General features: G+C 41.3%; 1 protein-coding gene and 1 pseudogene across 3 annotated transcripts; one reads left to right on the top strand and one right to left on the bottom strand.

The window, feature by feature from the left end:
- Positions 1-10,121: 10,121 nt before the first annotated feature.
- Positions 10,122-113,198, bottom strand: LOC122497522 (ubiquinol-cytochrome-c reductase complex assembly factor 1). Of its 3 annotated transcripts, XM_043604669.1 has the most exons (10): positions 113,069-113,198; positions 98,140-98,238; positions 88,354-88,449; positions 86,739-86,846; positions 78,659-78,731; positions 70,771-70,828; positions 55,388-55,496; positions 21,409-21,486; positions 14,591-14,704; positions 10,122-11,632 (listed from the first exon to the last, which is right to left on the bottom strand). In XM_043604669.1, exons 1-10 carry the CDS (start codon positions 113,090-113,092, stop codon positions 11,498-11,500), a joined length of 894 nt encoding a protein of 297 aa, XP_043460604.1. In that variant the 5' UTR covers positions 113,093-113,198; the 3' UTR covers positions 10,122-11,497. The 3 variants fall into 3 exon arrangements, with proteins under 3 accessions (XP_043460604.1, XP_043460605.1, XP_043460606.1); XM_043604670.1 differs by lacking the exon at positions 86,739-86,846; XM_043604671.1 differs by lacking the exons at positions 86,739-86,846; positions 88,354-88,449.
- LOC122467466 lies at positions 49,127-49,419 on the top strand (annotated as a pseudogene).
- Positions 113,199-117,363: the final 4,165 nt, after the last annotated feature.

Here is a 117,363-nt window from a genome sequence, read left to right as displayed (position 1 = left end):
TGTCCATGAGGCTTCACACAGGGCCTAACACATTCATGGCAAGGAGCAGAGGGATCTAGGGGTTCCCATGTCGAGCTGGGCCCTGGGACCCAAGATGAATGGGACTGGGGCTTGGTCTTTGAGGATCCTAGAAGTGAGGGGCCCAGGGGTCAGGGTAAGGCCAAGAGGTGAGATGCTGGGCCATTCCATCCCATTCCAGAGGCAGGGGCAGACACTGGAACACCAGATGCTCTAAGGAGGTCCTTCACCAGGGGTGGGGGTGGGGGATTACATGAACGGTAAGAGATTGGGTAAACAGAGCCAGACCGTGGGAGGGTAATGAGCTGTAGGGGTATCCGGGAGGCAGGGCCCTCATTAGGGCCTTATCTCCAGATTTGTTTGCGGGTAGAAGTGGGCCCTTATCTGGGCTGGAGAACTGTTCCTGAGAGGGGAGACAGGGTGTTTCTGTGTTGCTGGGTTCCTGTGTTTATCCCTCAATGTTTACACATCTATCTGATGATACATATTGTTGGCTATTTTTATAAAAACTATTTTTCATTGTGGAAAAAGACTTATAAAGTTTACCATCTTAACCATTTTTAAGTATACAGTTCAGTGGCATTAAGTACATTCATGCTGTTGTGCAACAATCACCACCATCCATCTCCAGAACTTTTTCATCTTCCCCAGTTGAAACTCTGTACCCTTAATTAAACACCAACTCCCCATTCCCTCCTCTCCTCCAGCCTCTGGTAACCACCACTATTTCTTTTCTTTTCCTTTTTTTAATGTTATTTTTGAGAGAGAAAGAGAGAGAGTGAGAAGGGGAGGAGCAGAGAGAGGGGAACTAGAGGATCCCAAGCAGACTCTGTGCTGACAGCAGAGAGCCCAATGTGGGATTCAAACCCACGAACTGTGAGATCATGACCTGAGCCGAAGTTGGACACTTAACTGAGTCACCCAGTTGCCCCACCACCACCCTACTTTCTGACTCAATGAATATGACTACTCTAAGCATCTCATCTCGGTGGAATCAAACAGTATTTGTCCTTTTGTGACTGGCATAGTTCACTTAGCATAAAGTCCTCAAGGTTCATCCATGTTGTAGCACATGTCAGAATTTCCTTCCTTTTTAAGGCTAAATAATAGTCCACTGTGTGTATTTACCACGTTGTTTATCCATTCAACCACTGATGGATACTTGGGTTGTTTCCACCTTTTGGCTATTGTGAATAATGCTCTTTAAACACGGGTGTACAAATTTGGCTCTAGAGTTTTGTGTATTTCCCTCCGTGCTGATGTTTGTGTTAGATTCTTTTTTAAACCCAGCCCCATTCATCTTGGGTCCCAGGGCCCAGCTCGACATGGGAACCCCTAAATCCCTCTGCCCCCTGCCACGAATGTGTTAGGCCCTGTGTGAAGCTTTGTGGACATAGAAGGACCTGTGTCTGGCCTGAACATGATCACAGACCAGATAAAATGAGTGAAATCAGTTTGCTCAACATGGGGCTTGATCTTGCAACCCTGAGTTCAGGAGTAATGTGCTTTATAGACTGAACCAACAAGGCACGATTCTATTTCTGTAATTAAAAAACAAAACAACAACAAAAAAACCCCAACACTGAATATCAGTAATTTCATATGGTTCAACTCAATATATATACACATGCCCATGCATAGCTGTACCTGTGCATGTAATGTACATGTACATGCTATCTGTTATGTTTGTATGTCTGCTTGGCTGTCTTTAAATATCTAGCCATATGTCAGTGTGCATTTACCTGTGTCTGCATGTGTGTATGTATATATTTGTGTGATGTTTGGGTGAAGATCTGTTTGTGTGCATGAGTGACTGTGCAGCGGGGGAGGTCTTTGACCCTAACTCTGCAGTGTGGTACTGGGTGCGTGCACAGGGAGGTCAAGTGAGCAGGGCAGAGATAGGAAGACAATGAATTGAAGTGAAAAGGGCTCCAAGGTATCACTGACACGCTGATAATGAAAGCGTGTAAGTCAAATCAAATCCCCTAGGTGGCAAGACTAGCCCCTCCCATTGGATTGAATGGGTAGAGGGCAACCAGAGGGTAGACAGGTATATCCTGGCCTCAGGGCTGGGCCTGGGCTGGGGACCCAGAGTGGTAGGAGCCGTACGGATAGCAAAGCCTGGACCCTGGCGGCAGTGTGTTGGCACAGGCCCCTTAATAACCGTTATTAAAGGGAAGAAAAATATTTTCCTGTCCTGGGGATGTGTCAGGCGCCTGCCTGGCATCATTCTGCCATCCTGGGGGCCACTTCACCTTGTCTGTGGTCTTTTATAAGCCAGGTGGCGCCTGGGCAGATGACTGTCGTGTGGGGATGGTTGGAGCCCATCAGATGCAGGCTGCTCTGATGCCAGCACTGCCGCGTACATTTTATGTGGCACTTCTGGGTGGGGGGTGACAGTATTCCTGGGAGGAGCAGAAAGTAGGAGAGCCAGGGTGTGCCCAAATCCCTTGCATCAAGGCAAAGTGACCTAAGAGCTAGAGACACAGGAACAAGCGGTGAAGATATAAAAGGGTGAGAAAGACTCCAAGATGTGCAGAATGACATTGCGGGCTGGAGGGCTAGAGGGGCGCAGGCACGGCTACTGAAGGAAGATGGGGGGGGCTGTGGTGCAGGGAAAGGGCTGCTAGAAAGGCCTCTGGAGCCACACTCTGAAGAGGGCCTTGCTGAATTGCTGGCTCTCATTGTCCAGAAGATGGCAAAAGGTTGGCAAGATTTCTAGAGTGGTATTTTAGGATGACTTACGAAACAGCCCCCCAGGGGGAGAGTGGCCCAAAGCACCAGACTCGCAGGAACAACCCACATGGGTGTGGTTCACTGTTCTTGAGCACCACACGGGCCTTCAGGAGGTCCCACTCGCTCTGGCACTTAATGAGCAAATGGAACAATCACAACTCTGAGCTACAGTGGTTTAATCTGTAAAATGGGACCAACATCACCTCCTTCACCAGGTTTTTGTGAGGAATAAGTGGGCTATTCTTTTATTCTTTTTTTAAGTTTATTTATTTCTTTTAAGAAAGAGACAGTGCAAGTGGGGGAGGGGCAGAGAGAGAGGGAGAGAGAGAATTCCAAGCAGGTTCCGCACTGCCAGCACAGAGCCAGCCCAATGTGGGGCTCAAACCCATGAAGCTGTGAGATCATGACCTGAGCAAAAACCAAGAGTCAGACGCTTAACCAACTGAGCTACCCAGGCCCCCCATAAATGGGCTATTTTATGGCAAGTGCCTGACCAAGAGGAGGAGTAGTAGTTTAGTACATGCTGGATTCTAGAGCTTTCTCAGGCCATGAAAGGGCAGGGGCTCAAGTAGAGGCCTGAAGACAAAAGAGGCCTGAAGCAGCCACTGGGGAGCTACTTTGGTCCGTCTCAGACCCCTTCTAGACCAAAGGCTGGCTCTGAATGTGAACATGGCCCTCTGGCCACGTCAGTGGAGTGTGGCTCTAAGATTTGGCCTCTTATTCCAGCTCACAGGAGACAAGGTCCTCTCTTCACCCTCCATACACAGATAAGCATTCTGGCAGGCAGATCACAAGAACGAGAATTTGGGCATTCTATTTTGTAAAGGTGGCCGAGTCTGGGGTCTAGACTACAGACACTGTGATGATGGTGTCTCCCTTCCCTCAACTTCCCACAACCCACTCATCCACCTTATCCCATCCAGTTGTAGACTTGTTCTCACTGTTTCTGTAAGGGGAGGGAATTCCTACTCTACTTTCCAGGAGGAGAAGTAGGAGAGGACTGCCCCCTCTTTTCTCTTCACTCACTCTTCCTCTCCAAGGAAGGAATGGCTAGTCTGATTGGTGGCTTAGAAGGAGCTGGACTCCAATCTTTTGCCCTGCTCCCTCCCTTCCTCCCTCCCTCTCTTTTTCTTTGGTTCTGCTGTAGGCAAAGGTAGCATATTCTTCATTCACCTGCATGGCAAACTTCCAGAGGAGGTTCTGCCCTTGTAATGGGGAGGAAGAGGTCTGCTCTTTCTGGGGGTAGAGGTGAGTAAGTTTAGTTTTAGGATATTAACAAGCCCATTTGGCCAGAGAGTGAAAGCTACATTCTCCAATCAGCTTTGTCAGAAATACTGGTATAACCACTGTTTTCATATCTCTTAGGTCTTTTTTTTTTTAATTTTTAAATGTTTATTTATTTCTGAGAGAGAGAGATAAGGAGCATGAGCAGGTGAGGGGACAGAGGATCTGATGCGGGCTCTGATTGACAACACCGAGTTCGATATGGGGACTGAATTCACAAACCATGAGATCATGACCTGAGCCAAAGTCAGACATTTAACCGACTGAGCCACCCAGGTGCCCCTGTCTCTTAGGTCTTATTTCTCAATTCGTTTTGAACTTGGAGAGGAAGAAAGAGATATTATCTAATGACCTCTTAAGCCCCCAGCATTGTTGGTCTCGCCACCTCACCCTCCCTGTCATATCCCATCACCTCCTCTCCTCTGTCCATCCAGTTCACCCAACATGTATTTAATGCATCCTTTAAGCCAGCACTGTGGGCTCAAAGATGAGTAAGACTTGGTCTCTGCCTTGGAGGAATTCATAGTTTAGTGGGGAAGGCAGACTCATAAATAATTATAAGCCACAGGTTAAACCAAGATATAAATGAAATGCTTTGAGGGTTTACAGCTCATGACCCATTCTGGAACCTTAGAGGAACCATGTCTCCACCCCCCATCCCCAACTAGGGTACAGCCCTGTGGCAGGCTTTTTCTCACATGGTGACTGGGAGGTTAAGGAGCCATTTCTGGACAGGGGGAGATAAAATTAGGGAAGAAACAAGCCAGCAGAGGCCTATGGTTCTGGTTCCCAATGGCAAAAACTTGAGTTTCTCGGGACCTCAGCCTCCCATGTGTGAAGTAAGAAGGTGGGGTTGGAAGTCTCCAACTCTCTTCTAGCACTTACATATTCCATCACTCCCCCCGCCCCCCAACACTGTTTGACATTACAGGTCAGTACTTGAAGACTCCCTTTCTAGGAATTCTCCATTCAGGATCTCTAGGACCTTTTCTCCCCTCAATAGATGGATGGTAGATTTGTGTGTGTGTGTGTGTGTGTGTGTGTGTGTGTGTGTGTTTGTGTGTGTCTGTGTGTGTGTGTGTGAGAGGCCCTTGACCTGGGAAAGGTGTAGGTCCTAGGCTCACCAGCATAGCTCAAGGGAGGTCTCCTGGAAGCCACAGATGATTTGTGATGGCTGGTTAACACTGGGACAGGAGTGCGTGGGTAGACGATCATGGTCAGGGCCCCAGGGTCTGGCTTACCCCTGCCTAAGGCCAAACCAGTGGTGCGGTGGACAAGCCATAGTGGGATTCTGTGGGAAGGCTAGAAATAGGCAGAACCAGGGCAACAACTACAGGAGGGCTGCTCCCAAAGGAAGAGTTCAAACACTTCGGACTCTCCAAAAACCCACTAGCTCCCTTTCCTTTCCCCTTCACCCCAATGACCGGTAAACTCCAGGTTCCCTGGATACCAGCATGAGCTTGCCCTTTCCCTCTCAGCCTCCTCACCTCAGAAATCCCTTGTGCCCCATTTGTACTCCAATCTCTGGTCACAGGAAAAGTTCCCTCCTCCCCTCCAAAGCCAGGCCCTTGTTCTCAAGACCAGGCTTCCACTTTCAGAAGGATCTCATAATTCCTAACACTTATGGGAAGTTTCCTACTCCATCGGGTGCTTTACATTTACTCAGGCTCCTCCTCACCCGCCCATGCACATCTTCATTTTTCTGTGCTTTAAATACCTTAGTTCTTACCGTGCTCTCCTAACTCCTGCCCAATTTTCCTCCATTTCTTTTCAGCTAGGCACTTATCAAGATACCCTGCCTTCTTAATCCTTTACAATGTCTGTATTCTCTCAAAAATCTTGTTCCTGGAATAGTCTAAAACCCTTAAGCCTCATTCACTTACTCCCTGGCCCCTACTCTGCAGCACGCATCATTAAAAACCTCCTCCTTCTGGAAGTTCTCTCCCCTGGCTTCTACCCCAGCCTCTACTTCCTATGCTGGTTCTTGCTCTTCCTACCCAACCCCCGCCTTCCCCCCGATGCTTTCTCCCACACTGACCCCACTTTCTGGTCAACCCTCTACATTTTACCTCTGGGAGCTCATCTATTTTCATGATTTCAAGTGTCCTTCTATACCCAAGACAAGTCCAAAGTCCTTAGTCCCTCTATCCTAATCATCTCCCAAGGTTCAGCCCCTCTCTATGCCCTTGCTCTCCCTGGGGCACCTTCCACCAGACCTGCCCCCATACAGACATAACCAACACACACCAAAAGCAATGGGGTAGGGCTCAAAAGACAGGAGACTGTTCAGCTTTGCTACAGAGTCACTTTGCACCAATTAGTGGCTTCTTCTCAGTGAACCTGTTCCCCTACTATACGATGTGGGCAATAATCCCTGCTCTATCCCATAGGATAATGTAATTAGCACTTGGAAAAAACACAATACAGAAGATTCTTCTTTTTGAGTTTCCCTCTTCTGCCCAACATGGCCATCTCTTGGCTCCCAGGAGAGCTCCAGGCTGCTTTCTTCAGGCTCCAAGAGCAGGGAGGCATCAAGTCCCGATGATTTCTTCAAAAATGTTTCTGGAGTTTGAATTTCCCTTTAACTTTCCAAGTTTATTAATTTATTTTGAGAGAGAATGAGTGTGAGCAGGTGAGGGCAGAGAGAGAATCCCAAGCAGGCTCTATGCTGTCAGCATGGAGCCGGATATGGGGCTCGATGCCATGAACCGTGAGATCACGACCTGAGCCGAAACCAGGAGTCGGACACTCAACCAACTGAACCACCCAGGAGCCCCTGAACTTCCCTTTGAATTCCTACAATCACCCTCCAGGCCCTCAAACCTAGTTGGCTAGTTCCTGACTGAGCCAATCCACCTTGCACACCACCGAACATCTCTACTCCAATCAGGTCACAGTCCTTACTGAGAATGCCTGCCAGATGCTGTATTACCCAGGCTACCCCCATTTGTGGCCCCACCTGGCTCTCTGCAACCTTTTATTCCCTTAGCAAACCACTCGGCTGGACCACGTGAGTCTGAAGGGCTTCCTATTCTGGGCCTTCTCCTGGGCAGCTCATTTCCTGTTTCACTTTCCACCTACCTAAACTTTGCCCATCCTTATGTCCCAACTCCCTTCAAGGCTTTTCTGATGTCTAACCCCCTTGTTCTGACATTTCCTGTTAGTGTGTGTATGTGTCTACATAAACCCACATGGCTGGAATATCGCATGTTTCTTTTTACTTTTTTAAGTTGTAGCAATAACTGCTCCTTTCCCCATCTGGTATTCCTTTTCTAAAACCAAATGCATTGGACTCGGGTCACAGAACCACCTGAGTCTGCATGCAGAGTAAATCTGGGTCCCCCTGAGCTTCATGCAGTTTCCCTCAATGGTAACAGGAGTTTAGCAACACTTACCTCACAGATTTGTCACTGAGGATTAAAAGTGGTAACAAGTGAAAATACTAAGCAGTGTCTGAGACAAAAACAGAAATGGAAAAGATACTGGCTGAATTGTGGCCTTGGCTTTAATCTCAGCTTGTTGTAAGAAACAGCAATTATTTATGGTTCTCAAACTTTTAGGCAAAACTGAAATCTTAAGAGGTACTATTCACAACGTTGTTCAGTGTTTCTCATTTATAACCCATACAGTATGTATGTTCTTCTCTGAAAAGAAACAATTTATTTCTTCTGATGAAGAAGTGTACTTCCTTTTATGTGACAATGGGACCTATATAACCTTGACTCCCATTTCTGCTTTTGGCTGCCAGGAATCTCAGAGCACGGTTTTATATTGTTGCAGATTTCTTTGCTAACCTGTGGGAGGCAGTGTGGGATGGAGAAAGAACAAGGACCCGGGGGTTGGAAGATGTGGACCAGGGCATCCTGGGTCCCTTCTTCCTCTGTCTGGATGAGCCTCCAGGTCTCTGTGACCCTTGGTCCCTTCACCTGTGCAAAGGGGATAAGAACGATGAGGATACCTATTTTATAGGACTGCTGTGAGAAAATGCATTAAAACCACTTCATAAATTACCCCCAAAATCCTATGAAAGTTGGTTATTAGCAGCACAGGTTCTTTCTTTTTTTTTTATTCGATATTTTTGAGGGGGACAGGCAGAGACAGGGAGACACAGAATCTGAAGCAGGTTCCAGGCTCTGCGCTGTCAGCACAGTGCGCCTGACATGGGGCTCAAACTCACAGACCACCAGATCATGACCTGAGCCGAAGTTGAATGTCTAACTGAGTAAGCCACCCAGCCACCCCATTCTTTTTCTTTTTTTTTTTTACTTTTAAAATTTGTTTCTTATTATTTTTATTTTTTAAATGTTTCTTTTGGAGACAGAGCATGAGCGAGGGAGAGGCAGAGAGGGTGACACAGAATCTGAAGCAGGCGCCAGGCCCCAAGCTGTCAGCACAGAGCCCGATGCAGGGCTCGAACTCATGAACCACAAGATCATGACCTAAGTCAAAGTTGAACACTTAACCAACTGAGCCTCCCAGGCGCCCCATTAATTTTTATTTTAGAGAGACAGCCAGCGTTGAGTGAGGGGAGAGAGGCAGAGAGGGAGAGAGAATCTTAAACTGGCTCCACATTCAGGGTGGAGCCGGACTCAGGGGTCAATCCCCAGCCCCAGGATCAAGGCCTGAGCCAAAATCAAGAGACTGATGCTCAACCAACTGAGCCACCCAGGTGCCCTTAGCAGCACAGGTTTTCTAACATGATTATTTCCCTTCCCTGCCTCCCAATATTTGCACCTTATCTTTTAAACTTTGTTCTAATCATTTTGCAGTTTTATTGTAACTGTGTCTCTTAATTTGCTATGATCCTTTCAGGAAGTATACAGAGTACAAATAAATGACAAAATTATTTCTAGAGAGTATTCTCCCTGAGGGCAAGAAACATCCTTCATTTGTTTTGTATAATAACAATTTACAGTAGAAAAACATGTAGCTAGGGGTGCCTGGCTGGCCCAGTCCGTAGAGTGTTGACTCTTGGTCTTGGGGGTCATGAACTCGAGCCCCACATTGTAGAGATTACTTAAAAAAGAAAGAAAGAAAGAAAAACATGTAGCTACAGAAAGAACATTTAGCTCTCATTCCTATGCAAAAGCCAACGGAGGTACTTTGTACTGAATTGTTAAAATAAGCTGAACTGTGGGTCAGAGAATGATCCAGAAAGGGACTTTTTTTTGTTGGGCTTGTACTAATAATGACTGATGATCTAGTCATTCATTCCTTCTGTCATTTAGCAAAGCTTATTCTGATGCCTACCGTGAGTCAGGCACTCCTGGGACACTAGAAAAACAAAGGTGACTGACTTCACAGTGCCCACTCTGAGGGAGCTAATGGTGCAGGATGATGGGTGTGTATGTAAAAACTAGTTTCCACCTGGGACAGACAAGGTAGGATGGGGGGGTGGGTATTTGAGGATACACAGGATTTCTCTAGTCTGAAGAGGAAACAAGGATTCCAGGTAGAGGAAACATACAGGGTGGTCTCTTCAGGTAACCCCAAATGGTTCAGTTTCCTCGGAGAAGAAATGAGTTAGAGACTCAGAAACAAGCACAGGTCAAATTAAGAAGAGCCTTGCAGCCTCGAGGAGCCTCGATTTTATCTTGAAGGGGAGGGGGTCGTGTACTCGGTGAAAGATGCCGGCAGGCAGGAAGTGAGGGCTTTGGGACATCCCCAACATGACAGATCCAATTTGGCTCTTTAAAACGCAGCTCTGTATTACAAGTTGCAGTGTTTGATGATTACTCATCTTATGGAGACAGGACTTGGCTCTGCAGGCAGGACCATCTGCTGCTGGAGACATTCATAAACGGCCTGTATGAACATAGGCCAACTGGGATGCTGAGAAAGGGAATCAAGTTCTGGACCAGGGTTGAACTAAGAGACCTCTAAAGTTTCTTCTAAATCTGCAATTCCGTGATTCCCATGCAAGCCCAGTAGCTGAACTGGTGCTGTGGGCTGGGATCTGCGGCTGGGGAGCTGCCCTGGGCAGCAAATGGGTTAAGGCTCAAGTAACTTTTATATATGAATTAATGTGTGGAGTTGGGAGCCAAAATCTGTTCCATTAATTTTTCCATCCATTCCAGGAGCAGTTAGGTACACACAGTAAAGTTTATTTTGGTGCATGGTATACTTCACTCCATTAAAAATAAATTAATCAGCAAATTCCTGCCTGGCTCAGCTCTGGTTTATGTAAATAGTGCCCAGCTGTAATGAGTTACAAGGTGTTATTATCTCACACACACAGAGGAGGCTTCACTCTAGAACTCCGCTTGCAACAAAAGCATCTTAAATAAACTCAGAGAAGGCGGTCTGATTTGTAATGTTTTCACAGAAGTGGGATATACCTCACCCATATAGAATTTCTTTATATGACTCATTTTATAGCAAGTTAAATGAAGGAAGTTTGATGGGGGAAGGAGGGGCAATATGGTTCCCCGCCCCCTTCCTTCAATGCAAAGAAAATCTCCCAAGAGATGACCCATACTCAGGGAGGAGGCAACTGACCCTCAAGAGCACAGACCAAGGTGGCTCTGTAGCACACGCTCTAGAAGTTAGGAAGGAGCTAGAAAGCTGGGCATGGGGGTGGGCCCTGGGATGGTACAACTAAGCCAGAAAAAAATATTCTCTTTGCCCCAGTATCTCACATAAAGGAGTCAAGAGAGGAAAAGACAGCATGTCCCTCACCCCATTCAATAGGGAAGTGACAAAGAGGCCTATGTTCTTGGGTCTTCTTTCCAAACAACTCAGGATGTGACAAGCCCCTTGGCCATCAGAAGCCTCCTGGATCCCAGAGGATGGAGCCTGGCAGGCTATGCCTTGGGCACAACAGTGACATCTCCATGAACTGGAGGCAAGAACAGCAGCAGAGATCCTCTTGACCCTCTCCCCATCCTGTCTCTGAGGTGGGTGATGCTCCTCAGCTTATGGCAAATGCCATCTCAGATAAGTTTCTAAAAAACCCTAGAATAAAGAGTCATTGCAGAGATATGTCTCTGTGTCTTTTAATGGCCAACTCAACCCCATGGCTCAAAACCAGAGGACAGAGTGTGGTTACCCGTCTTGACTCAGCAGCATTCCAAACTGCTCCTTTGCCATGGTGGGCCCTTGGTGGAAGTGTACCGTTTCTAACTTACCACCATCCCTCTGCAGCCTTTGGGAAAAGCTGTCAATCACATAGTTACTGGAGGGGATTAGGGGAGTGTGTGCTGGGGAGCTCTTGCTCAGGGCTTCTCTTGAGGGAGAGGATATCTCAGAAGAACTAAGGGTTCTCCCAGCACTGTACCCCACCAGATCAGGCTCCTGGGCATATTAAAAGGAAAATCAACACAAATGGGGCCAGGTATTTGACAGATGCTGTTCAAAGGTCAGTTCAGGCCACTTTCTGCAGGGTTCTGGGCCAAACAAGCACCTCTCTCCTGGCAGTTCTTCAAAGCCAGCTGGCCAGCTGTTCAGAGGGACCAGTCCATCAAAGACCCTCGTCGTTATAAGTTGGGGAATGGGGCTTCAGGACACTCTGAGGATTCTTCTCCACTAGAGGGCGCCAGCTCACCTCCCCTGTCAGAAGCAGATCCTCCCCATTCATGGAGTCCAGGTACTGCATCTGCAACAGGGACAGCAAGAAACAGAGGGCAGGGACAAGGGCAGGACAGACATGAGACGGCAGAAGGAATCAGTCTTCCAATGGAGAGGATGGGGAGGGAGTTTGTGGGGGGTTCTGACAATACCAGCTCCCAGTCAGCAGGTCTCTGGTCTTCCAGATTATTTCCTTAGAGAGGGTTGGGAGAAACTAATCACTGGGGAAGCTCACTGGGAAGGCTTTAGAGAATTCCCCATCATACCTCTAATAACCAAAACAGACACACAAGCCCTGACTTTCTGGACTGCAAGAACTTTTCAGGGAGGATGTATTGGGAGAGACATGTCCTTGGGATGTGTGCATGTGTGTGTAAGTTTATCTGTCCATTCAGGGTAGTGATGTTACTAAAGTGAGCCAATTCCCTTCTCTGAGGTTTAAGTCTCCTTGTGTGAAAACAGGGAATAGTAACGTGTACCCCCACAGGACTCAGGAAAAGATTAAATGCTTGTAACTGCTAGTCGCTGGAACTTTTTCTGGGGCCTTGACCACACGATTAGTGGGCCGCCATGCTTGCCAGTGGGCCCAGCTTCACCCACCATGACGACTGGCAGTTTCTCTGAGAGAAATGTGGAGAAGGGACAACTGTGATGGACAATGGGCGCAGCTTCAGGGAAGGTGAGGTTGGGCAGTTCCACAAGAAGCAGGTGATCTAATGAGAGGCCAAGTCTCAGGAGGTAAAAGTGGTCTCTGGGAGAATTACCTTCGCTGCTGCTAGTAAGGAGAACAGAGGAATGAGAAATGCTTTCAAGGGGACAGGCAAAATTTACAGTGGGAGCTGGGTCACATCAGGAGTGAGCATTGTATTCAGAAAGCTGAGGCTCCACTGTGGGGTGAGAAGGCATTTGGGAGAAAAGGAGAAGGGATGGAAGTCCAGAGGCCTCATCTTAGGCTTTGGATCATCCTCCTCTTCCCAGAATTCCTCCATTCCTGTTGTTTCACCTTCAGGCTGCTGACCCTGAAACCTAACCCCAGTCTCTCACATATACCTCAGGTCTAGATTTCTATACATCATGCTGTCTTCCAGTGCCAAGGAGAGCAACTGACCCATTATCTCCCCTAAAATACACTCCTCTTTCCAACAACTCCATTTCTATGCCTAATGCAGCCACTCTGCCCATCCATCTTCAGCATGGAAAATCTCAACATAACCTCTGGGTCTTGGGCTACCCACCAGACCAACCAGGATCATGGCACAGGACTAATCTGTTCAGGGCCCCTCCTGGTCTTTCCCGAGCTGCTAAATTATACTGAGTCTTGCCTGTCTTTGGCCGTTCACAGCCTTTGTTTCTACCCTGTATCACATCACAGACTGATTTATTCCAGGATTAGCTTGTGCCTGACTGGCTTCCTCACCAAACCATAAGTTGGCTCACAGGTAGGTCTGGGTCCTGTGAATCTCTGCTTTCTCAGGAGAGTGCCTGGCACAGCAGGTACTCAGAAATTTTGCTGATACCACCGGGTCCCATGAAAGCTCCCTGCTTCCCTAAGTGCCCTATCACTGTTTTTCTATTGCCTGCCTCTCACTAGACAATACAGGATTTTTTCTAGAGGCACTGGTGTTGTAACTCCTTCTTTTGGGGCCCTCAGAGAGGTCCCAGCTGTGCCCTTGTTGTGGCCTCTGCCACAAGCCCACCATGGCAGATGGAAAAGCTGGGCTGGTCTCTCAAAAAAACACAGCATTTGCTTTGCCAGTTGCTACTTCTGTCTGACAGTGAGTCCAGTCAACAGTGAGTCTCAAGAGTTTTGTGTGGGTGGAGCCCTCTGGCCACAGTGCCTTCTTCCAGCTCTAGCAGATTTGAAGAATGGTCAAACAGAAGTCCTGGCTTCTGGGGTTCTCTACCCTCTGGGTCTGAAAAGCCCCACTGTGTGGTTTTTCCAGCCATCAACAAGCTGTTCCTGCTGGCTTCTACCCAAGAGCCAGGGCCTGGCCTTCCCATCCCTGGCTGTTGAAGGCTTAAAGGTTATGGACACAGGTGAATAAGAGAATAACTGTGGGGTGAGGCCCCTTCAGCTCCAGAGGCCAAGCCCATGAAGCAGAGATGTGACTCATGGGACAGCCTGAGCTGATGAGCTGTCTGGAGCAGCTAAGGCTTCTAGTGGCTACATGAATCACCAGCTTGGGGTTCTAGGCCAGCTGTGCAGGCTGACTCACTGGGAGACCCTGGAAAAGCCTCTATGTTCCTCTTCCTTGCCATTCAGCTCACTCGTCTATAAAGTATGGATTTCCCATCAATACAGGATCAAGGAGCAGAGAGATCAAGAGGTGAAGTAGCCATGGTTTCAAGAAAAACTATGTAGTGAAGCAGTCCTCACTCTGGAGTTTTCTCTTAGAAGCTCTGGTGTTAGGGAGCCCTGGGGGACCAGGGGGATGGGGAATGAAGTAGGAGGACGCTGTTTGATTGTGGATAGCATTCAGTGGGCAGAGGCTTGAGGGTTTTTTGTGGAATTCTGCCTGGAGCCCAGTCCTGCTAGAAATCAGGAACAGGAAACATGAACCTTGAAGCTTCAATGTGAGCACAGAGAGGGCTACAGTGGGCGACTGCACTGTACCCCATTCCCATATCCTACAGGACTATGCACACCCAGGGTCTCCCACTGCACTGGGCACACAACAGACAATCAAATGTGTAGTGAATGAACGCCTAAAAGTGTTTGAAAGCAGGAGATTACTCAGCACCTCTTCTTCTTCTATCCCATTCCCCACCCCCTGCCTAGCTCATGGCTGGATACAGAGAAGCTGTTCTCTATCAGTGCCTGGTGTGGACACGATGTGGTCAGAATTCCCTCAGACTGGCCTCTGGGAACTCAACCTCTCATGTCTGGGAACTTAACCTCTCATGATCCTCTGAAAGTCCAGCATCTACAGACCTCAGGAAGGACCTGCTTTCCATGAGCCTCTGGAAGAGGTGTAGGGCTGCTCACCTGTTTCCTCACATACTCCACCAATAATTCAAGCTGTCGAGGATCTTCACATTTCTGGTTGAAGAAGGTTCTCCAGAGCGCAGCAGCTAGCCCATGGTCATCTGAAAGGATTCCCTGGAACACAGAAGACAACTGGTCTCCTGGGGACCATGGCAGAGCCACAATACAAAAGCTGGGACTATTGTAAACATAATGGCAAGCACCGCATTGGCTTGGAAGGACCTTACAGATACCACAAAAAGGCCTTGTGGACCTTATATACACCACAAGAAGGAACGGGGCAGCTACACAATAGAACTGGAAGAGGTCTTCAGAGAGCATCTGATCCAACCCTTTCATTTCATACAAAGGAAGGACACGGAATCCAGAGGGGCCAAGTGCCTGGCTAAGATTGATGCAGAGATGGGGTTTATGTCTGGTTGCCTTCCCAGGCTACAGTTCCCTCTACTCTCCTGCACCGTACTCGACCCAGCGATACCTGTAAAGCTAAGAAGAGAAACAGTGGCACATTGCTCCCACCACCGTCCACAAGGAACAGGCACAGAGTATTCTGAGGGGGTATTTCCCCCCAGAAACAGAGGTGGGAATACACTGCACCTTCTCTCCTAGTGCATGGATACATATGCAAGGCAGCCGGCTCTCCGGGGAAGGAAACCAGGCACCATGACCTCACTGTCACCCATCTCTGGGTTGGCCATGGCTTGTCCTGCCTCTCCTCAAGTAGAGGAACAGGCTCACTGTCATGGGCCACAGAGGGCATGCTCAGACACTGTGTGCATGTGTGCCTAACATTGTCCTTCCCAGCAGAGACAGGGGCTCTGTTGAGAAGTCCAAATATCAGAGACTAATCGGCACTTGGGCCATGGACTAGGGCCATTTACTAGTTTGGATCTCTAAGGGAAGGAGAGGGGAGGTTCCTGCTTCCTGGGGTGAGGGTGACTGAAGGGAAAGGCCCCAAGAAGTTGCTCTGTCCAGGTGCCAAGGTAATGTGGAACCAGACAAAGCACTGGCTGGGATTTACAAGTCATAAGGTTGGATCAAGTCCTGGCTCTGCTACTACGAAGCTCAGAGATGGTGGGCAATTCAATACACCTGAGTCTCAACTTGCTCCTCTATTAAACGGAGATGAAAATGCTTTCCCTACATACGGCATCTTTGCATTATGAAAGTGAGATCATGTAAAGGTACTCTTTTAAGTGTAGTACAGTCAGATACAGAGACCAGGAGCTTGCTTTGGCAGGCAGCTGTGGATATGGTTGAAACAACAGTGAGATCTAGGGATCAGACCACCTAGGTTCAAACAGCAGCTCTGTCACTTGATAGTTGTGTGGCCCTTCGAAAGCCAGCCCTTCCTGAGTCTCAGCTTCTCATAGCTGAACAAACACAGTAAGACCAAGCCCACAGCATTGTTGTGAGAATTTGGAGATAATGGCCATGAAAGGCTCTGTAAATGGCAAATCACTGCACAAAGACCCCAGATCGTGTATTCAATGTGATGCTGTGGACTGGTCTCTGGGACAGGGCAGCATATGAGGTCTGACTTCAGGCCTGCTGCCAGGAAGGGCCAAGTCTAGGATGGGGTGCTGACAGTTTGGTGGAAAAACATTCTACCTGTTCCAAATGCTCCCTGCTAAACACCCCTACAATTCCACAGCTTAAGAGACTGTGCTGGCACAATGGCTGAGTCAGGAGAACCAGCTTCTTCTGGCAGATGGGGACAGGGCCCAAGGACAAGCTCAGGCACATCACCATTCTCCAAGTTATTTGCTAACCCAACAGCCTGCCTGTGTCCACAGTGCCCTGGGCACATGCCAGAGTGCTGCTGGAAGCGACCTACATGTGCTACATGGGAAGGAACAGGCGTGAGAACAGGTGTCGTGAGGACTTAAGAGTATGAGCACAGAGCACAGGACAGTGAAAGCAGGATGGCCTGCTGCAAACAGGCACCCTTGGCAGTGGGTGAGATGGTTGGGAAGGGGCAAGTCCATAATCAGTCAGAAAGAAAAGGATGACTCAGGACTCAGATTAACAGTGATAACAACCTGACTATTCCACGCTGTCAGAGTACCTTCACATACCTGGCTCCTAATGCCTATGTATATTGAGAAGAACAGATACTATTATCCCCATTTGAAAGATAAGTACACAGAGGCTTAGAGGTTATCTAGCTAAATGGTGGTAGACTTAGGACCAGAACACACTTGTGAAGTCAAGGGATGGTGCCTGACTAACTCTGGTTAGGACGCAGTACCTGCACAGAGTGGGAGTGCAATGAAATTGGCTGAATAAATCAATAAACCCAACTTTAGCTTTCTTTCCACCAAACCAGCAGTAAGTCAGAGAGAAAGCAGGAAAGGAAAAAGGGTACTTGGCAGCCAAATATTAGTTTGCAGAGTAATCTTCCCACAATCTACTAGGGGCCTACTTATTTTGCCTCGCAACACAAAAAAGCAGGATCCTTCAGAGATTAAGAAACCTAGGCCTAGAGTAATTGAGAGGAAGCCTGTGGCTCGAAGGCCCTGGTTATGATTAAGGGTTTGGAATGGCAGTCTCACTCAGAGAAGACTGACTTGTGACACCACTATGTGCTTAGCATGATGCTGAGAACACAGTATCACAGCAAAATGGCCTCAGCCCACAGGCAGCTTGCAATCTAGTTGAAGGGACAAAGCTAGTGCACATTAAACAGAAGCACAGGATCAAATCCTGGAGAATGAACAATTGCCAATCTGTATAGGGTGACTCCAATGTATACTCTGTACATGGTTGGCTCCTCATTATTCAGTCTTAGCTTCTAGGACACTCTATTTGAAATTAGATATTTATTTGCTTGTTTACTTGTTTACTACCTGCCTCCCCATTAGAAGGTAAGCTCCAGTAGTAAAGAACCAGACCATGTTTGTTTTATTCACCAATACATTCCCAGTGCATCCCACATGGTAGGCATTTAATATATACTGTTAATGGATGGATGGATAGATGATATTGAAATTCAGAGTAAACAAATACAGATCTAGAGAGGTCAGGGAAAGCTTTGTGGAGAAGGAGGCCTTAGAGAATAGAGAATATTTGGAGAGCTATAGGATATTCTAAGCAAGAGAGAATATATTAATTCACTGAACATTTACAGAAAGAGTATCTACAAGGCCTGATTCAGGCCTTGAATCAGGTCCTCGGGCCCAAAGCTGACAGACTTGGCTACTGCCCTCCATACCTAGTTGTCCAGGAGAGTCTCAGTCAGGCACAGTCACAGCATGTCTGTGGACAGTGGGGCAAATGGCCTCACTTTGGAAAGGTTACACACTAGGAAACAATGGGAGATATCAGTGGATAGGTCACACTGGGGACCACTGACAGAAGGCTTGGAAATTCCATAGAGGAATTTGAACCTAACGGAGTAACAAACAGGAAAGTTCCAAAAGTGGCCATTGTCAGGGCACAACCCAAGCAACATTCTAGGAAAAGGGTGCTGTGAAACAGCACCGTCCAATGGAACTTTCTGTAACGATGGAAATGTTCTGTCCAGTAGAGCAGCCACCAGCCACATAAAGTTATTGAGCACCTGAAATGTAGCCAGTGGGACTGAATTTTCAATTTTATTTAAGGAATTTAAATCAAAATAGCTGCATGTGACTAGTCTTAGGACAGCTCTCGAACCCATGACTCGCAGTGTGGTCTGCAGATGGCTGCACCATGTCACCTGCGGCTCGTCTGCCACGCAGAATCTCAGGCCTCACTCCAGACTTGCTGAGTCAGAATCTGTGTTTTACCTAGGTGATTTGTATGCACATTAAAATTACCTGGGCAACTTTCACAACAGATGCCCACCTAGAGCAGTTAAATTAGAACTTTTGGGAGATAGGGCCCAAACAATGGTATTTCTAAAAAGTGCCCTAGGTAATTAGTATATTTCCCAAACTTTCCCACTCTAAACAGTCACCTGGGGTGCTTGCTAAAATACCAGGCCTCACTCCTATTGAACCAGAACCTTCAGGGAGGTGCTCAAGAATTTGATTTGAAGAGCTCCCCAGGAGACTCTTGTGATCAGGCATGTCTATAAGATGGCTCTGCCAGGATGGACTGGGATAGGAGGGACAGAAAAGAGACACAATTCAGAACACCTTTATTAATATTGGTGAAAGGAATCAACTGAGCCATATGCAATAAAGAACTCAAAAAAATGCTAACTAACAGTTATATTTCTTCAATTCTAAGTCTCATTCTTCTATACACTGTAAGCTTTCTGAAGTCAGAATGCAACTAATTTAACAATTAACGTGTAGGGGTGCCTGGATGGCTCAGTCACTTAAGCGTCTTACTTTAGCTCAGGTCACGATCTCATAGTTTGTGGGTTTGAGCCCTGTGTTGGGCTCTGTGCTGACAGCTCGGAGCCTGGAACTTGCTTCAGATTCTGTGTCTCCCTCTCTTTCTCCACCTCTCCCACTCACACGCTTTCTCTCTCAAAAAAGAAATTAACATTAAAAAACAAAACAAAACAATGTGTAGATCTAAGCAGTTTTTCTCAACTCCCATCCCACTCCTGCAAGGCTCATGTTCAATCAGTGTTATGTGTGGTAGGCTATGGTTCAATGTGTGGTATGCAATCTAAATTGCTCTCCAATAACTGAAGATATCTGGCAGACTGAGAATCAAGATCCTAACCAAATCCCTTAATTTTTTTGTAAGCTTATTTCCTGGCTTTAATTGTTATCTTCAGGCTGATGACACTTCCCCCAGCCTGAACTCCAGTTTCCTATTTTCATCCTTTATGCATTTTCTCCCTTCCTCATTCTTCCCCTACCACACGCCAAGTATCATGCTACTAGGCAGTAGAAATGCAAACACAGTAGAGACTGCCACTACCCAGAAGGAGTCCCCACCCAGCCAGGATGACAGTTAACACTAATGTAGCAAGTGGAGTCCAGGGAAGGTGGAAGGAACTGAGCCTTAGGGCGGTTCCAGGCCTGTTTCCCAGAAGGGGTGATGCTTGCATTCAATCTGGAGGTCACCACAAAATGAGCATAAAAGCACATGTTTTGTTAAATAGATGAGGTATGATGAATACTGGCAGTGCACATATAGGTGTTCATTACACCATTCTTTCATCTTTTCGATGTGTTTGAAATTTCTGTAGTAACAGCTAGGGGGAAAAGATGAGACACATGCTCTAACATGGATGAAGCTTGAGGACATTACACTAAGTGAAGTAAGCCAGGAGCAAAAGAATAAAACCTGTATGATTCCACTAACATGAGGTACTCAAGAGTATTCAAATTCATGGAGACAGAAAGTAGGTGGTGGTGGTTCCTAGGGCCTGGGAGGAGGCTGAGGGAAGAGTAAGGGTTTTAAGGGGGACAGAGCTTCAGTTTGGGAAGATGGAAAAGTTCTGGAAACACATGGTGGTGACTGTTGCTCAACAATGTGAATGTACTTAAGGCCACTGACATGTGCACTTAAAAATGGTAAATTTGAAGGGCATCTGGGTGGCTCAGTCAGTTAAGCATCCGACTTCGGCTCAGGCCATGATCTCATAGGTTGTGGGTTCAAGTGCCACATCAGGCTCTGTGCTGACAGTTCAGAGCCTAGAGCCTGCTTCGGATTCTGTGTCTCCTTCTCCCTCTCTCTCAAAAATAAACATTAAAAATTTTTTTAAACGGGGGGCGCCTGGGTGGCGCAGTCGGTTAAGCGTCCGACTTCAGCCAGGTCACGATCTCGCGGTCCGTGAGTTCGAGCCCCGCGTCAGGCTCTGGGCTGATGGCTCGGAGCCTGGAGCCTGTTTCCGATTCTGTGTCTCCCTCTCTCTCTGCCCCTCCCCCGTTCATGCTCTGTCTCTCTCTGTCCCAAAAATAAATAAACGTTGAAAAAAAAAAAATTAAAAAAAAAAAATTTTTTTTAAACGGTAAATTGGATGAGACAGATCTAAATGTTCTGACATGGATGGATGTCAAAGATACATTGTTCACTGAAAAAGGCAAGGTACAGGATAGTGTATGTAGTGTAACTTCCATTTGTGTAAAGAAAATAAATATATAAGTGCTTGTGCATGCAAAGGTAACGTCTGGCAGGACACCCAGTAAACTATTAACAAAGTTTTCCTCTGGGGCAGGGAATTGGGCAGGAGAGAAAGGGGCCTTCTATTTTCTACTTCAACCACTTATGTACAGTTTTATGAGTTTCTGATGAGTATATATTGCTTTTATTTCATTTTTAAAATTATTTAAATGTATTATTTACTTTTGAGAGAGAGAAAGAACGTGAGCGGGAGTGAAAGAGAGGTAGACATAGAATCCAAAGCAGGTTCCAGGCTCTAAGCTGTCAGCACAGAGCCCGATGCAGGGCTCGAACTCATTAGCTGTGAGATCATGGCCCGAGCCAAAGTCGGTCGCTTTACCGACTGAGCCACCCAGGCACCCCTACAGATTGCTTTTATAATTAAAGTTAAAAGACTGTGTGATTTGTCTGGCAGACCATGCTGTTTACACGTGTATGTCTTCCTGTCTCTGGTGGCACCTAGGGCCAAGAGAATGACTGATTTGCCTTTGTCGCTACATCCAGCACCTGACAAGGACTCAAGAAATGCTTCTAGTTGAATGATTTGACCATATTCTATAGTGCTTTCTTTCCCAAGCACTAGGCAAACTTCTGGGCAGAGTCATTCCTGTTGCCAAGTCAATGAAGATGAGGAAATAAATACCAAGCCATAATAGTGGGTAGTGAGTGATGATGTCCCCTTGAAGGTTTCCTCAGAGTTTCTCATCAAAAAAGTCTTTTGGTGGGGGAAACCCATGTTCTGCTTAAGGCTTGGCAAATGACCTTACCTCATCATATCCCAAGATGGCTGCATAGAAATTGTTTGTCATAAGGATCATATTCTTCTTCAGGATATAAGAATTAACCTACAGAAACAAAATGACAAAAACAAAAGTATGAAAAAAGGGGAAAGAAACAAAAAATATGATTTTTGCCTCTTAACTATCATAGACTCTTAGCAGAACAAAGAGAGAAGGCCCCTAACAGAGCGAACTGCTAGTCCACCCTCATTTCCCTGATCTGTCTGGATTCTCCCCCTCCCCCATTTGACAGTTTCTTTTAGATTTTGATCCTAAATTACACAAATCAGTAAGTCACTTTAGTGAACTGAGCCACAGGTATGTGTCAGGCTTTTTGCTAGACCCTATGAACACAAAGTGTAAGAAATGTTTCTCAGCTGAAAGAGCAAACCGTCTAGTATGGGAAAACAGGTATGTAAAAAACAATTAAACTGCAGTATGTTCCCTCAAATTCTATTCCAGAAGTGGTGAGCAATAGAGGAATTTTAGTACAAATGATCTCTGCTCTGGGAGCAGGGAAAGAGTTCTCCTGGAGGTAAGACTTACGTGGACCATGAAGGAGAGAGGATATTCTAGACAGAGGGAACATGGTGTGCCAAGGTGCAGAGGCAGGGAAGAAAATATTTGGGAAGTGCCAGGGAAGGCAAATGGGAAGAAACTGGAAAGGTATGGTGGAACCAGGTTAGGAAATGTCGAAGGGCTACTGAAAGGAGCCTGTGGTGGTGAAAGACAGAAGGAAGTTGTCAGAGGTGCAAAGAGGAGGGAGAGAGGCAGGACCAGGAGACAGGAGGAGAAAGGAGAACCCCTGAGGCTATGCAGAGAAGAGAACAAGTTGGGCTGAAGCAGTAAGGCTGTTAATCTTGAGAGACTGCTTTCAAATACAACTGCAGTGAGACCATTGACACCATGGAGGAACTCCTCTCAGAGAACGGCCAGGTGGGCCCTCACCAAATGTCTTCAGTAGGGTCAAAACTCTGACCTCCAGACCTCTAGGAATATGCTTGAGCAGGGTCTCTGTGTCATTCCTCGCTGGGGCAGAGCAGAAAGCCTGGTGTAATGTGCAATAAGCACTGAGTATTTAAACTGACAGGTTTTAGAAAGAGCCAAAAGTTATATGGAACTTTACATGGAGAGTAAGATTTGTGGTTAACAATCCTGACCATTTACTGAGCAGCTGGTATGCGCCACGTGCTTTATGGACATCATCGCCTCTAACTGACACTGGAACTCAGGTGGTAGATGGGCTATAGTCACATTTTTATGGACAAAGAAAACTGGGCCTAAAGCAGGTAAAGTGACTGGCCCAAGGTGCCACAGCAAATTAATGATAAAGCTGAGATGAGTATCCAGTCAGTTTGAATCCAAGTCCATGTGCTTATATTTCATCAGGTTTCTGCCTTCAGGAAGATGATCTTATTTTGGATCAAAAACCAAAGACTGATTGATTTAATCCTGTGGTTCATAACTGGTCTCCGAAGAAGAGCAGAAAGAAGTAGTGAAAGGACCTGGATTTAGTCAGAAAACCTGGGTTGAAGTTCTAATTCCGCTATATTCACAGGATGTGATGATCTTGGGCAAATCCAATAACCTTTCTGAGTCTATTTCCTTGCCTTTCCAACGCCCTGCACACATCGCTGGTTTAAATAGCAAGTGAATTAGCACGTATTCATTCATTAATTCAACAATGTATGCCGAAAGCCTCAGTGAGCTGTAAAGTGCTCTGCCAATGCAATGAATTATGAGTAATACCTTCTGGTTTGTTTACAAAAACTAAAACCAGTTCCAATAGTCAGGGATAATTTTCAAAAGGAAGAGAGAATGGTGACACCCAAGACTGGAAACTGCGAGACTGGATGCAGCTGGTAGTACAATCCATGGCCTTTCCCTCCTACATTCAACCCAAGCCAAATCAGACCTCCAGCCTTCATGTTCCCAGAGCTCTGTCCACACTCTTCCTCTGGATGCACAATATGGTTTAGAGTTGCTTATGTACCTGTTTCTCCCACTAGTCTGTGAGCTACTCAAGGGTCATAACAAACTCTGTCTGATTAACCTTGGCACCCTTGACACCTAGTCCAGGGCCTGGCCCAGAGCAGGGTTTAAGACTGGCAGATGGATGACTGCATCCTTACAAGGGTCTGAGCGCCAAGCATAGCATGTTTTGTCCAATGACACCCTTTTGTTTCCCCTTTTTTGCTGCTTGAGTACCCTGCATGTTTCTGAAATGTCAAAAATATATACTGCCTAACTTCTTACACCATCTTCCAGAATGGGCTGAGGCGAAAGGAAGAGTCCAGAAACAAGCCAGAGCTAGAGTTCATTCCTTCTGAAATATGAGGATGGGACTACAACCCACACCTGCTGATACCCATTTTGGAGCTCTCCCTACTCCCATACAAGTTATTCTCCTAATCGTGCAAGAAAAATCAGAGCCACCGACAGACGTCAGAGATGTCAAACACAAAGGCAAATCTCTCTGAGGCAAACATTCAATGAACCTGCTCAGCAGAACTGGTTTATGTGTTGCATCTAACTAGTGAGCTGTAGAGCTGGAAGGCCCTTCAGAGATCACCTAGCTCGATTCCTCTGAGGAAATAGTGAACTGGCACCCAAAAAGGGGTAGGCACTTGTCTGAGGTCACACATAAAGTTAATGTCAGAGCCAGGATTAGAACCTGATTTCTAGATGAATGCTTTACCTATTTCACCATCTGTAGGGCATTTCCAGAGATCACCAACACATTAATCTGCAAACCTCAGTTTTCAGCAAGGTCCAGTTACATACATACATACACACTTTCTCCTCTTGGGATGCACCTGCATTCTGGCTGGCTATGACCCAGGAAGAATGGACAGCGGGACAAGAATTCCCTATTAGCAAGGCTCCAGCTACCTCCAGTCCCATATTCTAACTCCAGTGACCTGTATGTATGGGACCTCCAGTCCCATATTCTAACTCCAGTTGCCTCTCCCTCTCCCCTTTAACTGAGATGGCAAGCAGCCACAGCTAGGAATGGCTTTCAGATATCATCACCCAGGCTGGATTAGATCATGAAAAGGGCCCTTCCTGGAAGAGGGTGGAAGCTCGATCAGTGCAGACACATGATCTGCAGGCAACAGGTGAGGGTGAGTGAGAACAGCTTCCTGAACTACTGGACTCATCCCAAAGGGGCCTTTCTAGCCAGTCCAGCAGCTACAGGCAGGGAGCTGGATATTCCCTCCAGTGAACCTCTGTTGGGATTTTATTTCCTCACTGAAGCTTTTGTTTGTTGGTGTGCAGGTTCTGTGTCCCCACTGCCAGATGATTCTGTAGGGAGCGCCCTGCCCATGAATACACAGATGGGACAAACCAAATGAGAAACTCCTCCCAGATAGCATTGGGCTGTTCTCCTAGTAAACTCTTATCCTTTTCATAATGCTTTGCTTTTCATAAAAAACCCATACATACAGTACCACCACAAGGAAAAGGTTCCTTTTATATCAGTTACTCATATTTTCCCATTTATTTAAGCTATTAAAATTCATGCAGATATTTTATAAGCCATCAGGATTTGGTGACTGGTATTACTGAATGTTTAATAATAAACTAAACAGAAGAAATCAGAGGGTTAAATGATGACTGCAATTCCTGTAATGACTTAATTAAATTTTTATTGAGTACATAAACTATGATGTCATTTCTAGCCAACCATGGGTCTGCTTTCCCAGCATGTCACAGGGTGGGAGCACTCAATAGGAGGCGAGGCTAAATGAGCAGCAAGTCTCAGCTGAAATGGGGAGGGGAGCAAGGCTCATGTAACACACTCAATAAATTATCCGTTCATTTTTAAACAAAGTCCATGAGTTATAATATATTTGCCATGCACTTTTTATGACATAATAAAAATGTTACCTTAAGGATTACTTAACACATACTACAAATGTTATAGCAGAGGCAGGCACAAGGGGCAAAGAAAACAAACACGAGCAGGCCAGGGACGGGTCCTGGAGTTTACGTCCCAGGGGGAACAGCATAGTATATTAAAAAGGGAATGCCAAAAAGGGGGTGGGGAGATGCAAGAGTTCAGGGTTACTAATCAGCAGATTAATGAATGAGACAACCAACAGGGAACACAAGCAAAACAATAATGAATCTTGCAAGGCACATGTTTAATTAATATCGTATTCGCAAGGAGGAATATTAGCTTTAAAGACACACCAGTTCATTTGAGGCCAATTCGCTGCCCTCTTTCCCCTTTTTGCTGTTGCTGCTCTTAAAGACGTTTATGTGACTGCTTAACAGAGGAACCAGATTATGTGGATGGAGGGAATGACGGAGGATCAGGTTTAAACTCCTCCATGAGCTCTACAAGGTTCTTTGTGATCTGGTTCTTGGTCATCTTTCCTGCCTCACCTCCTCCCACCTCCCCACTTTCGGCTGACTCTTCAGTCAGAGCAAACTATGTGCTACTTCCATAAATACGCCTTGCTCTCTTAAGCATATTGTTGCTGGCAATCTTTCTGCCTTTGTTATCTACTGGGATGCTAACTCCTTCTTATCCTCTAAGACATAGTTTATAAATTATACCTTCTGCAAAGCCTCCTCTCTCCTCAGTCTATGGTGCCACAGAAATTCCAGAAACAGGTCCCATTGCTCACTGTTTACCATGTGCCAAGAACCATGCAAAAAGCTCCAAGCATGCGAGCTCACTTAATCCTTCCCAATGACTAACTCTGTGAGACAGGTATTGTTACTATCCCCACTTTAGAGAAGAGGAAACTGACATTTGAGAAGCTAGGAAATAGTGGGTCAAAATCAGAACACAGAGCAGTCTGACTCCAATGCTATCTATGGTGAAACAAACACAAAAAATAATGTGGCCACCCTTTATGTACCTACAACTTAGGTGATCTGTAGAGGCAGGACTAAGAACAGCTAATAGAGTCTTGGGTAAACACAACTCAGAGATTCCCAATTCCAATGGTGGCTAGAGATGGGTCACCCGATGGGTCATCAGTGGCCGATTACTGATATCCATCAGACATCGCTAGTAAGCTAAGCCTCACTTCTGGGAAAACTGGGCCGGGGGTGGAGGTGTAGAGGAGGGAGCAAAGGTGTGACTGTGATGTGAGAGGACAGAATGGAAGAAGGCTGGTATGGACAACACAACTGATGCACATGAAAGGTAAGAAGAAGCTTTGCAGCCACTGGCTTGAGGCAAAGTTGCTAACAGTAACAAGTTAATAAGAATTGGTTGGAATCCGGGCACCTGGCTGGTGGAGCATGGCGGAGCATGTGACTCCTGATCTTGGGGGTTGTGAGTTCGAGATCCACACTGGGCATAGAGGTTACTTAAAAAACAAAATCTTTGGGGCGCCTGGGTGGCGCAGTCGGTTAAGCGTCCGACTTCAGCCAGGTCACGATCTCGCAGTCCGTGAGTTCTAGCCCCGCGTCGGGCTCTGGGCTGATGGCTCAGAGCCTGGAGCCTGTTTCCGATTCTGTGTCTCCCTCTCTCTCTGCCCCTCCCCTGTTCATGCTCTGTCTCTCTCTGTCCCAAAAATAAATAAACATTGAAAAAAAAATTAAAAAAAAAAATTAAAAACAAAACAAAACAAAACAAAATCTTTAAACAACAAAAAAAACAGAATTTGTTGAAATGAACGAATGATAAAATGGGGCTAGAGTTGCTGACTAAAGCATAAGGAATATACCAAATTCATCATAAAGCTACAACACAGTACAAAAGATTGCAGGTCAGGTCTTTCTAGCAGTCAGAAATGGCATCAGCAATGCTTTCCAGCGTCAACACCATGGGCCACACTGATTGCATGGCAATAGGCTAATGTGCATTGATCATCAACCAGTCTATTAAATTTAATTTTAGAAATGAGCTCACTGTAGAATATTATGTGAAACACACAGAAATGGGTGAGAGGAGAAAGAGAGAAAGGGTATATGGAGAGACCAAACACATGGGTGCAGATAACTCACTTACTTGCATTATGACTAAATGATTTACTGAGGCTCTTTTAGCAATGACCGCAAAATACAACGAATAAAATTCTGTGTGTCTGCTGTGTATATGTGTGTGTTAGGCAGATCCAGAGGAAACTGTATTAATACCAAGAAGAAAAGGAAAAATAATAAAACATGAAAAGATGGACAGTTTCAATGTCTTCCTCCCTCTTTAGAAAATGATGTGAACATCTGAGTAAAGCATATTTCAGCTGTGATGAAAAGCCAACCTAAAACAGGAGATAATCCTTACATCTCATTTTAATAAATGATTTCCAACTTTCAATGGCACAGAGAAGCTTACTACACTGAAATGCCTTTTTTCAATTATTTATTTATTGGGACACCTGGGTGGCTCAGTTGGCTGAGCAGTCGACTATTGATTTCAGCTCAGGTCATGATCCCAAAGTCATGGGATCAAGCCCCTTATTAGGACCAAGCCCCGCGTTGGGCTCCGTGCTGAGTGTGGAGTCTGCTTAAGATTCTCTCTCCCTCTCTGCCCCTTCCCCGTTCTCGCACGCTCTGTCTCCAAATACATATATACATCCATACATTATTTATTTACTTACTTATTTAAAAAATCCCAGCCTAGGGGCGCCTGGGTGGCGCAGTCGGTTAAGCGTCCGACTTCAGCCAGGTCACGATCTCGCGGTCCGTGAGTTCGAGCCCCGCGTCAGGCTCTGGGCTGATGGCTCAGAGCCTGGAGCCTGTTTCCGATTCTGTGTCTCCCTCTCTCTGCCCCTCCCCCATTCATGCTCTGTCTCTCTCTGTCCCAAAAATAAATAAACGTTGAAAAAAAAAATTTTTTTAAATCCCAGCCTAGCAGCTTGGAATCTGCATATTCAAAATTTGTATAGCCTGATCATGTCATAAAAAATGAGGTACGTGGTTTGGCAGGCATACCTGCTGAACCACTGGCTTTAATTTCTGATGGTTATAAAGTACAGGAGCCTTTTCCTCAGGCTTGGAAAACAGCAAAGCAAGAGCCAGCCATCCTTGAAAATTACAGTCATTTACCCACTTGACAAGGCATTCAAACACCTCAGTAAGTCTGTAACTATGTTGAAAAGAGCTGATGAGGGACCTTATGGTCCTGGGAAGATCAAACTACCCACACCAATTGAATTTGCTTCTATGTCAGAACATACAGATAAGAGGAGGGTAACAGCTATAATCTACTCTGATTTCTGAAATTTTTGATTGCATCCCACATGACAAGTCTCATGCATACTCCAGTTATAGGGGTTATATTAACATAGACTTCAAAGAGTCACTTTTAACAATAGCACTGACAGCACAGCACCAAATTCTAAAGGAAATAATTCTGGGGTCTCCACTGAAAATGTGTGCTGATAATAATTACGATAGTGGTAGTGGTAACATGAACACATATCACATATCACATTTGATTTGATAATGAGTTCATATATACAATCTTATTTGTGCCTCACAATCATAACCTTGCCCTTCTAGGAGTTCACAGCCTAACTGCTACTGTTGTTCTGATTCTATAAACAAGAAAACAAAAGTTCAAAAATGTTAAATGACTTTCCCCAAAGTCACACCCTGCTTTTGACAGTGCTAGGACTTTTATCTCAGACAGCTGGACCCTAAATCTAGTGTCTTCCCTAAAATGCCATACATTTCTGCTTCTGATGAATCATATCAGAAATGGAGAAATCACACAAGCAAAAAAGTTAAAACTGCTAATTTTGGTACTTTGAAAAACAAGAGTAAAATGCAAAGAACTATGAATTATTGAAAAGTTATCCTAGAAACAAGAAGAGATTCAACAAGGCCAAATACACAGTGGCATGTCTAGGCCACAGTGGCATGTCTAGGCCACTATTTATAATAATAAATAACAGGATGAAGGAAGGGTTTGCCTACATATGTAGTTATAATAAAGTCCCAGAGCAGATCTCTGATCATGAACTGACAAATGAGAAAATTTTAAAGTAACATGGACATATGAAAAGAAATTCCATGTACAAAGGTCAAAAACTTTTCTTTCCTCTATCACTGTAATAGTCAAGAGTCTTTGTTTTAGCTACCATACTTAAGAATAAACAAGGAGAAACCAGAGAAATTTCAATGAAGTGTATCAGACAGGTATGGTCACACTGGGTTACCATTGGTCACAAGCCAGGACATTCATGATTCTACAGATGAAAGAAACACCCAGAGGCTGTACCATGACTTGGCCTGTTTGCTTCCATCATCAGTCTCAATGGATCAGCAGATCTTGGAAGTACTACTCTAATACTGCCTGAGGTGAGTATCACTCACTCTGGGCATCCCTTTCTTAGGGCCCAGATCTACCCCTCCCCAACTTCATTAAGAGTCGGCAGGCTGCTGACCCTGGAAAACTGTCCCTTCATCACAGAGATGGGCAGAGGAGCCCCAGCTAACCTAATCTGACTCTTACTTCTGAGCAGAGATAACCAAAGATAAAAGGCAGCTAAAGTTGGATCATCCCAAAGAGACTGTACTAAGTTCCTGTCAGTTAATACTACAGTCCCTGAGCTTCCCGAGGCCTGTTGTTAAACTCTCCTTTCCATTCTGTGAGCACTAGTTAGCCTCCAATAAATGCCTTTGTTTGCTTAAATTAGCTGAAGTCAGTTTCTGTTGCTTGCAATCAATGGATATATTGTCATTCATCAATTCAATATAACCTCTCCATAATAATATAATAACAACATTAGCTAACATTTGTTGAATGCCAACCATGTGCCAGCAACTGTATTAAAAGCTTTCAATCTTAAAAGAGGGTACAATTGTCCTCATTTTACACAAGAGGCATTACCTTATTTTCTGTGAAGCCTTTCAAGTTCCCTAAAGCTTGTTGCTTTTTCATTCACGTGGTTTTTAATATTTCCACCAGGAAGGCATATTGTACTATTTTCCTAATCTGTTTATAGTTTGCCCCCCACACTCCCTCACTGCATTAGACTGTGAGCTCCTTGATGGCAAAGATGGTGCACTGCTCAGCACATGTCTGCAGAATGAATCAATATAGTATTTCCTCTTAATTACCTCTTGTATTTCCTCATAATTCCTCCATAATTACACAATATGGTAATTCCTCATAATTACCTCTTGTATTAGTGACGTCCATCCACCTTTACAAATTTCAGGAAAGCTCCCTTGAATACAAAGATTGAGTACAAGGGTTTGGGGAAGGGTTGAGCAGATTTGTGTACTTGCTGCTGCTGTTTTCATGGTTTCCAAACACTACTGTAGCCTGAAGAGGCCCAACTCCCATCCTTTCAGTGTGTCCTCACATGGCCTCTAAAACCCCACACCTCTCTCAGAGCAGTCTCTTCCACTGGAATATTTCAAGACCACCTCTAGTTCCATGACTACCATCTGCCAGCATTCTAGACTTGAAGTCAAAATACTTATATAGAAGTTTGAAGTAAGGAGGAGAGCTTCTGATTGAACAGAGAAAGAACTTCATGATTGTCAGGGTAAGAAAACACAAAGTGGGCAATTGAGTTTTTCCTCTCTCGCTGATCATTCTTTTTTTTTTTTTAATGTGTATTTATTTGTGAGAGAGAGAGAACGCGGGTGAGGGGCAAAGAGAGAGGGGATGAGAGGATCTGAAGCAGGCCCAGTGCTGACAGCAGAGAGCCCAATGCAGGTTCGAATTCACCAACTGTAAGATTATGACCTGAGCTGAAGTCAGATGCTTTACTGACTGAGCTACCCACGTGCCCCTCTCACTGAACATTCTAACGAGATAGGAGTGTCTCTCAGGTGAACAGGCTAAACTTTACCAGACCTTTGATCCCTGCCTGCTCTATAACAAGCGCTATGGAAGACTAACTAGGAAACTTTCTAAGAAGTGCCCTTCTGCTATACTTCCAAGTTTAAGAAACGGCTTATGCTCTGCTAACAAGTGCCAGTACATGAAAGTTTTGATCGGGCTTTGGTTTCCTGTTGTTAAATACAAGATTTGGGAAGTGAAAACAGTTTAATTTATTAATGGTCATTTATGACCCAAATCAAGGTAGAACCAATCTGTAAGACAATTACCTGAAGTATAAGCAAAGGACAATTCTATTCACACCTACTAGTATGGCTATAATTAAAAAAAAAAGGAAAATAGCATGTGTTAGGGAGGATGTAGAAAAACTGGAACTCTCATGCATTGCTGGTGAGAATGTCACATAGTACAGTGTTGTGAAAAATAGTTTGATGATTTTTCATAAAGTTAAACACAGAATGACCCTATGACCTAGCAATTCCACTCCTAAGTATATATCCCAAAGAATCGAGGCTGAGACTGAAACAGATATTTGTACACCAATGTTCATAACGGCATAATTTACAATAGCCAAAGGGTGGAAACAACCTACGCATACATCAACAGATGAACGGATACACAAAATGTGGTATCTACATGCAATGGAATACTATTCAGCCCTAAAAAGGAATGAAATGGATATATGCTACAACATAGATGTACCTTGAAAATATTACATTTGAGGGGCGCCTGAGTGGCTCAGTCGGTTAGGCGTCCGACTTCAACTCAGGTCGCGATCTCGCGGCCCGTGAGTTTGAGCCCCGCGTCGGGCTCTGGGCTGATGGCTCAGAGCCTGGAGCCTGCTTCCGATTCTGTGTCTCCCTCTCTCTCTCCCCCTCCCCCGTTCATGCTCTGTCTCTCTGTCTCAAAAATAAATAAACGTTAAAAAAGAATTTTTTAAAAAAAGAAAAAAAAAAAAGAAAATATTACACTTGATGAAATAACTCAGACAGAGAAGTACAAATGTTGTATGATTTCCCCTTATATGAAGTACCTAGGATAGGCATAGAGGCTACAAGGCGTTGGCGGAAGTGGAAATGAGGGAATTTTTGTTGGGGATGATAAAAAAAATTGGGATAGACAGGTGATGGCTACATAATATTGTGAATACATTTAATGCCACCAAATTGTACACTTATGAATGGTTAAAATGACAAATACTATGTCATGTATATTTTACTACAATAAGAAAAAAGAAAATTCCAATTACAAATGATTCTTCTCACACAAGAATTTCAATCTGTGACTTAACCATGTACATACATTAAAGCCTCTCTTACAATACCTATCCCATTCTAAGCAGCAGTTTCATGACGTAACTTATATTCCTTGCTAGACTATAAGCCGTCTGGGTGCAGAATTCTACACTGCCTTGTACATGTTCAATAAGGATATACTGAGTGCCTACTATATTCAAGGGATTATGGTATGCAGTAGACATGAAGGATGAATGAAACATAGTACCTATCCCGAAGAAGTCTGTGGTCTCATGTGAAAGAGATTCCACACACAAATGATTATAACACCTAGCACACTGTAAAAAATGGCAATGGTGAGTCTCAGGGCTAAGAGGCTTCAGAGATGAAGCAACATTTATTATATTAGGTATTAAAGGGTGAACAGGGATTATTACTTTTCAGACTGAAAGAATGGTATGTGCAAAGCCACAGAGAGGTGAACAAATACTGCATTTTCAGAGAAAAATCTGTAACAGAGATGCCATGATGGGAAGAAGCAGAAGGCAGAACTGGAGAAAGCAGTCAGTATATGTTTGACTGGAAATGGCCCTGAATGCCACATGAAGAGGTCTAAGCACAGGGAAGTTGCATCGACGGATTTGTTCCTGAAAATTAACCCTAGAAGTATAAAGTACAGACCACAAAGTTGGGGGAAAGACCGGAGGCAGGAACACCAGAAGAGATAGGGTGCCTGGGTGATTCAGTTGAGCATATGACTCTTGATTTCGGCTCCAGTCATGATCCCAGGGTTGTGGGATTGAGCCCCACGTCGGGCTCCACACTGAGCATGGAGCCTGCTTGAGATTCTCTCTCCTTCTGCCCCTCTCCCCCTGCTCACGTGCACTCTCGTGCACATGCACGTGCTCTCTCTCTCTCAAAAAAAAGGAATACTAGAGGAGGCTGCAGCAATGGTGTAAGTGAGAGTTGGTAAGGAACTGAATTAGCATAAATGGCAACAGGAATAAAGAGGAAGGAATGCTTTTAAGAGAAATGTCTATAGCAGGATCAGCAGTGGGTGTGGAGGGGAAAAGGTGAGGAGGCCATGACTTGCACATAATCAGACCTCACTGAATGCTAGATGAAAAAAGAATATAACAGTTATATGTAATCATAAGCTGATGACTTTCTGACCCTGGTAGCACTAAGGGCAGACAACCAGTCTTGTAGGGTTTTAGCAATCACAGTGCCCTCAATGTCTCCTGTGTTGTGGTAATGGAAAATCTTACTTGAACAAGATGTAATATGAGCAAGATGTGTACTTAGCTAGAGCCCGGCAGGCGTCTCCAGCGGAGCAGGAGTACAGAACATCAGGGCCTAGAGCTGATCCCCGTTCCCAGTAATCTCTTCACTACCAGTCAAGGGATATCATCCCTCTGGGGCCTCTGCATTCTACCTGCAGTCATGAGGTCTGATTACTGTCAGCAGGATGCTGACACACCTTAGGTTTCCAGAGACACTTGCGGGCTCCCAAATGCACCATGGACCTCATGACTGCACTTACGAGTGCAGAAAAGCTGCAGGCATGATGTTGCTTTTTAAAATGATTTTTTAAAAAAAAGTTTTAATGTTTATTCATTTTTGAGAGAGAAAGAGAGAGAGAGAGAGAGAGAGAGAGAGAGACAGACAGACAAAGCATGAGTGGGGAGGGGCAAAGTTAGAGGGAGACTCAGAATCTGAAGCAGCTCCAGGCTCTGAGCTGAGATGCCTGCACAGAGCCCAACGTGGGGCTTGAACCCTGGACCACGAGATCATGATCTGAGCCGAAGTCCAGACCGAGCCGCCCAGGCACCCCTAAATGACTTTTTATTAAATTTAGGCAGACTGGGGACTGTAGAACACTACAGGATGCTTGTTCCCCATCAATAACCAGCCATCTCAAAAGCACAGACTTATAAACGAAACAGATTAAAATGGATAATTAACAAATTAGTAAGTTCTTTGCTAATGGAGCCTGGGCACTGTCACTCGTCCTGTGTACAGAAGATCTAAATATCCCAGAAGACCTGGAGGCAACACTGAGCTCACTGACTCCAGCCACAATCCTTTCCCACTCAACAATTCCAAGACAGACATCATGTTGCCTGGAAAACATTTCCTGAGGATCTATGCCCTTCTCAATCTTGAGATTTCTAGCATTTTTTACAAAACAGTCCTGTCTTCTCCTTCTCTGCAGTAATGGGGAGCAAAAGAGATGGGCCACCCTAATCAACTGAATCACACATGTTAACTAGTGACTCCAGCTGAGGAGAGGAGGTCAGACCAAAGTCTACAGCCCCAAACAGGTCAGACCAAGTCTACATACAGCTCCAAACAGTAAGGTGGACATTTCCATTGTTCTCTACAGGTCATAAAGAATGCTGGTCTTTCACTGCTGTTTCCTTACTGTTTATTGCTCAGAACCACACAATTTCCAAAACACTGATCCTGTGGTAACCTGAGAAAGAGGCTGTTCCCTGCTGTAGAAATGTAGAAATGCATATGAGCAGGGGGAGAGAGTAGAGGGAGAGAAATGAGTCAGAAAGGTGACTTACCAATTATCACCCAGCTCATAGACGGTCAAGATGTTCAGAGAAACAATGTCATCTGATTCGTAGTCCAACATTCTTTTTGTCTTAAGGCTCAAACAGAACTGCCATCCACCTGATAGAATCCTGCTGAAGTATCCTGGGAATGGCTGAGCCTGAATTCTAGTAGAGGTACTCTTGCACAAGTAATGAGGCGGTCAATGGTGAGACAAACAGTAACGTTCAGATTCCCAGGAAATGGAATGGACACTTGTCTCTATAAGCTAATTCTTTCTGGCCTCTTTTTTCAGTAAAAAGTTACTAAAAGGGTAAACATTTTATCCAAAGAAAAAAGAAAGCCTCAGTTGGAATGCTGTATCTATTAAAGAGTTGCTCTCTCTAGTGATTTGTCTTCAACAAGTCCCACTCAGACCTTAGAAATGCTTTGAAATCTAAGTAAATTCTGGGCTCAGTCAGCTCCATTTTGCCACCTTGTGACTCTCAAAGACAAATCTCTGAAACTCAGTTTTTCCATCTAAATTATGTAAAACTGCCTTTATTTTTTCTTTCTACACTACCATGTGACATAAAAATACTTAACAACAAGTAACAAAATGAGTATCTGCAAACATCTGCCTAGCCCCCAGGCACTGTTCAAAAATTCTCACACGTGATAACTCTCTTAAACCTCCATAATGCTCTAAGGTGAGGTAGGTACTATAGCTATCCCTATTTTACAGAGAAAAAAAATGGAGGCACAGAGACTAAGGACCTTACCCAAGGTCACACGGCTGGGATGGCATCTGAGCCCAGTCTGGCTTTGGTGCCCGAGGGCTCTCAACCACTGATTCTGCCTTAGAAAGCAAGTTACAAACCCAACCCACTCCTCCACTGGAGCCAGGGCTGCCAGTCTCCATCCCTCTCTTCAGCCTCTGGGGGCTGCCTAGTTTCCAGTACCATCCTGCCATCACACTCAGCCCTGGGCTGGGCCAGCTTCTCCAGAAGGCTGCAGCAAAAATACAACAAAACAAGCAAAAAAAAAAAAAACAGGTGAACTCAAATCTTACTTGTTTATCTATTTAGTTTAGAACCTAACCCAGGAAAAATTCAACTTCATTTCTCTTTTTGGTATAGGCTAGAGACTGTAAGCCCTGTAAGATCTCTCTGGTGCACTCTCTACCAACAGCATTTGCAGATTAGCACACAGTGAGGATGTTCCCTAAATGTTCCCTAAATATGGGGCACCTGGGCGGTTCAGTCAGTTGGGAGTCCGACTTCGGCTCAGGTCGTGATCTCGCGGTTTGTGGGTTCGAGCCTCGCATCAGGCTCTGTGCTGACAGCTCAAAGCCTGGAGCCTGCTTCGGATTCTGCGTCTCCCTCTTTCTTTCTTTTTTTTTTTTTTTTTTTTTATAAATTTTTTTTTCAACGTTTTTTATTTTATTTTTGGGACAGAGAGAGACAGAGCATGAACGGGGGAGGGGCAGAGAGAGAGGGAGACCCAGAATCGGAAACAGGCTCCAGGCTCCGAGCCATCAGCCCAGAGCCCGATGCGGGGCTCGAACTCACGGACCGTGAGATCGTGACCTGGCTGAAGTCGGACGCTTAACCGACTGCGCCACCCAGGCGCCCCTCCCTCTTTCTTTCTGTCCCTCCCCAACTCGCGCTCTGCCTCTCTCCTCAAAAATAAATAAACATTAAAAAAAATTTTAAAAAAATGTTCCCTAAATAAGTGAATAAAACAATCCTTAATAGAGCCATAAAATTAATAATGATGCTGAACCTGAAGGGAAAAAGAAATTCAATAGTGCCTTCATCATCAACAAATGTATATTCAGTGTTAACCATCCCCCAAACAGTGTTCTAGGAGTTGAAGCTATAGCAATAAATATGAGACAATACAGGGCTGCTCGGCAGGCTCAGTCTGTAGAGCGTGCAACTCTTGATCTCGGGGTTGTGAGTTCAAGCCGCACAATGGGTGTAGAGATTACTTAAAAATAAAATCTTAAGGGGCGCCTAGGTGGCTCTGTCAGCTAAGTGTCCGACTTCGGCTCAGGTCATGATCTCACGGTTTGTGGGTTCAAGCCCTGGATCGGGCTCTGTGCTAACAGCTAGCTCGGAGCCTGGAGCCTGCTTCGGATCTTGTGTCTCCCTTTCTCTCTGCCCCTCCCCTGCTCGCACTCTGTCTCTGTCTCTCTCTCTCAAAAATAAATAAACATTAAAAAGAAATTTTTTTTAATCTTAAAAAAAAGAGAGAGAGAGAGAGAGAGACAATACTTGAACTCCTGGAGCTTACATTCTAGGAAGTAGAATGTACTTGCCTGTTGTGAAATAGGCAATAGGCCAAATAGGCAAAATAAAATACATAGGCAATAGGCAAAATAAAATACATAGAATGTTAGATAATAATTTTAGTGCTATTGCCCTAATCCTGTCATTCAAGGCTCATAATATGAATACTGCCCAGTGCTGTGTATGGTGTCCTGATGTGGGGATAGGATGGGAGCCCACTGATTCTCATTCTGATAATGAGTTAGGAATAGACTCTGTGATTTCACTCACTCAACCACTAACACTTGATAAAGGCCTATTATGTACTAAACACTGTGCTAGACACTAGAACACTGACCTAAAGAGAAAAGGATCAAAAGAGATCTGTATCACAAGAAGGTAAATGGAGGGTATATATGGGAGCTCCAGGGAATGGCAAAGGTAATAATATGATGTCATGAAAAGAATAGAGTTGGGGCTGACGCGGTGGCTCAGTCAGTTAAGTGTCTGACTCTAGATTTTGGCTTAGGTCATAATCTCACGGTCTATAGGTTTGAGCACTGCGTCGGGCTCTGCACTGGCAGTGCGGAGCCTACTTGGGAATCTCTCTCCCTCTCTCTCTGCCCCTCCCTCGCAGGCTGTTTCTCTCTCTCAAAATAAATAAATAAACTTAAAATAAGAAAAGAAAGAAAAGAAAAGAAAAGAAAAGAAAAGAAAAGAAAAGAAAAGAGAAAAGAAAAGAAAAGAAAAAAAAAGAAAAGAAAAGAAAAGAAAAGAATCAATCAGCGGTAAATTTTAATCTCTGCTCTACTACTAATATAGGACTCCAAACAAGCCATTTTTTCTTGCCAGGACTAAGTGTCCTCAATTGAAAAGATTAAATGAGGATCATCTTTGTGCCTATCAAACTTCTAGGAGATTGCCGGCCATTGAAGTGACACAAAATATAAACTGACTGCTTTGCAATTCTGACCAGTGAGGGCTAGCCCTGAATGGGGCTTCCTGTCATCAGCCAGAGCAGTCTGGACTTCCTTTACACACTTCCTGGCCGTCACCACCAAGCGGAATTCTTCTGCCATCCATGTCTACCCATGGCTTCAGACCACAAATCCAGCATGTTACAAACCCCAAATTGGTCCCCAAATCCACTCAAGTCTCTTCTGGGCCTCTGAGCTGAGGATAATAGGAAAAGGGCCAGTTCCCTCAGGGCTAGAGAGCAAAAGAAGCTTACAGAATAAGTAGGAAGTCTGGTAAACTGCTGTTCTCCTACTTTGAATACTACCCTGGATTGGAAAACTCTTAACTCAGATTGTTTTCAAGTTGGAAGGGCTCTTAGAAATAATCTGGTCTAGTCTCTTCAACCTGAAGCTGCCGGTTAATGGTGGAACTAAGTTTAATTCCCTACTCTTTTGACTCCAAGACTAGTGAGTGGTTTTTCAACTCTCCCATCCTCTCCTTCCTCCGGAAGGAGGATCCTCTTTGGCAGGCAACTCAGCTTGGGACCCAAAGCACAGCAGATGATAAACACCTTCTGTCTTTGAAAGAGAAGAAGCATAGTCATAAATTATCTGTACTCAAAATACCACAGACACTAGAATTCATTTGAAATCCAAAGAATCTCAGCAAAAGGGCATAGGACAGGGATGAAAGGAGTAGTGTGGGAGACACAGAGAATGCCACGGAGTGCTTAATGGGAACCGTCTCCTACTTCCCCCATAACCAGGCACAAACCACAAGCCTGCTGATTCTTAACCCTAGCAGCTGAACTACCCAAGGCCCACAAAAGGGGCAACACACACAGTTTACACCTTTTATTATTCTGATAGAAATTTCTCTCCTGGGAGCAGAAAGAGGTCAAAAGTCCAAAACCAAAAATATATATCTTTGTAAGTCAGAGCAAAAGAAGCAGTACAGCAGACAGTTATTTAAAAAAAAAAAAAAAAAAAAAAAAAAAAAAAAAAAAAAGCAGAGTAGGAGGTGTTAGAAAACTCACTCCAAGTAATTTATTCACTAGGAACCACAAAGGGCTTTCCCAAGAAAAGCAAAAACACCATTAATTTCCCCAGTACCCTCCTTTCAAAGGGCTCCAAACACTTCACACATATCGTTTTAAATTGTCCTCAAAGGCTCCAAAATAAGGAGTTACTATTTCCCCAAGTTCAGATGGAGAAACTAAAATATTCATGCCCACCCTGCTCTGTCCAAGTCATCCTAACAGATTTAGCCAACTTCGACTGAGTGCCTGCAAGGCACATGACCTATGCCAGGCAGAATAAGCGAGACAAAGATGAAAGATATGATCTCTGTCCTCCAGAAAGTCAGAATCCAGTGAGGCATAACAGATGTATACATAAATCTTCAAATAAGGCAGCCTACGCTAGGTGCCATTGAAAGGTTCCAAACAGTGCCTATTTTATCAAGTGACTAAAATGTGCCAAGCACTGTACTAAGTCATTACTAGCATCATATTTTTTAAGTCAAATGCTATGTGTGACTTATAGAGAAAGAAATGTAGACAATGAAAGGTAAAGAGAGTTGCCTAGGGTCTCAAGGTTATGGCACAGCATGGATTAGAACCCAGGTCTGTCTGGCTCCAAAGCCCATGTGATGAGAGGTAAGTGCTTGGGAAGTTACACACATACATATATGATAGCAGAGCATCCTTTTCTCAGAGCCAGATAGAACTCCTATAGGGGAAGGAGCCCCCTGCTAGAGATCCCTGGCTAGAGAAGGGCCTGGCTTGGTGATACCTCTACAGAGCTCACAGAGCTCACCTGGTGGGGGTAACCTCTGCCTCTTTTGCCAAGGCTCCACTTTGGAGGCCAAGGAAGAGAGATCTGGAGGAAGAAGAGCTTATGAAGCCACTGTTCACAGACCAGATAGGTTAGAGAGAGCATAATCAGCCTTGGGGAATCCCTGGATCTGAGCAAGGCTAGGTTAATATAAATAGCTCTATTTTAAGACCTCAGGACATGAAACAGATGGGGGAAAAGAGAAGATCCTCCAAATTCTAGGAGCAAAGTTGAGCCTGGAACTATGGATGCCCAATCACCATGCCAGTATTCTTCCCATTTAATAATGGGATCCTTCTGTAATTATTTTCAAATCTTAATTTCAACCTAACAAAACAACATCAACAATAACAACAGCCCTTTGATGGAGCCAGGTACTTCTATTACTATCTCAATCAACACAACTGACTTTACTCCTATCAATGGATAGGTTAGTCATTAGTTCATTCACTTGTTCTTATATTCTACCTACTTCCAAAAAAGGTTCAAGTTGGCTTATAACAAAAGGTATGAGGTATGGCCAAAAGAGCAAAAGTTTGAAAGTCAGTCAGATCTGGGCTTGTGACTTCTTATGGTGGCCACAGCCAAGTTCTTCAACTTTTCTGCCCCTCAGTTCTCCTCAGCTACAAAATGGGTACACTCACCTCTCTAACCAGGCAATTTGTGATTGAGATGGTATCTGTAAAATGTCTGCCAGAATCTGGCCCACAGTATACATCTCAACCAAAAGAAGAAAAGAAAAAAAAAAGTAAGAGAAAAGAGTTAAGTAATAAAGTGTCTGTGTGAGAGAGAGAGGATAATGAAAAATTATATCAAATACCTAAATAAGGGAAGCTCTGTACTTTCTGGTAGCCCTGGCAACAGGAAAACAGGATTGTTCTACCACTCTCATTGTTAAATAAAGGTATGCATATAAGTTCATCAAGACAGAGAAAGTTCTTGTTTCTAAATGCAAAAAGGTTCATGTATACTTGAGTGAACGTGTATGTGCACACACATACACACACATGCACGCTTACACCGTTTTTCTCTCCAACAGGAACAGGGCAAATGGCTCTCCAGAGCCCTGCTGCCCCTCTGACACCACACTACTGCTGCTTGCAATGAAGTACTTCAACAGTTAAAACATTTTTGTGCCAATATTTTAAGAGTGCAGAAGGTTCCAAATTACATGTAAAATAAACAATGCCAGACTGTGAAAACTCTTGGCTGCAACGTTCTCTGATGTTAACAAGAGTTTCTTTATTACTGTAACCTTTCAGAAGTGAATAAAAATTATTTCTCTGCCCTAGTTTTGCCCTCCAGTAAAAGGGAAGAGAACAGTGACCATGGAAAGAGCTGTACAATGACCTCTCATGAAGGCTAGGAGGCTGGGAAGGGGGCAGTTTAAAACACAAAGCCTTCCATATATGTTTCTAGTCAAAGGTTAGAAATTTAGTTTGTGCTGTGCTGATCATATTGTAAAATTTTATGTTGCTAATATTTTTATGTAACTAAAACCCTCAGGGAGACCAGAGGGCATTTGCAAGAGCCCAAACTAAGCTTAAGTTAAGAAAAAACCCAAATCTTGATCAAGGCTCCTTAGCCACTTAGGGAACTTCATTACTCTGAAATTGAGTCTGAAGTGCCCTTAAAAAGGGGGGGGGGGGGGGGAAGAAATTCTATAGGTGGCCAGGACTTAGACAAAATATGTTATTTTGCAGACCTTTGAGTCAAGGAGTCTCTGAATACTGGACACCCAAAATGATCTCAAAATGGAGCTAGTCTGAATAAAGAGAGTCTGATTTCAGCACTGCAGGAAAAGGACAAAAGTCACCATACAAAGGCAAACATGCTTTGTCCTCACACAATCCTGCCTCTACCTATACTATTCCTCTGCCTGGAAGGTTCCTCTCATCTGTCAAACACTTATCTGAAAAGATACAACCCAAATGTCATCTACTCCAAGCTTCTCTCCTCTGGGCCTTCTCAGCAATTTTTAAATATCACAATCTCTTAATACTGTAATCACCTGCTTATATGTTTGTCTTTTCCTACTAGACCGGGGAGCCAGGGACAGTATCTTCATCATCTGTGTATCTCCAGTGCCTAGCAGAGTACATGGAAGCTAGCAGGCCACAATAAAATGGATGGATAGATGGGTAAAACCTTGTTTGTGTCTGGGAACAGAAATCAGACAGAGAATGATGAACTGCTAAAAAAACAGAACACAAGCTCTGGGATTTAACACAAGGCTAGCTTTTCAGACTCTCACAGAGTTGCGGAATGTTAAGTCTGGAAGAGAATTTAGAAATCATCTAGCTCTCCTCCCCAGAGAGGTGAGGTGATTTGACTTACTTGAGCTCACCCAGAGAGTGGTCATGCTGGCCAGAACTCCCTCCGTTATACCATACCATCCATTCTCTCTACTGTAAATAGTTACAGGTATAAAAATTTTTTGGCAGTAAGATGAGAAATATGATTAAGACTACATATTATGAGAATGCTATTTGTTACAAACAAATAACAATAGATGTCACACTGAAATTCAAATAACTTGATACAAAATGCAATACCGGAGTTGCTCAAAAAGTTAAACTAGCATCACTGTATGTCCCAGTAATTCCACCCCTAAGTAATATACCCAAGAGAACTGAAAACCTATGTTCAGACAAAAACCTGTACATGAATTTCACAGCAGCATTATTCATAAAAGCCAAAAAATAGAAAACTACCCAAATGTCCATCAATTGATAAATGGATAATCAAATGTGGCATATCCATACAATAGACTACCCCATAGAAAGGAATGAAGAACTGGGGCGCCCAGGTGGATCAGTCAGTTGAGCGTCTGACTCTTGATTTCGGCTCAGGTCATGATCTCAAGGTTCGTGAGACCGAGTCCCAAGGCAGGTTCTGCACTGTCAGCTTGGGATTCTCTCTCTCCCTCTCTCTCTGCCCCTCCCCGGCTTGCCTTGTACACTCATACACACACACTCTCTCTCTCTCTCTCAAAATAAATAAACATTTGAAAAAAAAAAAAAGGAATGGCGTACTGACACACACCACATGGATACACCTTGAAAACATTATGCTAGGTGAAAGACAGATAGAAAAGGCCACATATTACATGGTTCCATTTATATGAAATGCCTCATTATAGGTAAATCTATGGAGACAGAAAGTAGAGTAGGGGTTGTCAGGGGCTGAGGGAAAAAAGGAATGGGGAGTGTCCGCTAATGGGCACAGAGTTTCTTTTTGAGATGATGAAAATGTTCTGGAATAAGACAGTGATGGTTGCATAACACTGTGAATTTACTTAAAAAATTAAATTAAAAAAATATATATATATACTAAAAATGGTGGATTTTATGGTAGATGAATTATAACTCCATTTTTTTAAATGGAAGAAAAAAGATACAATCTCTACCCTCTAGGAGCTAACAATTTAACTGAAGGAGTCCAGACCAACATACAGGCATACTTCAGTGTTATGTGACAAGTAATGTTATACAAGATAGAGGAAGAAGGAAACAACACTTGGGTTAAAAATCTCAATGCTTATGTTAGAGCCATAGTTCCTAGTGATGATGACCTTTTCAGGCAGTACAGGGTAGTGATTAAGAGCATGGTCTCTCGAGTCTGGCAGATTTGGGTTCCAATCCAGGCTCATATTCACTGTGTAAGACTGGTTAAGTTACCTTACTGGTAGGTGGAATAATGGTCTCCCAAGAGATCTACATTCTAATTCCTGGAACCTGGGAATGTACCTTATATGGGGGAAAAGGACTTTGTTGTTATGATTAGATTAAGGGTCTTCAGATACGGAGGTTACCCTGAATTATTCAGGTGGGCCCTGAATATAATTACATGTACCCATATAAGAGGGAGGCAGAAGTCCCCTAGACCCAGATAGCAGAGGAGAAGGCAACATGACCACAGAGGGAGTGATGTGGCCATAAGCCAAAGAATGCCAGCAGCCACCAGAAGCTGGAGAGGGCAAAGAACAGAGTCTCCCCTAAAGCCTCCAGAAGGAGCACAGCCCTGCTAATACCTTGATTTTGGCCCAGTGAAGCTGATTTCTGGCCTCCAGAACTATGGAGAATAAATTTGTGTTGTTTTAAGCCACTAAGTTTGTGGTAAGTTGTTACAGCAGCTACAGGAAACTAATAACTAACCTCTGATTCTAGTGTCTTCATCTATAAAACAAGGATAGATATATGACCTCACAGGAAAGATTGTGGTAAATGTAAAATTCATATGGTATTTATAAAGTGCACAACAAAGAGAAAGTTCTAGGTAAACGTTAGCTACTACGTTTCTGTATTATGCTGAAATCCTCTTTCACAGGGCACCTGCCCATGCCCAGACCCTGCTCCCCTCAGCAGGGAGAACAGTAAGAGCTGGCACTCAGGAGACTTGAGCTCCTCTCTTTAGTTGATTTCTAACTTAAATTTATCCAGCTCTCCTTGAGCCAGTTTCTCCATCAGTTAAATGACAGGATGAGACTAGAGCAGTGGCCCTCTAACTGGGGAGTCTGTTAAAACAGACTGCTGGTGGGACCCCTGGGTGGCTCAGTCATTTAAGTGTCTGACTCTTGATTTCAGCTCAGGTCATGATCTCACAATTTGTGAGATTGAGCCCTGCGTCAGGCTCGACATGACAGCGCAGAGCCTGCTTGGAATTCTCTCTCTCCCTCTTTCTCTGCCCCTCCCCTGTGTGCGTGCTCTCTCTCTCTCTCAAAATAAACGTTTAAAAAAAAACCCCAAAAACAGATTGCTGGGCCCTACCACCGGAGTTTCTGATTCAGCAGATCCAGGGTGGAGCCCTAAACATGCATTTTTAACAAGTTCCTAAATGATGTTGAGACTGCTGGTCTGAGGACCACACTTTGAAACTCTCTGGACTAGTTTATTTCAGGTTCCTTTCCAGTTTCAATAGTCTAAGACATCCAATAGATGTAGCATTCAAACAATAAACACTGCTGTATCAGACTGAAATAGTTTTACAACTAAATTCTTTTCTGATGTTAAGAAAGTGGGGGATGGGAGAGTATGAAGTACATGGTTAAAGACTAGTTTTAGCTTTTGAACTAAACAGAATGAAAAATCTTAAGCAACACTGGGAACAGGAAGAGGCTGTCCCCTTATCCAGCATGCTGGCCCCATTTTAATTTATTTTAATCCCACCTTTCTGCCTTTTCACCAGACCCCTCCCCCTCACGCCCTCCACGAGAAACACATCTAGGTGTCTCCTGAATTCATTTATTGGGTCGGCAGCGCACAGTATAATACCGCCTTTGTTAGTCTCCTAGCCCAGCTTCTCCTAGCACAGTGTTCAGTCTCCGTGTTCCTCTACTCTTAAAAAAACACAACCAAGGAGTCTCTGAAAAATAATTGTAAAATCAACTAAGGCAAATTCAGACTATGTGGAGACGTTCAGACTCTAAATGCTGGAAAAAGAAACAAATTCAGAACATTGTTAGCATTCTCACCTGTCCTTTTTTCCCCTTAATCTCTATTAGTCCTGTTGAGTAGGAAACCTCTGCCGTATTGGATTAGAAAGTCTGAATAAAAGGGGCCTCAGCCTGGGGACTGTGCTGAAGAAATGGAATGCCTCGAGATTCGAGAAAAGCTGTCCTCTTGGCCTTTGGAAGTCCTTGGTAAGAAGACCAGGGAGAAGGAAACTGCCATGAAACTGATCCCCCGCCCACACCCCCGGTGAGGGATCACAGTATAATAAAGTGGATACTGGACTGGGAACCAGCATCCCCTAGTTTGGGTACTCATTCTGCTATTTTCTAGCTGCATGACCTCGGGCAAATCAATTAACTTCTCTGGGACCACATTTTCTCACCACATAAATTAAAACAGTGGGACCAGATCTATAGTCCTCACCCTGAGATGTACATCAGAAATTTTCTGGGGAGATGTTTCAAAATAACCACATCTGAGCCCCTTCAGATTGAGAACCATTGAATGAGAGATATCTGAGGCACTCCATCTAACATCCTAAGGTTCATTTATCCCATAAAGTGAATTAGAAATATAAATGATGAGAGAGCCAAGGAGCCCAGGAGGGAGGTCAGGGAGAGAAAAATGAAACTCTTTTCGGGGAGAGGGTGGTCAGAGAAATTGAATCTAGGTGTGATAAGAGACCATTCATTAAGTCAGTATTTGAAAGATAGTGCTGCCCAGTCACTAATAATAGAAGCAAGGACGTGTGTTCACTCAACAGGTATCTGAGGGGTGACTGTGTCAGGCACTCTGTGTAAGACACCAGGAATCCTAGGATCCTCATCCCATCTAATGGGCATGACCTACACAAACCCACAATTACAGTAGATCATGGTAAGTCCTCTCTCAGAAGTTTGTGCAAAGTGCTACAGCAATAGAGAGAAGGGAGTGGCCAAATATACCAATTATTATGGTGGGGGAGGGAATGCTGGGTAAAGCTGTGTGTAAGAGGTACTATCCAGATGCATACTATAGCATCAGTGACAATCTGTCATGTATGTGTGCGTGTAGACGCGCTTGAGCATGAACATTTGTGTATTAGAGGTTTGTTGGCAATCAGACTAAAGAGGTAGGCGGGGTCTAGAATATGAAGATTTCTTCCCCCCCCGTCCCGTTTTTCACTTTGAAAATCAAACTTAAAAAATGTAAGAGTAGGAAAACAAAAATTTGTATGATTTTTAGATTCACAATTGTTAATATTTTGTAATATTTGCTTCATGTCTCTCTCTGTGCACGCGCACACACACACACACACACACACACACACCCTTTTTTCTTTTGCTAAACTATGTGAAAATATCAAAACATTTCAATCCTAAATACTGTATCTTCTAAGAACATTTTCCTATATAACTATGAAGAGTTCTACATACCATTGCTAAGATGTTTGAATTTTGTTCCTCAGATTTCTAGACACAGGAGGGATCCAATCAGATGTAGAAATTGGAAAAACCTCTGGTGGTTTATGTGGTGACAGGGTTCACTAGAGTAGAGAAAGTCCAGGAACTAGTTAGGAGGCCATGTGCAATAAAGGAGAGATGATGAGGGTGGATATAAGCAATGGAACAGAAGGGAGGATAAAATCCAAAGATAGTTTCGGCAGAAAAGTGACATGACAATTTGGGTGCAGAGGATGAGGCAGGGGTTGAGGAAGACTACGAATTCCAGCGGGTGGGGGGGGGGGGGTGCTGGATTGATAGAGATGACAGCAGAAGCAAGACAAGAAACCTAGGAAGAATAGGTTCATGGAGCTATTTATCCCGTCTCCTGAGGGAGATGTGTTTATTTATTTTTAATGTTTTGTTTTTCTTTTTGAGAGACAGAGAGAGAAGACCACGAGCAGGGGAGGGGCAGAGTGAGAGGGAGACACAGAATCTGAAGCAGGCTCCAGGCTCTGAGCAGTCAGCACAGAGCCCAATGCTGGGCTCGAACCCATGAACCATGAGATCATGACCTGAATTAAAGTCAAATGCTTAACCGACTGAGCCACCCAGGAGCTCCCAGAGATTTATTTAGAAGAACCATTAACCCCTGAAAGGGAGATGTGGAAAATGGCGGGGTGCTCAGTACACACAGGTCTAAGCAGTATTAGAATCTATGGTACAAAAGATGTCAAAGGGAACTGGGCACCTAGAGAGACTGGAGGCAATGAATGAATGAATGAATGAATGAATGAATATATATATACACACATATATATATCCATATATATATCCATACATATATATATATCCATACATATATATATATATATATATATCTCGTGTGTGTGTGTGTGTGTATATATATATATATATATATATACACACGATAGGTTGGAGAGGTAAACAGTTCTGAAATGATGAACTGAATTGGGAGTATGAAGAGTATTTAAGAAGTGTATCCTAGGTGTCCATGCACCAAGGCAGCCAGGGCTTTCAAAATGGAATTAGTTCACTGTCTTTCTCCTACAGAAATTCCATGAGGGAAACTGAAGATAACAAAGGGGATCATATTCACTTACCGATTTACTCAGTCAAGAAACATTTACTTAATGCCTACTGAGTATAAAGCTCCATTTTAGGTACCATAGGAATACAAAGATAAACAAATATGAATCAGACCTCAGTTAATTCACAATCTATAACTGGATGTAAAAACAGCCATGAGAGAGATAAATGATCGTGTGCATAGACAGAATTAGATTCAATTTAAATTCAATTCAGAAAGGTTTATAACTTCTTTTTCAGGGACAATCCCTGAAATAAAGTGAGTCCAATATGCAACCCAGAAGGACAGGCCAACCAAGCCATCAGACTGGCATTCCGAATGTGTGCTCCCAGGCATCTGATCAGTGACAAAACTGTCTAAACCATGTACTCTAAGCGCTCTTGCTACCTCTTAAGACCTGAGGTTAGGAAACTTGTGTAAAGAATGCATCTACTAGGGGCGCCTGGGTGGCGCAGTCGGTTGAGCGTCCGACTTCAGCCAGGTCACGATCTCCTGCCCTCTGTGAGTTCGAGCCCCGCGTTGGGCTCTGGGCTGATGGCTTGGAGCCTGAAGCCTGTTTCCGATTCTGTGTCTCCCTCTCTCTCTGCCCCTCCCATGTTCATGCTCTGTCTCTCTCTGTCCCAAAAATAAATAAAAACGTTGAAAAAAAAATTAAAAAAAAAAAAAAAAAGAATGCATCTACTAAAGATACATCTCAGTTGGACCCTGCTAAAGTTCATGAGCCAATCCCAAAATGAAATTGCTCTGCCTTCTAAGAATTTAGGCTTCTCTCACCTAATAAACAAATATCCACTCCAACAGCTTAGGACATTTAATTTTTTTTTTTTTTGAGAGAGAGAGAGAGCGCATGCACATGAGTGTCCATGCACATGTGAGTGGGGAAGGGACAGAGGGAGAGAGAGAGAATACCAAGCAGGCTCCACACCCAGAGCAGAGCCTTATGGACTCTGGGATCATGATCTGAGCAGAAATCAAGAATCCAACACCTAAAAGACTAGCCACCCAGGTATCCCCCAGCTTAGGATATTTAAAAACAAAAACAAAAACTTCCCAAAAGAAGGACTGATTTCTGAGAACATGTCTTATTTAAAAAAAAATTTTAAAAGAGAGGTTAGAAGCTTTTGCGCAGTGGCAGTATCGTAGCCAATGAGGTTTATCCGAGGCGCGATTATTGCTAATTAAAAGAGAGGTTAGAGTGGGAGACAGCCAAAGCATAACAGACTCTTAAAAACTGAGAACAAACTGAGGGCTGATGGAGGGTGGGAGGGAGGGGAGGGTGGGTGATGGGTATTGAAGAGGGCATCTTTTGGGATGAGCACTGGGTATTGTATGGAAACCAATTTGACAATAAATTTCATATATTTAAATAAATAAATAAATAAATAAAATTTTTTAAAATTTTTTATTAAAAAAAATTTTTTTTAACGTTTATTTATTTTTGAGACAGAGAGAGACAGAGCATGAACGGGGGAGGGTCAGAGAGAGGGAGACACAGAATCCGAAACAGGCTCCAGGCTCTGAGCTGTCAGCACAGAGCCCAACGCGGGGCTCGAACTCACGGACCATGAGATCATGACCCGAGCCGAAGTCGGCCGCCCAACCGACTGAGCCACCCAGGCGTCCCTACATTTTTTTTTTTTTTTAATGTTCATTTATTTTTGAGAGAGAGAGACAGAGCACAAGCGGGGGAGGGGCAGAGACAGAGAGTGACACAGAATCTGATGCAGGCTCCAGGCTCTGAGCTGTCAGCACAGACGCAGGGCTCGAACTCACAAACTGTGAGATCATGTCCTGAGCCAAAGTCGGACGCTTAAACCACTGAGTCACCCAGGTGCCCCAAACATGTCTTATTTTAAAGGCCTCAAGCCCAAAGAATTGTTCTGTATTTACACTCCACTATTCATATCATTGGCAGCAAAACTATACCCTTAAAGTGGTCCTTGCCTTTTAAACAATACCTTTGGCAGCGAGTTTTAATTCTGACCTAGAGATGCAAAGGATAGCAAAATTTTTACCTCCTGGTAATAAAACAGAAGTTTGAAGATTTTTGTGGGGAGGTAGGAAGGAGAAGGGAATGGAATTACAGCAGCCTGGAAGAAAATTTCCAGAAAAACTAAAGTATGTGTAATTCTTATTTTTACCATCCTTTATAGATTTAAAATCTTTGTTAGTTTAAAAACATAAAATGCCTCATGTATAAATTGTTTTTTAAGTCAAATCTATTAGAAGATCAGAAAGCATGGAAAAAGAAAAAGAAAAAAAACTGAGGGTAAAGGAAACAATTTCTCATTTCTTTTTCTTCCAATATTTAAGACTAACAGAGCAAACACATATGTTCAAAATGAAAAAGGATACCTCTCCACCACACTTTTTCCAATACATCCAGTGGGCTTCCAGAATGGTCTTCTGTTATCAGTTATTTACTGGGCAAGCATTCAGCCAAGGGGCAATGACAAGCACTTTGGAGAATACAAAGGATACAACTGATGCAGCCCCCAGGCAATTCACCTGGATGACAGTCAATACACACTAGTAACAATGATACAAAATAGTAAGAGCCAGAAGAAGGGCACATATAAATTACTAAGGTACTTCCAGCTAGGGACAACTGGGATTGTCTTCTAGTATGGGGTGGAGGGATGTAAAGGAATTGGGGCTATGGTGTTTAGGCAACCTAGAGTAGTATCGCACGGGGAAAGACACAAGACAGGAAGACCAAGGCATTCAGCTTGGCTGGGGTGAAGAGTATGTGAAGCAAGGATGGAATGTGATGCTCATTGAGTGCTTCCTATGTGCCAGGCACATGTGCTAGAAGGTTTCACATATTTACAGTTCACAAAGAGCTAGAGGAAATGAGTTTGGAAAGGTAGTCTGGAGTATGATCACAGAGGACCTTGCAAAGCAAAATGCTGGTTCTAAAAAGCAAAGTAGAATTTTACAAAGGAGTCCAGTTCAGCCCACAGCTCCTCCACCTCTTTCTAGGCCCTTTGCACCACCCCATGAAGCAGCTCTGTTACAGAAGAGAACAGAAGACCTTGAAGTGATGAGAGGTTCATCCTTATTCTGGAAAGGTGCTAGCAAGAAATCATCTGAAGTCCAGAGGAGACACCTGGCATGCCAGGGACCACTGATAAGGATAAACTTGGAATTTCTTACCTACTCCTTCCCACCCGTCTCCAAAGCTTGGAAAGCTTAAACCTGCTCATTGTAAGCCACAAGGTGGAGATGTCTGGCAGGGCAGAACTGAGAGGAAGTCGTTTAGCCAGCCTAAGGTTACCATTAACACTTTGAGCCACTGCCTTGAGCTAATTTTTATGTTTGTTTTTTAAGTTTGGTTGAAATGTCACAAATGGAAAAATTAACTAAAGCGCCCCGGTTAGCCACAAGACTGGACACACCTGGCTGCAAACCCAGCAAAAGAAACTTACTTCATTAGTAGGAGAGGCAGAAAGTGAAATTTACATCTGAAATGTGCCTGCACCAGGAGAAAGTGCTGAGGCCAAAGGCGCTGTCTGTTTTTACAGCTGCGTCAAGTCTTAGTTCTCTACTCTTACCAACACTCAGGAGTGAGGCAAGGGCCCAAGGAAAAATGGTCTCCAACCTCTTCAGCTGCAACTCAGCTCACAAAGGTTTTTAAGAACCAGTTAATGAAATAAAACAAGACCAGATGAGGTGATATAATGAACTTTATTTCCACAGCTAATTTATATGTTTAAATCCCAAATAATTTTTTTTTTAGTTAGAACGCTCTAAATTATTGATGTGATTTTTGTAACCTCAAATTTAACACTTATATTTTATACCGACTTCACTAATGATATATGAGTCTGCCTTGTTTTTCACAATAGTTGGGCTCCTAAAAGCCGATAAAAAGCAAAAATGTTTTAAATGAAAATGTCCTCACCAAATGAGACTGCAATTCTAATTTCAAGGGAGTTCTTGATTCAAATTTCTGATTCATCATTAATTGCAAATGGCTCCACTCAAAGTAATAGCCTCTAAGAATTCTTTGGCATGTAAAAAATCACCACTTCGTTGATCAGTCTTATGAATTCTACTTTTTATATGAGTTTTCTTAAAGATGTACACCTGGGATGTCAAATTACACAGAGAAAGATTTACAAATTACCACCTTCAAATCACAGATTTTCAAAGCACCCCAATAATCCACATTTTTTTAAAGGAAATTGAAGCACAGAGGAGGAAAGATTTGGCAGCCAGGGTCAGAACAAAGCCACACTGGCTCCCTACTACTTTCTCCAGCCACATGTCCCTAACTTTCCCATTTCTGTAGGCTGTAAGCACACAGAAGTCTGAGACCCCCTCCATACATACAATCACACTCACAACAGAGAAGTAGTTAACAATTTTCTTGCCTGCATAAAGGGTGTCTGCCTGTTTATACCATGAGTTGGGTGGGGGAGGATCAAGTCAATTATAACAGAAAAGCAATAATAGTAATTTCCCAACTCTTCCAAACCTCTGTTATTTTTAAACCACCATCTTTTATTTATAGTCTTTGTAACTAAACTGGGGCTTGGCATTTCTCTTCATGCAGGTGAACTCACAAGTCTGTAACTTGTGAGAGTGTTATGGATCATCGAAAACTTTACTATTCAAAGTGTGGCTGCCCCATTCTCACCCTGCTCTACCTGTGGCACTGGCATCACTTGAAGCTCTCTAGAAATGTAGACTCTCTGTCTCTGGCTCCACCCCAACCTACAGAATCAGAATCTGTATTTTAACAAGATCCCCAGGTGGACTACAGGCACATAAAAAGTGAGACACTGATCTAACACACTTCTCTGTAGGGCAACACCATATCTAGAACAATTCAGAAAGAAGAATGGTTGGATAAAATGGGAGGGGGGGTGCAGAGGAAAAACTAATTCCTGCAGGACTGCACTGATGTATATGTGGACTAGAAACAAATAAATCAAGTATCATCTATCTGATAAGTTGGCTTTAAAATAGAATTCCAGAGGCTTAAGTTCAATTCATTCATTCAACAAGTATTTATTCATCTGATGTTTACTATGTAAGCAAAAAAGTATTAAGACAGGTCTCCTGCCTTCATTAAGCATGCCGTCAAGTAAAAGTGACATTATAAAGTAACACAGAAGAAGGTTCAAAGTGTTGGAGATTGTGATGGAGATATATATATGGAGGTCCAAAGGAAATTCATGGTGGAAGGGTAATAACTAAGAGGTTTCTGTAGTTCAAGAGTCAGTACCTATGGTTCATGAAGCTATTCACGTTGTAGACAGCTGTGGCCCACATGGCTCCAGCAGTCCAATGTCCAGCAGGGTTTAGTCAATAGTGATAAGAAAAACAAGCTAACTAATAGAAAAGCTACTGTGTCACTGTATGTCAGACAGCCAAGGCTTTGGCTGGCCAGGGGTGTCACTGGTTACCATTAAGTGATCTGAAACTGGCAGCACCACCCATGTCCACTGTGTGCTGCCACAGCGTTGGACAGTAAGTACTTGAGGGCATGCAGAACACCAAGCTGCACGTATAGCTTAAAGGCTGACGATCCATTCTGGGCAGCAAAGACAGCAGAAAGTTTAGTCACATGAACAAGGAACCAAAGAACACAATTACAAAGACAGTCAATCCACACTATCTCCAAAACAAATGATGATGATGACGATAGCAGATAAAACTCTGACATATGCTATCATCTCAGAATGAACATAAATGCCAATGTTCTATTGTCCCAGAGAAAGGCATGTAAATGTTATTGAAGACATCTAAAAACAAGCCCATGTCCTCTGTGCTTCCTATATATGCAGTTCCTCCAAAGACATGAGAATTTGGAAACACACTCTCAACGGGCAACCATCATTTCCATGATTTAGTCTCAAAGACCACAATTTTACAAAGAGTAAGCACATGATACCATCAGACAATAACATAGGAGTGTGTGAAAATAATTACTATAAATAAAACATGGGGGACAACCTCCCACTTAACTCCTATGCAACATGGAAAAACCTCCAAGACATATTGTTGAGTGAAAAAACTAAGTACATATTTATTACACATTAGCACATAGAGGATGATATCATGTATAATAAAATATATAAACACAAAACCAATACTACATATTTTCTGTAAGAAAATTACACAGAAAAAAGCCTTAAAAGATATACACTAAAATGGATCAGTAACTACGTCTTGAAAGGAGATAACTGGCCAGGAATGAGATTGAGGAGTATGGAGATTTCAATCTCAGTTAAAATATTTTGAATTTTAAAAATAATTGTAAAGTAAAAACATATCTAATATATATTAAGTTAAAAAGCCAAGATGCAAAACTGTGTGTAGTAGAAGCCCATCTGTGTTGTGTTAAAAGAATATACATTTATACATTTGCATTTGTATAGAAAACAACCAGAAGGATACACATCAACTATTAACAAAGGTTACTCTGGGGGAGCTCGCCTGGGTAAGAGACACTTGTTTCTACGTTAAACGCTTGTTATTCTTTGATTTTTATTCTCCGAATATGTATGAGTTTTATAATACATACATAAACTTTGTTTACTCCTCAGTCCATAGGGAGAACTTTGTAATGAAAAAAAACAAAAACAAAAACAAAAACAAAAAATAAATTAACCCATTTCATGACCCCTTCTGATGGTTCTGCTTTAGATGGTCCCAACTGGGAGGCAATGAAATGGGAAAAAAACAAGGATTACAATCTATTAAAATATGGTCTAGACACAAAAACACATAATATACAAAGGAAAAGATTACTCTTTGTATAACCAACTGTATTCTAATGTTTTGGTGTCATGTTTCTATTATCATTACCTTCTATGTTATATATATGCTATATATTCTCCTTTCTCGGGTTAATTATTAAATGTACTAATGTACATTTTCAGCAGATACGATGCTGAATTAGTCTAGGTTAAGCGATAAAGGACTTGTTTTTCAGTTCCTGAGGACAATGTAGGCCCAATGCCAGGGTATTTCCATCAAAACTAATTTAGAGGAGAACTGGTTCAAACACTGAATTGGTGTCAAAGGCATAGTGTCCTAAAATTCAATTATTATTTGATTTCCTCCATTCAACAAACCCATCCCTTCCCTCCTACCACCATTATTTGGGCTTAACAATTTCATTTCCATGCACAGGATGTCCTCACATTGACAAACCATAATAATGTGTGCAAACACATAAAGTGTCCACGGCATGTCAGTCTCCACAGAAGCAGAAGCAACTCTAGCTGAATTACCACTTGACGTTAGGCAGCATTACACAGAAATCTAAAAGCAAAGCCCTTCTAGCACAGATAAAACTTCAACTCAAGTCAGGCAATCCCTCATTGGAGTTGTCCGGGACCAGAATCTGATAGCATTTACTTACCCCCATGACTCTGCCACGCTGCTCAACATCCTCCCACATGAAATGAACTATGATACGACACATGTATTTCCCACTCCGGCCTTCCTGTTTCATTCGGACTAGACACATCCTGGATGGGAAAAAGACATAAAGAGTAACTGGTTGTTTGCATTTTTTATATCACACATGTGTAATGGGTAACTTCAGCAAAGAACACAGAATCAAAAAAACTGAAAATGATCTTATTAAAAAAAACGACAACACTTTTATTGAGGTATAACATAGATACTGTAAAGCACACAAATCTTAAGTATATAGCTTGATGGATGTTTACATGTTATATATAGCCATGTAAGCAACACCCAGATCAAGAGAGAGATTATTTACAGTACCTCAGAAGGCACTCTCATACATGAAAAGGACACACATTTAATTGTTAGAAGATAAGCAAGTCAAAATCCGTCATTTTACTGAATGAAAACAGGAGTCCTAAAGATGGAAAGTAATTTGCCCAATACCATAGAGTAGTCTGTAAAGATGGGTATAATGCTGTGCTGTCAAACACAGAAGCTACTAGCTACGTGTGGCTATTAGGCACTTTAAATGTGACCGGTTCCAACTAACATGTGGTATAAGTTTAAGATTTGAAGATCTAGTTCAACAAAAAGACTACAAATATCTCAATTTTTTTATACTGCTTACATGCTTACATATTATTTCAGATATAAGCGGAGTTAAATATAACTGAGTTAAATAAAACCTTCTATTAAAATTAATTTCAGAATATTTTCTTTTTACTTTTTAAAATGGAGCTACTAGAGGTGTTTAAATTAAATATATGACTTGTGTTGTTTGTCATACACAATACACACAAGGTGTGTGTCTAGGCATGGCACCTACCTAGAACACAGATCACAGAAAGTATGATGATTTTACCTATGTAATTATCAAATCATTTCCCCCATGAGAATATAAGTTCCACTGAAGGCAAAGATGAAGCCTGAATTTTTTTTTATTTTTAACCATTCTATATCCAGGGCTTAAGTATAGTCGGCACTTAGTAATTATTTGCTAAATAAGTAAGTGAATAAAACATCTCAGGGCAAAGTTTAGGGCTTCTCCTATACCACATTGCCTCTAATTAGCCCATAAAGCTCTCTTCTTAAGACTTTCCATAAGAATATAAGAATATAAGAATTATATTTTATTTTATTAAATAGTAAATATAATATTATACTTAATTATATATAAGAATATAAACAGGGTCATCAACTTTCCAAACTAGTTCCTAATCTCAATGAACATCCCTATTTCTATTATCTTATTTAAATTTAAAAAAATTTTTTTTTAAATCTTTATTTTTGAGGGAGAGAGAGAGACAGCGCGAGCAAGGGAAGGGCAGAGAGAGAGGGAGACACAGAATCTGAAGCAGGCTCCAGGCTCTGAGCCGTCAGCACAGAGCCCACCCAATGCAGGGCACGAACCCACGAACCGTGAGATCATGACCTGAGCCAAAGTCAGACACTAAACGAACTGAACCACCCGGGCGCCCCATATTATCTCTTATTTAAATTTTTTTTTTTTTTAATTAAAAAAATTTTTTTTCAACGTTTATTTATTTTTGGGACAGAGAGAGACAGAGCATGAACGGGGGAGGGGCAGAGAGAGAGGGAGACACAGAATCGGAAACAGGCTCCAGGCTCTGAGCCATCAGCCCAGAGCCTGACGCGGGGCTCGAACTCACGGACCGCGAGATCGTGACCTGGCTGAAGTCGGACGCTTAACCGACTGCGCCACCCAGGCGCCCCTCTCTTATTTAAATTTTTAAGCAGCTACAACTGGGCTACTCACCAAAAGATAATTCCTGCTATAGTTATGGAATAGTCAATCTAAACTGACAATTAATCCTGCCCATTAAAATCTACTAGCAATCGTATGGCACAATGGAATGATTCCAGCCAGGCCTGTGTCAACATCTCTGTTAACAACTAAAGATGTAGAAAAGAAAACATACTTACCAAATTTGCAGATGACAAGGGGCTGGGCAGGAAGACAAATATGTTGGATGACCCTACCATGAACCAAAATACTCCAAGAGACCATTTCAATGGGCTGAATCTAACAGAATGAATTTGAACAGGGATAAACCTAAGGTCCTGCCCTTGGGTCTAAAAGAACTGTAGGTACAAGATAGGTGAGTCATGCCCATTTACATGTGAAAAAGCCTTATAGGCTTAAGTTGACAACTGACTTCAAAGGATGTCAAGGTAATGATGAGGTTACCCCCCAAATAAATGTGATTTTAGATACAGTAATGGAAATACAATATCTTCGATGTGCAAAGTGACATTTTTGTTCCATTCAGCACAGGTCAGACTCTGCTTGAAATACTGTCCATAGTTTTGAATATCATTTTATATATACATATCTATTTTTTAATATTTACTTATTTTGGGTGGTAGAGTGCAAGCAGGTAGGGGCAGAGAGAGGGGAACAGAGGATCTGAAGCAGGCTCTGCACTGATAGGCTGACAGCAGTGAGCCTGATGTGGGGCTTGAACCCATGAACTGCGAGATCATGACCTGAGCCAAAGTTGGACGCTCTACTGACTGAGCTACCTACACTTGATCTTAGCCAAAAGGCCGAGAAGCGATACTGACTGAGCTACCTAGGTGCCCCTGAATATTATATTTTAAGAGACAAAAGGAAGAGATGAAAGATCAGAAGATCTATAACCTGGAGAAAAACAGGTGAGTTGCCTTAAATATTGTAGGAAAGCAATTAGACTATTTGTCCAAGAGTTAAGAGTCAGAATCAATGGGTAAGCCACATGGGAAGAAAGAATCACTCAACACTGAGCACTGAAAACAATAACTTTCTAGCAGAAGTTTCTGAAGATTTGAATGATGGAATGAATAAGCCCAAGACACAGAACATGCCTACTTCTGAAGAGTGAATAAATGCTTTGTGAGAACTCAGCTATCTGACAAGTTGACTACATGATCTTTAATATCCCTTCCAACCAGATTGGCTTATGCTGTGATTTTAAATTTGTAACCTCTGAACCCAGTTAGTGCCTAAGAAATAATACTTTATAACAATAAAAACAGGTCATGGAAAAAGACTTGGCTTCTTCACATGATACAGAATGTATTCCAAAGCAGAAACAAACCAGGGAAAGTTCAGTAGTCCTTTTCCATAAAATTTTCTTAATCAAATCACTCATGTCAGCCTCTCACCTGAAAAGACACTGTGTGTTTTGATGCTTAAGTGTCGTCAGAGGTTAATTCATCAACAGCAATAGTGAGGTAATGGAATTCTTCATTTATTTGAAAATTCTGTAGTTTGTTAATACACCTGCCTTCTGAGGTTTAAAAGGCACAGATTTTCTCAGACCATAAAGTATACATTATGCTATGTTCACAAGTGTAGCTACCATCTGTCACTATCCAACCCTATTACGATACCATTTTGACTATATTCTCTATGATGTATCCTTTATCTCCATGACATATTCATTCCATAAACTGGAAGCCTGTATCTCCTACTCCTCCCTCAGCCATTTTGCCCATCCCCCAACCTCTCTCCCCTCCGGCAACCATCAGTTTGTTCGGTGTACTTATGAAGCTATTTCTGCTTTTTATTTGTTTATTCATTTGGTTTTTTTAGATTCCATACATAAGTGAAGTCATACGGTATTTATATTTTTCTGACTTATTTCACTTAGCATATACCCTCTAGGTCCATCCTTGTTGTGGAAACTGGCAAGATCTCATGCTTTTTATGGCTGAGTAATATTCCATTGCATCTTCTTTATCCATTCATCTATGAATGGACACTTCAGCTGCTTCCATATATTCGCTATTGTAGATAACACTGCAATAAACACAGAGGTGCATATATATTTTCAAATTTGTGTTTTCATTTTTTGGGTAAATACCCAGTAGTGGAATTCCTGGACCATATGGGATTTCTGTTTTCAATTTTTTGAGGAACCTCCATACTGTTTTCCACAGTGGCTATACCAATTTACATTCCTGCCAACAGTACATGAGGGTTCCTTTTTCTCCACAGCCTCGCCAACACTTGTTATTTCTTGTCTTTTTGATGCTAGCCATTCTCACAGCTGTAAAGTGTTATCTCACTGTAGTTTTGATTTGCACTGCCCTGACGATGAGTGAGGCTGAACATCTCCCCATGTGTCTGTTGGCCATCTACATTTTGGCAAAATGTCTATTTGGGTCCTCTGCCCATTTTTAATTGGATTATTTATTTGTGGTGGAATGCTGAGTCACAGAAGTTCTTCATAGACTTTGGACATTAACCTCTTATCATATAGATCATTTGTCAATATCTTCTCCCTCCCATTCAGTAGGTTGCCTTTTTATTTTGTTAATGGTTTCCTTCACTATGCAAAAGATTTTTCTTTTGGTGTAGTCCAAGGCTGGTCTTCCTACTGTCCGACTTTTTAAATAAGGAAACTGAAGCTTTGAGAAGTAACTTGTCCAGAGTTACAAACCACTAGATTTATAGGTGAGATCTGAACCCTGATAATCTTGTCCCAGAGTTGTACTGTTTTCCTGCTGCCTCTAATGACTAGTACATAACTTAGAATCCATTTACTCTCTTTTTCTTTCATTTAATCTTCACAAGGGCAGTAATAGTTTCAAAACTAGCATCACATTAGAAATAGCCTATCAGAAGAGGAAGACTGGCTAACTTGAGGCAAGAATACCTACAACAACAAAAAGTAACTATTGGCAGCCTAACAGGAAAGAAAGAAACTAAAAATATATTGAAAACAAACACACACACACACAAACAATAGCACAGCAACTGAGGTTCAACAACCCAGCGCAACTCAAAGACAGTCTGGCAAATTACAGTTAAGCATTACTAGGACCCCCCCAAATCATCCAGAAAAGGTTAAAGTACACTGGCAGGTGAAAAGACAATGAATGAAGCAAATCCAAAATGGTAAACAAACACGAAAAAAGACATGATGACCCTGGTGCCCACCACAAAACAAAGCCAGCACCCATCACAGGCTCTGACTGTACAACAGTTAAGTCTGAGTCACTAAGGAAACTACATTCCACAACAACTGAGAACACCAGGTTTAAGTAACAGAACAGGACAGCTCTATTTCAATTTCCATCATGGATACATTCCTCATAATAAATGTTTAAATTAAATGTTGAGAAGCCAAATTACATTTTACTACTGATTCAACTTCATAGTTTCAGAGCTCTGTTCTAGGGAACGTGGAGAAGAAAGTGGGGCGGGGGGGGGGGGGAACACCTCCCTGCTAAATAAAACATAATAAAAATTGCTCTTAAGAATGCAAAATAAACTTTAAAAAGAAATAACCTTCTGCTCAAACCTAAAACTCCTCAAAAAAGAAATTATTTTTAGGGGCAGCTGGGTGGCTGAGTTGATTAAGCATCCAACTTCAGCTCAGGTCATGATCTCATGGCTCGTGGGTTAGAGTCCGGAGCCTCCTTCAGATTCTGTCTCTGTCTCTCTCTGCCCCTCCCCAGCTCACGAGTGTGTGCATGCATTCTCTCTCTCTCTCTCTGAAATATAAATAAACATTAAAAAAATTAAAGAATAGGTTTTTTTTTTTAATTTTTACCTTTTATAAACTTTTTTTTTTTTTATGTTTCTGAAAAAGAAAGAGCTCACACACACAGGGGAGGGGGAGAGAGGGCGGGGACAGAGGATCCAAAGCAGGCTCTGCACTGACAGCAGAGAGCCCAATGCGGAGCTCAAACTCATATACCCATGAGATCATGAGCTGAGCCAAAGTCAGATGCTTAACCAATTCTACCACCCAGGTGACCAAAAATAGATTACTTTTAAAAATCTTTTTACAAAGAGAGACTCTAGTAATAAAAACATTCTTGTTATTAAATAAATAATTTAATCATTTATTTAACAAGTATCTACTAAGCACCTACCCTGAGTGTGGACTTAGTCTGTATATAAACTACTCTCTGTTTAGGAGCAATTCCAGTTACCCGTCCCAAGTTTGATGATGTTCTTAAACCCACAACTTATTATTGAGGTTTTGAGCTTCACAGTACATCCTTGTCTCTCAGTGATCCCAGTGGCTCATAAATAATACTGATATCTTTTACACATAAGGAAAGCAAATAACTCAGCTAGCAAAGTAAAGAAAAAAAGGAGTGGTCAAGCCCTAGTCCTGACTCCCAACTATCACTGAAAGGTAAGCACAGATACAGGGGAAAAGGGAAAAAGACTCACTCACTAGGAGTTTCAAAAGACAAAGGGCTAAGATAAAAATTTTACCTTAAGGCAAATAATAATAATGATTACTGTCACTGATGGCGCCCTCTAATATCAGACTTGTCACTCAAAAATGCATTTGCATTCACTCTTTCAACCTAGTTTAACTGTTCTCATTTCACAAAAAAGAACACTCATGCTCTGAGGAAAGCAGAGAAGGAAGTAAAAAGGCTTCTTCCTTGGGGTGCCTGGGTGGTTCAGTCAGTTAAGTGTTCAACTTCAGCTCAGGTCATGATCTCATGGTTTGCGGGTTCAAGCCCCACATCGGGGTCTGTGCTGACAGCTCAGAGCCTGGAGCCTGCTCCGGATTGTGTCCCCCTCTCTCTCTACTCCTCTCCTACTCATTTTCTTTCTCTCTCTCTCTCTCTCTCTCTCTCTCTCTCTAAAGTGAATAAACACCAAAAAACATTTTTTAAATAAAATTTTTTAAAAAAGGCTTCTACCTCAAGACTTATAAAATGTTTCAGTGTTTCCCTATCTTAAAATAAAAAATTTTTAGAAAGTTTCCCTTCCATCCTGTTTCTCCCTTTAGTGATCACCTTTCTTAATCACTTGGAAAGTCTTAAAATGTATTTTATAATTACTTAAGTAACTTAAAAGAGCAGAGCTAGAATGAAGCCTGAACTTCTGCTTTCCCCTAAGCCACTGTGTCTCCCAGGTCAGTGTCCCTATCAGCTATTTCCCCCATTCTGTGACAGCACAGTTCCAAGAGCCTCTCCCTGCTAGATCAGACAAGGAAGAAGACAGCGACACTGCCTGCAGAGTTCGAAGGAACAACAGTCCTAGCCATGCTTTCCTCCTCTCTACCTAAATCTGGGAGGGAAGAATTCTTGTTATTCTTGACGCTGACCTCCTGCCATGTATTGGCAGCTCCGAGTATCCCGTCCCACTTGCTCTGTTTGGGCCTTCTGACAATACCAGTTGTGTTTGGCCTTCTTTCTCCCTCATGGTAGTTTATAAGCTGCTCCGAGTGGATCTGATTTGGAATTCAATGAAGACTGGTGGGCATTCAAGACAGGTCTGTCACTCTGGCTGCTAATGAAGGAATCCCAAAGGGGACTTTCACATAGCTTGTTTCCCTTATTCTGCCATCAGCCGAGGCCAAGGAAGCAGAGCCTACATGCCCACACTCAAGCCTCAGCAGTGTGCTAATGAATGAGTTTATTTATTTGTGAGCTGGCATGCTTACCCTTTCCTGGGGCTGTGTACATGGCTATCTCCACCTGGTTTCCTAAACTCCCTCCCGATGAAGCCTAACCTTTATGTGGGGAGCATGGGGGCCACAGGACCGTCTGTGGGCAAACAGACAAGTGGGGTGAGGCACTTCCTGAAGCCATCTCACCTGACAGTGAGCCTCCTCCAAGAACTACACCCGGCCTGTGGCCTGCCTGTCGGACCCAAGAGACCAAGCTCCCGGGTAGCAGGTACCAGTGCTTTTAGTTTATGCGGTGTTGACAAAATGATGCTGCATAGGCCTTTGGTTTGGGCAAAAGCTACTTGTGTGTTTGAACAGAATGACTGGCTGGGGGAGGGAGAGAAAGGATGTGCACATGGCCAGGGCTCACCATATATAGCAGATCTGAAGTTGCTGGAATCCAGCATGAGCTTGAAAGCCCTACAGCTGCATCAAAACTGCTGTGGCGATTTTGAAGAGCCCTCTTGCAAAGGCCGGGAGTGTCTGCCAAGGCAGTTCTCTGGCTGGACTGAGACTGGGACCAGTCTGTTTTCCAACCCCTTCCCACCTGCACAATTTATTTCCTTGTCTTCTTTGTCAGAGGCTTCTTCCCCCAGACTTATAAAAATGTTCCAGTATTTCCCCATCTTAAAATTAAAAAATAAAAACAGGGACACCTACGTGGCTCAGTCAGTTGAGTGTCCAACTCTTGATTTCAGCTCAGGTCATGATCTCACAGTTGAGGGATCGAGCCCCAAGTTGGGCTCCTCGCTGGGCATGGAGTCTGCTTAAAATTCTCTCTCTCTTTCTCTCTCTCTCCCTGCTCCACCATTATCCTTCCCCCACTTATGCTCTCTCTCTCTCTCTCAAACAAAATAAAAGTAAAAAACAAATAACAAAATGTTTCCCTTCTGTCCTGTTTCTGATTATCAATCAGTGATTATCAATCTTAATCACTTGGAGTATCTTAAAAAGTAGCTTACAATTACTTCTTAATCTCCTAATAACTCCTTAAGATCCCACGTCCTCTGGTTCTAGACCCCAGGAGGCCAATGCAACTGCTTGTCTTGACAATCCCCAGGCAGTCCCCCTTCCCTGTGTTCCCATAAGATCTGTGGGTCTGCTATACACAGAGCTTATCACCCTGAACTGTTCTCAGGTCTACTTTACTTGTGGCCTCTCCCAGGACAAAGACAGTGAGTACCAAGAAACAATTTCATATCATTGGCGATCAGTGCCATGCTGTTCATATTCATGGGAAGAAACCCCCATCTCCATGACCACCAAAGGGGAACACTCAAGCAGGAAGCCAAGTATTGAATGGAGGAGCAGTTAGCTTCAGATTTGGATCTCAGGTCCTCCATTACAGATGAAGAGGCCTGTGAACAAATTCCTTAAAATTGCCAAAATCGTCTCCCCATTGTAATCATGAGAGGGTTGAACTGGATCTGTGGTTTTTAAACTGTGGTCTGAGTTTCCACAGAGCTACATAAGAGTCCCTTACCAGTGCATACATTGTGAAGACCTGAGTGAACAGGGCATTCTCACTTCCTCAACCCAAACAGCAATTCTTTATCTATGCATATATGGTGACTGGGTATAAAATTTCATATTTAAAAAGGGCCCAGCTGGTAAAAGGATTGAACCACTAGACCTCTTTACTTGCAATGCTTTTCATGCACCTTTTGACTTGCTAACTTCTACTCATCAGTTTAGACGTCATTTCTTCAGTGAAGCCCTCCCTGAATGACCCATCCCCCCATCTAAATTATGTACCCCTCTTCTCCCTGCCATTTCCTCTCATCATGCTATTTCAGCTGTATTCTATTAATGATTTAATATTTCTCTCCCACATTCTGGCCCTGTGAGGACAGGTTCAATTGGAGAACAGATGTAATAATTTTATGGATTTAAGATGTTTTTAATGTTTATTTATTTATTTTGAGAGAGAAAGTGCAAGCTTGTGTGATGGAGGAGGGACAGAAAGGGAGAGAGAATCCCAAGCAGGCTCCACATTGTCAGTGCAGAGCCCAACTCAGGACTTGAATTCATGAACCATGGGATCATGACCTGAGATGAAATCTAGAGTTGGACGCTTAACCAACTGAGCCACCCAGGCAGCATCCCCCTCCTCCCTTTTTAAAGTATTCTCTACACCCTATGGAGGACTAGAACCCACAACCCTGAGATCAAGAGTTGCATGCTCCAGAGACTGAGCCAGCCAGGTGCCCCTAAAATTTTATGGATTTATGTTTAATAATGAGCTGGTACTGGGGCGCCAGTCAGTTAAGCATCCAACTCTTGATTTTGGCTCAGGTCATGATCTCAAGATTCATGAATTCAAGACAGTTCGGAGCCTGCTTGGAATTCTCTCTCTCCCTGTCTTTCTGCCCCGTCCCACTTGCTCGCTCTCTCTCTAAATAAACTTAAAAAAAAAGAATAAGCAGGTACTTTAAATAATAAATAGTATTAATAAATATTAAATAGTATTAGTATCAATCAGCAATTATTTAATTACTTTGGTAGTTTTAATTACCAATGAGGAAAGCAACTTAACACTGTTGAGTTAGCCAGATCCATACTTAGAATTTTCTCTCTGCCATGTACTAACTAGTTCTTTGGACAAGTTTTTTGACTTCTCTAAACCTCTGATCCTTCATATATAAAACCTCTGATCCCTCATATAAAACAACAATAAAGTAGTTGTAACAATGAGTGAGATAATACATGTAAATAAATAAAAGATAACATATGTAAAGGGCTTGGTAATTATATTTATGACACACCTGACTTTAAAATAATTTTTTTAAGATTTTTAAAAAATGTTTATCTATATATGAGAGAGACAGACAGACAGACAGACAGTGTGTGAGCAGAGGGGCAGGTAGAGAGAGACAGAGACAGAATCTGAAGCAGGCTCCAGGCTCTGAGCTGACAGCACAGAGCCCGATGAGGGGCCCAAACTCACAAGCCATGAGATCATGACCTGAGCTGAAGCTGGATGCTTAACTGATGAGCTACCCAGTCGCCCCTAAAATAATTTTTAAAAATACAAACTGCAGGGGCGCCTGGGTGGCGCAGTCGGTTAAGCGTCCGACTTCAGCCAGGTCACGATCTCGCGGTCCGTGAGTTCGAGCCCCGCGTCAGGCTCTGGGCTGATGGCTCAGAGCCTGGAGCCTGTTTCCGATTCTGTGTCTCCCTCTCTCTCTGCCCCTCCCCCGTTCATGCTCTGTCTCTCTCTGTCCCAAAAAATAAATAAACGTTGAAAAAAAAAAATACAAACTGCAGGACGCGTGGGTGGCTCAGTCGGTTAATTGTCTGACTTCAGCTCAGGTCATGATCTCATGGTTTGTGAGTTTGAGCCCCACATCGGGCTCTGTGCTGACACCTTGGAGCCTGGAGCCTGCTTTGGACTCTCCCTCTCTCTCTCTGCCCCTCACCCACTCACACTCTCTCTCTTAAAAATAAATAAACATTAAAAAAAATTTTTTAATTTAAAAAATAAAAAATTAAAATTAAAATACAAACTGCATTTTACTCCCTCCCCATTCCATCTCCATCATAGGCATACTCTAATTTTATTTATCCCATTCCATCTTCTAAAATTAACTTCTGCATTTAGAAGGTACTAGCATTCCATGACAAATTTTGAGAGGAGTCTCTACAAATCTATTAACACTTGTAACGCCAACATAAATTCCAGCTATATACATGTAACAGCCCAGAGAAACTTAAGCAGGAGCAGAGCTTTGCCACTCTCACCCAACCAAAAGACAGTGCCAGGACCCTTCCAAATGCCGTGCGAGTCAAGTTAGATCTGAGAACGTCAATTACTTGATGAACATTTATTGATACAAACTAAGAATAATACACAGAACTGTGAGAAGTAATATCTCATTTTCATATCTTTCCATAAAGATAAAAATAATTCTTGCTCTCAATAAAGTTACCATCCACAAAGAAGACTGATATGATAAAACATAAAAATGTTACGTGATGAGTGCTATGATAGAGGTCCCTAAAATACTAAGTAAATACAGAAGAGGAACTAACTCTTGCTTTCAAAGGAAAGGGAAGGTTTCAAACAGAAATGATACCTGAGTTAGATACTGAATGAAAAAACAGGAGTTTTGTCAGGTAAAGAGGAGAGAGAAGGGCTTTCTGGACAGAAGAAAACTTGGTATTTCTATTATATAATATTGTTTTATCTTGCAGAGGAGGGAGTGTTGGGGACAGCAGTACCTAGAATAGTACCATATGAGAGTAGCAGGGGTGGCATATTTGGTGGAATCTGAATGCCATGCTAAGAAATATACTTTGTCCTGAGAATAATGGAGAACATTAGGGAGAGTGTGTGTGTGTGCACGTGCATGCATGCTAATTTAATTTGTATTGAGAAGATCAATGGCATGTGAAGATGGAAGTTGGAGGCCAAAGACCAGTTTTCAAGTACTGTTTCTTATAATCCAGTAAAATCAATTTAACAGGTCACATGTTAAATTTTTTCTTTAAAATGAATTCAAATGGAATAGAAAATATCAGAGATTATCTCACATTTTAAGAACAAGTTTTACAAAACTGTAGTATCAGAGACATGTGTGTTCTGGGTTGCAAAGTAAAATTCATTTGTTACTGTGGGTCATGGGCAAAAAAGTTTGAAGGGGTGACTGGTGACTGACCAGATGAGGGGGGTAAGGGAAGAGTCAGGGAGGTCTCCCCAGTTTCTGGTGTGGACACCTGAATGGATTGCAGTGCCATTGCCCAAGACAGTAAACAGAGGAGGAGGCCTGCTTTTATCAAGTACACATTTGGATGCAGGAAAGCCTAGACAGCAACCTCTCTCAACAATTTTTCAGCAGCCACATTCAATACTAACCTTGTTCAGCAAAGACAAAGGACACACAGTCATTGCAGCTGCTACAAGTTCACGTGAATACACAACTGATAAGGCCCCTCTAGAAACTGGACATACACAGAAAAACTTGGGAACTAGAGAAGGCAGATAGGATAAGGGAATCATCAACACCTCCTCCAGGGGAACTAAAAGGATGTGAGAAATCCTGTCCCTATTCTAAAGGCCAACAGGGAGCCATCACACTTGGGAACCCAAGCAAGCTTTCTGAAAAGTCCACTGCCAGGGTATTCTGTTTAGTAGGGGTTTTTTCCCCCCCTTTGGGGGATGGGGCAGATTCTTTCTACTTTTATGACTGCTTTCTAAGCCTCCCAACCTCTCCCTCATACTACTACATCTCTAGGAAGTCCACTGGGCCCTCTAATACTGGACTTGACTATCCTTCAGTTACCCTCTTGGAGCTTCAGGCTAAGAGAACAGGGCTGGAAGAACATAGCTTCTCCACAGACTTGGGTGGAATGATTACTCCTCCTAATACCCCTACCCCTTAGAAGAGAAAGTCTCCCCAATTCTTCTTGGAGGATAACAGCACAAGTGGGCCCCAAAACAGCACAAGTTTTACAAAACTGTAGTTCAGGCAGGAAGTACAGTTGCCTATAATGGATGACGGTGAAAGAAGTGCTGTGCCCAAGGCACAAGCAGATACTCTGGAAGTACAAGGAAGTATAACTAAATCCAAATTTGGTGGTGGTTGTGGCGTGGGGGGCAGTATTGGATAAAGAGTGCTCTGTGGCAGAGATGACATTGAGATGTACCATGAAGGTTGAGGAGAATTTCTATCAGAGAAAACACGGGCATTTTAGGTTTAGGGAATATCAGGAACAACACCCAGGACATATGAGCAAGGACATGGGAGTATTTGAGGACAGCCAGTTGTCTGAAGTGTCTGGGGCAGGTTTGTAGAGGAATTCAGTGGGAAAGGTTGCCATAAAGTATACTTCCTGCCTGTTATCCGCTAGACAATGCACATCATGTCATACCCATCTCTCCAAAGCCCCACAGTCCTTAACACACAGTAGGTCCCCAATAAAAGTTTGTTGATTCAAACTGGAAAGCTACTGACTCATTCCACTGAAGACTGCAGATCGTGAGAACTAAAGAGAAAGGGTGGAGGGGAGACCAAATGTAGATTTGAAGCAGACAGCTTCCCTCCCGCTACTTAACTGGTAATAGTAGTACTCCCCATTCCTCTGAGAAATGAAACCAACCTCAGCAAGGAAGACAAGCATGCATGTCTGGAAACGATGGCTATCTTGAGAGAACTGTAAGTAGTTTCAAGGTTCTCCTGGCTACTATTAGGGATTGACCTTGGGATGTGGTCACAGGGATTATATATTTGATTTTGCCATCCACTCCCTCTAACACTCTGATACCTCTAGTTATATAGGCAATAAAGAGCCTTTCATACAAGCTCTGAATATTATCTTTGAGCTCCTCTGGGAATAGCCTCGCCTCTTCTGAACCCTCCCACCTTTCCAGTGAGTAATTCTACAGTGCCACTTCTGCAGTCCTCTCCTCTTGAAAAAGTAGTTTTCCTCTCAGTATACCCAGCTGCCCTCCCTAAGCCTTTTCCTAACCTTCACCATTCAGACAGAAGGTAGTTTGCCTTCACAGCTATGTGACTAAAAGACATGGTACATTTCAAAGAAGAGGCAGAACTAGTAATGGTTTTGATAGTTGCAGCTTCCTCTGTGATCCCATGGGCACTACTTACTCAGATTTATTACAGAACTTAGCCATTCTCCGATTTGTCACGGACTATTTTAAATATCTTCTCTCCTGAGGCTCCTGGGTGGCTCAGTCAGTTGAACATCTGACTCTTGATTTCAGCTTGGGTCATGATCTCATGGTGCATGGGATTGAGCCCCACGTCAGGCTCTGCGCTCAAAGTGCAAAGCCTGCTTGGAATTCTCTCTCTCCTTCTTTCTCTGCCCCTCCCCGTGCTTGCATGCGCGTGCGCTCTCTCTCTCTCAAAATAAATCAATAAAATTTTGAAAAAGAAAAAAATTAAATGTCTTATCTCCCTCACTAGACTGTGGGCTTCTTGAGAACCACAGCTAGTTCCCAGCAAACTGCCCAGGACATAGTGTGCACTCAATGAAGTACTCGCTTAGAAAAAAAATAACATAAAATAAATTGCCACCTTATGCCCCTTAGCCAATCTCAGTGACTATGTGAGTTCAGGAGAAATATTTCAGAGGTGATCAAAACCAAAAAGTCTTTATATAGTAGTCAGTTCTGTGATGCAAAGCTCAGCTGAAGGCAGTCTCAAACAAGGGTCCTTTTGACAGGGCAACCATTCCCCACGTTCCTCAGATACTCACTATGGTCAAAGTAGTAAACTTAGTTCTCCAGAATTTACTTTCCTGAGATCTGGCAGTTCAATAAATGCATTCCCCAGCCCCCACTTCAACGTCTCTCCTATATCCTTCTGACCTTTAATACTGTGTAACATTAGATGAAAAATTGATTTTTTTGGCTACTTAATTTGCAGCTGAAGAAAAAATATACTGTTTAAGGTGTTAAATATTTTTACACGCAACAAACCTGGCACGAATCTAACCTGTATGCACATTTTAGAGGTACAGGCGTAAATGTCAGTGCTATAATTTGTTATAAGTTTCTGATGACCAGCAATGAAAATGACCACGGATTCTCACAATTCAAACCACTTTTACGTAAATGTGAACTTTCCTAAAACAGCCAAGGGAGAGAACTTTCCATCCAAGCTCATAGAGTCTCTAAGAGATACTGATAGCATTGTTCACTGGGGTAGGTGTTCTTTGAGAAAAGCCTACAAATATTAGGTTCTTTCTGGGACTATGCTTTGACCTTTAGTAAAAATGTGCTTTAAGACATTAGTTATTAAAATGAAAGGAACAGTTTTTAATGCCTGAACAACTGCCATTTCATATATTCAGCCCTGCTGAAGGCTATATACCTTACAAGTCAGCAGTGTTTAAAAAAAAAAAAAAAAATTTGGTGACTTCACTTAAATTGCTCACTTACCAGACGTGAAGCAGAGTTATAAGAAACCATGAATTGAATGTATCAGGCATCTGACACCCTAGAAAATAATAATAAAGTATAAATACGTGAGGGTTCAGAGGAGAAATATCGCCTATATTTTAAATATTGGTAGGAATCTGTTCAACTAAATATATGGCAGTTATAGTGCTCTGTGATTATACTACCATAGAGAGGGCCAGGAGAACCACAGAATAAGACTACGAGTTGAAAGAGTATTGAATGCAGTCAGACAACCAGCCCTCTAGTTCCAGCCCTGTTACCACTTTGCTGTGTGGCCTTGGGCAAATCACTTTTCTTCTCAGAGGCTGTTTTCTCACTTTGTATAATGTGGCCTAGATGATCTCTATGGTTCCTTCCAACTTACATGTTATTTTCCCTTCCTGGTCTCAAATTCTTCTGGAAAGCTAGGAAGACACTACTTTGCCTACCCGAATTAAGTACAGGCTTTTTTTACTTGAGCCCTGCTAAGTCTAAGTTCTAGTTTCTTTTTCCTGTCTTCCTTAAGGTGACCCAGTGTACTAGGAACATGGGAATGCTGAATGACTCGTCCAAAATAAATGACCAGGAGAAAGAAATGGGGCTGTAGGGAGCTGTAGTTGAATAAAAAAGCAGATTATATCTAATGAAAGGCCATTCATCAACCTGTAGGAATGATAAAACTGGGCTTTAAGTTACCAAAACTCAGGTCAGTGCTTAGCCATCCAAACCTCTCAATTCTCAGATCTCTAGGAAATGCCCCTGGCTAGATGAGGGGTCCTCCACTGAATGCTGAATGTGCCCACCCTGTTACATGACAGGGAGAAAAGCAAAAGCAAGAGGACAAAGAAAATGAGTAACAGTGGGAAATGCAGGCCCTTCGGGTACAATCAGTCCTTTGGAGAAATGACTCAAGATAAAAGGGATATATACTGCCTTGCAGCAAACAATGAAGTATACAACGTACTAAATGATAACACAAAGGGGCCATTCGGAGAGAAAACACAGGGTAGGACCTCTGTGAGGGACACTAACACCGCCAGTAATAATAAAGAGCAGTAATTCCTTATAGGCTTACTATGTGTGACATTATAATTGGTGCTTACAGGCATAAGCTCAATGAATCCTACCAGGCCTATGAGGTGGGTATTAATATTACCCTCATTTGACAGGTGAGAAAATGGGACTCCTAGAGATCATGACAACTGCCTAAGGTCACACAGCCATGAAATGAAACACCTGGGATCAAACTCAGATCTGCTTGATTCCAGGCACCATGTTCTTAATCACTAACCGCTTCTCTAACACTATGATCAGAACCTAACATTCACTAAGGGCCCATACTTCCTGCCAGGTCCACTGCTAGTCATGTCAATAATTTTCTCACTTAATCCTCACTTTAACCCTGAAGGGAGGTATTATAACACTCATTTAGAGGCTCAAAAAGGCTAAGTAACTTGAGGGCAGCCACAATATTAACAAGCTCGCGGTTGGGCAGGAGTTTAAGTCCAAGTCCGTCACAAAGTGACACCAAAATACTCTGGTGAGTGTACTGGGAGGTGCCCAGCAGTTGTCAAGTGGACTTCCTCTTGGAACCCAGCAGGAGGGAGGTGAAGGCTGGCCTGGCCAACCATACAGCTATTAAGATACATGCCATCTGAGAGTGGGCCAACCACCCTCCACCTAGAACAAGAATAGCCATGAGAAACTCTCAAGCCCAGATCTGAAGTTGGGTCTTTTTTGGATGCTAGAACAAAACATTAAAAAGAAAAGTTTTCTTGGAAGTCTGTCTTTCAATCTGGAAAATGAAATTTGGCTGCTTCTAAAGGACAATCTGTTCAATTGCTACCTCTACATCAAAGTTTCTCAGCAGCCTCCAGGAGCCTTTCCAATTTTCTCAGAGAGGGAATCAGTTCTTGGGCTGGAAAGCAAAGACAGGCCAGCAGCTGGACTTGGGTCACAATTTTCCATTCTGGGGGTCGGCTCAGGGCTGAGGATGGGAAAAGAGCTGCATATTGACTCCCTGTATCCACTGGGGTCAGAACAGAAACCCAGAGTAAAGCCCTAAAAAACAAGACCACTAAATGTCTGAGCATGAGCAACACAAAAGCACAGCAGATCTTTAGCTCAATGAACTATGTTTAAACACTTCAAAGCTAAAATCTGTTACTGTCTTCTGCCATGATCACACTCTTGCAACAATATACACTAGTGCATTATTTTCTGAGGCTTTGTACTTTCTTCCTCGCTACCAAGTTGGATAAAATTAAATAATTCATTGCTGTTATGGAGTGGCAGTATTAACACAGTTGTTTGTTTAATGCAGGTTTTAGGGTCAGACCTCCTGATTCAAAACCTTGACTCTACCTCTTACTTGCTATTTGACTCTGGGTAAAGTTATTTAGCCTTCTCTGTGCCTCAGCTGTCTTCTCTGTAAAAATGGGGAGAACAAGAGAACCTACCTTATAGGGATTTGTGAGGACTAAATGAGATAAGGCCTGTAAAACGTTTAGCAAAATGGTTAATAGTTAATACATACTCGATAAATATTCACTATGGTTGTTTCTCAGTGAATTATTTAAACACTAGGGTTTAAAATATCTTAAATAGGTCACTATTTAAGACTGTGTCAATAAAATGATGAACCTCAATCACTGACTCAGAACTTACTCATTAAGGAGCCTCCTCTCCAAGGTAGTAAGTCTTTTAAGAGCTAAAAACAAAGCAGTTTTCAGGCAGTATGGAATTAAACTTTACTGATTGGCCCCCTCTGCTCCAAAGTGCTCTTCATAACAGTACTGATCTCCAGAAGACCAGTTAGCAAACCACTGTATGCTCACAGAGGGTATGCTCATTTATGTCACAAATGATATACACCATCAGAACATCTTGAAAACAACAGGTGGCTGGCTGTTAAGGTTATCTCACCAGTCAGAACCCCCAATGTGTAGGCCTCTGGATCAAGACCTTTGAACACCTTGGCTCTGAGATGACAGAGAGTCTATAACTTGGGGCCTACCCACTAGGCTATTATAGGCCTATTGTTTATTCACAAGCACACTGTTAGTGAACAACTCATTCTTATACAATCTTCATGAATTAACACTGGCTTCGCTTTTGTTGGAAGAGTGAGGATGATAGTGTTGAGCTACCTAAGCCTCTCTATCCTTTTAAAAAATTACTGAATGCTCAGGACTCTAAAAAGTCAAGTCCTTAAATACCAAAAGTCCAAGAGAGCAACAGCCATTTTAAAGGTGTAATCTTGGAGGTGCCTGGGTGGCTCAGTCCGTTGAGCGTCCGACTTCGGCTCAGGTCGGGATTTCACAGTTCGTGAGTTCGAGCCCTGCATCGGGCTCTGTGCTGACAGCTCAGAGCCTGGAGCCTGTTTCAGATTCTGTGTCTCCCTCTCTCTGCCCCTTCCCCATTCATGCTCTGTCTCTCTGTGTCTCTCAAAAATAAATAATGTTAAAAATAAATAAATAAATAAATAAATAAATAAATAAATAATAAAACAGGTGTAATCTTGGAACCAATATATATATATTCTCTTCCTTTACCCCAAACCTATCTGGCCTACTCTTTAGACTCTTTCTTTAGAAGATGCAAGGGTGGGAGCACCTGGGTGGCTCAGTCGGTTAAGCGTCCGACTTCGGCTCAGGTCATGATCTCACGGTTTGTGAGTTCGAGCCCCGCTTCAGGCTCTGTGCTGACAGCTCAGAGCCTGGAGCCTGCTTTGGATTCTGTGTCTCCCTCTCTCTCTGCCCCTCCCTGCTCGTGTTCTATCTCTCTCTCTCTCTCTCAAAAATAAACATTAAAACAAATTAAAAATAGAAGATGCAAGGGGCACCTGGGTGGCTCAGTCAGTTAAGCGTCCGACTTTGGCTCAGGCCATAATCTCATGGTTTGTGAGTTCGAGTCCCACATCAGGCTCTGTGCTGACAGCTTGGAGCCTGGATCCTGCTTCAGATTCTGTGTCTCTGTCTCTCTCTGCCCCTCCCCTGCTGGTGCTCTATCTCTCTCACTCTCTCTCTCTCTCAAAAATAAATAAACATTAAAAAAAAATTTTTTTTTTAAAAAAGAAGATGGAAGAAAGTCAGTCTCATTGTTTCATAAATATTTATCTGCCTCCAAATGGTATTTACCAGATTGGATCCCTTTTTTATTCACTTGCCACAGTTTGGAACCACTACGGTTTGATTTTAAAATTTAACCTACCCATAAATTACAAAGATGGACCACAATGGAGCATAATACAAATGAACAAGCTGTAAGTCTAAAAGGCAACTCTCAGGGCACCTGGGTGGCTCAGTCTGTTAAGTGTCTGACTTCAGCTCACATCATGATCTCACAGTTCATAAGTTTGAGCCCCACATCAGGGGTTGTGCTGTGCTGTGCTGTGCTGACAGCTGGGAGCCTGGAACCTGCTTCAGATTCTGGGCCTCCCTCTCTCTCCACCCCTCACTTCCCTCCACCCTCAAAAATATATAAAACATTAAAACTAATAATGAATGGGTGCTTGGGTGGCTCAGTCAGTTTAAGTGTCCGACTTTGGCTCAGGTCATGATCTTGCAGTCCATGAGTTTGAGCTCCACATCGGGCTTTGTTGCTGACAGCTCAGAGCCTGGAGCCTGCTTCAAATTCTGCATCTCCTGCTCCTCCCCCATTCACACTCTGTCTCTGTCTCTCACTCTCAAAAGTAAATAAACATTTAAAAAAATTTCTTTAATAATAATAATGAAAAAAAATAAAAAGCAATTCTCAAACTGAGTCCAAAAAACCCTTAAGCAAGGGGCACCTGGCTGGCTCAGTCAGTAGAACATCTGACTCTAGATCCAGGGTCATGAATTCAAGCCCCACATTGGGCAGCGAGCCTACTTTAAAAAAAAAAACAAAAATAAAAAATAAAACAAAAAAAACCAAAAACAAACAAACAAAAAACTTAAGTAAGTGGGGTGTCACTGAAAAAATGTACTGCCTCCCCAGGTAACATTCAAAAGGCAAAGCTAGAACAAAGCTCAATGAAGCGTTTGTCCTCTAATACATATAAACATCAGTTTACAATACTAATAGAATATCTCCTAGAGGAGTTCTCATTTAAAAACAATAAAATACAAAAATATTAAGATGGATTACAGTTTATAATTTACAATTACATTTATTCATAGGCAGTATGTTACAGGCAGTATGTTACAGTGGAAAAATTTCTGGCCTTTAACCTAGACAACACAGCATCAAGCCTTAGCTAGGCAATTTTGGGAAATCATGTAGTCTCTTTAAGTTTCAACTGTTTCTGAAAAGAAAATAAAAATGAAAATAATACAAGCCTTTCCTATCCTACAAGGCTTTGTAACTTCTAAATGAGACAAATGGAAAAGTATATCATGTAAATGCGAATTATTAAAATATAATGGTAATAATTTTTATAAACTTTTATTTTTATAGTTTACAACAGCTTATAAATTGAAACATAATGTTACCTTAAATATCTAATAATAATCTCATTATGCAATCTATAATATTAACTCAAGGATCTTCAATAATGAAGACTGGCTAAGACAGCAAGTAAACATCCTTTCAAAATAATTATAAATAATTTATGAGTTACTTACGAAATCAAATATTAAATAGATATCTGAGGATGAGGTTTTAAAAAGATCTGATGAGGGGTGTTTGGGTGGCTCAGTTGGTTCAGTGTCTGACTCTTGGTTTTGCCTCAGGTCATGTTTCACAGTTCATGGGATCAAGCCCCATGTTGGGCTCTGTACTAACAGCATAGGGCCTGCTTGGGATTCTCTCCTTCTCTCTCTCTACCCCTCCGTTTGTGCATGCACGTTCTCTCTAAAACTAAACAGTTATAAATAAATAGAAAGAAAGAAAGAAAGAAAGAAAGAAAGAAAGAAAGAAAGAAAGAAAGAAAAAGATCTGATGAGTGGCGCCTGGGTGGCTGTTGGTTAACCATCCGACTTTGGCTCAGGTCATGTTCTCAGTTTGTGGGTTCTAGCTCCACATCAGGCTCTGTGCCCTGAAGCCTGCTTCAGATTCTGTGTCTCCCTCTCTTTCTGCCCCTTTTCTGCTCAGGCTCTTGTCTCTCTGTCTCTGTCTCTGTCTCTCTCTCTCTCAAAAATAAACAAACATTTAAAAAAAAAAAAGATCTGATGAAAAATAATTGGGGACATGTATTCCAAAAACCACTTAAGAAAAATCCAGGGACACCTGGGTGTCTCAGTTGGTTAAACATCCAACTCAGTTTTGGCTCAGGTCATGATCTCACAGTTTCGTGAGTTCAAGCCCTGTATCGGGCTCTGTGTTGACAGTGCAGAGCCTACTTGGGATTCTTTCTCTCTCCCCAACTCTCTCTGCCCCTCCCCCACTCGTGCTATCTCTTTCAAAATAAATAAACTTTAAAGAAGTATTGAAAAATCCAACTTCTAATATCAATAGTTTCTTCATCAAGCAGAGAAAATATTTTCTCCTTTCAGACTAAACTCTCCCCAAATGAGAAATTCTTAGAGATTAAAAAGAAGCAGGGAAGCTTTGTCACTATAATAAATAAGAAACAGAAGGTAGACACTAAATCAGGATTACAACTCAGTAGGGTATTTTAAGTTTCTAATATTAACATCAATCTGCTGAAATTGTAAAAATCACCAAAACAACTTGCATTTGGTTTTAAAAATCCAAAATAGTTATTATATAATCAAAACGGCATCTACCTATCTTCCTTGTTATTAACATAATTATATATGAACAATTGCTGTCTGTGAAAAATATCAAGTAGGTGTTTGTGGCTTGCAGGATAATGGTGGTTATGTACACAGCACATACACATTTCTTTCCAAAATCTGTAGGACTGGAAACAGCTTAAACTTTCCCAATTACTTTATAAGTATCTGCTTTAACTAAACTTAATAACTAAACAGTTTACAGCATCAAAATGAATACTGTATTGATATAATCAACTGCTAATGGTGGTCTAAACCAGTAAAACTCTTTGGGAAAGCAAGTTTTCTTTTTTTTTTTATTTTATTTTTTTATTTTAAGAGAGAGAGTGCAAGCAGGGGAGAAGGGCAGAGGGGGGTAGAGAGAGAGAGAGAGAAAGCAAAAGAGATCGAGAGAAAGAGAGAGAGAGAGAGAGGAGAGAGAATCTCATGCAGGCTCCACACTCAGCATGGAGCCCAACACGGGGCTTGATCCCACAACCCCGGGATCATGACCTGAGCCAAAATCAAGAGTTAGATGCTTAACTGACTGAGCCACCCAGGTGCCCTGGAAAGCAATTTATCAATGGGATATAAATAATAAAATTATATGTACCTTTTGACCTAATCATCCTTCAACAGAAAGAAAAAAAAAATCATTAGGCATATGCCAAGATTAACCAAAACAATTAAAAACTAGAAATAAAAGAGCAATGATTGGCAGAAAGCTCATTTCATGTCAAAATGCTAAGTAAAACATCCAGAACGTAGAACAGGATTTGTTTTACTATGACTACTTATATGTAAAAAGATACATGTGTAGAAAAATGTCAAAGTGGTGGACAAATTTTTAGGTTTCTTTTTTTTTCAAACTTGTTAAAATGTCTAATCTATAGGGTTCTTTTGGCCTTTGTTTATTCTATTAAAAGAGAAAAATAAACAGCTTTTATTATATACTTTATGCAGAAAAAACTGCTTCACCAATGACTCAAAACCTATTCCACGAAGATATTAACAGTCATAAAAATGAAAAGTAGAATCTTTTTTTTTAAAGATTTTATTTTTAAGTCATCTCTACACCCAATTTGGGGCTCACGACCAAAAGTCACATGCTCTACCAACTGAGCCAGCCAGGCACCCCATGAAAAGTAGATTCATTTTCCTTTTCAGAACTATCAAAAACAGTAACTTACTTAGAAAGAATTCCTCGAAGTCAGTTTTCTCCACACAGCTAGTATACATGCGCAGGGCCGCAATCTTAATCTTCTAGACAAAAAAAATAAAACCAAACTCAAGATATGACCAAGTGGATATTCTAATGCTATTAGATGTAGGTCACAAAATCTTGTATTTGTCTAACTAGAATGATGAGTCCAAACCTGTCACTAGGCAGATTTAACAGCTTAACCAACATCAATTATTTCTTTTTCTTAAAGCCAACCATTCACAGACTTACAACAATTTTTATATTTATGATTTAGCATCAAAATGTCAAAAAGATTTTTCCAATATTTAAATGAAATCTTTCCTTTAATTCAACTCATTTCATCACATTTGAGCCTCTATACCACTGTTCAGCATCATTCACATTAACTCTTTATAATCTGAAACCCTTTACTTTAAAAAATTACCCATTCTTCTGACCAAAATCAAACAAGCCAAACAAATAAACAAAAACAAAACAAAAACTCTCAATCCTTCAATCTTTCCTCAGAAGCACTACTATCCATTCTGTAAAAGTTTTTTTTTTTTTTTTATGCCTTGGGGAAGGGGTCATTTTTTTCTGTATTTTCCCTAGTTTTATAGTTTGCTGATTAAGAAGACTGTGCTTACAAATAAGGGGTTTTAATGAATGTAAAATAAAATACAGTAAAAGTAAAATAAAATACAGTAAAATACAGTAAAAATTCCCCAAAGCACTAAGAACTCTCTTAGTACCTTTAAAAAAACATGTTTTTTAATGTTTATTTATTTTTGAGAGACAAAGAGAGCACAAGCAGCACAAGCAGGAGAGGGGCAGAGAGAGAGGGAGGACAGAGGATCTGAAGCAAGCTCCGAGCTGACAGCAGACAGCCGGATGAAGAGCTTGACCTCACAAACCACGAGACCATGACTTGAGCTGAAATCAAGAGTCATGCTTAACCAACTGAGCTACACAGGTGCCCCAAATTCTCTTAGAATCTTGATCTGAGTGGTGGTTTTAATTTAGTCACTGAGTTATATACTTAAGATTTGTATATTTTACTGTATGTACATTATGCCTTCATAAAAATAAATCTATAAGTGAAAAATAAATTATTTTATGAGGTGAATTGTAGGCCTGAAGACCAACTCAGTGCTCAAGTAAGGAAGTACTTCTAAGGACTGTGAATTAAATAAATTAGCCCATCCACAAAAGGCTTATAGAAGCTTATTTTTTCTTAAAATGACAGAGAATTACAAACGCAAATATGCAGACTAAAATAATCTACACAAACTGAGAATGAAATAGCAAATGAAGACAAAACAATCTAGAATTTTAGTAAAGCTATGTTTTTAAGGTTCAAAGTCACCAAAAATATACTATACCCAATACTATATAATGGTCATATTTATCTATACAATTTAGAGTCAAAACAACAGTGTCTCTGATGGGCAGAAATACCTTGAATAAATTAAAGAAGGATTATGTCTCAAATTATACTAAGATTTTTTTTTCTTTGCTAATTTGATATCTGTCATGTTTTTAAGGCTTTCAGAGTAAGGCTCACATAGGGGGAAACAGAATAAACATATAACAACTGGAAAAGACATACCTACATGGGGAATAAATCAGCATTAGAAGCCAATTTAAACAAACCCATGGTAAGAAACTAAAAAAGAAAAGCAAATTAAACCTAAAAACAAGCAAAAAGAAAGATATAATAAAGATCAGAGACCAATAAAATTGGAAACAGAAAAATAGCACAGAAAATCAAAGAAGCCAAAGCTGGTTCCTTGAAAGTATCAATAAAATTGAGAAAACATTAGTAGAACCGATCAAGACAAGAAAAAACAGAAAAGATAAAAATTAGCAGTATCAAGAATCAGAAAGGAGGGGCACCTGGGTGGCTCAGTCGGTTAAGGGTCCACATTCAGCTCAGGTCACGATTTCGAGGTTCCCGAGAGTTCGAGCCCCACAACAGAGCCCAGAGCCTGCTTCAGATTCTGTGTCTCCCTCTCTCTCTGCCCTCCCCTGCTTGCACTCTGTCTCTCTCTCCAAATAAATAAACATTAAAAAAAAATTTTTTTTTTTAAAAGAGGGGTGCCTGGGTGGCTCAGTCGGTTGGGTGTCTGACTTCGGCTCAGGTCATGATCTCACAGTTTGTGAGTTCGAGCACCATGTCAGGCTCTGTGCTAACAGCTCACAGCCTGGAGTCTGCTTCAGATTCTGTGTCTCCCTCTCTCTCTGCCCCTCCACTGCTCACACTCTGTCTCTCTCTCTCTCAAAAATAAACATTAAAAAAAAAAAAAAAGATACTAAATCTACATAAACTCTTCCAGAAAACAGGAGGGAAGAATACTTTCTAGCTCTTCTATAACGCCAAGATTACCCTGAAATCAAAACCAAAGTCATCAGTAGAAAATAAAATTATAGAACCATAGCCTTCATGAACATAGATGTAAAAATCCTTGGCAAAATATTAACAAATCAAATCCAGCAATATTTTCTTAAGATTTCTTATTTTTAAGTATCTCTACACCCAACATGGGGTTCAAACTCAACCCCAAAATCAAGAGGTGCATGCTCTACCAACTTAGCCAGCCAGGTACCCCAAATCCAGCAATATACTTTTTGAGAGAGAGAGAGAGACAGAGAGAGAGAGAGAGAGAGAGAGAGAGAGAGAAAGTATGAACAGGGGAAAGGGGCAGAGGAAAAGAGAGAATCTTAAGTAGGCTCCACGTTCAACGCAGAGCCCAATGCAGGGCTCAATCCCACAACCTTGGGATCATGACCTGAGCTGAAATCTAGTATAGGACACTCAACCAACTGAGCCACCCAGGCACCCTAATCCAGCAATATTTCAAAAGGGCAATAAATCACGACCAGCTGGGATATATCCCTGGAACGCAAAGCTGATCCAACATTCACAAAGCAATCAATGTAATTCACCATATCAGCAGGCTAAAAAAGAAGCCTATTCACCTTTGCTAACATCTGCAGCTCCTGGGAGTATTTGACACAGAACACATTTTGGGAAGTACTGGTCTATACCATCATTAAACTAATGATATCCTAATATGATCATCCTAATCCTTTGGCTTTGAAGGGCCTATTTCCATTCTCAAGACAGAGCATTTAAGGTATCTGTTAGCTCTTCACTTCAGTCAACAAATAATTTATTGAGTACCCAACTCAGTGCCTGACATGGATTTGGATATTGGAAATATGGAAGTGAACAAAGAAGTCAAAAACTCCTGCTTTCATGAAACTTATGGCCTACTTCGACTACAGACACATTTATAATTTTTTTTTTTTTTTTTTTTTTTTTTTTTTTGCCTATAAACATAAGAGAAGACATACAACTTTACTGGTAACCAAAGGAATGCAAATTAAATTAAAATATACCATTTCACACCATCTAATTTGTAAACATTAAACAGCTTCACTGTATCAAGCTATGGAAATGGTATCGAACACTTAAATCCTACTTACAGATATATAAACTGATATAACAACTGATAAGTATAATTTAACAGCTGATAAATATAAGTTAATGGCGCACCTAGCTGGCTAAATCAGTGCAGCATGCGACTCTTGATCTTGGGGTTGTGAGTTGGGTGTACAGATTACTTAAAAATAAAATCTTAAAAAAAAAAATACTGTTAAAAATGTTCATACACTAGTACCCAATAATTCTATTTCTCTTTCTCAAGAAACTCCTGCACAATTTAAATGGTACTATTATTATGAAAAGCCTAAAACAAGTGTCTTTAGTAGAGGAATAGTTAAGCTGTAGTTTCATTATACAGTGTGAAGCTAATCAGCAGTTGAAATGACAAAAATCGGGTCTCCACTTAAAAACATGTTTACTAATAAAAACAGGTTGAAAAGATACCACTTATATAGTTTATATATGAACACAAAATAATAGTATATATGTTGTTTATGGATAATATATGAGTGGCAAAAGAACAGAATTTTACAAGAGGATGACAAAAACCAACTTTAGAACAGTAGTTATCTCAGTGGAGAAAGAAGGGAAGAAATGGAAGGGAAGAAAGGAGAAATGGGCTGGAGTTTTTTCTGTAAAATTTTATCTTGGAAAAAACAAAACTAAGGCAAATATGGTAAAAATTAATATCTGTCAAATATGGATACTGGTATATAAATATCAACACATTTACAATTTTAAGTAAAATTCCTAATGGTCTATTTCTTGATTTTTAACTCCCCATTTTCCTTCAGATTCTTATACAGAAAGTCCTCTAAGTTCATAATTAATTATTCTGCCTGAGGAAAGGCAGATTTGCCACCAAGACCCAAGTCATCCCTTGAGAAGGTTTTCTCACATGTTCATGAAGAAAGCCTTCATCACAAATAATGAAGACCTCAGCAGATTGGCCAGTGCATTTACACAGCGCTCATAATATGGCAATCAGGAGCATTTTATAGTTCCTCGCTTTTCCTGCAGTGAAGCCAAACCTTTATACTTGGGTGAGCCATTAGCCTGGACAAATGTCTAAAGCAAGTCCCCTAAGACCATCACAGAGGGACTGCAAATAACTTGGGGAAAGGATTTCTTCAAGATTCACACAGTAATTTAAGTTAAAGAGGTAGGTCAGACTAAATTCCATCCTGTTAATACAGATTGTTCTGGTTCTCAGATGACTTCATGTTTATTTCATTCTAACTTTGGAAGACCTCATCAGTGTACCTGATGAAAACACAAGCACCTAAGACAGCTTTAAGAAATGCAAATCAGCTCTCCCACTGACTGAGGCATCTCATACCATCTTACAAGATGAAAAATGAATGTAGTAAAAAGTTTGCACTAACAGCTGTGTGAGTTGGAGGGGCTTTGAAGTCATTTGAACCTTCTATTTCATACTGGAATTCCTTCTACAACATTCTTGATTCACAGTCAACCATCTGGGCCACTGTTAAAACAAGTCCAATGACCTTGTGAGGTTACCTATCCCCCGAAAGGACAATTCTTGTTAGATTTTTGTTTTGTTGAATGTAAATCTGCTTCATGTAACATTCATGAAACATCCACTGCCCACTGGAATACCTTAGTTAGATTAAGTCTCTCTCTCTCTCTCTCTCTTTTTACAAAAACCTGAGAAGAACCGTCATCATGTCTTCTCTTTTCCAGGTTAAGCATTCCTATTTCTTTCAACCACTCTTCATTCAACACACTCTGAAGCGTTCATAAAATTCACTGCCCACTTCTGAGTACATTCCAGTTTGTCAGTGTCCTTCTGAACAGAAAGAATTTTTTGGTTTTATGTTAATCTGGAAACTGCCTATTCTATGGCATGTGGCTGAACCTGATAAACATTGTCCTTGTTTTATCTGATACTGCCACATAAAGATAATGGGAAAGAATGTTTATTTTAGGACAAATAGGTAAGGAAAGCTACATTTAAATTCCTAAATATGAATCTAGAAGAAAAATGAAACTACACATGAAAATGTTACGGAAGGGGCGCCTGGGTGGCTCAGTCGGTTAAGCGGCCGACTTTGGCTCAGGTCATGATCTCACAGTCCGTGAGTTCGAGCTCCGCGTCAGGCTCTGTGCTGACAGCTCAGAGCCTGGAGCCTGTTTCAGATTGTGTGTCTGCCTCCTTCTGACCCTCCCCCGTTCATGCTCTGTCTCTGTCTCAAAAATAAATAAACGTTAAAAAAAATAATAATAATAAATAAATAAAATGTTACGGAAAAAAAATGGAGGAAAGACAGTTGATATTGCCGTCAAGCAGGTATTTTTCTCCCTAATGAAAGACATACGAAAACACAAAACTCAAAGAATCTTTCCAGGGCAATCCAATCCAAGGGTCTAGCCATAGATTTCTGAGTCAACATTTGCTGAAAAGGGCTTGCAATCTCTCAAAATGGAAAGTTATACCTATGTTTTCCCACCTATATTTTACTAGAATGTCATACTTTGATGTTTCTATCACAAACTAAAAAAAATAAAAGTTACAGAAAGTAGACACTACCACATCACAAAAGACTTTAAAATGCAAATATTAAGCACTTTGTTGAGATCACAAAGGAACCAACAAAAATCAAAGGCTAACTTAAACTACAACAGTGAAGAAATTTTCCTGATGATTTAGTAATCCTTCAAATGGTAGCCAACTTTCCCTCTGGAATCATAAAAAAACAGACTAGACAAAGCAATGGTAGCAACCAAGTGTAATTCAACCATCAAGAAATAAATAAAACAGTAAATTTTTCCCTTTTTTTTCTTTCTTTCTGCTCTCATTTCCCTTCTCTTTTAATTAATTTCTAACTTTCAAACAAAATACACTAGCTTTTAAATCCAAATGCCATAATCACAAACATTTTTTAATAAGGGAAAAGATTCTTATTAAAAACATTACCAAATATACCAATGATTATCATTTGCCAAAAAATTAAGATGTAAAAAAGATGACTTTAATGAATATAATTAATATTTCACTGATGATTAAGAAGGCACTTCATAGTCTTAGGGTCTCAAGAACATCTCATTACCTAGGATATGTGTTATCTTTTTTTCTAATTTTTTTTTGATGTTTATTTATTTTTGAGAGAGACAGGGAAAGGCAAGAGCACGAGTAGGAGAGGGCAGAGAGAGGGAGACACAGAATCCGAAGCAGGCTCTGGGCTCTGAGCTGTCTGTACAGAGCCCAGTGTGTGTGTGTGGGGGGGGGGGGGGGGGGGGGGGGGGGGGCTCAAACTCACGAACCACAAGATCATGACCTGAGCCGAGGTTGGACACTTAACCGACTGAGCTACCTAGGTGCCTGATGTGTGTTATCTTCTATACTTTTCAAAGCCCCTTAAAAACAAAATGCTTGGGGCACCGGTTGAGCATCTGACTCTTGGTTTCAGCTCAGGTCATAATCTCGTGGTTTCATGGGTTCGAGCCCCACACTGGGCTCTGCACTGGCAATGCACAGCCTGCCTGGGGTTCCCTCTTTCCCTCTCTATCTGCCCTTCCCCACCTGTGCTGTCACTGCCTCTCTCAAAAATAAATAAATAAACTTAAAAAAATTTTTTAATATGCTTGTGGAATCACGATTTGCTTTTCAGAATTTATGTAAAAAGGAGATACAGAGAGAAGCCTATACTTGCTGCAATGAGAACTATTAGGAAGAGAGCCAGACATTCCAAGAAGAAACTACAAGTAAAGTCTGTAATAAAATTCAAATTCTAATTTGAATTCACCCTGTTAAAATGGTATAACTGTCATTATTTGATCATTTAGGGCAAAGCTATGTTTTCTAGGAAAGCCCTCCTTACTGCTTTGCATTGATTTGCTTTTGATTAATACAGAACTTATGACTGATTAGGCTTATCCAACATTCTAACAACCCTTGAAAAGCATTAAAAGGCATTCTGCTATAAAAATAGAGAGAAATGCCAGCATCAGGAGATAACTGGGCTGAGAAAAACTCAATGATTAATGTTTTATTATTTTAATTAGTTAGAGGCATGTTATAAAAACCCACGGGCAATATGCACCTGATGCAGAGAAGATATTCATTCATATATAGCAATTACTATAAAACAGATAACGTGCTAGGCCAAGGCTTGACTAGGAATGATACAGCTAGCAAATAACCCTCCATAATAAGAATAACAATAAATTGCAGAATTGACTAGTTAATTTAAAACATGCTTATTAATAAAATTTTAACAAAAATCACTACAATGACCTAGTGAAAAAATGATTTATGAATATGGATTCATCAGAGAGTAATATTTTCTTAAGAATGCTGCCCTTCAGAACATTTGGCCCATCTACTTCCTTAGAACTCATTTGTATGGCATATCATGTAACAAGATCCTGGAAAGCCCAGTCTTAGCTTGCACTGAGATACTTCTAAGGAATCAGGCTAAAGGAATGAGGGAGTAGTTCAGCCCCACATGTTACGTAGATTTAGAATGGGAAGGTGGAGGGAGACAACACATTTTCAAGTTCTCAAAATAATATATGAATTTCACAAAAGCAAAACAGAAGCTTTAAAAAATCTTCTATGAGGAGCAGAAAGCACAAAGCCCAAAAAGAAAATGAGAAGAACTTAAAAAGACTTTACCCATTTACTGTATTTCAAAGGTCCTGTAAATCCCATGGCTTCTATTATTTTTGTGAAGGTACCAACTTTCTCCTCAACAGGCTGTGGGGAATCCTTGGTAGTAAAAAGCTATTTAATCAAAAAGAAGGGGACAAAATTAGTTGCAAAATAATTTTTTAAAAAGAATGCTTTTGTTTCTCATTAGGCCTAAGCGCATTTTTATTGCTTAGATTTTTTTTTCCACCTAGAATTTTTAATTCTCATTTTTCTGGGCATCTTATCACTCAATGCAAACACATCTGGAATTCTATCTGATATGTGTCCTCGAAATTTCAGAGCCATCTCACTGACCATATGCCTATGAACCCATGTCTAGAAAATGATAGATTTGGGCTATCAGAATAAAAATTCTATGGAAAAGAATACTTTTAAAAGGATATCTTGACCCTCATCTCCCAAAGAATTCTGAGAAGAATGTTGTATGTTTTTGACATAACAGGAAAAGGAAAGAGAACTACTGTCTGAAAGCAGTCAAAAGTCATTCAAAATCATAGTCACCCAAAGCAAGCACTGAATAAATGTTTCTAAACTCATATATTTTTTTAGCATAACAAATTTTATTAATAACTATAGAAGATATGAGTCTTATAGTTTGCAAATAAACTCCAAGAAAAACTTATTCTAATGCTAAGCCTCTCCAAATGAAGGCAGGCTATATAATCAATAAGAAATTCTCCAGAGGGCACCTGGGTGGCTCGCTCAATTAGTTGAGCATCTGACTCTTGATTTCGGCTCAGGTCATAATCCCAGGGTCACAGGATTGAGCCCCATGTCAGGCTCCACACTGAACATGAAGTCTGCTTGAGATTTTCTTTCTTTCCTTCCTTTCTTTCTTTCTTTCTTTCTTTCTTTCTTTCTTTCTTTCTTTTTCTCTCTCTCTTTCTCTCTCTCTCTCTCTCTCTCTCTCTCCCTCCTTCCCCCTCTACCTTCTTCTCTGCTTGTGAACATCTGCTCTCTCTAAAATAAATAAATTAAAATTCTAAAAAAAAATAAGAAAGAAATTCCGCAAAAGTTAAATATTATTTTATTTTTAGCATAAAAAATCCACAACAACTTTCTTCTCTAAAGTGTTTTCCAGGGGCACCTGAGAGGCTCAGTCAGTTAAGCATCTGACTTCAGCTCAGGTCATGATGTCATGGTTTTTTGAGTTTAAGCCCCACCGTGGGCTCTGGGCTGACAGCTCAGAACCCGGAGCCTGCTTTGTATTCTGTGTCTCCCTCTCTCTTTGCGCCTCTCCCACACTCACTCTCTCTCTCTCTCTCTCTCTCTCTCTCTCTCTCTCTCAAAAATAAGTAAACATTTTTTAAAAATTAAAAAAATAATAGTGTTTTCCAAGCAAGACACTACAGTGGAAGAAATACAGGACACTAGATCAGAAGTCTTAAGTTCAATCAAATATTCAGTTGGTCTGTCACTTATCCTTGTGACCTTGGCAAGTCAGTTCACTTCCTTGAGCCTCACTTTCTGCATTCAATAAAGTTCCTTTCCTCATCCAGCTAACAATTTTACTGAGATTCAGACAAGAACACCTGTGTGAAAACAATCTATAAATGTAGAAAGCACTAATAATTCTCACCTTATTTGTGGTATGATACTTCCTATTCCACTGTACATCTATCCCAGGAATCTGTTCTGATCCACCACACGCTAGGGACTGGCTTATCTGAGGCCACTAGGGATTAAAAAAAAAAACAGATGTAAGCAACAGAGAGCATTCACTTAGTTAATCTGAGTAGAGCTACTTCAAAGCAAAGACCATAGTATCTTTCCAACCTTGTTTAACCTAGCTCCTGGTCATGTGATCACCAAACGAATCCAAGATGGGCACTAAAATGGTATCTGATACATGGCAGATACTCAATAAACATCTCCTAGATACATGAATAAATGAAAGGATTCTGTCCTGGAAACCTGGAACTAAATAAATCTGAGTCAATTCTAGGAACCAGAATTGCAATAAATACCTATCTAAACATTAGTAGCAGTGTGGAATATGGGGGGAAAAGACTCTTAACAGTCCATTTTAAGTTTAAAACCTGCTTCTGCCACTTACAAGCTGGGTGGCCATAAGCAACTTACTGAACCTCAGTTGTAGGGAGGATTAAAGAAGATAACACATGTAAAGTACCTTTCACAAAATAATAAATAGTGGAAACTTCCATCATCACCATCATCACCAAAATTACTGTTGTTCAGATCAGAATTGCCTCCCTTTTATGTTCACATTGCATTTGAATGCACTTTGGCAATAAAATAACCATTATTTTCAACTATCATGTGCCAGGTACTATGCTAAGCGCCTTACATGTATTACCTTATTTAATTATCACCATAACACTATTAGGTTGGTATTAAAATCAAGACTAATAGGGGCATCTGGGTGGCTCAGTCGGTTGAGCGGCTGACTTTGGCTCAGGTCACGATCTCACGGCTTGTGAGTTCAAGCCCCGAGTCAGGCTCTGTGCTGACAGCTCAGAGCCTGGAGCCTGCTTCATATTCTGGGTCTCCCTCTCTCTCTCTCTGCCCTCTCCTGCTCATGCTGTCTCTCTCTGTCTCTCAAAAATAAATAAAATAAACATTAAAAAAAAATTTTTAAATCAAGACTAATAAACATAGCTTTGAAAATAAATTCCTAAGGGAAAAAATTTTCAAGTAAGAGAGCCTCACTGTAGCATTTTTCACAAGAGTGAAAACTCAGGGGGGAAAAAGTCCAATAAGATTTCCAATAAGATGGTTAATTAAATTACAGTAAAATTATTCAATGGAAAAATCAGGTAGTCACTGAGATTTTTTTAATAGACTTTATTTTTTCAAACAGCTTTAGCTTCACAGAAAAATTGAGGAGGAAATACAGAGAGCTCCCATAAACCCCTTCTCTATACACTTATCTCCCACTATCACCATCTCCCAGCAGTGGTGCATTTGTTACAACAGATGAACCTACCCTGACACATCATTATCACCCAAAGTCCATAGTTTACATTAAAGCTCATTATTTCTGACAACATGGAAACACTTATATGTATAAAATTATAGGTAAAAACAAGAACGTATATGGGCATCTCTAGAAAGAAACATACAGAAATGAAAGAGTTATGTTGTTAAATTAGAATTATGGATGAATTCAGGAATATAGTTTCCAAAATCTCAATACTATTATATTACCTTTACCAAAAAAGGGGTGAGAGGAAGCAGAAGGAGGGTCACCTCTTTAATTCTGGTTTATTCCAAGAAGAGAGGAGACACATGAAATGAAAATGATTTTTTTCTTTAATGCTAATGAGGGAAAGATGGAATTTCTAATCAAGAATTACCATTTACTTTTCTTTCCAAATAAATATTTTTTTTATTTTTTTTCAACGTTTTTTATTTATTTTTGAGACAGAGAGAGACAGAGCATGAATGGGGGAGGGGCAGAGAGAGAGGGAGACACAGAATCGGAAACAGGCTCCAGGCTCTGAGCCATCAGCCCAGAGCCTGACGCGGGGCTCGAACTCACGGACCGCGAGATCATGACCTGGCTGAAGTCGGACGCTTAACCGACTGCGCCACCCAGGCGCCCCTCCAAATAAAGATATTAAAAAACTAGTTAGGATTCTTCTGTTCAGTCCCAGGAATACTTATGCTTTAACTCATAGGTACTAAGTAGGCTTTGTAAAACAGACTAAATACAGACTACCTCCCATTACGTCACATACATCAACGTAATGGTCCACCTAGAACACAAAGCACTTAAAACAGGTCCAAAGAACACAATTGACAACAATTGCAACTAGCAAGTTCTCTTCTACTAGATTACATGATCCTATATATAGATTATATAGCTCCAGGAGTAACCAATGGATTCCCTATGTGACTGTCTCACCAACTGCTGTATTTCTGTCTGACCATTATTCATGAGCTAACATTTAACACTATTTGAACTACTGAAGTACCCAAGTACCTAACACCAAGGACACCACCTAGTTTCCCCATACCTACACATATATATAAACACACACATTTACTTACTTGCCCCTCAAAAAAGACTCCCTTGACCTTTAAAGACATCAATTTTTTCCTTTATTTAAATTGAAAATGTACCAATAAATAACTTTTGTAAAAGAAAAAAACTACTCTGAAATATTCAAATGTCACTTTTTCAAAGAGGCCTTCTCTGACCATTTTATCTAAAAACAGTTTTGGTAGAAACTAGGTATATTACCAGAATCAAGTATAGCATGTTAGATATGAGAAACACTCAAGCATGTGTTGAATGAACAAACTCAACCACTTACATGGTTATTTCTTATTTCCTTCTTGTCCTTATCTACATACATGCCATGCATACATGCTGCACTCACCCAACCTTTATTAAATGCACACAATATGCCAGTCTTTATGTCCAGTTTTAGAATACAGACAATCCCTATCCTCGAAGAATTCATAGTCTTGTGGAGAAAAGAAAGAAGACTCACTATACAAGAAACAGAACCAAGTATCATATTTTAAAATGGTTAAAGATCATACACACACACACACACACACACACACACAGAAGTGTTAGCAAAGCAGCAGAGCAACCAGAACCCTCATACACTTCTGGTGGAAGTGTAAAATGGTACAATCACTCTGAAAAATTATTTGGCTGTATCCAAAGAAGCTGAATGTATACACAGTCTATAAAACTCAGCAATTCAACTTCTAAGTATACAGCCCAACAGAAATGTGTTTACAAAAAAAAAAACATATACAAGAATGTTCAGAGCAGCACTATTAATAATAGCCCAAACTGGAAATAATCCAAGTACCCATCAATGGATAAATGGATAAATGAATCATGGTATATTTTTATAATAGTATACTACACAATAATGAGAATGAATAAACTATAACTACACAGAACAATATTGATGAATTTCTAAAACAAAGTTGAATGAAAGCAGACAAACACAAGAGAGTATATACTGTATGTTTAAAAGATAAAATTATTTTATGATATTCAAAGTGAAGACTGGTTAAACTTGGTTATGGGTGGTGACTGGGGGGATCAAGGAGCTTCTTGGGTTCTATTTCTTGATCTGGGTGCTGGTTAGCTCACTTTGTAATGATTAATTCAGCTGTACACTTATGATTTATGCCTTTTTCTGTATTTTTATTATACTTCAATAAAATGTACAAAAATGCTTAAAGGTATGTAATGAACAGTGTAAACAACAGAAATTTGGAGGGAGAAAAGAATTACCTAGAGTCATCCAAAAAGACTTCACAAAGAAGCCTTAAGAAGTGGGCAGGATATGAGGGCACCTGGGTGGCTCAGTAGGTTGGGTGTCCGACTTCGACTCAGGTCATGATCTCATGGTTTGTGGGTTTGAGCCCCGCATCGGGCTCTGTGCTGACAGCTCAGAGCCTGGAGCCTGCTTCAGATTTTGTGTCTCCCTCTTCCTCTGCCCCTCCTCCATGCACGCTCACTCACTCTCTCTCTCTCTCTCTCTCTCTCTCTAAAATAAATAAACATCAAAAAGTAATTAAGAAAAAAAAAGAAGTGGGCAGGATAGAGAAGGTGAGTGAGAAGACAAAGTTGAGAAAGTACAGTATGGTAGAAGAGAAAACACTGAGTCAGAAGCCCCAGCTCTGCCTATCATAAATTTGTTTTGAGAACCAAATAAAACAATGTGAAAAAGATAAGCAAACTACAATGCATAACATAAATGCAAAGACCTGCTCCAGACAACTCCAATGATACTCTTTTGCAGACAACCCCTCATTAAAATGAATATAAGATTTCACTTTTATTTTTTGTTTTCAAAAAATTCTAAAAGTAGAGACCTCCCTGATCTGAAAGAGGAAGGGAGAGGGGAAGGGGAAGGGGAGGAGGAGAAGGAGGGCAAGGAGAAGGGAAGGGAACGGGGAAAAGAAGGGAAAGAGGAAGAGAAGGGAAGGAGGAAGGGGATAGGGTAGAGGAGGGAGGGGAAGGGGAGAGAAGGAGAAAGGAAAGAGAGAAGGGAAAGGGAAAGGGGAGAGAAAGGGAAAGGGAAAGGGGAGAGAAAGGGAGAAGGGAAGGGTAGGAAAGGGGGAAGGGAAGGGTAGGAAAGGGGGAAGGGAAGGGTAGGAAAGGGGGAAGGGAAGGGTAGGAAAGGGGAAAGGGGAAAGTAGGAAGGGAAGGGGAAAGGAGGAAAGGAAGAGGAAGGGAGAAGGGAAGGGAAGAGGAAGGGGAAAAAAGAAAAAAGGAAAGAAAGGAGGGAAGGACTCAAGCAATTATTGAATATTGTGGGTGTATGTATCTGTTCTTTTAAAAAGCTCTACCAAGGCACAGTCTACCTTACACCTCTTTTATTTTCTGTCCCATTGCTCAATATCATTCTGGGCATAGAGTCGGCACTCAATAAAACTTAGGTAGATTTTTTTCTTTTTTCTTTTTTTTTTAAATAGAAGGACAATCTGGAGAAGTCCAGAAAATAACCACAGGAGTGATCAAAGAGATGAATAAAAGGTCCTAGTGGAAAGGTTAAAAGGAATTAAAATGAAAGGCTAAAATGTTTAGCTTGGAGAAAAAGCAACTGAAGAACTAAGGAGTAACTCAGAATAACAACACTTGAGCTGGAAGAAATCTGAGATCTAAGTCCAAACTTTTCATTTCACAGATGAGGAAACTAAGAACTAGGGAGAGTTTGCAACTTGCTTAAGGTAGTTTTAGGACAATATTTTTGTTTGTTTGTTTCAGTATATACAGTAAGGATGAAATTTACCTAAGTAGCAATGAACATACAAATAGCAACAAAACAGCAGTTACAATTTACTGAAGCTCTCCTATATGCCCGACGTATATGCTTGATGTTTTACTTGCATCATCTCACAACAATTTTGCAAGGTTGGTAGTATTTTTTCCTATTTTGGAAATGAGGACACTTAAGCCCAAAGAAGTAAAGTTCATTAAGGGATTAAACATATATTCAGGGCTATCTTTTTTCCCCTACATCAAGCTGCTTTCAAAAACCTAAATAGGGGTCAATAACATATGCTCATGCACACCTAGCACAAAGATGTGGATTTCTAAACATTCCAAATATCATTCTCCAATTAAAGGAATCAGGGCTCCTTAGGAGAAACTGTTGAATCTAGGACTAAAGCAAAGAAAATACAAGATAAACCTGAAACATCTTGTGTTGCTAGGAAATAAAGAATGTTCAAAAATAATGAAAGAATGTAGAAAAGGAACTTGAAGGAGTTCCTAACAGCCAAATCTGGGACAATCTGATCAACAAAATAAATAATAGGCATAATAAATTATAACTCATAGAAGGAAATAAATATCTATGAGCTCATACTCATATAAATAGTTGAATAAATAAATGAAGAAGTGACACCTCTTCCTTACAGTACAATTCCAAGCAATAAATATAGTAGTAATGATGGAAATAGAAAATGATCATTATACAAACACCAGAGTAATGATTACTGCAGTCAAGAACCATCAACAGAATTACCACATGATGCAGCAATCTCACTTCTGGGTATATATCCAAAAGAATTCAAAGCAGGCTCTTGAAGAGATATTTGCACACTATATTAATACAGCATTATGCACAATAGCCAAGATGTGGAAGCAACCCAAATATCCATCAAAATGGACAAAGCAAATGTGGTATATACATATAATGAAATATTATGTAGCCTTAAAAAGGAAGGAAATCCTGTCACATACTACAACATGGATGAACCTTAAGGACAATATGCTAAGCAACATAAGTCACAAAAGGACAAATAATATATGATTCCACCCATATGTAATATCTAAAATAGTCAAAATCATAGAAACAGAAAGTAGAATGTGGTTGCCAAGGGTAGGGTGGGGTGGAATTAGTGTGTAACAGGTGTAGAATTTCAGTTCAGCAAGATGAAAAAATTCAAGAGATCTATTGTATGACAATGTGAATATACTTCACACTACTAAACTATATACTTCAAATGGTTAACATAGTAAATTTAATGTTATGTGGGTTTTTTTAAACTACAACTTTCAAAATAATTAATTAATGTTATGTATCTTAACAACAACAAAAAAATAACTATTGATGGATGCTAAAAGTAGTGAGCAAAAGTATGATGAGAAACAAGATATCTGCATAGTCTCTAAGTATCTGCTCACATGGTACTTACTAATTACAAAAGGGAAAATAGTAACTTCATAGTAGGGAAACCTGACAGGCACCAATTTAATAATCAAGTGATTAAAGTCAATGTCACCAGTAATAGGACACACTGGCATTATATATCCCCGGATATTTTACACTAAGGGAATATCATTTTTGCCAAAAATGCATGACCTAATTATAAGAAACCCAATTGAAGAACCAAAAAAAGGACATTAGTAGAAAAGACTGGTAAAATTGGACTGAGTTGCATAGATTAGTTAATAGCATTATATCAATGTTAATTTCCTGGTTTCAATAACTACACTATAATTATATAAGACACTTAACATTAGAGAAAGCTAGACAAAGGGTATTTGGGAACCCTACTGTTTTTTTTTTTTTTTTAATTTTTTTTCAACGTTTATTTATTTTTGGGACAGAGAGAGACAGAGCATGAACGGGGGAGGGGCAGAGAGAGAGGGAGACACAGAATCGGAAACAGGCTCCAGGCTCTGAGCCATCAGCCCAGAGCCTGATGCGGGGCTCGAACTCACGGACCGCGAGATCGTGACCTGGCTGAAGTCGGACGCTTAACCGACTGCGCCACCCAGGCGCCCCGGAACCCTACTGTTTTTACAACTTTTCTGTAGGTGTAAATTATTTCAAAATAAAAAAAAATTTAAGTACACTCACCAAAATATGACAGAACTTTAAAATGTTTTTGTAAGTTTATTTATTTATTTTGAGAGAGAGAGAGAGAAACAGCGAGGGAGGAACAGAGAGAGGGTGGGGGGAGAAAGGATCCAAAGTGGGCTCTGTGCTGACAGCAGCAAGCCCAATTTGGGACCCAAACTCGTGAACTCCAAGATCACGACCTAAGCCAAAGTCAGACGCTTAATCAACCGAGCCACTCAGGCACCCCAAAATATGACACAATGTTAAGTTTATGTAGGAAAGACAGACATGATGGGGTGCCTGGTGGCTCAGCTGGTTAAGTGTTGGACTCTTGATTTCAGCTCAGGTCATAATCTCACGGTTTGTGGGGTCAAGACCTGCGTTGGACTCCACACTGACTCCAGCAGGGAGAGCCTGCTTAAGATTCTCTCTCTCTGCCCCTCCCTCTCTAAATAAATAAATAAATAAATAAATAAATAAATAACTTAAAAAAAACAAAGAGATGAGAATACAACGTCCCTCGCTTTTTGAAAATGGTTAACAGGATTATAGCATAGGACATTATCTTAGAGATCATGTGATACTATTACTCAACAAATGAAGGTTTCTTTTATGTCATGCCCTTAGTATACACTCTTCCAACTATTGCCTGAATATTTCCAGTAACAGGAAATTTACTATGTAAAAATTTAGCCCACCCATTCCATGACACCACAATTCTAATTAACATAAAGCTCTTCTTAATTCTGAACTAAATACGCCTCCTAGTCAGACATGTACCTGAGGAAAATCAGAGTTTTCCAACCAGGGGTCCTCGAAGTGGGAAGATGTGCCAATAAAGCACACGTCTAGTTTATTTACCCTGGCTAAAATTATATCCTGTCAGCATGAGATAAAGCACTCTAAGTTATTTACATGGATGTTTTGCTATAATGATGTCTCAGAACCTAATATAGTACCTGATACATATTAGGTAGTCAATAAATGTTTATTGATTCAAAGAATGAGGCACAAGTCAGAGATTCACACAATGAGTTCCCCCCTCCACCAACTATATACACACAAAAACAAATGACTTAGAACTCTATGATAATTCTATTAAAATTTTCCATGCACAAAAAGTAACAGAATGTCACCCACTCTGAAAAGAAATACCTGCATGCCTACACAAAGTAGATGCCTCTTCTGTATAGGCATATTCTTCATTCATTTAACATACATTCAGTGCCTACTCCGTGCCGGGGTTAGTGAGCTCAGGAAATACAGGCACAAACAATACATGTCCTCAGAAGGGCAAGGTTTACACACTAATTAGGGGGAATTACACTATATTTTAAATAGTTGTAATATATTTATATGAATAAATTATATATCAAAAATAATTTTAATCACATCACATATGAAAAAGAAGTTAATGGCTACAGAAGGAATTCATATAAATTGGTAAGAGTTTATATGAATAAATTCCCATAGATAAATGGAGAAAAGATATAAGCATATATGATTTTACAAACTGGAATACAACTGGTAAACAGAAAAATGTTTAACCTTGACAGATAAAGAAATACAAAGCAAAACAAGATAACATTTTCTATCCTGTTAAAATTTTTTTTAAAACACCCAATTTAGAAGAAGTTAACGAAAAACTAGTTATATATACATTGCTGATGGCAATATAAACTAAAACCACCTTTTGGAGAGAGAAACTGCCCATACTCATTGACCCAGGGTATACCCTCCTAGGAATTCATCTTTAATAAAGTAAAAATTTATTAAACTATCAAGAAATAGTAACTACACTAAAGCCTGTGACAAAAAAAATTTTTTTGCAAATAATTTTAGTATCAAAGTCTAAGTAAATAGAATAACGTAGCCATCAAAAAATAAAATTATGCAATCTATCTAACATGAATAATGTCTGCTCCAATAAGTGAAAAGGCACCAGAAAATAAAATTCTGTGGATATTTGTTAAGGTATCTACGGAAAAAATTAGTATGCACACACTGGAGTCCTACATAAGGACTGGAAAAAAACCAGCAGATGTTTTCACGTTTGAGGTCATGGGTGACTTTTATTTCCTTTATTACTAAATTATTTGTATAATTAACAAAAATCAGGAGAAAAAACTCTCAAAGAGGGTCCAAAGTAATGAATCATGTGGTCAATGATAAACAAAGGCCTCAAATAATTGTTCCTTGGATTCTGTGTTCATAAAAAGAAGAAAAAAAAGAAAGGAAGAAACATTTCTTACCCCAAATAAAAGTGGCACAATGTGGCTACAAAAAGAAACCTGCAGTTAACTCTGAGATGAATATCTGGAAACATTCCCAACAGTAAAAATCATCAGACTGTAGCATGGTATCCTAGGCTAAGTTCCACTGCTGGGGTATTTAGAAGCAACGCCCTAGACACCATACTGTAGGAATCAGTCCTGAGCTGGCACCACAGAGACCCAGAAGTGGTCTCATGAGGTTTTTCCATCACACAATTTGTTTGGCTAATCTATAAATATATGACATTTGAAAATAAACACTAAGGTTTTCATACCAAGCAAAGGAACAACAAACCTTACCTGGAAAGTACCAGACAGAGCCCTGCCCCACTGTGCCTGTGTAGAGGACACAGGTACCAATAGGCTGCATACTGGAACCCACTGGGAAATCCGGTTTCTCTAGAGAAAGAAAAAAAAGGCTGTCAAGAATCTATATCCAACTCCATGAGTAGAAGTTTAGAAATTCTGCCAGAACAGGGTACATGAAAAGAGAACTTCCAAAACAGGGCCAGGAACAAGCTTCCTCCTGCTCATCTCTCCAAGGATAAAATGTACCCCTACCTATTCCTGATTCATGGACTAAAACAACTCTAGTAAAGGCTGACTCAAGCAGGGGGACATGGGCTCCCTCTCAGGAGAGTAACAAAATAAGTAGACTTCAGGCATTTTACAATTAGATTATCATTTAAATTGAGAGTCTGCAATGACTTTTCATAAACACTGATTTATCTGATCTTCATAGAATCCCTTTATAGTAAGCAGTGTCATCCCCAAAAGGATGAAGAAACTAGGGCTGACATTTTTAGGATAGGAAAACACTAAACCAAATTGATTTCCAAAACAAAAGAGAGAGATTAAATGGCTCAAAAGAGAGAGTTAATGACTGAAGTTCAGTTATCCCCTAGGGTATTAACCAACCTCAAAAAGGTCTCTGGGCCAAAGTGAAAGGCTGGGCTGGGGAAAGGAAGAGCTATCTTGCTACCTGAGAAGCCTACTCTATTTTATGAACCTGAAATACATCACACTGTATAAATGGCATTCGTGTACACAGGACTGGAGATGTCTATTCTAGGAACCAACTCTGAGGGATCCAAGGGTCTCTTTCATTTGACCTATATAAAACTTATAGGGCCACAATGAGGGCTGAATATAAAATTATTTAAAAACACTTTGCCAAACATAAACTACAATACTAGGAGTCAAAGATCTGGATTCCAGTTTTAATTCAGCTCTTCTAATATGATCTTTACAAGTAATTTAACTTCTACAATGCACAGGTTCCTTATAGCAATTATTAGTAATACTTATGAGCATTTGTTCTGTGACAGGTACTTTCCTAGGTACTTTACATATATAAACTCACTTAAAACTCACAATCATCACCGAATGACCTAGGAATATTGCCATTATCCCACTTATATGGATAAAGAAACTAAGGTATACATAGGATAAGGAATTTCCCAAGGCCACATAGTTAATACAATGGCAGGGTTAAGATCTGAACCCAGACAGCCCAACTTCAGGATCCATGCTCATTTATGGGGTGAAAGGGTAAAAGGAATATCTCCAAAGTATCTTCTAACACTCTATGAACTAGTCTTGAAACAACTAAAACACAGTATAGTATTGTGGCAAGCGCCACGTACTTGGAATCAGAAAACACTGATTTGACTCTTGGCTCCACTGAAAGCTACAAGCCTTTGTTGTCTCTTCTATAAAATAAAGGAAAAAAATCCCTACTTCTCAGGACTTAAGAAAAATCAACAAACGTACCTTGTAACATGTCCAACTCAATAAATATTAAGTTGAATCTGAATCTCCATTTCCTCATGAGTAGGCAACAAGTGATAGGGATAATGTACATGGAGAAAGGTGCAGGAATTTTAAACGTAGAGAGGCCTTCTAAAATGTCTCACAGTTTTAAAATTGTGTAACTGTTTTTAATAGGCTACTCACAACACCTTATGTTTCAAATGAAAAGTAAAGTTTCAAAATATTTTATTTCAGCTGAGGTTCGATCTGTTGGGATAATGTTCAAATAAGAGACCATTACTGGCTTTTTGTTTACTAATACTGAATCATTTGCCAGAATCATTCACTGTTAGATGTTCCTTTCGTAAAAATGTAAATATGGGATAAGATGAAACTTCTGCAGATTCAAGCCAAGGGAGGCAGGGGGAAGTAAGAGGAAATTACAAGTAGGAACAATGCAAACTTTTGGAAGATCTTCTGAAGAATTTCATCATATTTTTCCCCACGTCAACAAAATTTTTCTCTGTAATTTTGGTTCTACTTGGTTTTATGCCAATACATTAAATCAGTTCTTATTAGAAGAAAGAAGCAATCAGCTCTGTTCTTTCCTTCTCCAATACTACAACAACAACTCTTGTTCAAACGCTTAATTGAAACTGAGCAGAAAGGGTATGTAGCAGAAAGGGTATTTGAATCCCAAGATTCTTATTGAATAGCTGTGTGACCCTGAACTAGCTACTCAACATTCTGGACCTCCATTTTCCCTTATGTAAAGTGGGAATAATAAAAGCTACCTCACAGGAGTGTCCCAAGGATCACCTTGAGAATACTAAAATACACACAAAAGCATCATTACTGTTATTAACAACTGTTACTGAATTATGTAAATAAGCTTCTCTTTCACCAGCAAACTGGCATAGAAAAAAGAACTATTTTCTTAAAATATTGTTTTTAACCTGGAATTCCCTTTCTCAAAAGCTTGCAGTGCCTCCAAGTGCCTCTTTAATCAAACGTCAACACCTGATCTTTACCAACTAGACCCCTCTAGACTCATCTTTATATTTACATACCCTGCCTTGTATTCTCCATTCAGCAGTTCCAAAACCTGACTCAGATTCTCTGGTTTGGGAATTACTACTCCTCTCCACACAAGCTAATTCCCTTCTAGTCAGTTCCTCTGGGACTCTCTTCTTCCCTCCTCCCCAACCCATGAATTCATTAGCTTCAAAAAGTCTCCTCAGGGGCACCTGGGTGGCTCAGAACGTTAAGCGACCAACTCTTGGTTTCAGCTCAGGTCATGATCTCAGTTTGTGAGTTCAAGCCCTGCATTGGGCTCTGTTCTGACAGTGCAGAGTCTGCTTGGGATTCTCTTTCTCCCTCTCTCTCTGCCCCTTCCCACCTCGCACTCTCTCTCTCTCTCTCAAAATAAATCAATAATCTTAAAAAAAAAAAAAAAAAAAAGGTCTCCCCAGACTCCAGGTACTGGTTCTACTGACTCTACTTGGTCCATATTCCTTCCCACTTCTCCCAGTACTTAATTTATAAATATAAATCTGTGGGGGGGGGGCCTGGGTGGCTCAGTCAGTTAAGTGTCTGACTTAGGCTCACTCAGGTCATGATCTCGTAGTTTGTGGGTTCGGCCCTGTGTCGGGCTCTGTGCTGACAGCTTAAAGCCCGGAGCCTGCTTCGGATTCTGTCCCCCTCTCTCTCTGCCCCTCCCCTGCTTGCTCTCTCTCTCTCTTTCAACCTCTCTCTCAAAAATAAATTTTAAAAATTTCTAAATAAGAAAGAAAGAAAGAAAGAAAGAAAGAAAAAAAGAAAGAAAGAAAGGAAAGAAGAAAGAAAGGAAGAAAAAAAAGAAAGAAAGAAAGAGAAAGAAAGAAAGAAAGATATTTTTAAAAATCTGTGGAAGTACTTAGCTCCCTCTTAAAGGTACTAACATATCAGGCCTATAACAATTAGCAAACCTCAACTTCCAAGTTCAGGAAAACATTTACAGCCATTTCCAATGGTTAGAATTACTGCCTTAACTTAGGCTAATATATACACCATTATTAAGTGGGAAGAGGTTTTATTGTCTTTGTACCTCACCAACACTTCAAAACCAAAATCTTAAAGACAGGTTTCATGTTTTTACTTTCTGTACATATTGTTAACTGCAGGTGATTTTACATTTGTATTTCAAAATATTCTGACAGACCAGTTTTTCAACTACAGCTTTAATCAGTCCATTGACCAGCCTGTTGCTGCATGTGTTTTTTAAGATACTGTACATAGTATTTTCCTTGGCTTACTCATGAATTGGAAAAGGCTTTACAGGTAGTCCATTCTCCTATTCTCCGTAGTTTTGCTTTATAAAGTGACTATAAACACCGAGTTAGCAAATACTGAACCATTGCTCCTAGAGAAAATACAGGGTTAGGTTCCTGCAAGCCTCTGGTCACAACATTTTCATAAACCAATCAATACATAACCTTGTGTGTTTCTCTTTAAAGACATCTTGTTATTTATAAATATACAATTAATTCATTAACATTGAACTCATGGACAATAGCACTGTAACTCACTCCTGAACAAAACTTATCTAACACGTAAGTTTTCTCTATAAGGAATATCACAGCCTTCTTGCACTTAGTAACACTAGATAACTACATTTAGGGGCCATATTAAACAGGGAAATCACCAACAAGGCACAAAAATACAAAAACTTTAGCATTAAATAGACTGTGAAAACAATACTTATTTACAGTATAAGAGCTGAAATAAGTCAGCATATCGATCTCAGCAAGGACTTGCATGTTGCAGCTCCAATTTTTCACTCCTCTGCACATATCCATAAATGACCATTAAAAGTGCCATGAATATTGATTTGGGAATTACAAATAAATCTTAGCAAGTATAATGAATTCAAAAATACAGAATCTTGAATAATGAAGATCAACCATAGTCACCAAATCTACTCTGTAAATGTTCACTGGTTCCTGTAGTCTGAATGCCATGGATACTAATTTAATTCCATAATCCAGAGGATAAACACTATTGTAGCAAACTATCCTGCAAATTATGAAGTGGCATGCTATACAAAAGGATACTTAGACATACCAGAGGAGCAGAGAATGTTCAACAATTCCTTCCATCATTACTGAATCCTCTGCCTCCTCCCACTTTGTTGGGGGTTCCAATCTGAGCTTTAAAAGATTGATTACGGGGTGCCTGGGTGGCTCAGTCAGTTGAGCGTCCGACTTCGGCTCAGGTCATGATCTCACGTGAGCTCCAGCCCCGTGCCGGGCTCTGTGCTGACAGCTCGGAACCTGGAGCCTGCTTTGGATTCTGTGCCTCGCTCTCTCTCTGCCCCAACCCACTCGCATTCCGTCTCTGTCTCTCTCAAAAATAAACTTTAAAAAAATGTATATAGGGGCGCCTGGGTGGCGCAGTCGGTTAAGCGTCCGACTTCAGCCAGGTCACGATCTCGCGGTCCCAGAGTTCGAGCCCCGCATCAGGCTCTGGGCTGATGGCTCAGAGCCTGGAGCCTGTTTCCAATTCTGTGTCTCCCTCTCTCTCTGCCCCTCCCCCGTTCATGCTCTGTCTCTCTCTGTCCCAAAAATAAATTAAAAAAAAAAAAAAAAAAACGTTGAAAAAAAAATGTATATATAAAAAAAAAAGATTGATTACATCCGGGAAAGATTTGAGCAAATCATTTAATATATTAAGATTGGGCATATCAGTAAATATATGTATTAATTATTATGTACATTAAAATTTCTATTATAGAAAGGCAGAAAGGTACAATAAACCCCAAGATACTAGTATGAATTTAGAGTTATTGGTATGGGTTAATAATATGTATAGATAAATACAGAAATAGATGTGTTTATGTAAATGTATACACATACATGTGCTTCCTATTCCTGTCCTGATAGGTCCTGGAAGCAATGACCACATCCAGCATCCAGACTTGGTTTCTAAATAGTACTAGTCACTAAAAAGAACTAGTGGTCTCTGGAAAAAAGTTGACTTCGGAACGGGGTTGATGGTCCTTAAAGCCTTACTTGCAAAGAAATGGCATTATTTGATTTGTTTAGTAGCTCTTTAGAAGACTCCATCCAATGTAAAACTCATTCAACATGAAAAAACTGAAAAAAACATTTCTGCAGGAGCACTCATTGAAAACAACTGTTTAACTTCATAACTGCCTGAGGCAATGGATAATACATGGAGAAAACAATAGGCTAACAAAAGAAGCTTAAAAGGAAAAGCAAGAGAATGAGCTTTGAAAAGGTATGACATATTCCTGGGAATCTGAAGGCCACGCATATGCACAGGGCTGTGCACAAGAACAGGAAAGACCTGAGACCTCTGGTTAACCTTGAGGCTCTGCACAAGCAGGAAGTGAAATTTAAGGCAGAGATGTTAAATGATTGTAAGACTGTTGATGGTGTACCACAACATGTGCACAGAGCCCTTCAGCAAAAAACAGAAGACTTACTGGTTCCAGGTATTTAAGAAGTCTCCAATCATTACCTGACCACTAAGCTAACTGAGCTGAGACCATACAACAAAGAATATAGACTTTACAGGGTTAATTCAGAAATATCACTAAACAGAAAAACAATAACAAACTCTGGGAAAGGACAGACCTGACTTCCAGAGTTGCCACATATTATTTAAAATGTCCAGTTTTCAAACAAAAAACAAAAACAAAAAAAAGTATGAAACATGTAAAGAAACATAAAAGCATGGTCCATACACAGAAGGGGAAAAAAAATCTACAGAAACTGTCCCTGAAGAAGCTCACATGTTAGATAAACTAGACAAAGACTGTGAAACTATTTAAAGTTTATTTATTTTGAGTGGAAGCACAAGCAGGAGAGGGACAGAGAATCCCAAGCAGGCTCCACGCTGTCAATGCACAGCTCAACGCAGGGCACAATCCCATGAACCATGAGATCATGACCAGAGTCAAAATCAGGAGTCAGACACTTAACCTACTGAGCCACCCAGGCACCCCTAAATATGTTTATAATCTAAAGGAAACCATTCTAAAGAACTACAGCAAAGTATAAGAATGCTATCTCACAAAATAGAGAATATCAACAGAGAAATTATTTAAAAAAAAAACAAATTCTTGTGTTGAAAAGAACAATAAATAAAATGAACATTTCCCTAAAGGGGTTAAACCGCAGATCTGAGCAGAAGAGAAAATCAGTGACCGTGAAAATAGATCAACCAAGAATATCCAAACTAAGGAACAGAAAGAAAAAAGAATGAAAAAATTTTAACAGAGCTTCAGAGACCTACGAGATACCATCAAATGTACCAACATATGTATAAGGGGAGTCTCAGAAGGACAAGAGGAAATAAAGGGAAACAAAAAATATTTGAAGAAATACTGGCAGAAAATATCCCAAATTTGATGAAAAACATCAGTCTATAAATCCAAGAAACTCAACTAACTCCAATAGCATAAATGCAGAGAAATCTATAAATAGATATATGTTGGGTGCCTCAGTGGCTCAGTCGGTTAAGCATCCAACTTCAGCTCAGGTCATGATCTCACAGTTCGGTTCGTGAGTTGAAGCCCCACATCAGGCCCTCTGCTATCAGCACAGAGACTGCTTCAGATCCTCTGTCTCCCTCTCTCTGCCCCTCCCCAGCTCATGTGGTACACACACAAGTGCTCGCTCTCTCTCTCTCTCTCTCTCTCTCTCTCTCAAAAATAAGATGAAACGGGCACGTCAGTGGCTCAGTTGGTTAAACGACCAACTCTTGGTTTCAGCTCAGGTCATAATCTCACAGTTCATGAATTCAAGCCCTGCATCTGCTGTCAGCACAGAGCCTGCTTGAGATTCTGTCTCTCCCACTCTCTCTCTGCCCCTCCCTGCCTCTCCCTCTCTTGCTCTCAAAATAAATAAACTTAAAAAAATTTTTAAATGAATAATATATAATAATAAAATAAATAAAGTGTTAAAAAAAAAGACATCATAATCAAGCTGTTGAAAAACAAAAACACAGAATCTTGAAAGCAGCAAGAGAAGCTATTCAACATGTACAAGAGATCTTTGATAACATTAATAGCTGATTTCTCCTCAGAAACCATGGAGGACAGAAGGCAATGGGATGAAAAATTAGGACTTTCTAGATAAACAAAAACTGAGAAAACCAACAGCAGACCTGCTCTACAGCAAACACTAAAAGGAGAACTTCAGGCTGAAATGAGACCTCTGACAGTACAGTAACTCAAATCCACATGAAGAAATAAAGTGCACAGATAAAAGCAACTACTTGGATAAATTTAAAAAATACAGCATAAGTATATTTTTTGTTTTTAATTATTTTTATTTTTTTAATTTGTTTTAATGTTTTATTTATGAGAGAGAGGCAGAGTGTGAGAGGAGGAGGGGCAGAGAGGGAGGGAGACACAGAATCCGAAGCAGGCTCCAGGCTCTGAGCTGTCAGCACAGAGCCCGACACAGGGCTCAAACCCACAAACAGTGAGATCATGACCTGAGATGAAGTCAGAGCTCAACCAGTTGAGCCACCCAGGCATTCCTCTATTTTTATTTTTACCTTAAAAGGCAACAGCATAAAGCAAAAATTGTAAATCTATGCTGATGGGCACACAATGTTTAAATATATAATTTGAATGACATTAATGGCACAAGGGAGCCAGGAAGGAATGGAGCTAAATGGAATCACAGGGTTGTTTTTTTTTAATGTTTATTTATTTATTTTTGAAAGAGTGTGTGCGCGCACATGTGTGTGTGTGCGTGTGTGCGTGTGTGCGCAAGCGCAAGCATGGAGGCAAGAGGAAGGAGGGAGGGGCAGAGATAATCCCAATCAGGCTCCATCTGTGCTGTCAGTACAGAGCCCAACGTGGGGCTTGAACCACAAGATCATGACCTGAGCTGAAGTTAGACACTTAACCAACTGAGCCACCCAGGAACCCCAAAGTTTTTATATATTACTGAAATTAAGTTGATATTAATTCAAACTGGATTGTTATAAATCAAGATGTTAATTGTTATCACCACAGCAAACACAAGGAAAATAATAAAAAATACAATAAAACCTTATACCATATATAAAAATTAATTCAAAATTGATCAAAGATCTAAACATAAGACCTAAAACTATGACACTCCTAGAAGGAAACATAAGGGAAAAGCTTCATGACATCAGATTTGGCGATGATTTCTTGGCTATGACACCAAAGCCCAGACAACAAAAGAAAAAATAGTTAAGTTGGACTTCATCAAAATTAAAAACTTTTGTGCATCAAAGACTACTATCAACAAAGTAAAAAGATAACCCATGGAATGGGACAGAGTATTTGCAAATCATAGATGTGATAAGGCACTGATTCCAGAATATAAAAAAAAAATTCCTCAACAACAAACAACTCAATTAAAAAATGGGCAAAGAGGGGCGCCTGGGTGGCGCAGTCGGTTAAGCGTCCGACTTCAGCCAGGTCACGATCTCGCGGTCCGTGGGTTCGAGCCCCGCGTCAGGCTCTGGGCTGACGGCTCAGAGCCTGGAGCCTGTTTCCGATTCTGTGTCTCCCTCTCTCTCTGCCCCTCCCCCGTTCATGCTCTGTCTCTCTCTGTCCCAAAAAAATAAATAAACGTTGAAAAAAAAAATTAAAAAAAAAAAATGGGCAAAGGACTCAAATAGACATTTGTCCAAAGATATACAAATGGCCAACTTGCATATAAAATATGCTCAACATCATTAATCATTAGAGAAATGCAAATCAAAACTACAATGAGATATCACCTCACACATATTAAGATGGCCACTATGAAGGAAAAAAAAAGAAAGAAAGAAAATAATAAGCACTAACAAAGATGTACAGAAACTGGAGCCCTTATGCTTTCCTGGTGGGAATGTAAACTGGTGCAACCACTGTGGAAAATAAAATGGCAAATGCTCAAAAAATTAAATATAGAATTACCATATGATCCATATGATCTACTTCTGAATATATACCCAAATGAAGTAAAAACAGGGACTTGAAAAGATATAAATAGTGGCAGCACTATTTCATAATAGCCAAAAGATGGAAGCAACCCAAGTGTCTATCCTCAAAAGAATGGGTAAACAAAATGTGGTTTATACATACAATGGAATATTATTCAGCCTTAAAAAGGAAGGAAACTCTGACACATGCTACAACATGGAAGAACCTTGAAGACATTATGCTGAGTGAAATACACCAGTCACAAAAGGACAAATACCCTATGATTCCACTTATATGAGTACCTACAGTAGTCAAAATCATAAAGACAGAAAGAATGATAGCTGCTTGGGACTAAGTAGAGGGGGGCATAATGATTTATCATTTAATAGGCAGAATTTCAGTTTTGCAAGATAAAAAGAGTTCTGTGAATGACAGTGTGATGGCAGCATAACAATGTGAATACATTTAATACCATTCTGAACTGTATAGTTAAAAACTATTAAAATGGTACATTTTATATTATCTATATTTTACTACAATTTTTTTTTAAAAAGCACAAGAGTGGGGGCACTTGGGTGGCTCAGTCAGTTGACCGACTGCTTCGGCTCAGGTCATGATCTCACGGTTTGTGAGTTCAAGCCCCGCATCAGGCCCTGTGCTGACAGCTCAGAGCCTGGAGCCTGCTTCAGATTGTGTCTCCCTCTCTCTCTGCCTCTCCCCCACTCACACTTCGTCTCTGTCTGTCTCTCAAAAATGAATAAACATTAAAAAAAATTTTTTTTAATAATAAATAAATAAATAGCTAGCACAAGAGTGGCTTTCTGCGGTTTCTAATACTGTCAAAATAAAGCAAAAATGACCACCAATGCCCAGGACAGCTCATAAACCATAAACAAGTCCCACTGTATTACTCAAATATCCAGTTCCTCTGCTGGAGCTACTTAGCAATAGCAATGTTTTAGCTTCCTCTTCCTTCTTAAACCCATTATTGGAGAAGGGAAAAAAGAGTAAAAAAATAAGGGGAAACTAATGAGAATGTTTCAGGAATATTACTTCTCTGTGGTTCAAATTTCTTACCTTAAAATGGGGGAAATAATAGTGCCTACCTTGTCAAAGGGCTAGTGTAAGGATTAAGTTCACATATACATACAGTATACAAGAGTGCTTACCACATGGTAAGTGCCCTATAAATGTTAGCTATCCATATTACTCCCCAGGAAAACTCAACATCTTATTTCTTTTTTTTTTTTTTTTTTTAATTTTTTTTTTTTTTCAACGTTTATTTATTTTTGGGACAGAGAGAGACAGAGCATGAACAGGGGAGGGGCAGAGAGAGAGGGAGACACAGAATCGGAAACAGGCTCCAGGCTCTGAGCCATCAGCCCAGAGCCTGACGCGGGGCTCGAACTCACGGACCGCAAGATCGTGACCTGGCTGAAGTCGGACACTTAACCGACTGCGCCACCCAGGCGCCCCTCAACATCTTATTTCAACTACAACCTATATCTCTGCTTGCTTAGTCTCTCCTGAACACCAACTCACCAGCTGCTTAAAAAAACAAAACAAACAAACAAACAAAAAAAACACTTAGGGCACCTGGATGGCTCAGTCAGTTAAGCCTCCAACTCTTGATCTGAGTTCAGGTCTTGATCTCAGGGTGGTTACTTCAAGCACCACGCTGGGTGTGAAGCCTACTTAAAAACAAACAATAAAACACCACCATCTCCAACTGGATATTCTCAGTGAAGGACACTGCTATATTAATTCAGTCATCCAAGGCAGACCTAGGACTCACTGTTAGACACCCCTCTCCCTCACCCTCAATATCTAACCTTCCACCAAACCCTGTAGACTCTGTTTCCTCAATACTTGTTGAAATCATCCCTTCCTCTATAACCACACTTTCCCTGCCTCCTCTTAGTACAGGCCTTCTACTTCTTCCAGGATTATGTGAGTAGTTCTGGCTGGACTTTGGGACCCAAAACTCAGCCCACTCTGACTGATCCTTCCACAACTGCTACAGGGATATATTAAAGCAAAAATCTCCTAGTGGATATAAGTGTTTATATGGTTTTTTGTTTTTTTTTACTTTTTTTACACTTTCAAAATGAAATTTGTAAATTTCAATTTAAAAATGATAAAAGAAACTAGGGGCAACTGGGTGGCTCAGTTGGTTAAGTGTCCAACTTTGCTTCAGGTCATGATCTCATGGTTCATGAGTTTGAGCCCTGTGTTGGGCTCTGTGCTGAAAGCTCAGAGCCTAGAGCCCGTTTCAGATTCTGTGTCTCCCTGTCTCTCTGCACTTCCCCCCTCACACTCTGCCTCTCTCTCGAAAATAAATAAATATTTTTAAATTTTTTTTAATAAAAAAAAGAAAGAAAGAAACTAAAGTGTTCCCCTCATCAGTGGTGGTTGCAGGAGAGAAGAGGAGAAAAGGACTGCAAAAGAGTACAAAGAAATTTTGGAGACTGACAGATATGTTCATTATTTTTATTGTGGTGATAGCTTTTCAAGCGTATACCTATGTTAACAGTTATCAGGGGTTAAGCGTCCGACTTCAGGTCATGATCTGAGTTTGAGCCCTGCATTTGGCTCCGTGCTGACAGTTCAGAGCCTGGAGCCTGCTTCGGATTCTGTGTCTCCCTCTCTCTCTGCCCCTCCCCTGCTTGCACTCTGTCTCTCTCTCTCTCTCTCAAAAATAAAATAAAACATTAAAAAAAAATTTTTAAACAGTTATCAAATTATATAATTAAATAAGTGCAACACTGTACATCAATTATTCTTTAACTTTAAAAATTTAAATGAAAAAGAGTAAATATCAAAAAAACCCTTTAAAAACAAACTCTTTTGCATTAAAAACAGAAGCTTTGACATAGATGCCATCTACAGCATGATAGATGATACCAAGTAATACGTATACATCGCCATCAAGGACTACCTGTCTGTATCCAGCACAAGTACCAAAAGGTCAGGGAGTGCATAACCTTGTCCTAGAACCCAGTCTCCAGGGCCAGGCGCAAACTGGCAACCACAGGAAACCAGCCTAGACACTGAGCTGCTATCAGCTCACGTTAGGTTGCACACTATTCAAAGCTCCTCAGTGTGCATTTGTAGTTTACCCATGATGCAACTCCTCAACCCATTTGAAGGACTCAGGGTCTCAGCCTATAGAAGTACCCCAGTGGTTTATACTATAGGCAGGAGAGAAACTTTAAAATGAAGATTGGGTTGGTTTCAACTTGAAAATTATTTGAAAAATAAAATCCAAAAATGAAAATTATTTGAAAAAAAAAAAACTTTAAAAATAAATCTTCCCTTGCTTAAAACATTTCAAAGGGTCCCCTGTGCCTCAGGATAAACCTCTAATCCTAACCATGAGACACAAGGCCCTGAATCCTGCCATTTCACCATAAGTGCCCAAGTCAAGCCAGAGTCACATACAGTTCTTGGTTATCTGGCATTAGTAGCATATGCTCTCTTTCCCCTTCTCGAATGCTCTCGTTTAGTTCAGGCATCACTCCCTGATGGATGCTTATCCTCAAGCTGGTTTAGTATGTCTCTACTCTGCTCCTAAAGCACCTGGTACAAACTTCTATCACAGCATTTCAAGTATTGTATTAAGAGTTCTCTTTTCTTTCTCTCCTGTTAGACTATAAACTTCAGACAGAGGTCTATGATTTTCATCCTCAGTTCCTTGGATAGTTCCCAGAATGCAGTACTCTCAAAACAGGTGCTGAACTAAAAGGAAGAGAAGAAAAGCACTTAAATGTCACCTGTATCAACTGATTTTCAGATCAATCCTATCAAACTTACTGTTAAGGAAATCTGAGGCTCAGAGAAGTTAGGGGACTGGCTCCAGGTAACACATAATAAGTAACAGAGCCACACTTTCAACCAAGGCTCTTCAGACTCCTAGAAGGTAGATTCCCTATATTTGTGAATTCCTCAGCACCTAACCCAAATGCCTCTTCAGAATAGGTAATCAGTAAATATCTGCTGCTTTCATGTTTACTGTCACTTTCAACTAGTATTAGGGGAGATTCCATTGCTTTGTCACACAGCACATTATATAATAAGAAACTTCTAAAGATTCATAGCATAAAGTAAAAGTGACTTTTCCTTATCTAAACTTGCTTTTTATCTAAAAGGATGAGCAGAAAGGAATAAATAGCAAAAAAATATGACAAATAGAGGGCAGTTAGGTGGCGTCTATGGATGCTACCACCTAAGAAGAAATAAACCTGCAACAGTCCACACACTCAGGGGCAAGAATATTTAATATATCAGGCAGGCCCTAACTTCCAAGATAAATCAAGGTGTTCCTTTCAGGTATATAGCCCAATAAACTTTTCATCCTTTTCCTGACATATCCATCTTAAAAGTGTAATAATTTAGGACATCCTACTTGCCATTTCTCCCGCAGTTCTCAGATCTGAATCAATTTCTGCCCTAGCATCAACAATTACTTCACTAAGTGAATCTTTCTGTAGGTTTTATGAGCTATTCTTCAAACAATTACTGAGCAGGAACAGAGAGTACCGCACTTTGCTAGGCTGACAAGAAATACAAGACATAAAATTGCAGTTCTTATAAACCATATATAAAAAGATTGCAAACATAAGTGTAAATAACTCACACGATAGCCAGAGGCAGGAATGGGCAGTGTCTGCTACGAAAAACAATGTCCTTGACCCAATTTCTGAAAGACTAGCTAAAATGATAAACCCTCCCATCACTCAATGATTAGTAACTAGGTTCTGTATCATCCCAACCTTTTCCTGCTGCCACTTTCTTTCTCCTTGAATTCCCAGATGTCAGAGTATGCGAGAAGGATAGGGGCTGAATCACAAGGGCCGTAGTTTCTCACAAGAGTGCTAAGAAGTCAAGTAATTCCTTCCTCACTTCGTTAATTCCTTCAACATTTATTGAACACCTACGGTGTGCCATACACTGTGCTCGGCAGAGTAGGAGCTCGGTTTGCGTGCAGCTTTCAATCTCATGACCTGAAACAGTATTCCACTTAACTGTACAGTTACGAATCGTCTTACTGATTGGTCTCGGAAACAAACCCAGAGAATCTCGGAAACCGAAAGAACTGCAGATTAACGTCCTCATTTTTCCCGTCGGGACACTGAGACCCGAAAGTGATTTGCCCAAGGTCACACTGGGAATCAGTGACAGAACAGAAACAGGAATCCAGGCCTCCCGAAAACTCCAATCAGTGCCCCCACGTGCTGCCTCTTCCTGAGGGAGAGCGGTCGCAAGAGGTAAGTGAGGAAAAGCAAACTTCGCCAGATTTGGGTCCGATGTCACTCTCTCCCTCCTCCAAAAGCGGGGAAGCCACCACCAAACCGAGGGTAGGGGAAAGTGGGCAGCTGCCTCAGTTTCCCCGCAGAAAGGCGACCGCGCAGCCTCGCTGCCACCCAAGCTCCCCTCCTGCACTCTCCTCCAGCTTCTCCCGCCCTGCCCTTTCCGACTCCAACCCTGGGGGCGACCGCAGAAAATTACTCCCTCACTCACAAGGACTCGCACCAGCAACGCCATGTTCCTCTGCAACCACTTCCGGGTAAAGAGTGGCCTTCCGGAGTCCCCGCTGCCCCCTCCCCTTGTCTAAATTGTCCTTTCGCCGGCGGTACCTGGCAACGGCAGCGCAGGCGCATAGAGGCGCCTGCGCTCAAGAGCGCGCACTTTCCCCGACCTGGCGCGCGCCTCCCGTTCTCCCCTGTCTTACCCCTGCGACACGTCACAGAGACTCACGTCTTCCCCGCTGCACCTGTCCTCCTTGACCAATAGCCTTGCGCTTTTCATAGCTCTCTCCTTAACCACTTACTTCTCCCTCACCCAGCCTCACTCCTCAGCGCCCCGTTGTCAGAATTCTTCTTTCTCAGACTCTTCCCCCACGGGAATAGCTCCCCTTTTCACTGGGGGGTGAAAAAAAAACAGGACTTTGGGGGATCCCAATATTGAAGAGCTCCCAAAAAACGAGTATGAGAAGTTGTTGTAGAGGAACACAGGAGAGTGTTCAGCTGAGTCCTGAAAGTCAAGAGGGCAGTCACGTGCTGACCCGAGGCCTGAAGAGGAAGGAACTTTTGGGGTTTCTGGCCGGTTGGTTGTTTAATGTGAACATCTTTGAGTTTTGATAGGAAATAATTGTGAAGGTGAAGGCACAGAAGAAGGAATCAAGGATACAAGGAGTTTCTTGAGGAGGTGGGAGAGAATCACCTTGGCTGGTGGACCTCTTCCACTGTATCCCAAGAGCAGTAGATGCTCCTGGGGTTGACTGGGAGCAGAGGGGCAGGATGTTAAAAGACTTCCTCTCCATTCAGTCAACAAAGACCCAGTGAATGTTCACTATGTGCTGGCCACAAGACAGATGTGTATAATGGCTTTGTGGAGCTCTAGACTGGTGAAGGGGGCACACAAAATCTAGTAAACCAAGGAAAAAATAAAATAATTAAATATCGTGGGAAGTGCTTTGAAGGAAACAAAGAGCTAAACTTGAGAATAATATGGGAAACTACACTTTAGATAACATGGCCAGGTAAGGCCTCTCTGAGGAGGTGACATGTAAGTTGAGACCCAAAGGATGAGAAGGAGCTAGCCATGGGAAGTGACTTTGAACATGCTATTTTATCAGCAAATGTTGGGGGATGAGAGAGGGAAGAAAGATTCCAGGACAAGAGTCCCGAGATAGGAAAGAATAAGGGTTTATTTCAAGAAGCGAAAGAATTGGGTATTTACCAGAAAGAAAAACACTAATGCAAAAAGATATATGCACCCCTATGTTTATTGCAACATTATTTACAATAGTCAAGATATGGAAGCAACCTAAGTGTCTATCCACAGATGAATAAAGAAGATGTAGGGTATATGCAATGAAATGTTACTCAGCCATAAAAAAGATGGAGATCTTACCATCTTCAACAACATGAATAAAGCTAGGGGGTATTATGTTAAGTGAAATAGTATGACAGACAAAAACAAATACCATAGGATTTCACTTGTATGTGGAATCTAAAAACAAAACAAGTACAAAAGCAGAAACAGAGTCATAAATACTGGTAGCTGCCAGTGGGGGCGGGGGGGATGGGTAAAATAGGTGAAGGGAATTAAGAGGTTAAAAAAATCCCAGTTATGGGCCCAGTTGAGTGTCTGACTTGGGCTCAGAAAACGTACAAGCCCAGCACCGGGCTCACTGCTGTCAGGCTTGCTGCTATCAGCATAGAGCCCACTTCGAATCCTCTGTCCTCCTTTCTCTCTGCTCCTCCCTTGCTCATTCTCTCTCTCTCTCTCTCTCTCTCTCTCTCTCTCTCCCAAAAATAAACATTTAAACAAATTCCAGGTATGAAATAAGTCACAGAGATGAAAAGTACAACATATTAATCATAATATTGTGGGGCGCCTGGTGGCTCAGTCAGTTAAAGCACCCAACTCTTGAATTTGGCTCAGGTCATGATCTCACAGTTAGTGAGTTCAAGCCCCACATCAGGCTCTGTACTGACAGCATGGAACCTGCTTGGGATTCTCTCTCTGCTTCGCGCTCTCTCTCTCTCTCTCTCTCTCTCTCAAAATAGATAAACTTTAAAAAAATATTGTAACTTTGTATGGTGACAGATGGTGACTGCACTTACCACGGTAAGCATCGAGTAACGTGTAGAGTTGTGAAATCACTATGTTGTACACTTGAAACTAATATAACAGCATATGTCAACTATACTTCAATTTTTAAAAACAGGGGTGTCTTGGTGGCTCAGTCCTGAGTGTCTGACTGTTGATTTTGGCTCAGGTCATGATCTCACGGTGAGTTTGAGCTCCACGTCAGGCTCTGCACTGACAGTCAGATCCTGCTTGGGATTCTCTATCCCTCTCCCTTTGCCCCTCTCCCCTGCTCATGCATGTGCTCTCTCTCTCTCTCTCTCTCTCTCTCTCTCTCTCTCTCTGTCTCTCTCACTCTCTCTCTAATAAAAAATATTAAATTTTTTTTAAAAGAATCCAAAGAAGGGGCGCCTGGGTGGTTCTGGCTCAGTCAGTTGGGTGTTCCACTCTTGATTTAAGCTCAGGTCATGATCCCAGGGTCATGGGATTGAGCCCCATGTTGGGCTCCAAACCAGGTATGGAACCTGCTTAAGATTCTCTCCCTCCATCTCTCTGCCCCTCCCCTGCTCTCCCTCTCTCTCTCTCTCTCTCTCAAAATAAATAAACAGTTAAAAAAAGAATCCAAAGAAAACCAGTGTGGCATTAAAATTAATCTGAATTAATTTAAAGAGATAAGATAGGCAGAGACTAAATTGTGCAAGGACTTCTAGATGAAGTCTGTATTTTATTCTAAGTATAGTTGGAACCATTGGAGGGTAATAAGCAGGGGAGGGCTAACTGGCTCACATTTAAGAAGCTGACATTGACTACTATATAGAGATGGATCAGAGAGGGGTAAATGTGAAAAGAGAAGATCTATTAGCAGACTAATAGTCTCCAAATACTAATAATTTTTATTTTGTCAATAAATTTAGTTTTGTTTTTATATAAAATGGAAGATTTCCCTCATCAATCTTCCATATGAAAGATTTTATAAGCCAAAATAAAGATGCTTCCTGCATTCAAATCAGTAGCTTATGTGTAGCATTACAATGGTGTAATGCTTCTACACATACATTAGGACAAGAGGCATCATATATTAAAAGGAGACAAGAGAGGGGCACCTGAGTGGCTCAGTGGGTTGAGTGTCTGACTCTTGATTTTGGCTCAGGTCATGATCTCACCATTTGTGAGATCTCTCGCGTGCGCGCGCGCGCTCAAAATAAATAAATAAATATTTAAAAAGGAAGAAGAACAAAAGGAAAAGGGGCCAGTGGAACATGGAGGATCTAGTGAAGTTGGTAATTCTTCATTTTTTTAATTTTATTAATTAATTTTAAATTAAAAGGTGATATATGATTACATTCTTTTCTATAAAAATTAGCCTGCTGGGGCGCCTGGGTGGCTCAGTCGGTTGAGCGTCCGACTTCGGCTCAGGTCATGATCTCGCTGTCCGTGAGTTCGAGCCCTGCGTCGGGCTCTGTGCTGACAGCTCGGAGCCTGGAGCCTGCTTCGGATTCTGTGTCTCCCTCTCTCTCTGACCCTCCCCCATTCATGCTCTGTCTCTCTCTGTCTCAAAAATAAATAAACATTTAAAAAAAAATTTTTTTTAATTAGCCTGCTAAAGTTCCTTATATGACCACCTTGCATCCCAATCCTTTCCACCCTCTCTAAAATTTAATTTCCTTCCAGATATTTTTTAAATTTTTTTAACATTTATTTATTTTTGAGTGACAGAGTCGGGGGGGGGGGGGCGCACAGAGAGGGAGACACAGAATCTGAAGCAGGCTCCAGGCTCCGAGCTGTCAGCACAGAGCCCAACACTGGGCTCAAACCCACAGACCACGAGATCATGACCTGAGCCGAAGTCAGACGCCTAGCCAACTGAGCCTCCAGATGGTGCTCCTCCAGATATTTTTTTAAGTTTATTTTTATTTATTCTGAGCAAGCAGGGGAAGGGCAGAGAAAGAGCAGACAGAATCCCAAGCAGGTTCTGTGCTGCCAGAGCAGAGCCCGAGGCGGGGCTCTAAATCACAAACCATTAGATCATGATCTGAGCCAAAGTCAAGAGCCGGATACTCAACCGACTGAGCTACCTAGGCACCTCACCTTCCAGATATTTTTTAATGCTTTCACATACATATATGTATTTCCTTGGAAAATATGTCATTCTGGCTGGTGTGGATTTTCTTTTTTTTTTTTTTAACTTAACTGACGGCATTCTTATGTTTTATTTTGCT

This window comes from Prionailurus bengalensis, chromosome A3 (assembly GCF_016509475.1).
Source record: "Prionailurus bengalensis isolate Pbe53 chromosome A3, Fcat_Pben_1.1_paternal_pri, whole genome shotgun sequence".
Lineage (NCBI taxonomy): Eukaryota > Metazoa > Chordata > Mammalia > Carnivora > Felidae > Prionailurus > Prionailurus bengalensis.
Note: the sequence above shows the minus strand (reverse complement) of the source record. Positions and strands in the feature narration are given on the sequence as shown.

Bases quoted from the DNA above. Each gene is read 5' to 3' on its own strand.
- LOC122497522 (XM_043604669.1), bottom strand. From the start codon at position 113,092: ATGGCGTTGCTGGTGCGAGTCCTT. The intron at 21,487-55,387 runs GTAAGTAAATGC...TTGTTTCTGTAG, and splicing joins AGCGTGGCAGAGTCATGGGG to GTTAATTCTTATATCCTGAA. The intron at 11,633-14,590 runs GTGAGCAGCCCT...TCCCTGTTGCAG, and splicing joins TGGAGTATGTGAGGAAACAG to ATGCAGTACCTGGACTCCAT.